This window comes from Corvus hawaiiensis, chromosome 1 (genome assembly GCF_020740725.1).
Source record: "Corvus hawaiiensis isolate bCorHaw1 chromosome 1, bCorHaw1.pri.cur, whole genome shotgun sequence".
Taxonomy (NCBI): Eukaryota; Metazoa; Chordata; class Aves; order Passeriformes; family Corvidae; genus Corvus; species Corvus hawaiiensis.
The window spans coordinates 80,374,391-80,479,023 of NC_063213.1; the positions used below are offsets into that span (position 1 = coordinate 80,374,391).

General features: G+C 40.6%; 2 protein-coding genes across 4 annotated transcripts; both read left to right on the top strand.

Annotated features, from left to right (window-relative positions):
* Positions 1 to 6,429: 6,429 nt before the first annotated feature.
* On the top strand, positions 6,430 to 72,200 carry RETREG1 (reticulophagy regulator 1). Of its 3 annotated transcripts, none has more exons than XM_048311518.1 (9): positions 6,430 to 6,677; positions 20,506 to 20,612; positions 22,338 to 22,368; positions 57,348 to 57,474; positions 59,286 to 59,370; positions 61,902 to 62,039; positions 63,850 to 63,914; positions 65,095 to 65,221; positions 67,997 to 72,200. In XM_048311518.1, exons 1-9 carry the CDS (start codon positions 6,448 to 6,450, stop codon positions 68,506 to 68,508), a joined length of 1,422 nt encoding a protein of 473 aa, XP_048167475.1. In that variant the 5' UTR covers positions 6,430 to 6,447; the 3' UTR covers positions 68,509 to 72,200. The 3 variants fall into 3 exon arrangements, with proteins under 3 accessions (XP_048167475.1, XP_048167484.1, XP_048167492.1); XM_048311527.1 differs by lacking the exon at positions 6,430 to 6,677 and adding an exon at positions 6,706 to 6,886; XM_048311535.1 differs by lacking the exons at positions 6,430 to 6,677; positions 20,506 to 20,612; positions 22,338 to 22,368 and adding an exon at positions 47,376 to 47,569.
* A 548-nt stretch (positions 72,201 to 72,748) lies between these two features.
* Positions 72,749 to 80,842, top strand: ZNF622 (zinc finger protein 622). The gene is made up of 8 exons (XM_048311548.1): positions 72,749 to 72,792; positions 73,182 to 73,389; positions 75,062 to 75,670; positions 77,086 to 77,352; positions 78,044 to 78,206; positions 78,994 to 79,106; positions 79,885 to 80,028; positions 80,616 to 80,842. The coding sequence occupies exons 3-8, from the start codon at positions 75,064 to 75,066 to the stop codon at positions 80,741 to 80,743; spliced, it is 1,422 nt and encodes a 473-aa protein (XP_048167505.1). The 5' UTR covers positions 72,749 to 72,792; positions 73,182 to 73,389; positions 75,062 to 75,063; the 3' UTR covers positions 80,744 to 80,842.
* The last annotated feature ends 23,791 nt before the right edge of the window (positions 80,843 to 104,633 follow it).

Here is a 104,633-nt window from a genome sequence, read left to right on the forward strand (position 1 = left end):
CAGATCTGCTGCTGGCCAAAGCCAAGCACATCAGTAATGGTGGTAGCACCTCTGGGATAACATATTTAAGAAGGGGGAAAAACCTGCTGTGCAACAGCAGGTGGGAGACAGTAATGAGAACGTGTGGGAGAAACAACACTGCTGGCACCAAGGTCAGTGAAGAAGGAAGAGAGGACGTGCTCTGGTCACTGCAGCAGAGATTCCCCTGCAGCCCGTGGTGCAGCCCATGGTGGGGTAGCTGTCCCTCTGCAGCCCGTGGAGGTCCATGGCAGAGCAGAGATCCACCTGCAGCCAATGGAGGACCCCATGCTGCAGCAGGAGGATACCCAAATGAAGCTGTGACCTTGTGGGAAACCCAGACTAGCGCAGCTTTAGTGGCAGGACTTGTGACCCCACAGGGACCCACAGTGGAGCAGTCTGTTTCTGAAGGACTGCAGCACATGGAAGGGATCCTATGCTGGAGCAGGGGAGGAGTGTGAGGAGTCCTCCCTCTGAGGAGGAAGGAGCAGCAGAGACAACGTGTGATGAAATCACTGCATCCCCCATTCCCTGTTCCCCTGCACCACTGTGGGGAGGAGGGGGATGAGAAGTCAGGACTAAAGTTAAGCCTGGGAAGAAGGGAGGCGTGGGGGGAAGGTGTTTGGAGGGCAGTTTTAAGATTTGGTTTTATTTCTCATTATTTGATTGCTAATTAAACTAATTTCCCAGCATTGAGTCTGTTTTGCCTACGACGGTAACTGGTGAGTGAACTCTCCCTGTCCTTATCTTGACTGCTGAGCCTTTCATTATATTTTTCTCTCCTCTTCCCAGTTAAGGAGGGGAGTTATGGAGTGGCTGTGTGGGCATCTGGCACACAGCCATGGTCAAGCTACCACATAGTTTTAGCTTACAAGGTCAATCAGGTCCCATGTATTCCAGCTGCCCAACAGATAAATATTTCAGTGGAACACAAGAGCATTTTGAAATGCACAGACTTGTACATAAAATACTTTAAAGACGTGTCACAGTCCTAATTGTATTTTGCATATCACAGGACAACACTTAATGAGCTCCTGCTCCATAGTTAAATATTATGATATATTACAGTTAAATAAAAGAACAAAGAGTTTGGGATGTAGTTTCAAACATATTCCTCAATAGAGACCTCAGGGATGCTGCAAAGGTTAAGAGAGTGTGCATCAAAGGAGAAAACTGTTTGCCAATTATTAATTGGAAAGTTATTCTACACTTAAATGGTAACTAGAAAAGACATCAGAGTTTAGTGAAAAGACACTGGAGAAATTCCACAAAAGCATGCATGAAGCTTCAGGACAAAATAGGATTAACTAAAAGTGCATGGTATGTATGTCACCTATGACACCAGTCTTTAAAGAGTTTTAAGGAATCTAGGCAACTAAAGACTTCTAATGTTAGCTACTCAATATTATAATAAAGCATATCATTAGTGGACACCTGAAGAAATATGATCTATTGGGAAGAGGCAGCATAGGTTCTGATTAATAAAGCTCTGCCCTAGGAAGTCTGCTGAAGTTTGTTGACAGATCTCTGAATGAGGGCAGTCTGGTTTACCTGGATTTCAAAAGGGTTTTGGCAAAATTCATCACCTAAGGCTTAAAAGAAGCTATGTATCCACGTAAGAAGTCCTGATGTAGATAAATAATTGGCTAGAAGATAGGGAACAGACAGTAAGAGCAAACAATCCATTCCAAACAAAGCAAGGAGATCATTCCTGAGGTTCGGGAGAGGCTCTCAGACCTTCAACCTACTGAACAGTGAACTGGAAAAATGATGAAGAGCAAGCTTAGAGTTTAGTGACGACACCAAGTTACTCAGGCAAGTCAGGATAAGGGCAGACTAAAAAAACCTGCATGACTTTATGAAACTGAATAATTGTCCAATGAAATGGCAAATAAATTCCAAGTAGATAAAGTGGGGCAGGTGAGGTGAGGGGGGAAGGCCAGTACCAGAATGAGCTGTATGGCAGGCTCTGAAGTGAACATTAGCACTTAGGGAAAAAATGGTGATGTTTCAATAGTTACAGAAAAATAAATGAAAAATAAATAAAAAGGAGAGCAGTCCTTAGAAATTATTACAAAAGCAAACCACAGCGCAGCATTATGAAACAATTCAAATCTATGATATGTTCCTCCTTCAAACAAATGCAGAGATGATGTGACTAGAACCACACAAGAAAGTTATTCCTTGTTGAGAAATCTTCTTATTTCAGTTATAGAACTGAAAAAAAAATCAGGAAAAGGTAAGATGGATGTTCAAAGTCATACCTTATTAAGAGTGACTAAGACACAATTCTTCAGCCACAAAGCAGAGACAAGTTAGAAAGTGCCATGGGGATGACTGGACACAGAGTCAATAATCGTGCACTAATTATGGATCATTACCAGGACAAGGGAAGCAATTTTTCCCCTCCTTCTACCATTTGTGAGACCACATATGGAATACTTTGTCCAGTTTGGGACAACCCAAGACAAGACAGACACTGACATACTGGAAGGAGTCCAGAGGGCCCCTGGAAGGTCAGTGGCACACAGCTGATGACACAGAAGGAAAGGCAGAGTGAGCTGGGTGCGCTCACTCTGGATGACAGAGGCTAATAGGGATCTGTTGCAGAATACCTGATGTGCGGTTATAGAATGGATGGGGACAGAGCCCTCCCTTATGAGGTGCAGAACTAAATTAGAGGAAATGGGTGAAACAAGAAATTTTGAATAAATAATAAGAAAATATTCTTCACAATGAATGTGGCCAAATGTACAAACAGGTTGCTCAGAGTGCATTGCAGAATCTCCAGCCCTCAGAGGTGTTCAGAGCTAATCCGGGCATGACACAAAGCAAAATGTCACAGCCAAGTAACAGGGGTGCTGAGTGTTTATGCGGGGAGAAAGGCCAGACCCAATCTCTTAAAGGTGCTAGTTCCAAACTAACCTAGTGTGTGATCCTGTGGTGAAATGAAGCTAATGGAAAACAAGCTTAAACAGAAAAGAAAAGGGAGGGAAAATCATTCCATTTTGAGCTGGAATCCTCAACTGAATTCAATAGTTACTCTATGATGACATCAGCATTTTCAAACATATTTCAGAAGCATTAGAATGCTTTGATATTTGTAAGCTCCTTTGAAACAACCATTTACAAAGCCTTCTCCTTGGTTTGCATCCATCATTTACACTGTAGTCCCTGGCACCAGACCCGCAGTCCCTAACCTAATTCTGTGCATTACACCTCACGCATGCAACTGTGCACTGGTTGCTAGTCCTAGTTTTTCCCATCCCAAACTCAAACTGCACACAAATCCTTTAAACCCTGGCAGGCAAAACATCAAAGAACAGGAAGATCAAAGCCAGCCAACCTATTTACTGCTATTTTTTTCTGAAAAAGACATCTGAACCTTCAATGGCTGGGAATGAAGCATCCATTTCTTCTCTCACACTAATGTTTATACCAGAGTGCTTTCAATAAAATCATTCATATAAACCAAGCCCAAGAAAAATCAACAGTGAAAAAAGAACTGCCATCCATCAAGCATTCTTTTTTTCCATTAGCTAAATTACAAAACCTATTCTGGAAGAGCTTTTCACTAATTTCTGTTCATATCCTTCAGGATCAGGAAAGCAGAGGCCAGTAATCTGGAATGGATTCAAGTTTAATCAAAATCCAAAAGAGTTCCCATATCTGTAGTCTACCCTTTCCACTGAAACCTCACCTCATCCTCCCCCCCCTGGATTCCATCCCCCCTTTTCTGAGGAGAGGGGGAATTTTTGAACTCCAGTGACTGAAGGGAGCATCACAGAGAGTAAAAACTGGGAGCAGGGAGAATCAATCATACGATCATCCTCAAATGTTTAAAAAAAGAAGTGGAATATTGGTAAGGGAGGATTGCCTCAAACCTGCCATGGTTATAATCCTTGGGGCAGTGGGATTATGTTGCCATTATTTTACCGTTGGTTAAACCCAAATTTTCACATTTTAACCCCAGTGTGCTTTCTGAGTCTAACTATCCCGTGGTCACATTGAAAGTGCATGAGGAACATCTGAGCCCTTTCCAGGCTTACCTAATAACTGTTTGGAGTTAGCTAGATTTGGATGCTGGCTAGGACTGCCCACATTACTGAAATAACTGAATGCTAGCAAGGGAAAGCAATTTGCCGCTGGCTAAACTGGGGATGGTTTTTGCAAGTTACAGGCAGCGTTCACTAGAGCAGCAGCTTGGCATCCAGCAATGACCTGAAAAAAGGGTAAGTATAGGAGAAAATCCCTTTTTTGTGCCCATCTCTCTACCTCCCTTTCCTTGCAAGAAGACTGTTTTTACTCCTGTGGACTGTTAAGATTCCCTGCTAAGATTCCCTCTACTCCCACTCTCAAAACAAGGGAAGCAAACAACTACTACTCAGCCTAGGAAAGCATGAGATGCCCAGGTGACAGCGGGAGGAGTGCTCAGTAACTGTGAGCAGCTGCTTGCACACATAGGAGACAGCTACCAGCTACTCTGCTTTCCAGCACAGGCACAACACACTGTTTTGACAAAGTCTTTTTAGGACAAATTTTTATTCATCAGCAGAAAAGAAGAGAAGCAACAGAAAAAAGTGTTTCTCCCGCCCTGCTGCAGCTACTTCCCTTTCTTTTCGATGTGTGTTTTAGATTACTAGAGGAGCCTGTCTCTTTCCTTTTGCTCTCCTTCACAGACAACACTTAATCACATTTTAGCTGGGCTTAATTATTCAGGTAGGTCTGCCTGGCTCCGAGTTCTTAGACATCAGAGCATAGAAGTATAACCAATTAGCATAAAACTCAAATGTCCTTTAGAAAAATGTTAATTGCTTACGTAGAATAACATTCTTTTTGTTTCCTCTCAGGTGCAACTCTACGCTATAGAGAGCATGTGGAATAAGAAAAATACAGTAACTCCTTTCCAAGGCTATTTGGTGAAAAACACACAGTACACTTGCAATCCAGTACACAGTCAATGTTACAACCTAATGTTGTAATTTTATTTTGTCTTCTTTTGCTTCAGAGAAAAAAAAGACACGTTGACCTTCAAGTGAGTATGACTCCTTTTCCCATTAAAAAAACATTCTAACAGGGAGTAACTCAAGCTAGAAACAGGTGTCAACTGCCAATCTAAAATTATTCTTCTTGCTCTTGTAGTAAAAATCATTTTATTTTACACAGTTTATCCTGTGAAACACCTTCAACAATTCCAATTTTTGGCTGTTCTTATTCAGCAACAGATGCTCGAGTGACAATTCTCACCAGGCATGCTCCCCAGAATTCAGCTTCCCAGCAGTCACATCAGCTATGACGCACATCACCAGCTTGAACATAGTGCCATGCTTCCATCTGGAGCCTGGGGCTGGCCAGACAGGTAGTAGTGCAGGTGACAGGACAGCACGGTATAGATTTTGAGTATGTTTCTTGGATATTTAAGATGCAGATACAAGCCATCAAACTCCCATAGACCCCTTTGTGGTCTTAGAAGCTCCCAGCATTATGACAATGGCAACTTACTTCCTTTTTTTTTTTTTTTTTTTTTTTTTTAGGATTCCGGGGACTGTTATCATAGGATCATGGAATCACAGAATGTCAAGGGGTTGGAACGGACCTTAAAGATCATCTAGTCTCACCTCCCCTGCCCCGGGCAGGGACACCTCCCACTAGACCAAGCTGCTCAAGGCCTTATCCAGCCCGGCCTTGAGTGCTGCCAGGGATGGGGCATCCACAACATCCCTGGGCTGCCTATTCCAGTGTCTCATCACCCTCACAGAAAAGAATTTCTTCCTAATGTCCAACCTAAATTTCCCATCTTTCAATTTGAACCCATTACTCCTTGTCCTATCACTGTAGTTCCTGACAAAGAGTCCATCTCCAGCTTCCCTGTAGGCCTCCTTCAGATACAGGAAGGTTGCTATGAGATCTGCACACAATCTCCTCTTCTCCAGGCTGAACAGCCCTGACTTCCTCACCCTGTCTTCGCAGGGGAGGTACTCCAGCCCTCTTATCAACTTGGTGGCCCTCCTCTGGATGTGCTGCAAGTGCTGCTTGGCTGTGGCATATATACAAGAGAAGGAGATGCAGGACAAGTCTCACTGGTAACACTTTCCAGCGGGCTTCACCCTCCCAAATCTAGAAAGCAGCTGGGTAGCCCAGCCTTCCCGCAGCAGGGAACCGGAACGCTCAACGCAGCCTCTCCTGCGGCCGGCAGAGCTCCCGCCAGGGGCGGCAGCCTCGGGCCCGCCCGCTCCCCGAGCCTCCTCCCCCGCCCGCCAGCGCGGAGGCGCCGGCACCGCCCCCGCGGCACCTGCGCGGAGGCGGGTGCGGGGTAACGCGGGGCCAGCGCCGCGCTCCGCCCCGGGCCCGCCCCCGCCGCCCGGCCCGGCCCCAGCCCCAGCCCCAGCCCCGCCAGGCCGAGCCGCAGCCCGGCGGTCGCACCGAGCCATGGCGAGCGCGGCGGTGCCCGCGCAGCCCCGCGAACCGGAGGCGCCGCAGGAGCGGGGCGCGGCGGCGCCCGGGGAGACGGAGCCGACGGAGGTGTCAGGCGGGGCCGGGGCGCCGGCGGTGCTGGGGGAGACGGGGCTGGCCGTGGGCTGCTGCATCGCGGCGGCGCTGAGCTGGGAGCGGCCCCTCCGCAGCCTGGGCGGCTTCGTCTGCGCCAACCTGCTCTTCTGGTGAGCCAGCCGGGCCGGGGTGGGCGCCGGGGCTGCCCCCGGGATGGGAAAGCGCCCGCCCGCCCCGCGCCGCCCCGCCTGACACGGGCGTCTCCCCCGCCCCGCGCTCCTCTCGGCCCCCGGCAGGGGCGTTCGCCCCCCTGCCCTCCTCTCCCGAGCGCCCTTCGTGGGAAGCTGACCCGCGCTCCCAGCCCTCCATGCGAAGGAAGGTCCTGCTTTTCGCTTCACCTGCGCCACGGCATTCCCTGCCCCCAGTCGCCGCTCCGGGTCTGGCCGTGGCCCTCGCGCTGAGTGCATCTCCTTGGTCGGGTTCCTTCACCCTCGGTGTCTGCCCCAGCCCCGCGCACACACGCGTTCTGCCCCCATTTCCCAGAGCATGATGTGTGACGATGAGGAGGAGGAGGAGGATAGGATTCTTCTCAGATAGAAGCTGAGCAGGGCGGATGCAGGACGCCCCGCCGAGAACTCGCATTTGTCACAGCCGAGATGAGCCGCGGGCCCGCATTTTTGTGCAGAGTTTTGAAACCTGCTGAAATCAGGCCCCGAGCCCATCGGTAGTGCTCTGCTGATGCCCCGGTCCGGTACTTTAGAGTTCACTTTGGGTATATGCACTTTTCCAAATTGGTGGCCTACTTAGTGGAGTCTTTGTGGAGACAGCTGGAATGTTACTGCAGTGCACCAGTTCTCTTTTTGGGCTAAGCTTTTTGTAGTCGGAGACAGTTTTGTCGAATAAACCCCAGAGATTGGCATAGGGCTGTGTTCATTGTTGTGTTTGTCATGTCTCTCCTGCTAATTTCTATAGGAAAAAACTTGCCTTTCTATGTGAAACTTCTTCAGGGCTTTCCCCTGATCTTAGGTTTTGTCAATGCCTATGTTTTTTGCTTTCTGATCTAAAATGTTGCTGTATGCCTGCTTGACCATGTAGAGCGATTTAGAAATTAGTGCTCTGTCTAATAATACTGCGGAGGCTCTTAAGCCGTAACAGTGTGATGTTTAAACGTGAGATCCAAGTCATAGAAAGAAAACTTTCTGAAGCTTTGTGCTGCACAAGAAAATCTCTGCAAATATTTTCAAAAACATTTTATCTTCTTTGATCCCAGGAGCAGAATGTGCATGATGTCTAATTTAGTTTGACTTTTATTATCCATCTTGCTCTTAGGTATCCATGATAAATCCTTTCATTGAGAAAGTTACATGGTTTTGCTCTCATTTTCTGCATACTTCAGAGGTCACCTGTTCTTTCAGCCATTTCGAAGAGTCATAGTGCTTTATGTTTCTTTTCAACGTGGCCCTGATAAAATTTTCAGGGACAACATCTAGCAGAATAAATTTCCATGTCTCAAGGAATAGTAGCTGCTGAGCAACCTGATGGCTATTATTTTGCCAAATTTGATCAAAAGCAAGCTATAAAATGCCTGCATTATTCAATGCCTGTAGGAAGTCTTCTTTGGTAGTCTTACTGGCAACTTTTTATGTGACCAGTATTTGAAGTTATTTTATCCAAATTCATTGTTCACTCTACCTTGTTACTTTCAAGATTAGTCGGAATAGCAAAAGTCAGGGCATGGATTGCTCACTTTGGGGGTATTGTATCTCAGAAGGAAGCTCACTATCCTAGTGCCAGTGAGTTTTGAGAGGTGTAGATGAACTAGGAAATGCGTAGAAGCAGGAATGATGACCAGTAAACTGTGGTTTGAGAACATTGGGAAAGATGTCATTAGCAAACGCATGATATCTGACACTTTGAAAATTAAACAGTCTTTTAAATCTAAGGTCACATTTCCCTGCTTTGGTGTTGGCATAGTGAGTGTTTGCAGCACAGTGTGTTTGCTGCTTCTCCTTTTCTTGTTTGAGATCCAGCTGGTCAGCCTGGTTAGTGATGACTCAGACAGTCGCTGCTGCTTCAGGACTGGGAACAAGTGTCCACCCCTGCTGCCTGTGAAGTCTCTCCTAGCAGGGCTTTGTGGCAGCTGGAGCCTGTAGGTAGAAAGAACATTTCTTAGTTGCCGTTTCATGTGCCTCCTCTTTCTTTGTCGTGTGCCTGCAAGTATCCCTTCCCCACGGGGGGACTCCCCGTGCATATGGCCTCTAATCAGGATTTCTTGGAGTTGAGAAATCTGTATTGCTGGATGGGAGACTTCTCCCACTATAGCAGCAGCAACCGTGGTGGAAGAGGGAGGAAGGGGAGGTGAGGTTTAATTTTACAGTTTTCTGAATTTTGGGAAAGTAACACCAGTTCTTCCTCCCAACCATTTAATTTTCTTGGGACTGTTTTCCTCACGGTTAGTTTAGTTCTTGTATGTACACCCATCAAAATACTTCATGTGTAAACTGTTGCAGCTGGAGCTGCTGAGAGTGAACTGTTTCTCTGGTGTCACCGGTTTTTTGGATTTTTTAAAATATATTCCATTGTAGTCTCTTTTGTGGGAAAAATCTCTTAACAGTTGTACTGTGTATAAATGCATTTTTGATGGTTACTACTAAAATACTGTTCTTGTAAGTACAAGAAATTTAGTAACAATTTCATTCTGATTTCCTTTATTTTTTTTACTAATCTGAACAAATTATTGTAAACTCTTTAACAAGAGAGTAGTAAAAGGAGACACAAATCTGGCTACTGGAAAAGCATTTTTCAGTTAACCACCTCCATTATTTATTCACCGTGAACAACTTGAAGCCTCTTGCCCCAAATGAACCCGATTGAAAATCTTGAAAATGAGCAAGGGTTAAATATATATATTATTTTGCACCTAACCATCTGAAATGTGATATAGATACTTGTGCTGTATATAGTTTGCAGACTGAAGTCAAAATAACACAGGAAAACAAGGTTGGGTTTTTTCCCGTTTTATACCCATTGTACTGAAAAAGTGAGTGATTGGCTGACAAGAACAGAGAAAATCTGTGCTGGTGCCAAAAGTTCACTCCAGGAGTTCTAAGTGTTAGGCTGTTGACTGATAACTTTTAGTCTTGGGTTTAATCTTAGCCAAATATTAACATTCAGTCCTAGATTTTTAAGCTAGCCTTCTATCCTAATTATTATTCTCTGTGTGTATGGAATAGAGGGATAGTGGCAGCTTTTTGTTCTCACAATCTGTATTTTAAATATTTCTATAAGGTCAGGAGGACAAGTTTATTTTCAGTAATTCTGTGCTGTTCCATATATTTTGTAGTTTGCAGATATTTATTTCAAATAAGTGTCTTCTATCTGCAGATAAATGTTTCAAACCTAAGTACATTAATGTCTGCAAGGTCAACCCTATATGCACCAGTTGCCCAGTTTTCCTGATTTCTCTAGGATTTCTCAGGAAGGGAGGTGGCAGAAAGGCTAAGATGTAATAGATCTTTTCTCTTTTCCTGTCTCCTTATGGAATGAATCTATTGCATTACCCTCTTTGCTATTCTCTTCCCCAGCCCAAATCCACATTGTTCTTTGAGGATTTTAATATGCCTTCTGAGGCACCAATTTGCATGTTTCTGCAGGTCTCTTTTTAACAATGTTACGTGATGTATTGTACTGGCTCAACAAAGTAACTGCTAACTGTGTAAAATACAAGTATCATTCCTTGATTTAGAGAGGTGTGCAGGCCTAATTTACCATTAAAAATAGTCTTTTGTCACCATCCATACCCTTTGTTTGTTTGTTTGGTCTCAGTCCTAGTGAGTATTTCCATTGTATGAGAGAAACAAGAGAGAAAACAATATTGCTTATATCTGAATTGGCTGTGTGCGTTGCATCAGGTAAAGATTGTGTTTTTTCCAGACAGAAAATCTAATTGCTATTTAAATGTTAGTAACAAAAACTCATTCAGAGTTTAGAGGCTTGGTGTGTTTTGTTTTTAAGTATCCAATTTGTTTTAGGAGTTGTTATTGAAGTGTTTGTTTTGTTTTAAAGTATCCAGTTCACTTTAAGATTTGTTCTTAAAGTGTTTCTTTCTTGAAATCTCTGCTTGGCAATGATAAAGTTTACCACAAAGAGATCTCAAAGTACTTTTCATTCATTAATTTATTCTTTCAGTGTAAGAAAACAGTACTAAGCTAAGCATTTCTTTCATGTATTTGCACACAACTTGTAAATGCTGCCACTACTGTACCTCGATGGACAGCTTGCCTATAAAACAAGATCTGCACATTTAGAGAGCAGTGTGCAGGTACAGTGTATGCTTGCATTTTTATTCTTTGTTACAAGAAAGAAACTGACCTTTAAAACATGGAGCAGCCCCTTTTTTATATGTTTTTAGACTGTACATTTTTGTCCACTGTTGGCGTTGGCTGTGGCTACCACTGGAAATGTAGTCTAGGGGAACTACTCAGGACATTCTTGGTGACAAAATGTAAAATTAAGTGCGAATTGGAATAAAAGAAATCTTTGAAATCAAAACAGAAAGAAAAATACGTGAAAATTAAGTGAGGTGGAGCAAGGTAGGGTATTGACATTCTCAGGCCAGTTTGTAGTATGCTGGTCCTCAGATCACTTAATTAAATTTGTAATATTTTCAAAGTCAGGAGAACACATATGGATTTTTCCTTATAGCACCTGGATGCTAAATATGGTTTTGAATGTGGGAAATTCCAGTCTTTGACTGTCTTTGTTACAGGAAATCTTAGAGCTACATTCTTAGTTGTTTTGGGATTACTTTCCCGAAATCCAAAGTATCAGGATAGCACACAAGTGAATACTCTTGCCTCAGATTCTAATAAGAGTTTATGTCTGTGATCCCTTAAGTAGGAGTAGTAGAGCAGGTTAGCTATTGACATTATTCTATTTTTAATGATAATACATTCATTATCAGGAAAGAGAAGAAAAAGTTCTGTCATAGGCAGTTTTGAAATTCACTGTGCATTCATGTGAATGGCTTTCTCATATGGTTGCTAGTTTGTTTCTTCTAGTGGATAGTCCTAACTTTTTTCATTTGCTGCCTTTTGCTAAGTCTTTGTAACTTATTGGTATTGAGATTTATTTTATTACACCTATAGTACAGTAAATTGCTGATATTTCTTCAAGCTTAAAAAAAAGTTCATGGTTTGTTGTTTTTGCTTCCTAGAAGGTGATATTCCAGAATACTCTTCCTCAAGTAAAGCTAAAATTCCAATGTCAGCACAAGTTGTGATATAATTTTAGGGTCTGCTTGTTTTCACTCAGGCAGTTTTAGGCTTATGTTCACTTTTCCAATACAAATTCTGAAAACTTTTGAAGGCTTTAGTGGTAGAAAAGTGGGACAGAAAGTTAAATTCATTTGATTTAGTTAGTAAAAATAATTAAAAGCCATTAACAGCTTTTTAGTGACAGTTTGCATACTTTTGGCTGAGAGATTAGTTTACAGGAATGAAAATTGACATTGTTTAAGAGCCAGATGGTGTTACATAAAAACCTGGACAGCTGACAGCATTTTTCAACCAATAAGATGAAATCAGGGTAGGTCAGAAAAGAAATCAAGTGGGGTAGTTGAGGAAAAGCTAGCATTACTGAACAGTTTAGGACCAAATCTGGGATGAGGATTTTATGGAAGATGGAAATCCAAAACAAAGGAGAATAGAGGAATTGCAGCATGGGTTGTGTTTATTCTGTCTTGCTGAAACTTACGTATGCTGTGTCTAAAGCAGTTGTCTCAAGAGAGAAATTATAATTTCTTTGTGTATTGCCCCAAAATAATGAGACCATTCAAATAGTAAGTAGAATTCTGAGAACAATGGACGTTTTAGGGGGATATGCTATGCTCCATGGTAGATGTTACAGGACTAATGAGAGCATTAAAGAAAAGGAGATTTAGGGCAGCACAGTAGAGGTGCTACTGCTCAAACTGCTGCTACTGTATGAGAAAATGGGATTAAGATTTCTTCTGTACTTTGCCAGAGTACAGGTTAATTAAGGTCATCTGGGCATTTGTCTGCAAAAACAAAGGAAGCAACAAGGTTATTTGATGTTATGTGTTTAAATCAAAATGATATTTCCATGGAAGTTAACATTATCCCTGGTTTTCATGATGAAAACAGTAGAATTTGGTGTCATGGTAGACTCAGAAGGTATGTCGTTTAGGTAATTTAAACTTTCTCCTTCTCAATTGTTTTTTATATGCCTGTGTGAATGCAACAGGTTGCAGTAAATCTGATCCAAAAGCCACAAATATTGAAACATGATAACTGCTGCATTCCTCAAGAGGTTTCCTTGCAAACAGTGTGAGATAATTTTGCAATGTGACATTATTAACTTAATCCTCTTTCCCAGACCACCAATATACTTCCAAATGTACCAGTTCATAAGCACATTTATCTTTGGTGATTAAATGCAAAGCATTGAAACGATTCTTCTAATGTTCTTTTCTTAGAGACTTATACTGGTTTTTGTTTTATTTAGACTTATTTTTAAGTTTAAGAGCTGGTTTCTTGGGCTAGAGAAAATACACAATTTGAATTCCTATCCTGTGTGTTAACTCAAGTTAGCATTGTCAGTCGTCCTTGCTTTTGCCCTGAAACCTGTGCACAGACCTTCCAGAGAACTACCCCTTCTACTGATGGCTGTCAGAGTAACAGTAGTTTAGATTTCTTAGGACAAGAGATTTATTTATTATTCAAAAATCTTTTTTCCTAGTAAATTCTAGAAGGTTTTCTAAAGAAAAACTGATTTGATCTGTGCTTTCTGGCTGAACAAATACGATTCTAATCTTTTCAATGAAACCTGACAAATAAGCTCTTTGAATAAAAGGTTGATGGCTGAGTTTTCTTTGTCTTCACAATGAAAGAATTTTTAAAAAATGATGCTAGTTTTAGCATAATAAGCATGTCTTTTCTGCTTGAGGGTTTTATTTAATTATTTGTTTATTTTCATGTACCTAGTGATAGAATTTTTGTATTTCTGGGTGGTATCCAATGGAACACTCTTTGCTACTTGGCACATAGGTTGCAAATCAACTGCTTTTCAGTGCTTCATTTTACTCTGAAATATCTGATACCTACATTTTTGGATGGAACTCTTATTTAGGGAAAAACTTGAAGTGAAAGACAGTGCTTCTTTCTAATTCAAGTTTTTATGGAAGCTTACATTTTTCTCCACTAAATTAGATGTGATCTAAAACATTTTTAATGTACATATTTTTAAGAAGCATTCTATTACAGCATTTCACAGATTTTCAGCTAAACAGATAAACAGCTTTCTAAGTTCAAGCTGCCAGGCACCCAGAGTGGTGGTGTGTACATTATAAATTTTAATTAACATAAGATATATAGTAAATGCTTTTGAAATTATTTTATTCAACAAATTATGCTTTTTGGAGGGGTGAGGAGGTTTTTTAGACAGAATTTAGGTCTTCGTTCCTTCTAAAATTTTTGACAGCACATATACAGATGTGATTTTGTACATGTAATTCCCTCTCTTCAACACAGAATCTGCTGTACCACAATTTCTGTGTATTTTTCAGACATGCAGGTTCACAGTTAAGTACCATATAATAATATTGTACCAAATTCTATTCTATAAATAGATTCTACCAAAAAAGTGTGCATAACTTACTCGGCCTTAAGGGAAAATCTACACTTCTTGTGTAGGTATGGGGAAGGGATTTTTGCACTGTGATTCTTGAACAGGTATCTAAATACTTTGGCTCAGACCAGGTGTCTTGGTTTTGGCTGGGATGGAATTAATTTTCTCCCTGGTACAGTGGTGCAGTGCTGTGTTTTAGATTCAGCATGAGAACAATGTTGATAACACACAGATGTTTTAGTTATTGCTGAGCAGTGTTTACCTAAGTCAAGGACTTTCTAGTTTCCCGTGCTCTGCCAGTGAGCAGGTGCACAAGCAGCCAGGAGGGAGCACAGCAAGGACAGCTGACCCAAACTGGGCAGAGGGATATTCCATACCACAGTGTGTCATGCCCAGTACACAACCTGGGAGGAGTTGGCCAGGAGCTGCCCATCATTGATCAGGTCAGGCTGAGCATTGGTCAGCAGGTGATGAGCAGTGGTATTGAGCATCACTGGATTTTATTCCTCTCTCTTTTTGTTGTATCACATTTCATTTATTATTATTCTTACTCTTACAAACTTTTTTTCAATTATTAAATTGTTCGTAAGCCACGGCTTTTACTTCTTTCTATTCTCCATCCCATCTCACCAGGGCAGGAGAAAAACTTTAATTGCCAGCTAGTGTTATACCACAACACCAAGATGTAATAAAGGAACAATAAGAAAAATACTGGATTGAGTTCTGGACTTCCAGAGTTTTGAATACTTGAGGCTTGGATTTCCATATTTGTAGGTACTGCATTTTGATATTTACAGAGGCTTAGTATGAACATCATTTATATAGAAGAGCAATTCACATAGAAGTTGTAAATTTAATAGACATAAAAAGCAGGATTCACAAACCTGGTTTGGGATGGCTTTTCAGTTAGGAGAGTCGAAGCGTTAAATTACCTGTAAATAAAATAGAGTTGAATAGATATTTTTCCTTCTTGATTCACAGGAGGGCAAACAAAACAATTGGCCCAGTGATCAGTAAGGGCACAAGCTTTCTGATACTACCTTTACCATGCATTTCAAAAATGTTGTTTAGGCAGTGCACTTCATGCTGCAATTACAAGAAAACAAGCCCTCTTCCTCTTCCCCAGACCTCTTGCTTGAGACAGTCATCAGAATTTAGTGCAACCAGACAGGTGTTGGTTGCTCCAGCGGTAAGTGTGGAAGAATGGTCTACATTCAGCTCCAAGCAGGAAACAGTTACCACCAGGAAACAGTTATTACCACATCTTTTCCTTACCCAAATGCCTTCACTGTAGATGTTTGTCTGAGACAGTGTTGGGTGGTCCCGTGTAAGAGCGAAGTACTTTTGAAATTAGCAGTTTGATGTTCTCAAAATGCACTAGAAATACTTTCTCTCTACAGGGGAGAGCCATTCTCTATGTGGTTAATGTCACAGGCCATGCTTGCTTACCTGTGTCTGATTGGAAGACGACCAGTGCTATGGAAAACTCTGGCTGAAAGGTGTCAGTCGATTTTCACCTTAGCTTTTTATGAGGAAACAGTTACACACCAACCTGCGCTCTTCAGAACTCCACAGAATTATTCTCAAGAGTTTGGGCTCTGGTTTTAAGATGTAAATAGGAGTTTGTGGAACACAGAACTGAAGTCCACAAATGACTCATGCAGCCAATAAATGTGTCATAAAAGCTGATGGTGAAGCAAAGCTCCGTGCTCGTATCTGTGTTATCAACAGTTTTCATTTATGTGGTTATCTCTGGAATTAATCTAAGGATAGATGATTATTAAAAATGTACCTGCTAAGGCTTTCCAGAAATAACTAGCACTGGCTGCTGATAGTCTAAATAATTTAATTTTGATTAAATGATTTATGTTTTGTGTTTACAAAGTGCAACTCATTCATAGTTCTAGAATGTGTTGTAAAAAACCCCAAAATCTTAACAGCTGAAATTAAATAATCAAATTGATTTATTTAGCATTTAAAACAATTTGGTAGGTCTGTGCCTTCCCTGTATCTCATGATACAATTAAAAATAGCTTTTGTCATGCCCTATAAGTTTTTATTATGTTTACTGACTGCAATATTGTATAATATTGTTAACCTTCAAAATTTCTTAGCTGGCTCATGCCACTTGAGTAACTTTGTACAATCTGGCTTGTGCAGTTAGATGTCCCAGGTGCTCTGCACTGTGAGATAGCTGCCTTTTGATACAACATATTGACAGTATTGACATATGACCATCCCATACTATAAGGAGCTGGAGAAAAGACAAGAAGGAGAAGGTACCTTAGGCTACTTTTTTATCTTTAGTTTCACCATCATGCAGTTGAAGAATTTCCACTTTCAGTTGTGGAAGTTGTCAAGTTTTGATTCTTAATTGTGCAGTTTAGAATAATTTCAGTACAGCTGCAGTATAACCAGGCCTAGAAACAGAAACTGTTGTTCCTGTAAGTTCTAAGGTCAGCATCTTACCGAAAAATATTTGCCAACCACTTCTAATAGACTAAAATAGTCACGGAATGATGATATCATTCAGGTTGGTAGGGGCTTCATGAGGTCTCTAGTATGACTTGCAGCTCAAAATAAGGTCAGTACTTAATTCAGATCAGATTGCTGAGAGTTTTGTCTTCACAGCTCTCAAGGTTGGAAATTCCACAACCTCTGTGGACAACCACTGCTTCATTTTCCATTGATACCGCTCCTGTTTCATTTCACAAAAATGGTTTCTCAATCTTCCTCAGTGGAGTTGAGTAGCAGGCTTGGCTCCATCACATGTACATTCTTCCTACAAAGAAGAATGTATGTTGGAAGGACAGCAGGAGGTCAGCCAGTCTGACTTGCTCAAATGAGCTCCAGTTGGAACACATTGCTCGGGTTCTTACACAATTAAGCTTTTCAAAGGCCTACTCCATAGTGGTCTGCCACCTGCTCAGCACCTCCAGTAGCTCTTTCAGTTGAGTGCTCTGGACCAGAGGCCATCCTTCACAGTGAGGCCACTGTTGCCATCAGTGCAGGGGACGGGCATTTCTTGCAGCCGCAAAGGCAGGTGGCCGTATCCCACCCCGGGGCTGTGTCTGAGTGAGGGCCGTTCCTATGTGAGGAGTGCCTGTTTCAGCCAGCGACAGGGACTGAGTCCTGGGTACCTCGTGACTGGTTTTTCTTTTTGAGAGTCCTGCACTGCCTACAGGAGAATTTCTTGTCCCCTTGTTTTGCAAGCTGTCCTGTTAACTGCTGAAGTAGTTATCTGGAATGCATCTATACGTTGTTTTAATGTTTGCTTTCTTAAACTGCCCCCGCCCTCCCCCCCCCAAAAAAAAAAAAAAAATTTCCCCAAATGCTGCAGAATTCCAGGCGGAACAAATCTTGGTTATGTCTATAGTAATGGTTTTTATTTCCATACTACTTGTAGAGGAAATTAAACAATTTAAACTTCAGTCTGTTCTGTTTATTGCTTAAAAAAAGAGAGCTTGTTGAGTAAGCTTCTCTTAATAGCATTCTTCTACAAAACAGAAGTATATTAAGATGTGCAGTATATAAAGATGTCATTCTGGAGCCTTTCATTTTTGTCAGATGTGCGTGTTAGAAATGCTTAAGAGTAAAATCTGTCCTTTTCTTAAAAAAAAAGAAGGGGGAAAAATGCCCTGACTTTTATTAATAAGCAAAAGTACCACAGAAACTGTTAGTCTGGTTGCTATGCATCATGTTGATAATTCCTAGAAGAATTTTGAATCCTGACAGTGGTAGCGTAATAAGTAGTTTTCAGATCCCAGCATGTTGAAATAACCTTTTGATAAGCTTATGACAGATATATGACAAAAAAGTACAAGGGGACCTTATCAGCTTTTCACCAGGAAGGGCTTCAAGGACACAGATCTCTGACATATGGCTCACAAACAGTTTTTCTAATCTGTATTGCTCTGGCACCTGAGGGCTGCCACAAGCTGGCTGTGAGTGAATTCACAAGGGATGGTCTTTCATGCAAACATCACAGTCTAGGTAAAGAGCTAATAATGTTAAGGCACTGGAAGTTCAGTCAGAACGATTCAAAGCTCTCCAAATAAGTGAGGAGTCCTTGTTTGGTGACTACGTTAGCTGCTTCAACTAGATTACAGTTTTTTTCCTCAAACACTGGAGCAGAGAGACTGCAGTGTCGAGATGGTGGAATGACATGACTTGGAAGCACCTTTCAGAGAGGATGCTACCTTGTTAATCCTTGTTTGCTAATCCTGGTCCGCTTTAGTGCAATTGTTTTTAACAATTAAACCTGTTAACAGCAGGTGACAGCTGTGATTGCAGTGAAACTAGCAGTATGGTTTAGTTGTGAGCATAAAGTAGGTCAAACATGTTCTGTGCATTTTTTGAAAGATGCACTAAGCCATCTCAGTAAGAATCTGATTGTACCGTGAAAATCTAGTAGGGTATCCGTGTGTGCATACACATGTGCATGCACTCGTGTATAAATTTTGGTATTGCTGTTATGTATTTGAGACCATCGAAGAGTGGCCAATGCTAATGGCTAAGTCAGGACATTCTCTGTGATTCTATAAACATTCATGCACAAGTGCCATGGAGACCCTATAGAATAGACATGGTATTAAGCCTAAACAATTTAAAGGTCTTTATTTGTTATAAACTTCTGCTGCCTAGAAGTTGAATGAAAAATTCTTCACTTGATTTTTCTATACAGCATCACATCTCTCACCCCAGCCCATTATCAATAAGTTAAGTAAGTAGGCTAAACAAAGTCTTCTGTGCAGTTGAATTAACCCTTAAACACAATCAAAGATTTTTAATGCTGAATAATACTACCAAGAGCAATAGTAGGACAACATGATTCAAAGCTGTTATGAGTTTTGATTTATTGAATTATGATTGGGCAGTTTTGAGAGAGGTTGCCTTGTAATCATTTTTCTCTACACTTCTCTGTTGGTTTTTTTGAGCTGGCTGAATTATATGAAGGTGCTGATTTTATACATTTATTTTATAGAATAGTCTTATAATTCAAATTCTCTACAGACATAAAAACCCTTTATATTTGGATAAAACCTTCGGAGTGAGCGTAAGTGTTTGTATTGGAATTCATATCCTGGTCTGCTCAGGGTGATTGGGTATTATGAGTTTGTGGTAAATGTGAAAATTAGTGGCATGGACATTTTCTTTAATGCAGTCTTTCTTTTTGATGTTTTCAAGAAATACTGGAGCAGTTTGCTACAACAGCAGTGTGTCCTGAGCTTGTTAGAAATATTTGAAGTCAATTTTCTTTCCAAAAAATCCAAGTGTGCTCAAAGGATGCCTCTTGGCTTCCTGTGGTGGCCATGTTTGCTACTCTTTTTCACTCCCTTTCCCCCTCTTTCTTGTAGAAAAGCTCTGCAGCAGCAACTCATTGGGTGGCCAGTTGCCCTGTTTTCAAATCTGAGAGGTTTCTTGGAAACATCCCAGCTTTGTATGATTTTGTTTCTGTTGGTATTCTCATTTGATCCAGTGCCTCGGACAGTGGCTTCTTCCTGGTTTTGGCTAACCTCAAGTTTTTTAAGTTAATTGCTTTTACTTTGAAAAAGGTAGTAATTTGTTCACTCTTTCTATTCAGATCTCTGACTTAAAGTGCTTGAAACCAGCTATTAAAATACGTAACCCTTTTTTATTTATTTAATTGAACTTTAATTCTTTTTACTTCACACCCTTTTTTTGTGTTAGGATATTTGACAGTAAAACAGATAGAAGAGCTAATCTCCAAATACAGCTGGATAGCAAAGTCAGCAGTGCATGAGATTGTAATTCATACTTTCTGAGTCTAGATCTCTTTGACTTGACTAGACATGTTCTAAAAAATTATGTAATTAAAAACAAAATTCATGAAAGCTTGTTATGAAGACAAGTTTTAGTATTATGCTGTGATATAAATTTTTCTGATCTTTGTGTTTGAAAGAATAAACGTTTGTATAAAAGTCTTGCTTAAACATAGGTTCTGTAGGAAACACAAGAAAATTTTTAACATTTTTTTGTGCATTGTGCCAAGAAAATTAATTTTAATGAAACCACAGTTAATTTAAAAGTAGTATTTTCTACGCAATAATTAAAATATTTTATTTTCTTTAGTTTCTCTGTGTGTAAATAAAAGTATGGACAAAAATCTACTACAAACCCAGTGTTTAATCTGTGTATCTTTAAATGTCATGCTTGGAGCTCTCAATATTTGCTTCCCATGGAAAGGTTGTGGGGAGGAACTGAATTCAATTAAAGCAATCTGAGTCTATTTCTTCCTATTTATTTTCAGTATTAGTAGCAGATGTCAGTTTTTGCATGCTTCCAATGAGTTGAAAAGTATTCAACATTTATTTGTTCTTAACATTCTAGGTTTGTTGCATTGACCCCTTGGAGAGTGTATCATCTGACTTCCCTTATAGTACTTGGAGTGTTAATTCTTCAGATAATGAAGGATTTGGTATTCTCAAAGATAAAAGGTAAGTGTACTGATAGAGTTGTGTGCTTAAACACCTGCAATTTGGAGCATGCTAATTCATTACTAAAGCCAGGTCAATATTATGATTATTGTAAAAGTATCAGCTAATTTTAGAGAGTGATAGTAGATCTGTGATGGTCTATTGCCATTTTCAATGAAGCTTTGCTGTATTTTATAGGAAGGGCATTAGGAGATTTGTTTTAGCATTTAGATGAGTGTAATTGTTATGAGTGGACAGTCATTCTTGTTTCTTAACTTCTAGGTCTGAAAATGCATTCTTTTCTAAAATACAAAATTTTCCTAAACATTCATACTTCTTCCAACATTAATCATGTAATTGTTGGAAATTTTGGGACAGCCAATATAAATCATTGAAATTTGTAAATAGATAGATAAATTACCTATCTTAGCACAGTTCAAATACGTAAGCAGTATTTTCTTTTTACTTTGTGTACCATTGAGTTTCCAGTGTGTATAAAGGCTTATACAACCAGTTTTGAAAGAGATTTTGAGTTTGTTGGCTGGTCCAGTGTTTTGGGGTTTTTTTTCCAATTCCTGTCCTGTACTTCATTACCATCTTGAAAATTCTTTGACAAAATGTTCATCATAAGTTTTTAATTTTCATTGCCATGAAGATTTCTTTTTCAAGATTCTTATTTTGCCTTTTGTTTGTTGTTAAATCCCATGCAAAGTGTTTGAAAAACCATCTGAACATAGTAAAAAAAAAGGAAATAGGTGTCAGAGAAGGATGATACTCCTCTTTGATGTACTAACACGTCATTTCTGACTGCTAAAGCCCATTGTTCCCTGCTGAGTTACAGCAGGTATTTGCTACCTTTTCTGAAGTATGATTTCCTGTCATTCCCTTTTCTGGGAGTCTTGCTTACCATTCTGTTTCCTGCTTGAGTATTACAAGCCCAGAGGCCAACTTATAACTCTAAGCAGAATTTGATTTTTTAAGCTCTGTGCTGTATAAATTGCCACAAACATTGAATACCTTGCAAGCTGGAAGGCAATAATTTAGGTAAATTCACTCGTACCTGTAATTAATATTTTTGTAGTGACCAAATCCAAGATGTACCACTCTCGTGTTTGTGTGATTATTTAACCATTCATTTTAGACATGAGGCTAGGAAGACCTCCGTTTCCCAGCTTAGAGAATAATTATTTATGGTAGTAAACTCATTTATTTTACTATTGCTGTTGATGCCATTGTAGACAGAGTTCAAGAAAAATCAGGCTCTTGAAGTAATACTGTAGAAGTCTTGTGGTAATGAATTGAAATCAATGAAGTGCCACTCCAAAAAGCAGTAAAATTCTTCCCAGTATAACACGTCTGTGTAGCTGCTTCACGCTTCCAGCCAACCACTAGATGGCAAGACTATTACAGATTCATGAGGAATGTAGAGTGGTTGTCAGTGTATAGATGTAAAGGGTGTGTTGATGTAAAAGTTATGTTGATTATTGTCTTTATGACATCCTTCCATGTGGAAATGTAGCCATAGAAGATCCTTACTTGTTCCATTTATGAATTTAACTAGATGTTAAGTTTACAGAAAGCAATTCAAGAACAGTTACTGTAAGATAATATAACTTTCCTGTTTAACTGATACAAGGAGTTCCTTGTTCATTTTGTCCCAATTCTGAACATATTCTATAAATAAAAAAAGAAAAATTCTTTCTGGTTTGGTGCATTATGTTTCATCTTAAATTCCTACAATTGCAGGTGCGCAGCTTTGGAGGACCATCACTGGCAAGTAGGTATATTATTTTTAATGCATGGTTAATTATTACTTTATTTTTTATAGTTGGCCTGCATTTTTTTTAAAGTCTGTTTTCCATCTAATAAATTGCTGAATTATTTTGATCTTATGATATTTTCTAAGTTTATTGCTGCTTGTTCATAATTTTTAATAAATTCTTTTTTCTTCTGATTTGAGTTATATTAAAGTATATAGTAACATATCAGAATACTTCTAGAAATGCTTTTTCTTACCCTGGGATTATAACGCTTTGTGTTTTCTGGGAATTAGTGTTTTCTTTGAAAAGCAGAATAATACTGTGTTGTTCAAGGAGGTAACTTTTAGAACTTCATTATACCAGTGCTGCCTTGAAGGAGGTAAGCTTGATGGGGTTTCCCTTTAAGTCAACGCACGTAATTGATCATTAAAATTGCAAATAAATATTAAGTTATATCCATATGAATAGAAATTAATAATTCTGAAGTCTGTTGACTTGCCATTAACCTGTTTTAGGCAAATGTTTATGTCATGTTAGTACAGAGTATATAATTTATATAAGTTGGCAATTGTCCTGGTTGCAGCCAGGACAGGGTTATTTTCTTCAGTAGCCAGAAGGGGCATGGCCAGGACCCAGAGGTTATTCTCTACCCCCTCACCTCATCCTGCAGGGATGGGGGAAGGCGTCCCCTGCGGGTCGCATGCTGTGGCACTGCGGTTGGGTGTAGTTGGGGGTTTACACGTGGCGAGCTCTCCCATGTGAGTCCTTCACCTCCCATCTACACTATGATATTGTTGCTGCTACTGTTTGTTGCTCTTTCTCATTGCTGTTTCCCATAAATTGTTCTTATTTCAACCCCTGATCTTTACTTTCTGTGTCTCCAATTCTCCTGTCCAGCCCTCCACAGGGAAAGGGGTGATGGAGGAGTGAGTGAGCAGCACATGGTTTGGAGTGTTTCACTGGGAACACTGAATTGGGGAACACCATTCCTTAACCACGACAGCAGTGTAATCAATGTCTAAATGATTTGCAGACAATCTATTTTCAGAATAAAAGGTTGCATATTTAAAGCATTATTCTTCTAAACAGACCACCAGGATTTATTATATATCTGACATAATTTGAAAACATATCCATTAGTACACTATTGTATTATAGCCTGACACTGAAGAGACAGTAATGCAGAGTTGAAAAAGGGGAGATGCAGGTTTTTCTCTGTCTGGAGACAGACACCAGTGTCATGGCAATTACAGAAAGCAGTTCATATGTACAGCTCCTGTTCAGTTTCATACCTCTAAACTTCCATAGTCTCTTCAGACTTTCCTATAAATGTGAAATGGAGCTATATGGAATTAATGACAGCTTAGTTCATGAACTAAGCAGAGTAAAATGCTTCTTTTACCATAGCCAGATTTACTTTGTGTATCTGTGTAGAGCGGCAGTGCTTCAAAAATTTTAATTGAGAAGCCATTCCTGTGGTAGATTAGTGTGATTTATGTTTCATTTCTTCCTCCTGTTCTTTGTGAGTCAAATTTACATAAAATTTACTGTCTTTCGGGGTTTTGAATCTGACTTTATTTTGTCTGTTTACATTTGAGAAGAGAAAGGCAAAGAAAACCAAATTGCTTGTGAAGTGAAAGAAAACACAGGTTTTCAAATGCCTTTTGTTTCCATGAAAAATAATTCTGCAGTCTGATACAATTTTTTTCTCTTACTCCCCTGTTCGTCAGGTCCCCAAACCAGAATAGTTGATTTTAATGAAAAGATTATAAATAGTACTTTAAATGTCTTGAATTCAAGTTTTCAGGTGTTCAGAATCCCAGACTTGATTTGCTGTTCTGTGGGGAGACAATGCAGAGAGTGGAAAAGAGAATTTGATGAGCTCACCACAGCTCATGCCCCTGGGTAATATAATACAAGCATTGTATGTGTCCATCTAGCCCAGTATCTGCTCTCTGAAGGGATCCAGCCAGCAGAAACATGACCTTGGGTAGTGCATTAAAGCAGGACAAGCTTGCACAGTACTTCTCCTGGTGTACTTTCCCTGCAGCTTCCAGTTAAACCTTCTCCCCACCCCAAGCTGTTCTAGGTGGACCTTCCGTGAGTTTGTCTCGTTGCTTTTGTTCTTACAGACTTCTGCTGTTGGCAGCATCCTGTAGCACAGAGACCCACAGCTGAACCACGTGCTTTGCGAACAGTCTTCTGGTTGTTTACTGCTATGTAATAGTTTCGTAAGCTCTTCGTTGATTTTTTTCTTGTTGGAGGAAATACCAAGCAATCACTCTCTATTAGAATTCTCCAGCAAGCTGTGACTTTATAAACTTCTGTCCTGTCCTGTTCAGTTCATGAGTGCTTAATTGCTCCTAAAATAGAGGTTCTCTGACTTTTGTTATCTTCATTGTGCTTTTCTGCGTTTTTCTTCCATTTCTGTTCTCCTTTTTGTTGGGGGGAAAGAATTACAAATAACATTCAGCATTCAGGGAGATCCTTGGAGTATACATTGGCCCTCTCTTCTTTTCATGATAAATGCCAACACATGATTGGGTATTTTTTTGACCTCTACTGAGCTTTGAGATGATGTTTTCATGGATATATAATTACTTCAAAGTAATGTCCTGAGTAGTAAAGATCAGCTTAAAGCTCATGTGACTTTAAGAGTTTTTGGAGATTTTTCTCTCTGAATTTCTTCACTTTCATCTGCCTCTTTGCAAGAAATCACATGATACTTGATTAAAGTTCTGCTGTTCCTTGCAACCAGTCTCTGTCTTTACCAGAATAATTCCTCTCATATCCCATGGCTTCTCAGGCCTCATAAAAGCATTTGCTGAGAGACCTTGGTGAAAGCCTTCTCAGAAATCCAGGTGAATTTTTATGGACATCAGTGTTCATCTACAAGCAGGTTCACTTTTTGGAAGGACAGAAGGTTTGTGATATGATGTCCTTTGCAGCTTACATTAGGACAGGCATGCATGTCCTTTGTTAGTTTTCCTGACAGTTTGCACAGAGCAGAGATGAGTGTTTAGTGGTTTGCAGTTCTCTGGCTCTTGTGTATCTTCCCTAAAAATAGATACTGCTTTGGACACTTCACAGTCCTCTGCTTTAAGGCAGCTTCAAAGGACACTGTTTAATGTAAATTAAATTTCAACCGTTGCACCCAGCCTTTCATTTATAGCTTTTATAAGTTCACATAAAGACTTTGCATTTGTTTGCACTGTGGGTGGATGTTTGGGTTTTTCTTTTTCTGAATGCTACTATAAATGTGCCTGTTGATTGTGTTGAAATTGAAAGAACTGCTGTAAGATGTTGAGGCTGGGTGCATGGTTCCTTTCCATTTTACTCAAAATTGGATATGAAAAATTGTTTTCAAGTTATTATATAAGCAAGGGGTGCCTAGTATATCCCCATATCCAGCAGAGAATCACCTGCTCTTAAATAACATGCAGAGAAAAACTTTAGTAGATCTGTGATACTTTCAGTGAGAGACAACACCTATTCTAATAAATTAAATGTGTGCATGATTTTTCTTTGGCATCATGGCCCTACAGCCCTGCATCCATAGTAGGTAACTGCCTTAAGGTCCATGCAGAATGGCTATGGGCAGGCAGGAAAGGAGTTCTGCTCTGTGCCAGCTTTGAAACTACTTTGGGTTGTTTTGGCAAGTGCTAGTGGGCATGTGCCAAAAATGTGCTAAGAGCTGTTTTAATGGTTTAACTGCAGAACTGACCAATTCTAGTGCCTGACAGAATTGCCACACACAGTGCGGTTTATTAAAACAGATGCAGATAGAACGTAACAAAAATGATCTGAACAGACTCATTTCCTGCCCTACCTTTTTGTTATGTGATTCTGGTTTTGAAAATTAATATCAGTCACTATCACAGCAGGATGTTTCATAAATGGTGGCACAGATTTTTCATGAGTTTTTTTGTGAAATGGTAAATTTTTGGTAGTTGGAGGGTGAATGATTATGGCTGTTCTGAAACTTGCATTTTTTCAACATTCATGTGCATTGTGTATTTCTTCTGCTGCATGTACATTCTAAGTATCAGAGATTGAAGTACTTCACTGAAGATGCTGTTAATTTGTGGCACTTGTTTTTGGCCCTCTTTCATCTTTGTTGAGCACTGTTGTCTCGTCAAAGCAAGCATAGCCTCACTTCTTTTTCATTACCATAACTTAAATGCAGAATGCTTGTTGTCTCACACGTAAAATGTGTCTATGTAAGAAGACCTGTGATTGTATTTCTAATGGAGTCATTTAGTACTATTTTAAGTTTAAAATTTTCAAACTGAAGCAAGATAAGCTGAACCTTCCTCAGGGAAGCACTGTAGCACATCTTTTTTTCCTGAATCTGGTTCTGTTTCTGAGGAACTGCTGTACTGGTATTTTTCCTTCTTAAAAAATGGGTGGCAGCTGTTAGAGGAGCACTGGAAAAGGTCACTTGCTAAATTACTCTTCCTCATTATAAAGCTGTTTTATTTCTTCCTATCCTACAGAGATGTGTTTGAAACCAGACGCTTCTCTAGTCAGTAGATGTATTAGAATATGCACAGGAATTGTGGCACACCTTCATTGCTTGAGTGTTCAAACTTAAGAAGGTCCAATTAATATAAAAGCAAAATTTTTCTTGTATAGTAAGCCTAAAAAAAAACTGGTTTCAGCCTGAGAAGGGACTAAGCAACAGTGCTTTAAAATGGCCATCAGAGAGTGGCTGAAAAGAATAAGCCAGAAAGAAAGGAGTTAATGCTGTGAAGACCAGCAGCTCTGCATAGCTCATTTTCAGTCCCCTGTTGTGTTTTATCGTTTTCTCAAATCAAAGCTACTGGCTTCTGGGAAGAGCCTTGCCTGACCACTCATGGTGTTAAGCTCCCTACTGCACTAATGGCTGCATCAGCCACACAGACTGCAGTAGGTGTGTAGTACTTACAGTATTATTATACATTGAATGTTTTGGATACAGCTCTTTAGGCTATGCAAATAAATCCTGAAAGGGTTCTCCTGGCCTAGTAGTTTGAAAGAAAGGGGTTTTTACTGGCCTCTGCTGCCAAGATGAGGGAAAAATAAGGAAGTGCAGCACCATGAACAGCATGTCTCATCCACTGCTGCTCATATGATCTGATCAATGCAAATTTAGACTTCTGTAAGAAGGAACAGTAACATTACAAGAGAAAAAGGACACTTTTTGGTCAAGCTCTTAACTGGCAGCTGTCTTTATTGAAGCACTTTAGGACTTGATGCTGAAAATCATGGGTTAATATTGAAGCACTCTTGAAGCTCAGTAGTTAGCCAACTGGGATGTTTCTGACATAACAGCCTTCACTGATAGAAGGTTACAAACAGACACACAGAGGTTATTTTCCAAGCCCAGGGCATTCCTGTTCCTCACTACCTTCCTCCTCCAGTCCCTTCTTTGTAGATTCCTTTTATGAGAGTTAGCTGGGGTGATACTTGTGGGCTCCCAGAGCCATCAAAGTTGCTGCCCCTTTCCAGGCGAGTGTTACTGTTTGGTAGGTAACAACATCCATTACTGGGTCAGCTGTTGTGACAGATCAGCTTCAAATTCAGGTCATTGCTTCTCCAGACCTGAATTCATCTTTTGAGCTACACTGATTTCACACTTGCATCAGCCCAGCTCATAGACATTTGTATGCATTACAATGGTCAGTGTGTTCTGAAGAACAATATTCTGTGCTAGCACCATTCAGAGCTTGACAGACTTCACGTAATGTGTAGCTATTGGGCTTTTTTCCAAGAAGAAAAAAAAATAATCTTTTGAATCTAATCATAACTCCATAATGCACTTGTGCAAAATTATTCCTAATATGTCACTGAGAGCAATGAAAAAACTCTTCTTGTTGTCCCTAAATATAAATGAGACAGTTGCCCCTTTCATCTAATTACCATGCTTTGTTATGTCAGAGGATTAACACACCTCTGATTTGCATATGTTTTGCCTGCCAGGTTTGCTTAAGACAATCTGCCAGTCACGTGCCTAAATATTTCTGATGTAGTCTGCTTAGTCTTATGATCAATGGAGAAAGATTTGAAATACTTCATGACATATATATCCTGCTCTATCTCTTCCCAGACAAATGTCTGTAGGCTGGTCAGGTATAGTGTGCCTTAATGGTGACTGTTTGGTTCCCTTGAATATATACAGGAAGCCTAGGGTGGTGAGACAAGAGAGAGCATTTACAACCCTTGTGTCATTGTTCCCTGTTCATCTGAAGGCCTGTCTGTTTTAGAGATGCCATTGACTGCTGCTTGTGGCTACAATAAGAAGCTGACTCTTGCCACAACATGGAGGAATACCAATCCATAGCAGTAACAACAGGGCACAGGGACTAGATTTACATACCTCTTAGTGTATGTAAAGTTTCTCTGAAGTGAGTCTCAGGGCACAGTATGATTGTATATTCCAATCACTCTTGAGACACCAAGGATATGCTGCTTCACTGTATCTCAAAATAAAAGTCCTGTCCTTCAGGGTGTTGCAAAGAGATTTCAGATGAGTGGATTAGGAAATAAGAGGTATTTTCCATTAGGAATTCCAACGAGATTAAGGCTGTAGCAGAAGTGTTCCTGTTTTACACTTGTTAATCCATTTCCTTGATGTTACAGATAGGAACCAAGGTAATGTCAGCCAAGGCCAGTCATGTGGGCCAGTCAGTACCAAAACATGGCACCATCAGTTCCAGTTCCTGTTGCGCAGTCTCTTTGTCTTGTTTTGGTCATCCAGACGAGATCCATTCCTCACATGGCCCTACACAACTGCATGAAATCTGGTAACAGACTGAAGAAAATACTTCCTGTGCACCTACGGCAAGGCAGAGGGCAGGATATAGTCTAACAGATAAACAGATACAAATATGCTCCAGAGAGCAAATATTTGCTTCTTCAGTTATTTCAATGTAATCTGAAGGCATCTAGTGTACTCAAAGGCTTCCAGCCTTGGTATTTCGTAGTGGTTGCTGTTCTGTTCATTTTGGCCCATATATTGATGTGAGTTTGTGTTGGAAGATACATAAGGCTGAATAACATACCTCAAACAATTCTGCTCTAAAATATGGTTCCCCCAAATGTTTTTAATATATAAAAGTGGTTGCAGTCCTTCAGGAAGTGACTGCATACTTGTGGAAGCCAAATGGAAATTGAGTTTTATTTGCAGCTTAAACCTGTACTTTTTCAGTAGCCACTGTACTGTTCAAATACCAGATTGTAATTGTCCCTTGTTTTATATAATGTGTTGACACAACTCAAATAGGCAGCAGTATGCATGATGGGGTTTTTTCTAGAGGCGCTTTATACGTAAATGATCAAACCTTCTGCAGATTGCAGAAAGAACTGTCTATGTTGCTTCTCTAGATGCTTCAATTTTTTTTTTTTTTTTTTTTTTAATATTGCGTAACCTTATTCCTGCTTTCTGGCTAGTTATTTTCCAATTGTTAGCTACCGTCTCAAGTAATGTATTCTGCTGGGTTTGGGGTTTTTTTATATTGATAAATTATGAAATCAGCCTTCTGGTAAAGTTTTTTGTATTCATTTTCTCCGAGGAGCAAAAACCAATACTTCAGTAGAAATGGTGTAACTTTGGCAAAAGTGTCACACTTAGTCTGAAAACCATTTCGTACATTTTCCTATACAATTACAGGAAAAGTTAGTAGTTGGTAGGTTCTTTTTTGTTTAAGGGGAGGGAAAATGATGATGATGGCACAGCCTCTGTAGGTGTCATATCTCACTGGTAGAAACAGCTGGCTTGTTTGGCTTGTTATTTTCTTCTATTTGCCAGAAATAATATGTAGTGCATATAATCAAATTCATCTCACATGGAGTAGTTTGTAAACTTTTGAAGTCAGGCCTACTGTCTGTGGTTCTCTGGTAATTTGGTTATAGCTCAGTTCTGTCTAAGCCATCACAAGGCATTTTCCTCTCTTCCTCAAGTCACCTTTCATTATGGAGGGTGCACAGAAGAGATGAGGAGAAAGTGTTGGAATTGTCCCATTTCTTTACAATTACCAAACAAATATTGCATTCTTCTTTCTGTAAGCCTTGTCTTCTGTCCCTGTTAGTTAAATAAAGGTTAAACATTATCTTGTGTGCAAGAAGAGCAACTTCAGAAGAAGTAAGGGCAGAAACAAAGGACCAGCAGAATTGTGCTGGGGCTGCTTTAACTGTTTTTATACAAGGATATATTCTAACCCAGTTATGTTTTCAGAAACTGTCATCATTCGTGTGTGAGTACCTGTATTGCTCTGAGTATGATGCTCAATCAAACTGAACAATAAACACTTACCAGTATCATGTAAAAGACATGGCTTGTGCTGTATATGCTTGTAAATGAATCTCAGGCATAGGGGGTTTTTTTCTAAGTCTTTTAAATAACTCAAGTAGAAACAGTCTCCTTTTCCACTGCACTGCTTGTTTAACAAGTTGTTTCTCATGTGGCATTTATGCACTTTGCTTTTCAAATATAGTATGTTCCTGATGAGTTTGGGCAGTTGATTTTGTGCCATTTCCCAGTCTGAGCTCCACTTTGAAGCCTGATTCTGTCCTTTGCAGTGTCTGCCACTCCTCCTGGGGTATTGCAGCTCACTCATCTGAAGGATTAAGGCAAATACTGAATGAAAATGCTAAGGATATATCAGTCTCCTGTAACACGGCACTTCTAATACCCTGCCCTTGCCCTTTGGTATAGCTTTTCAATTAAATGTGAAGTTATGGGGATTATTGCATATATGTGGTATTTTTGCAGTTTGCTTTTAAGTATCAAATAGCAGAATTTCAAATGCATTGTAGAAGTTGAGATACATGCTTTCATCTTTTCTTCAGGACAGGCTGTGTCCTTTTTAAAAAGAAATATGCCTTCTTTTTACTTTTTTGGATACTGAATAATCCTCCTCGACTGCTTTAACAGCTTCTTAGCTGTGTTTCTAACTCGTTCAGTACCTTTCCAATATCCAAGTGGGAGCAGTTGAACTGAAATTGCTTGGATAGCACTATTTTTTCTAGTTTTACTTAATAAACTGTGACTCCTAGACAAATGTATTACTCTACTTATTTGTCCCACAATCCTGTCCTTTCCTCTAGCTTCCTGGCTAGTTGTAATCAAAATTATTCAGAATTAATTTAAACTTTTAGTTTTATTTAGAGAGCTCTGAGAGCATTCCGTATTGTTTATTTTGAGGTTGCAGTACTGAGATACTAAGGAATCATTCAGAAGGCTGCTGATGTGTACCTCTGGGAAATTTTTTTCTTCTGTTCTGGTAACAGAAATGTTCTTATACAAATATTTAATTAAAATTTTAAGGTGCAAAAGAACACCTCGCGTAGTCTGATTTGACAGCTGTTTTTTGGTGTTTCTAATCTCACAGATGATTTCAGTAATAATTTCTAAGTATATTTTTGAAAGCTTTTGTGTGCGTGTGTGTTATGTTTGTATCTCCTCAGGGTTAAACAAATTTTATTCCTCTATTAAGCCAGAAAGAGTAATTTTGTGAAAGAACTCAAGGCAATTTCATGTGAAGGCTTCAAAAGATCCTTAACCTAGCATTGTGGTTGGACTTGATGATCTTAAAAGCCTTTTCCAACCTAAATGATTCTGTGATTTTACCAGTTTGCCTCCATGCTGGGAAAAAAGTTCATCTGGGTACTGTGAGATGTGTATTTTTACTATACTTAAATAAATGAAGCATGAAATACTTCTTTTAAATTTTTTAATACTTTGTTCAAGTGAAGTCACTGCATCCATGATTAAATATGTGAAGTAAATACCTGACATAAATGCAGTCTGTGCAAACTGCAGGGTGTGCTGCATCCTGTGCCTAAGTGGCTCAGTAATTAATTTCCTTTGTTACACATTGGTAAAAATTAAATGCTACACTCAGTTGGAAAATGTGGTGATGAGAGGGTGGAAATACAGCCTTTGTTCGTCTTTTTTTTTTTTTTAACATAAGGCATTTTTTCTTCAGCAGTCTTCAACAGAAAGTGAAGCCAGCTGCATTCCGTGTTTGATATTTTGAAGTATGGAGCTGCAGTCACCATTCAGTTATTTGTGAGAGTTTTGCTTCTGGATCCACTTTGTCTAAAATGCAGTTCTGTTAAAGGTGTCTGTGAGCACAGGCAGGTGGATTTGCCCGTTGTGAACAACCCAAGAGCTCGTAATTCTGAGCTGACCCAGTTCTGGCATGCTGCATCACTGGCATGTCACGTGCCACCCGTAATGTCATCACTGGGGAAAAAATGCAACCTCCCAATGCTGCCTGCCATCATCTCAGCTGTCTCACGTCCTTTTTCTGTCACTATGTTTATTGTTATGGTAGAATTTTCATTTTGATCACAGCACTAACCAAGCAACTAGAAGATATGTAGAATTGAAAGTATTTAGGGTTTTTTTTAGTTCAGCTTGTTTCTAGCACTTAGAAAATAAAAGAACTTCTGAAAGCTGATGAAAAGAAAGTTATAAAGCATATACAGGAAATTGCACAGAGGAGGTGAGTGGAGAAATGAGCCAGGGATTCACAAGGAGAGAAAATTGCTAAAACAGTGTTACTCTGAAGCTCTCCCGTGCCACTCGTCCCTTTCTCAATTTTGCGCTTTCTCAGTAAGAAGTGCTTAGATGTACTCTTGCATTTTAGACAAGAGTGAGTATGGGAGGTGTGCTGCATTTGAATTTACAGACTTGTACAGTGTGGTTGCCTGCTGTTTGCCAAGTTTTCCCAGCTTTCAGCAAGGGAGTTTGGAGGTGTCCTTCACTTTTTAATACTTCCATATTTCTTACTGATACAGCAATATTGACTCCAGTATTTTTTAGCAACTGAGCTAAAGGTTTAAAAATCTTAATTACAGGGAAAACAAACCATACTCTCTTCTTTGTTGAGATGTGGGCCACACTTTGGTCATACAATTAAAGCTACAAGCTTCTCTTAAAATACTTGCCTGTCCCATCTTCGTGGGTTGAATTCTTAAGTCTGTGAACATCTCTGTAGAGAAAATCTATCTGAAAAACTGCAGAGGAATTGTGCTGGTACCATCCATCTCAGATTACTTTTTCTGTCTTCAGGGACCCTTTGTGAAGCAAGTAATTAATCTTGTTGTGGAGTGCAGCACCCCCACAGAGAGTATCAAATGAATTAAAAGGGGCAATATTTGGTTACCTCCTGAATCTAATGAAATGTTGTTTTCTCTCTGTTCTTGAGCAGGTCAGCTTTTTCATGCTGACCATAGCATCGTTTATTCTTTCCCTATTTATTTTTCAAAGCTGCCTGGAAATTGTCGATACTGGCAGGCACACTTACATATTGTTGTCAGTTCTGAATATTACTGCACTTTCAGCATAAATCCTTTGCTTTGGGTTTTGTTTTTGTTTTCTTTGTTTTTTTATATTGTTCTATTTACAAATTGTTAATTATAAATAGAATGCTTCAGCAGCAGGGTATAGAAGGGTACGCTCTTAATTTGGCTGCCAGCCTAAATAGCATTACAGGAAAACCTGTCCAGGGATGTGATTGACAGGTATTTTGTCAATAAGAAAGTGAAACTTGGAATTGAGTGTATGAGGTAGAATGTGACAAAGACCCCTCATATCTTAAATAAAGATCCTTCCAGTTGAAGGATCCAAGAGGCTTGGACATAGTCTTACAAAATGTCAGCCAAAAAGTAATGTCATGTACTTCAACTCGTGTTGAACCTACTGGGTTCAAGTTACAAGAACTGCCTCTTGAAGGGTGGCAACAACCTTCCCAACCGGCTCAGACTGGGAAAGGAGATGACTTGGATTCAGTCACATCCTTTTGAACGGAACAACTGGTCACTGCCTCTGTCAGGTCTCACCCTGAATACTTATCCCTAATCCTTAAAGGTTTATGGACAAGTATTCCACATTCTGGGATTTTCTAATTTTTGGTGGGAATCCATGTGTCTTGCAGTGTGTAATTGTGACTATGCAGAAGCAGCTTCATATAAATACAGTAGAACTGACACTAAGTTACTGATTGGAGTGCAATCTTTAATTCCTTATTTTCAAGTGGAGATACTGTATTCCAAGGCTTTGCATACAGCACAAACTTTAAAAAGTCAGTTCCTTGTAAAGAACATCTGTTTTCTAGGGCAATTCTGAGTTAGCAAGGCTATCTTTTAGTTCAAAGACTTCAAAGAGCTTGGGCAGACATAGTAAGGTGTCTACACAGTCAGACCTTCGCTGCACATTGTTGTAAGTTTGAATTGGTTAACAAGCAGTAGTACTTTCTTTAGAGTACCAAGGTACCAGGCCTTGCTGAAGAGAACAGAAACCTCTCATACAGTTGAAACATCCTTTTTCTAACTCTTTGTAGGTTTACACCATAAAATAAATGTAACTACTGCCTAGTCCAGAAGCAGACTGTCTGCTTGCCACAGAGCTGTTGGATATGTTTGCCTGCCTCAGAGATTTGTTCTGCTTGCAAATGTAATGTTGCTATTTTCCACCTTTTTTATATATTTTAAAATGTTCCTTGTTATAGAATTAGGTGAGTTGCATCAAATTAGTGCCTAAACTAGCCGAATATCATTGCAACAAGTACCAGACAGATCATAAGTAAAGGATGACTGCATTTCTGATGAGTAAACAGTCTCAGTGGAGTGACAAACCTCAAATTGCTCATCAGGAGAGAAATTCAAAAAGCTGACCTTTTCAAAGGGTAGAGAGTAAATGTAAGCGAAAAGAGTAATGTTAAAATGGTCATGTCCTGTGTGCTATGTTTGTTCCATTGCACATGTAATATTTTTGCCATCGGTGTTTTTATTCTATTCTTACCACTTTCCATTTTAACAGTTGAACAACTGTGAGAGATAACTTGCAATCCTGAAGTCATTTGACTTGTCATCTTAAAGGGTATTTATAAACTATAGCATTCAGGGAGCCCCCAGTGTTACCTTAAATAGAGAGATTCCTTTTAGGACTAAGAAGAAAATTGGACTATTTCATTTTGGAATGGCTTTTCTTAAATGTAAGTCTAATGATGGTTGATTAAAAACTCCATAAAAATGGGTAGCAAGCTTAACCATATTCTGTATTTTTATATTATCACTAAAGACTGCGTGAAAAGCAAATGGTATGGCTTACGCTAAACATGTGAAAAAGATGTTTTTCTCCTTCAAGTACAAGTAGCTTTTATTGTCTTTTAAAATTGGTCTATATTAACTGCTTCCTGTAGGCAGAAATGCTGCTTTTGCTATTTTATTTTTTTGAGAAGAATAGGGTTTGTTCTGCACAAACAAACAAAAAACAAACAAACAAAAGAACCAAAACAAAACAAAAAAGTGCTGGTCTCCCAACAGCCTAATGAGTTAATTTCTGTCAAGTTTTCAAATTCTAAGCAATTTATAAAGGATAATGGAAATCTAAGGGTAATATGAAAGAAAAAGAAGCAAGCAATTTTGATTAATTTGAGAACTTGATAAAAGAAGCAAGAAATATTTGTGATCAATGAAACAAGGTATTTGGAAATATATACTAGTTATTGACATGGAAGAGGACATCCTTGCTTAGAATCTTTAGAACGGTGATAGTCAAGAGAAAGAGCAGATGTAGAGTAGACAGGTACTTTCTATAGTAGTCAGGTTTTGTACCTTTAAGTGCATCTGGTTTGCCAAATTCAAGCATTAGATTACAAAATGCATGATGGAAATTATTTATAGGGGGCACACAAACATGTAGTTGTAGTTGGGTCTGGTGTTTTTTTAATGTTGCAGATGTCTGGGTGGTTGTAACACGTGAGGGTGTGCTTCCCAGCCTAACATCTGATTAGTCACTAATTTAGTAAGGAATGTCCTGGCACAGTTTTGTTGAAGCATGTGATCTTACCAGCAGAATAACATTATATTTTTTTATGTGTTTCAACATACAGTTGAGTAAAATAGCTCAGCTGTTTTGAAACAAACTTCATGGTATTCCTTCCAAGTCTCCTTTTCTTCTCTTATTTCTTATTGACAGAAGAGATAGTGCATGTTTACTTACTAAAATATATTTCATGCCTTAAACATTTTTTAATTAATATTCCAAATGTTTTAGAGTCTAAATAACACTGATGATCAATTCCAGACAGCTGTAAGTATTTTATTTTTACACTAAGGGAAACAGAAAATAACATTTGCTCATATTCTGTGTGTTCTGAGAGTTTCCACACTCAATGAATACAGATGATCAGACATATTAAGGTGGCCAGTTTAATCAAAATTTTCAGAGATAAATATTTGCTGTAGCGCAAAACCGTGAAAGTTCTCCCAAGTCCACCTGTATATTGTGGCCACAGCACAATATGACACACGCTTCCTTTCCCTAGCTTAGATTTTCCCTAGCTCCTCTCTCAGAAGTTCAGCCTTTTTTTACCTGATGCTTGGATTAGTAGTATGATTAATAGATCACTGATGCAGTTGTGGCCTTTGAGGTTACTGTAGGTCAGTTAATAGTGAGAGGTAATGCTTAAGAGAATTTCACAGTGAATATAAAAATTTCTGCTATTTGTGCTGGAATTACTCTGACAAATGTACTCATAAGGGATTTGAAAAGGCAGTGAATAGTGGGATGGCCAGGTACCAAATTATTTAAGAAAACTAAGACAAGGACCAACTATGAAGAATTTCAGAACATCCTGACAGGATTCTTTCTCAGTAAAATAGCATCTGAAATTCAGTGTAGGTAACTGTGAAGTTATGCAGAAATACCAGTACTAAGTTCACATATAAAATAATAGTGTCTGAAGGTGACTAACAACTCATGAATAAGATGTGGTTTCACAAAACCAGCATTGATCAAGAGACTAAATCTACTGTTAAGGAACAGTAAAAAAGACATGCAGGGGAAAAGCAATGACAGTCACATTCCACTCTTGTAAATCTATTGTACGTCAAAATCTTGAATACTGCGTACGGGTCCGATCTGCTACCATCCAGAAAAAGGTACAGGAGAAAAAAAATCCAGAGCACAGCAACAAGGTAGATCAAATATACAGAACTATTTTCTTATAAAGAGCAAGTAAATGAGGTAGGACTTTTCAAAACAGAAAAGGAATAATTAAAGAGAAATACAATAGAGGTCTCTCAAAATACCACAAGGAACATGCCTTCTCTCTCACACTTTTAGAATAAGGAGGCATCAAAATAGCAGGCAGCAAGCTGAGGAAAAATAAAAATATGTAATAAGTTTCAGAAATCCTTGGCACATGATTGTTGTAAATATTAGATGGATTTTAAATATTAATTACAAGACAGTTTTTAAAATAAAATTAACTGAAGGCTTTTAAATAAAAAATCACCTCCTCTGGCTTTGAAAGTCCCCAAGCTGCAGGTTGTTGGAAACTCAGTTGTATTTTATGGAGCTACCATTATGTATTTTCCCATTTTTTTATTCTGTTGTTTAGGTATCCCCAAGTGTTCTGTTTTGGCAAGCATGAAAGACAGGACACAGGGCTATATGGGCCTTTGGCAGACCCAGTCTAGCTGGTCTTGTTCATACAAGCATTGAGTTTTTATTTTGTGAAGTGACACAGTAAGACTGAAATAAATATTATCTATTTATATCTACATTTGTATATAGATTTTATATAAATGTTAAAGTCTGAGAAATCCAAGAAGGGCACGTGAGATAGCCATTGCTCAATTTTAGATGGAGTGTCTGTTGCTACCTGCACATTCCAAGGAAGTTGCAAGGTCAGTGTGTACCTTAACATCATGCTTTTATGCATTTAGGCATGAGATCAGAGTAATATAATTAATCAGAGCAAGAATATCTGAGGTTTGCATGTCTGATCTTTAAAAATATACTGTTCTAAACACGTGTAGCTTGCCTTAGAACACAAACTGAGATGTATCTGAGCAATCATTGTACAAAGTTCTCGTGTCAAGGCTGTACAGGAACAAACTGTTTCCGTTGTGTTCACCGTAAGCAGACAATTTTCTTACAATGTGTACCTTGACAACTTCTGTCCTAACTGGTTAGCTGAATCAGATACTTCTTTATTATAATCAAAGTCTCAAAGTGTGGGAATTCAGCTGGAAACTCAATACAATATGATGATAAACAGAAATAGAAGTTTCTGAAAACAGCACATAAGCAAAATTTTTTGTAAAACTTTCAAATACTTTGCTGAAACTCCTTCCAGATGTACCTTGGAAAAGACTTAGTTCTTCAATCAGTAATCAAACTCAAAACATACTGAAGAGGCTTTTTTTTTGTAAAGAATGATTTTAGCAGATGGAAATTAGTCTTTTGGGGATTTCTTAGTCACTGAAAGGAGGTGAAAAGCACTGCAGGTTACCTGAAAAGCAGTTGAAAAATTATATGTTTAAAGTGCTCTGACTGTTTCCCAATTAAATTATTTTGGGGGTTGGGGTTTTTTTCTGGGTTTATTTTGTTTTGTATTTGGGGGTTTTTTTTGTGGTTTGTTTGTTGGGGTTTTTAATAAGAAAAACCCACCTCACTGAATTAAAGTAAAAGTCTGAGTAGAGAGTTATTTTTTCCACCCTTCTACTTCCCTTCTCTACAGGAATACCTATAGGAACATTCAGGGAGTTGGGCTCAATGATCTTTATTCAAGATTCTAAAGGAAACAGCAAAAGTTGTGATAAAATATTGTGCATTTTACAGATTTATATAGATATGTATTTATATATAACTTCTAAATTGAAAGCTTAATTTTTCAGTCTTCTATAGCAAATTGGACTTTTAAAATATATTTCCTACAGCTTAACCAAAAGGATTCTTTAGAAATCTTTTGATGCCCATAAAAAAATGAGGGAAAAGGAAGTTCTAGCGATGATAGGAGCGGCTGTAATGCTGTGCAATACAAATGGTCTATACATGTGTTCTAAACCACCTTATGAAATGGTTTGAATTTAAACAAAAATTAATAGTAAAGAGGTAGGGAATGGCAAATTCATCTTTGGGACAAAAGCCTAGCTAACTGAAGTTAGTTTTGTCTTCCCAGCAGTTCTACCAGCCCCTCAGCAGAGCGTCGTGCATCCTGTCATCCTCTCCAGTCAGGGTGAAGGTTATCAGGTGCTCTGCACTTCTGGCTGAGTGTTCTGGCAGTGCTCGCCTGGCCAGATCAGGGGATTCCTCTCAGTCACAACTCAGCAGGTGTCCTTGCTGACAGACGGGTTAAGCTGTAGGTCTTCCTTGATCATCATCCCTCATCTGAACCCTTCTTGACTTCTACTGGCCCAGGAGCCATTTGACTGTAGTTTTTTGGGGGCAGGTGTGGTTGCTGGAGAGTGCTGAGTTCTCTCTTGGCTGCCACTTTGCCTTTTCTGTGGAGTTGTGTGGTATTGCACTGGCCTCCCACTGCTTTTAATTTGCAGATGTTTCACAGAGGGCTAGATATTAAAAGAGGAGAATGGTCAGGTTTGACAAGTATTCACTTAGAGAAACTCGGTGAAGAAATTGGTTTACCCTGTCACTTCAGGATGGTTTTGTTTTAATCAGTGCACTCAGAAGTAACCATCTTACCCAGCTTGTAATTGTGTATGTGTATGAATTGCCATTGTGTGAAACATACTGTTGCTTTGTATAGTGTATTTCTGCTTCGCATTATTACCTATCTTACCCTTCTATGTTGTCACAAGTGACACTATGTAGAACTATTTTCTTTAGGTTTTGATGTTAGCATTTAAGAAGTTTATGTCTGCTTTCTCTCTCCAGCTATGGCAGAGCTATAATGTGAGGTCAAAATGTAATATGAACTGTGGTGACAGGTTCCTGTATTTTTTTTAAACCAGCTGGTTGATCAGCATACACAAATACGTGCCTTCTAAAGTGGCATGCACGCTGATATTTTCTCCCTGATTTTAGTTTGTAAATACTTTAAACTTTGGTTATATAAATATACATGTTACTGGTTTTCTTGTAATAGATCAGATTTGCTAACTTGCTGTTACAAGTGTTGGAGTTGGAAAGTACTGACAGGTAGCATAGATTACCAGTTGCTCCATCACATGAAAATATGGCCTTGAAACTGAGTCATGTTAGTGACAATTTAATAATCCTTTCTTTTGTCACAGCTGCACAGTTTTATAAACTACCACAGTGAGACTGAATAAAGACAATTCTAATGAAAAAAGCTCTTTTTAAAGGGAGAGAATATGATTGTAATTTTACCATCAGACATGTTAAACACTGGAGAGTTCATCTCTTGTCGCACAGTAAACAAATAGATAAGTTGATGTTAATAAGTTGATAAATTAGCAGTCATTTAGTCATCTGTCTCACTTTCACTATACAGGCATTGAAAAAGGCTGTGGACCTTAGGAAATCAAAATGGATCATACCTACTATGAAAATGTTTGGCTAGCAATTCTGAATATTAATCAAAACATTGGCTCTTTGTGCTGGGACATAAGAATAGGGTTGGTGTCAGTGAAAATGATGAATGATATATAACTGTGTGCTGTGCTTACATTATAATGTACTTGAAGTCCTGCAGTTATTCATCCTTAAGCTTCTAAAGTCTAATTCAGAACTGGTGACCTGTACTTGGATCTAGTTACGGCTTGCAATTGCGCTAATCCCTCTCTGGAGAGATTTTCTTACATTGCACCAAAGAATAAATTACATGATTAGATGGAAAACTGGCTCCTATCCTCATGTTCAGGATGATTGCAGCATTGAAGTAATGGTGGGTCATCTAAGCAAACTGTGAGCATACCAGCAAAATCTTTTAGACATAGGTGCTCTCAGTATGTGGTCTGAGTATCTTGCTGTATGGTCCTGCCTTTCATATCGTTCGTCTTCTTTTCAGTGGGAAAAGAAATTCATTGGTGAGAAGAAACAGATTCAGATTGCTACAAACCAAGAGACAGGGAGGTGGTCAGGTTTCAGAATCTTGAGTCGCATGTTTGCCTAGGGGAAAAAAAAAAGCATTTTAATGTGACTTGACTGAATTACAGATCATGAGATGAGCTAGTACAGAAGTACCTTTGTAGAAATGTAGTATAAGAAATAATTTCATGAAACAGTATGTAAAAGATTTCTTGAAAATTTTGAAAAAATAGTTATCTTTAGAAATGGTTCAAATCATTGCTAGGTGGGTTTGGATTTTTTGTTTAGTCTTTTTTTTTCCCCCTCCAAATATTTTTTTTCTTTTATAGCTGATTCCGTGGCCAAAAAGTCACAGAGCAGTTGAGATTTTCACCCTTAGTGGTAAGATCTACCTTCCTGTCTCCAGCTCCTCTCTGTTTGTCACACAAATCCAGCATGATCTGTCATATTGTAAAGAGCAAGATTTGCTATCTTCATGTGACTAAAATGTAGTAATCTGCTTTTAAAACTGCAGTTGAAATGTTTCTTACTTCCTTTAACTCCTCTTTTTGCTTGTGTTTGAAACTTGGAAATACTGTCATGCACCATGGAGCATTATTATGCGTGCTTTGTGAGAAACACTAAAACCTCACAGTGACAATTCACTGTTGCTGATACAAATCAGGTTTTGGTGTCTGTTGATAGTCAGTTTGCTTTCATACGCAATTTTTAATGATTCTCTAAAAATACATATTCATGTGCTTTGTTCTACCCAGTGAATATTTCTTGCATGTGGTATCTTGTTTAGCTTTTTGAATGTTGCACTACTTTTTTTGTCAAAACAGAATGCTGTTTGTTTGGGGTGTTTTTTCTGAATATGCAGATTGTGATCTTAAAAATGTTTAACAATTAATTATTTCATCCAGGTACAAATAAGAATACTGCATAATATGCAGAATTCCATGAAGAGAGAAAAATTTTCCTGTGCTCTTTTTTTGTTTGCTTTTATTGGTCGTCGACTGTTGAAAGATTTAATTTTTTTCTTTTTTTTTTTTTTGGCCAATCCTGAACCTTGGTACAGCTAAGTACCAGACTATGTTTTGTGTGTAATAGGTGTCTTCATCTTTTTTAGCTTTTTTACTGCTTGTGGTGACACCTGGTATAATACCCCAGCAAAGAACTGAGCATGTTCAGCAGGTCCAGTTGAAGGATTTTTCATTTATGCTTGTATGAAAGGTTTCCTCTCTTTTAAAACTAGCCTCCTCTGTATATCTCACAGTGTATGGAGAGACCTCAAAGTTAAGTAGATACAATAAGCTTTTGCAGTTTGAAGTCAGCTTTACATAGAAAGAATCGGGACAGGAAACGTTCAGCAAATTTTGGCTGAAAATATGGGAAACTTGGCATGCCCTTGAAATTGATGAAATATGGTAAAACATATACTTTCACATGTGTGTGCATATAAATATATAATTGTACACATGCCTGCACACACACACAAATGTGATCAGTTTATTCAGTTTCCCATATTGAAAAAGAGGGGAAATAGTCCATTTGGGGGGACTTAATGTATATTATTAATATGATTTTTTTTCAATTGCATTAAAAGGCATTTCACATTACTCTTCATCCTAAGCATGTCTTTGACAATGATGGTAGTTTTTAAACCCATGCTTTTGCTGAAAATAACACCAGTGCAAACCATCTACCGTAAGTGAAATGCTAGAATTTTCTATTCGTTCTGGAAATAAAAACTAAACTAGATGTTCTTTTGGGAGAGTGATTTTATATATATATATATATTTTTTTTTTTTTTTTTTAATAATGTCAGTCGAGGGTTTTTAGGATGTCTTTAAGTTTACAGTAGGGAGTTCATTATTTTTGCATTCACATTATTGGAAGTAAGACTCATTCATATCTGAATAATTAACACAGGGTTATACATTGAAAGCACAGTGTTTCCTTTTAGGTGAGGAAAAACATAGAAGGCAGCAGTGGTTGTGAGTAGTTCTGGAGCTGCTTGTCCCACTAAAGCATGCCACAGGCTGACTAAAATCTTTGAAAGCTTGCAGCCTGGGTGGGACACACCACCTACCTCCTAAAACCGTCGAGCATCGTCAGTATCTATCTGAGTGTGTAAAACAGTGTATGTGACACTATTTCCAATCCTTTTAGCTGTGAGGTTGCTTCCTTGTCTCTGGCAAGAACATAGCCTGTATTTCCCTTCTTTTTCTGAAGACTTCCAGAGTCTTTAGTGCCCACCTGTAAAAGAAAAATTTTGTATAGATGTCCATACCATTTGGGAGAAAGGCCATTCACTTGATAATTATGATCCATATGCAGTCCAAGTTTGTATTCAGCAAGAGCAAAACTGGTAAGATTCCCTGATCGAGCAGTATGTCAGGCTGGCATCTGATCTGCATGCCAGCACATCTTTTGGGATGTCTTTGTACCTGACAGCAAAGAGCTGTTACTCAACAGCTCTCAAGGAAGTTTTCAGAAAGATCTAGAGGAGGTCAGCTTAGCTGAAACCAGGGTAATGGGTACAAGCAGAAGTAAGAAGAATTTGTTATTAAAGTTATCCAGATAACATAAAGAAGATCGGGTACTCTGGAAAGCTCTGTGTAAAAATGTCATAATGATGGCCAACAGACCATGAGGAAAAGCTTAGAAAAGAGGTCAAAATGTGTAAATAATAGTATGCTCTCACTGGGAATAACTGTATTTCTGGTCTCTCCCACCTTAAATTGGTTATGGTAAACCCAGGAAGAGCTTGCAGAAGAACAGTAAAGATGTTTGAGGGCATGCAAGAGCTTACGTGCATGAAACAGGTGAGCAAAATAGGGCTTTTAAAGCTGAATGAGCTGACCAACAGGAGGACATTGTAGATAGAATCTTTTTCCTCTTGATTACAAAACCAAGGGCTTCCATGTTCCTTTCAAAAGTAATAGCACAAGGGGGAGGAATTCACTGTGAGGTAGAAGGGGTTGTTCTTTCTGTTGAATAAGCAACAGAGCCAATGGGAGGGAAAATTTCAGACAATACTGCATGTGAGAAGTGAGAGAGACATGGCAAGGCTGGAATATAGCAGCTCAAACAAAGAAGTTGCTCAGAGAAACACAGATTAGTCATGTGAGTTGAGGCCTCAAAAGTGGCAAGAAGGAACTTAGAAGGACAGAGGAGAGTGACTCAAGTCCAGTGCAGTTAATGCAGTGCTTAGCTGCAGCTAAGCAAGGAAATAAGAATCTCCTTGAAAAGTAACATGGGTAGGAAAAGACTTTCCTTCCTCAGTTCTGTCATTTCTAGTCACTTTGAGTTTTTTATATTGGAAAAATTTAAAACTAATTTTTAGCAATCTTAAAAAACGGAAACCTCTTTTCTAAACAGCTTCATCTTTCAATTTTGCAGTCCTATCAAAAAAACCCAAACAATAATGGTCTGCAAAAACAATAAATCACTGTGAAAAGCTAAAGAGAGTTAACTGTCATCTGCCTGTTCCAATATAAAACTTCTTGGAAACCAGTTGAAGTGGCTAGATCAGAGCAAACAATATTGGGTGGGGGTAGGCTGGATTTTTGTTCCCAAACATTATGCAGTTAAGCTGCAGATGTCCTTGCCACAAGATGTTATAGGTGTTATCATAGGATGGAAATCCACTCAGAGCTAAAAAATAGGCATCACTGCTGGCTCAAACCTCCACAAGTTGGAGTCTGGAGGACTATATGTAGAAGGCAGCAATGTGTTTTTTCCTTGGCTGTTCCTTTTGGACACAGGAGAAGATGCCAAAGCCCTTTGGCCTGATTCAGTACAGTACTTCTGTTCACCTGCTGCTGTTCCACCAAAGTGTTCTTGGAGAGGTCATTCTATCTCATGCAGGTGTGAAATAATCTGGAACCTGATCTGCTGGAAACCTCCAGATGGGCCAATACAAATTCTAATTCCCTTGGACGCAGAAGAATTTAGAATGATCAAAAAAATGAGATGGAATTTTCTAGATAGTCTTCTTTGTGATACCAAGCAAAATACTTCAGTGCAATTGCAGTTCCACTAATTATGCACTCATGCTGTTCTCAAGTATGATTTTCAGAAGTGGTGAGCAATGATACCTGTAGAAACTAGTCTATGAGTACTGAAGTGTTTTATATATGCTCTAATTCCAAGCTAACAGGTCCTTGACATTTTAGATAGGTACTCATTTAGTAGACAGTTTTGAACCTAATCTTTTTCAGGTCTTGCTTATGAATAAGTAAATAAGGTGATATTATCCTCCTTACCTCAGTGAGGGCTGGGAAGAGTTGTAAGGAATTGTAAAAGTAAACAGTTTTTCTGCTGTAGCAATAAGCTCTGTGTAGAGTGTGACAAAGAAAGGAACAGTCCAAAGCTGCACTTGAGTTTGGAATACATCAAGTTCCAAGGCTGAAATACAGGGATAGACATGATACTGAAAGCTTTTCAGCTTCTGAGTGTGATCCTCAAATGCTTTAAAATGGAATATTTTGTAAAAAGGCGTTTTACATAGTAAATGTATGTGGTTGTGTAAGAGTATATTGCAGTGCATGGAAACTAAAGCAGCCCAAGTTACATAGGGGGTTCAATTTTGTTTGCTTTAATTTTTGATGCTACATTTAAATTTTGAATGATGCTCCTACATGTTTGCAGATTTCAGTTATTTCTTTTGTTTCTTTTCCTAATTAGAAGACATCACACCGTTGATCTGAAGATGAAACTGTTACACAGAGTCATTTCATTAATTAAGATTTTTGAATTTAGCAGCTCTATTGTTTCAGGGTAAGCTTGAAGAAATTAAACTCTTAATTATTTCACCTCTAACTATCAGAAGTAAGAAAAGAAAAAAGAAAAGGAAAGAAAAGAAAAGAAAAAGATTACTACATTGGAATATTCCAGTATTGGTGACCACGGAAAGTCTCAGTTGTAGGCGGGACACTTATTAATGCCTAATTATATATTGTATTGCATAATTTAGTCAGAGGACTTTACTCCCATTTTTTTAGATCTTACTAGTCCTTTCGAAGAAATTTATACGAAGAAAAGAAGAAAGGGTAGAATCCTTTGTCGTTCTGAAATTTAAGCAGTTTTCCAAGAAATTATGTATTACTCACAATGCACCATATACAGCTTAGCAAATCAAAGATACATGGCATCTCTGCCATGTTGTCCTGCTCTCCTTTTTTTTTTTTTTTTTTAAATTTATTTTTAACATGTGACATCTCCAGGACAATTCTTACTGTCTCATGCAGGACAGGCAGGTATAAATCTTGCTTGGTTCCTTCATAGAAAAATAGATTTCTTATGTGAAGATCTCTGGATATAATGTGGATTTGAAAACATTTTAAGAACAACAGGTCAACCTGTTCAGCGACTGAAGGAAACCATGTGAAGGAGCAGTGCTGAGCACTGTGCTGAACGACACACAGACGGGATCCTTGGAGTCTTGGACTGTGTTACAAAGCTTCACCAGCACAGATAAGGTTGCGGGTGTGTTGAAAATTAATAGAGACGTAGCTGGTGTAACTGGAGTGACAGAATCCTTGTCATGCATGCAGCAGTAGGAAGAAAAGCCATAGGAGGAAATCCATATTCAATTCACCTTCACAGAGGCAATCAAAGTATTTTGGCAGAAAGCCTCCTCCTACCAGCATATTTTAGTTTTTGAGGACTTTGCCAGCACAGTGTTCTGGTATTTCTGTTTAAGATTGTTTATGGCAGATGAGCTTGGAATCAGAACTTAAAAGCAATTCAGTTAATCATTATTGAAAACTTGTCTTCCTAGTCCTTATTTAAAAGAATTGCTAAGTTTGTGTGGATTTTTTTCATCTGTAAATTTCGTCATTGGAGAATAATTTGGCTTCTTCTGGCAGCTTGTGACTGACACTTTGTAGGGAGGAAAAAAGGATTTGTTGTAGTTAAGAGTAAACTCTTTGCTCTCATATTTTCAAGCCTGTCACTTTATTAAAGTTATTTAGCTTCTCATCGTTTTTGTTGCTGCTTACACCTGAGAAAAATGGGAGATGTTGAGGAAGATTTTCAGTGGAAACAGAAAAATAAAATGTACTAAGTGGGTGGTGATTCTCCCTCACATGACCAGAAGGAAAACAAACTGTTTGGCTTTTGACTGTGCTTGCTACTAAACACCCTGTCATAGTGTGTGAGGTGAGTCACGACTTGTTTATTTATAGCCACGGCCAATCAAAGCCGACCGATCTGAACTTCATTCAAGACCAGCAGCACTTAGGATGTCTTGTAAACATTTGCTCTCTGAGCAAGGAGCATTCTTCCTGGCAGTGAGCAGCACAGGTGCCTGGCCAGTGGCTCCTAAAACACAAAACAGACTAGAAGATCGTGTCCTGGATTATCTAGATTGGTAGAGAGAGAGAATTCCCTTTCACATCTGAAATGCCAGACAGTGAGGATCTGGGACAAGATGACAGGTACTGTACTTTGCTTGTGCTGGCCCTCCTGTGCAGTGCAGGAAGGACTGAGGCTTCATGTAATTAATCTGTGTGTACTCCTGTGTGCTCAGCCTGAGATCAGTTTTCTCTGCATTGTAACTAATCTTCTGCTTCTTGAGGGCTTTGCCTCTAATGCTAACCTTCTGAGGAGGGAAGTGTGAGTTTTAATGTCTGATAGAGGGTAAATAGAACAGCTCTGAGGTACTTGTTAAACTGAAGCAGAAGGAAAGAAAATACTATGTGGTTTCTACCTGGTCACTTTTCCTTTCAAAGCCTCAAAATGTCAGGCATGGAAATAGTTGAGTTGGAGCCATGTTCCTGAGAGAAGCCTAACTCATTTGTGTGAGATGGGGCACTGTGTCCCTTTGCGGTATGCCTGTCTTTCTGGAGTTCAGCTTTTATTTTAATTAGCTGATATAACCAACAGTCAGGACAAAAAAAAAGTAATTAGATCTAAAACTTGGTAACAATTTAAAAAATACCATTTTCTGAAATATGATCTGGCACATCCTATGAAAGAAATGCACTAATTAAATTTAGCCAAATAGTTTTTAAAGTAGATATTTGAAAAGTAGATATTATTGATGTTTGACTATGACAGAATTTATAATCTAGATTTTTTAAAGTCCACATGGTTTTTCCATAGTCTTGATGCTAATCAAAATATTGGCTCCAAAATGGTGTTAATTAAATACTTGATGTTGTAAAAGGAGCATTTGTCATGTATATAGAAGTAGATTCTTTTTTTCTTTTTAGAAGTTAGTGAACAAAATGCCAGAATATAGAGACAAATTCAAGAAATTAAGCAATTACAAGGATCAGGAGTGAGCATTTCATTATGGCTTTGGATTTGATTTCTTCTAGTTAAATCTGAACATTTATGTGGATGTTTTTCCAGTATGTTTGAGGTGAAATACGGGAGATAATTCTGGTTGTGGTAGAACAGCACATTCAAGCACTGCCCCCTAACTGGATGGGCGTGGGTGAATGGATCCCCAGGGGCATAATTGGGTCTCTGCAGGGGTGGGGTCACCTACACATTTCCGTTTGCAAGGATATCTGGGTTGTGCCCTATATATATGGCATAGATTGCAATTAATTGTAGTTGCAGGGAGCATTTTTTCTTCTCTTAAGGAAATGTTGACTTGTTGCTGATAACCACCAAAGTGTTAATTGCTATTCTTTAAGAAATGTTTAGTGAGGTTTCCACTTCGTTCAGTTCTTTATTTTTCAATAAAGAAAAACTGAAATATGTGTGACTCCTTCAAAAAAGTTTTCAGCTTTGTAATAGTATCTAATTTATTTTGTTCACAATTCTTTCTCTATAAAGGCTTGCAGCAAACTTTGGCAGCTAAATAGAAGAAACGACACCCAAGGCTCTAAGACCTCTTTTTCTATCAAATTTGAGGGCTTTTGTTTTGGATTTGGAAGAAAAAGGATGAGCTTTTCTAAAGCAGTAACCTGGAAAAGCATAACAGAGCCTGCTCTGCCCATTTATCATTTTTGAAGCTACCATTAAATTAACTGACCCTGATGCTCATCCCTCATCCCTTTATGTCTTTGCTATTGAGCAAAAAGGTTTGAGAAAGTAGTTTAATCAAAAGGTTCCAGGTTTTTTCCTGAAATTAATTTGCCTTTTTGTCTTGGTCATAACAAATAGGATATAACTGGAGAACATTGCTAAAGGAGTGCTAATGAGGTTTGGTGGAGGTCAGAATATTTTGGTCCAAGTTAAACAAGAGGGAAGGAGCTATGGGACCTGTACAGGAGCAATTAATCTTAGAATTGCAAAAGAAGAAATTGAAATGTAAATGCACAGATAATGGTGTAATTTTAAGGGCACACTGATCAAAGCTTAAGCTTGTATGTATTTAAAAAAGGAGAGCAGTAGTACTTTTGTAGAAGGTGTAGAATGAGCTTTGATCCCTGATTAGTTTCAGTGCACTGCCCTCTTTGTAGGCCCTTCTCAGATGCATATACTTCTTACATCCTCTCTCCTCTTGAGTTCATGTCCTACTTCAGAAAAGATGTAATATTGTGTCACAAGTGTATTTCATGAACGTTGTTACCTCATAATTAAATATGTGGCATTGGTCAAGAGTCTGTTAGTCATACTGTGAATTTAAATGAAGAATAAGCGAAGGAACGGATGCACAAATACATCTTAGTAAGGCTAGCCAAAAAGCTAAGAGTTGTGAAGAGCACGTACCCACTCGTATCTTCTGTTTTGTTTTGGCACATGATCATGGATGGTAACAGATGAAGAACAGTGAGGAAATGTGTGGCCACAGGTAGAGGATTGAAAACAATTTAGCATAAGGAGATACTTTCCCTCAGTAATTCTTTATCATCAGGTCCACTACTGGTTTGGTGTAACACAGTATAATCTTTTTTTTTTTTTTTTTAATTGACAATTTGTGAGGGATCTCATAATAGTCAAGAATGTATAAAAGTTACTGTGAATATCAGTCCTGAAGTGGTGGAAGCACATGGCTTTAGGAATTCTAAGTAATGCATCAGAGTACTAAGTGAAAACCTACCTGTACAAAATACATTAAAACCATGGAAAAGAGTCAAAATGAAGTTTTGCACAGAAAAAGTTACACCCATCTTGTTAGGTAACACAGAAAGTAATTTTTAAAAAATACTCTTTTTGAAAATCCAGTTGAAAATCCAGTTTTCCCTTTTTTTTTTTTGTGCAGCTGCTCTGCACTTCAGGGAATACTCAGCTCATCTTTCCTAGTTGTTTGACTTTGAAAGGCCTTGAACTAGGAATATCCCAGCTGAAGAATGTGGAGGCTGGAAAGGAGGAAAATTAATTGATTTTGTGAAAAAGGACTAAAAGAGTTGTCATTGCAAGAGAAGAATAAATCCAAAAGACTTTCTTCCAAAAGCTGGGCAGATCTGTTTAAAGTTCTGCAAATGGAACTTTATGGTCTTGTTGCTTAGGAAGGAGTTTCCTTACTTTTCTGAACAAAAATGTCTCTTTTGTGTAACCAGTGTCTGTTAACATGGGAACCTGACCTGAAAGATCCCAGGCCTTGTACCGTCTTGGTAAAAGGACAACAGCCCATTGTAAATAGCATTATAGTCTTTGCTGAATAGAAAGCAAGTCAATGATAGTATTTACATGGCACTGAAACACTCTGGTTTCATGTAAAGAGATGTTTTTAAAAATCTACACTTAATGACTAAGTCATGAGTTTGGACTAATGGCACTTGACTGTCAAATCATGCTTTGAATGACCTGGAACTGCAGTAGTAGCTGGTGTTCTCCTCAGGGGAGCTGGGGGAACGAGTGCAGGTCAGAGGAGGGGTTTCCTGTGATAGCTGGCCTACCAGTCTGCTCACCAGAGTCTGTCAAGAGGAGTTCAACAATGAAATGCCCCAATTTAGGTGGAGTGTATTTTGTTTGTTTTAGCAGAATATTCAGCAAAAAGTGACATCTAATACTATCTGCTGTGTTGAGGCACTTGTATACTGGAATCACCTTCAAAAAAAGCAGGAATTAACCAGTTTGTGTTTGGTCAGCTAAAGAAATACAATGCAGCTCCTTATTAAGACTTCATAAGATAACTGATGTATTGTACATGAATAGATAAACACATGCTTTCCAGAATAAAATCCTGTTAATAATGGGTCATTTTCTTTTTTTTAAGTAATCTGTTGGACTAGATGAATTCCCCTATCTCTTTGCAGAACCCTTCAGTGTATCTTTAAAAGAATAGGTTTGCTTTCATTTTCAGAAAACGTTGTTCTTGACTAGTAATATAAGCAAAAAAACTACCTTCATTTATAGGATTGATACTGTTTAGCAGGACACCAGTGATGAAATGTTCCCGTCAGTTGAAGAGAAGAAATACAGTTATGGCTTTAGTTCAACACACTGTGCAAGGAGTATATAGAGTCCGGGATGAAAGGTTGCTTATATGATGTTTTGTTGAAAGTCACGTGGCCTGACCAGTCTGCTGTGCAGTCCATTGAAAAAGGCACATCCAGCCTCAACAAATGCTGATGACTTAAACATATTTCTTGTACAGTAATATTAAAAAAAAAAAAAAAAAATCATCTTGGTCAGGAAATAAAAGGGGGGATGCATATTACTGAAAGCTGTGAAGTAAGGTCTTTTTTCAGCTTTTTATTCCACACCTTCCCTTGGAAAAAAAAAAAAAAAAAAACCAAAAAAACAGGAACAGCAAATAGGACTGAACCACTGTTAAGAAAAAGCACAAAATTGAAGTGTCAGATGAGGATGGATGAGGCCAGGAAGAAAACACTTTAAAAGTTTGAGAAGCAATGTTGCATAGTATTAATTCATTTCACTCTTACAAACAATGTATTTGAACTACTGGAGGTGTGGTAATTAAAGGAGTTTTTTAGATTGGGAAATGTTAGCTACTCTTTAAGGCTGATAGCTACATTCTCCAGCTTCATTTTAAAAACAAGATCTGTCTGTATATCTTAGAGATTCCAAGGGTGCCAAAGTCTCGGCATTGAAGGGATGGTCAAATGTGATCAGTTAAAGGATGTTATCCACAGTACTGCATGTTAGTGAGCCTAAATCTGTGCAGCTCATGTGGATTAGCAATGGGAAATAAGGTGCATATGGATATCCACAAGCTGGAGATATTTCTGTTAGAAAAGCTTTATAACATTTGTAGCAAAAAGGTTGTAGATGAAGATTCTCCCTGAAGTCTAAGAATGGAGTGTATTTGTGGATGCTTCCTGGTTTTGCTTTTTCTTTCAGTGACACAGCTTTTTTTTGCGGAAGTCTTTGAAGCGAGGAGGATTTTACATGGTGTCCCAGTGATTCATTTAAATAGCAGGTCTTATTGACTTGGTCATGGCCACATGACACACATATAATTATTTTAGTATACTTAACGATTGCATATGATCCAAAAGTGGCACAGGATAGAGCACAGTGCTACATAGTCACCTTTAAAATTAGCCACATAGGTCATTAAGATGCTGTGCTGTGAGTTTAGTGGTGCTGGCCATTCTGTCTTTCCACATAGTGCACATAACATTCACAAATGTGTTACATTGTGTTTTTGTAAGGCTAATCAATAGTGTTCCACCACAGTTCAATAGTAGATTTTAGAGGTTTTGCCATTTGTACTTTAATGCACTTAACTGTAAAATGTTCTTTTAACACTATTTTATATTTTGGAAAGGGAAAGGGGTGTTTATTTTCCTTTTCAGTATATGCCCTCCTGAAATTTATATGTAAAAAAAAAATTTTTTTACACAAACCTTTTTAGTCTAGATACTATTTTAAATTCTTTATCTCTGTACCTTAACAATTTAGAAGAAATATTTCAAAAACCTACATTTTTGTATAGGTCTTCAGGTATAAAATGTTTGCTTCAGAGAAAAACTGTATCATTATAATCACTCCCTTCTGCACTGTGGTGACTTCTTTCTTACAGCAGAAACCTGTGAAAGCTCTGAAAAGGTAGACCTGCTCGATTGGGGTGTGCTGACAGTTTGCACACTGCATTTCTCTTGGTTAAGTTTCAGGATGAACTCCTGGTTGCTTGTTTGTCCTTTGATATCCAGATCCCTTACAGCTGCACCATTCTATATGTTCTAGATATTACTTTTTTTAAAACTACAAAATAGCCATATTACCTATATTTTGATTTACATATCTTTGGGACTGTAACTTTCAGTTCTTCCACCTTGGCTACTACATTCTAAGTTACCCTGAAAATTACAGAGGGCACAGGCTTCAAATGTGTGTGGTTACAGTTGAGAAATTAAGAGGGTTTAGAAGCTCTATAATTACTAACTCTATGTTTATGTGGGTGCAGTCCTTCCGATCCAGCACATCATGGTGTTCTCTGTCACTGCTGCAGTTCTGAGTAGCCTATCTGCATGAAGATACAGAGAAAACTATGTACACATAATTAAAAAAAAATCCAGCACATCACGCAGAGATCTTTAAACCAGTAACATGAGATCTGCTGACCTTTCTGAGAGAAATGTGATGGGGCTTTGCTTGAACAGATGTCTAGCTACAAAAATGAGAGCATGACAGCATCAGTCATTTTTAGCGAATGTAATGCCACTGACTCTTCTGGCCAGAGTTTGTGACTGTGATCAGTGGAAGCGTCTGGGTGGCAGAGTGTTTTGGGTAGGTTTTTTTTTACAATTACTAGGCAACAGTTTATATATTTGCTCAGTTATAGAAATGATGCAATAGGCAGTCAGAAGGATGTGAGTAATTTATTTTTTCTGAACACCCTCAACCTTACTGAGAGTAGTTTTAGAATGGAAGTGTAGCACTGTATATCAAACTAAGGATGTGATGGGAGCATAAAATGTTATTCTTTCTAAATTATCCACAAAAACCTTTGAAAGTATTCAGAGAGAGTTGGCTGCTTATCCCCAAAGGAGCACCCGGACAGCAGTCCCTAAAGCTGTTTTGGCAGGAAGTGTAGGGTTCACATTTAAGTCATGTATTAAGGCATTGTGAGTAACCCCACTAATATTATGCTAAAATACTTTTTGTGTTCTTGGTTGACTAACGTCATAGTCAGGCACTCCACTCTCATCATCTACATCACTTCACGTATCTTCTTTTTCCCTTTTTATCTTTAAATGTGATCATTGGAAAATTAATTTCTCTGGAGTATGCATCATTGTGTGCCTGTTTCCTTTTGATCTAATGCAGACGTAATAGTTATCTCTGTTTTTACAGGACCATGACATAACCTCTCTGTGTTTGTGTACATACATTATATGTTGTACATACAACTATATGATGTACCTCCTTTCTTTCTCACTCCCCCTTCACCAGGATCTGTTGCTTCTCCCTTGTTCCAACTCTCTGGACTGTGGGTAACACTACCATTAAAGTGGGCTCAGCGTAAAAAGACAGGAAGAACAGACATCACCACGGCTGGTAGTTGTTGGGAGGTGCGAACAAGAAGATGCAGCATGTGCATCTGGTTGTCACGCTGAAGATCAGCAAGCTGACTTTGTTACACCTCTAATTGCCTAAGATCAGAATAAGGCTTCAAAATAGTCCCTGGTGTTCCTTGTAAAATAGAAAATTGTAGCTATTGTAGAACTGACAAAGGTGTCTTACGATTTCTTGTGGCCTAGAAGCAACTGCCAAGTATTCTTTTGTGGATCTCAGTAGTGGGTTTGCAATGTTTTGAAGGAAATTTCACCTGTACCATCCACTCTTCTTGCTTCTTGTCCATGCACCACATGTGGACCACAGGGCCAAAGCATATAGCAATATATTTTATTTTGCACTGCAGCTCATGCTTTCAACAGCTTGGCTAAAGAAAGCATCACTAGCAACCAAGCAAAGCAACTCCAGAGAACTTTCCCTGCAAATGTGCACTTCTTCTTCATAATATGCATTTTATTTTGAATTGTTACTGGCTATCCCATTGTGCCTTGTTACATCTCCTCTTTAATCCATATTGTCTCTATATTAGTGGTTAGCATATGTGAAAATAGTTTGCATTTTTATTGTACTTTATGCTTTCATCTTTACTCCCCTCTCTGTTTTTGCTATTAGCTTAAAATTATTAAAATGAGTATCTACAATTGTCCTAGGTATTTCAGAGCTCTAATTTGATAGTAGGCATCAGGCCTGTTCATTTTTGCTTTGTGCTTCTACGAAGTTCTACTTTGATTGTCAACAATTTTAAATAAAGGGTAGGAATAAAAGTCTGTAAAAGGATTTTTTTATTCAGAACACTGTCATAATAGTAGTTTTCAGTACTGGAATAATTGGGCAGCTCTTAAGGCGTTTATTATTAGTGCTGTAGAATGGTTTACAAAACCTGGAAGCAGTGTTTCTTTAGGGGGAGTAGCCTATCCATAAAAATTGCAGTTCCCATAGGCCAAACCCCTTGTGTAATACTCTTCTGAAGCCACTAATTATCAGATATGATAGAAATTGAAATCTTTATTGTGGGTGGTATGCAGACAGAAAGTTCTGTGTAACATTGCTCATCCCTCCAGCTGGGTTCCTGCCGTGATCTCTGTGAGTTATGTTATGGTTTTATTTACATCCTCTGTCAGGAGCAAATATCTGCATTCGGTGCCTTGCATGGCTGGGAAATTGCGAAAGTCACCCAGCCCAAGACAGGGGACTCTTATCCTATGTATTTCAGGTGCACTGTTTTAAATAGTTCATTGTTTTTTGGGTTTTTTTTCAAAGGGGAGGAAAAAAACCCTGCACCCTGACTGTGTTGTAATGTAAGAGGAAATCACACCACTGCAACACTATAAACCCTATAATGCAGTCAGGAGCAGGGCACCAGTTCTGGGGTTTGGACTTCAATGAGCCCTACCCCGTGGCTGATGCCGCCGCTTCCTGCGGGTCGCGGTCCCCTCCGGGCAGTGTGGCTGTGTCACCTCCGGGCAGTGTGGCTGTGTCACCTCCGGGCAGTGTGGCTGTGTCCCCCGCGCCTCTCCCGTCCCTGGCTGGTCCCCGCAGGGCTGTGCCACCACCTCGTGGCGGACGAGGAGAGCCGGGAGACAGGCAAGGGTCTCCGCGGAGCATATTTGACCGAAATTGTGCTTTTTTACAAAAATGAGACTGCGGAGACGGTGTAACTGATAGGAGTCGGGAGTTTGATGTGACCGTCTGTGTGTCCCCTTATGGCTATGCATCGACCCTTGTACAGTCATTTTTTCATAATGTAATTTTTATTTATCTTGTAATTCAATCCACCTGTGACAAAATGTTGACTATTAAGGCAGTGATGGATTAGACATGCAATGGGTTTTACATGTCGGTAAAATGACCAGAGTTGCTCATGGCTGGCTTGCATTCACTGCGATCGACGCTGTCTGTACTCAGCAGTGCATTATGTGAAAGGTAACTCACTAAAGCTGGGGTGGAATTTACTTCAGATTCTCAGCGTTTGCACGGGGCTTCGTCCATTCTTTGTACCAGTTTGATTTGGCATTACCGGCCTGTGTATGTCTTTATTATTATTTGTTGTTTCATAAAACAGCTTCCTTGTAGACGTTTTGTTTAGTCCACCAAAGTATATGATGTAACCATTTAAGCTCAGTATTGGATGCACTGATCAGCCCCAAATGTGATAGACACATATGCTTTCTCATGGTTGTCAGCAAATTCTTTGGTACAGGTTCTTTCTGGAGGGTATTATTTTATTAAAGTTACTGAACAGTCATAAGATAAGCTTTAGAAACAGTCCTTTCAATACAATAGAAAAACTGAAATTCAGTAGGAAAATGAATGTAAACAGCAAGACCTCAAGAGCAATTTCTTTTTTTCTAGGTTGGGTAGCAATTTCATCATCATAGTTTGCAGAACAAGATAAAAAATAGAAAAGAAAAAGCACAAGGATTATATGCATAAAATGAAATTTATTAATATGTATGGCCATCTGGTGGCAATGAAAAGTACTGTGTTATATTTTTTAAAGAAAAAATAATATTAAAAAACAAATTTGAGGTCAGTTGCTTGATTTAGATGACAACTGTGCCTTGAACTCAATGTCTTCATATGACCAGAATGAATAAGCAGTAATTTTTGTATGGACTGAAAACTGCTACTACTGAACAGATTTTTTTTTAGTTAAAAATATTGAATTAGCTTAGTATAAAATACATAGAAACTAGCACATGTGTCTCTAGCATATCAGCAGCCATTGCATTGCCAGAGGCAATGGCTTTACAACATGGTGTTTTCAACCAGTTTCAAATTTCATATGAGCTGTAAACAAAGTTGGGTATTTTTGTTTGTTTTACTCAGCTGGAAGGTCACCGATTCCAGTCAAGACTACAGACCCAGAATAAATCAGTGCATTTCAGACGCACTGATGAATTTATTTGTATTTCTTCAAGAAATGTCCCACTTTAAGGAACAAAACCCTGGCAAGGTAAGCACTCCCCAGTAAGATTAACAGTTCTATATTATGTAATAAAAAGGTGAGATATATTTATAAAACAACAGGTGAGCAAGCAAAAAAAAAAAAGAAAAGAAAATGTGCATTCTGATGCCTTCAGTCATGAGTTTATGCTAACTTTTTTTTTTGCTTTGAAGAATATGGGTAGGTAGTCAGTGAGAAAAGCTGTTCACAATGAAGTTTATAGCAATACAGTCCATCCCCTTACAGCTGTTGGAACTTCACCGGTTATTCCATGGACTTTTTAAAGGAAATCTAAAACATCACAATTTAATAAAGACTTGAAAAAGCGAAGAAGTAAATAGGCCTGTTCCTAGACATAAACATGGGGTTTTTTCACAAATAATTAGTTTTCAGGAATAGCTGCATGAAGAGAGTTCCTCATACTTGATTGTGATAATTTTTCTTCTATACACTTACAGTTGGTGATTTTCCCTTTTTTTACTAGTAAAAGGCTGAGCTGGAGAACCCAGTTCATGAAGAAGCAAGCAAGAGTAGGGCTTTTTTTCCTCCAACTAGGAAGAATATTATTATCTACTTCTAGTCAAAAGTGAAGCAGATTTTTTTTTCCAAAGAAAAATATAAATAATATAGAAGTATATTATGATAATAGTAGATTACATTTTTATATTTGTATTGCTAAATACAAGTTGAAGACTACGAGTCTTTTTCTCCTCTTTTAATCTCTTTTCATTTTGCCAGAAAATCTTTCCTGAAAACAGGCCATTCAGAATTAGCAAATAGAAAGTATGTAGTACCACATTCAAATATTAGCAGTTTAGACTGAAAATACAGATGAGCAACAGGATGAAATACCTCTAGAAAAAAACCCAAATAAATTATATAAAGAGTAGTTGTATGTTTGGACAGTAAAGTTATATTTAAAAGAAGTTTATAGTGAAGTAAGGAAATGCAGTATCAGTAATGTGGTAACATGACAGTAACTGCATGTTAAGAGATAGCTAATACTGGTTTAGAAAAGCTAATTTTGGTAGCATGTCTTCCCTTCTTTTCCCTGGCCTCATTTTCTAAGCCATGTCATTATTTTTACTTCAATAATTAGAAGCAAATTAGGCAATAATGCTGTGTGCAAAATTTCTTCAAATTAACCGTTTTATTGCAATTCAGTTCCAAAAGCAAATGGATCCTTTCTGCAAACTTTGAACAGCTCCGTTGTGTACTCAGCACTGTGCAGTTGTGAAAGATGCACTGTTATGTCTCAGTCACCACAAAGGCCAAATCTCAAATTTTTTATTGAAAATTCGGCTCAGTCTTGTCATTAACAGAGGTGCTAGAGTAGACAACAAGCATCACAAGATTGCTTGCCAGCATATGAGAGAAAGCAGTTTCACAAAGCAACACAACAGGGGAGAGAGCTGTAGGTAGGGGAAGGATGTTTTCCTTTGGTAAGCATACAGCAAGTATGCATTATAATATTGCAATTATTGAGTTGGGTTTTTTCCTGCATATAAACCGTCCAGTCTTTTTTCATGCAATGAGGGTGTAATTTTAGCAGTAAACATGCACTCGTTAAAGCTTTACAGTAAATGAATAAAAATAGCAGGTTTTTAATGATAGAAGAGGGGATGCATCCTAATTATCCAAAATGGACTGTTTGATGCGTATTTTCACCAGAAGTGTTAGAAGTATTTCCCAGTTCTAAAAAACAACCTTCAATTTTGCCCTGCATTCCAGATTTCATTAGCATGCAACATCTTTCTTTTGCAAAATGATCTAATCATTTAAGTGGAAGTGTTAATGGTGAATTTTAATGTTTTTGCCAGTTTTGCCTACTAGTCTGCAGCATATGTACGTTTTTCACTGTCGTGGGAAGTTACATTCCTGGAGTTGTCCTCTCCTATGTCTTGTGTAAGTATGGTCTTTTTTTCAGTCATGATTAGTGTATATGTGTATTGTTCATTATTTGGTCTCTGTATAGCGAGTATTTATTTATTTATTTATGTATCTGTTTACACACTGTAGCGGGTTTGGTTCTGTTCCCGGGCGGAAACACCAATTTAGTGTAGTGGTTTGGCCCAAAATATTCATTACTGTTTATCTTCTGTGAGATAAGAATTAGGAGAAATGCAAAGCAGGCACCAACTTTGAAAGAATATAAAGAAGTTTATTAACAGACCTAAAAGAAGGAAAAAAAAATTTATACCACACCTTCAGAACACTTCTCCTCCCCCCACCTTCCTCCCTTCTCCCACTGACAATGTAAAAAGACAACCCTTAAGATGTTCAGTCTGTTTACTACTTCCATAATAACCTTGTTCAGTCCATTTAGGAAGAGAAGTCTCTTCTTACTCGTGCTATAAAAACGTTATCACAATGAGACAGCCGTCCACTTCCAAATAACTTTGTTCAGTCCATTTAGGAAGAGGAGTCTCTCTGCTCGCATGTGAGTCCCTTCCCCCAACCTGCAGCTTTTCCCACAACTGCTTTTGAGGGTCCACTCTTGAAGTTTTTTGGGGTGCAATTTTAAAGTCGAGCCATTCAGAAACAAAAGTTCTCTTCACCCATCTCTGGGAGCATTTCATCTCTAAGAACAGAGGCCCTTCTCCTTCCCTGGGAGCAAAGGGTCTTCCTCATCTTCATCGTTAGGACTATCTCTGGGAGCATCTCTAGGAACTGAGGTTTTCTCCTTTCCCATTTGGAGCAAAAGTCCTCATCGCTTCCATGTCTCCCTGTCCAAACTTCTCATGAAATTACAGCTGCTTCAGCATCTGCCTATCTCAGCGCAGGTGCTTTTGCTCACAAGTACAAGTTGAACACTCCACCCCCCATGCCTTCATGAAATTACAACGGGTACTCTGATACTTCATAGTTTTACAACAGAATTTCAGCTTTAAGCATCTCCTCTTTCTCTTCCCTCAGGTTTTCAGCTCTTCACAGCACTAAAAGGGTTAATCTCACCTCGGCCTTGCAGCTGAAATGTGGCTTATCGACGTGGAGAGGGGGGGGAGCCGAGCTGCTCTGGCTGCCCACAGCCCTGCTGTGGGGGGGTTCCGCGGGTGGAACAGGTCCATCGGCTCCAGGATGGCCGTGGCCCGGTCCAGCCTGGCCCGAGCAGGGCCTGGGCCGGGCCCGCTGGCCCCCACTCGGGGCCCGCAGCCACCTGTCCCAGCACTGGAAATGAGAGAGAGCTTGGGGGGGAGTTTGTCTATTCTTAAGTGTGGATCACAGAGGCAGTCACAACTTTAAGTGGCTTACAGAATTGTCCATATTCAAACTGGCCAGCTGATAGGTTCTGTCAGGTCATAGGGGAAGCTGTAAGAAGAGCATCACTTCCGAGACTCAGCTTGCTAACCCATGACATACATACATGCAAGTTTGCAGAGGACACCAATCTCTCTGGTGCAGTTGACAAGTCTGAGGGACAGGATGCCATCCAGAGGGACCTGGACAAGCTCAAAAAGTGGTTTCCTGGGAATCTCATGAGGTTTAACAAGACCAAGAGCAAGGTGTTCTACCCGAGTCAGGGCAACCCCCAGAACCAGGCTGAGGATGAACAGATCAGAGCAGCCCTGCCCAGAAGGACTTGGGGGTGCTGTTGGGTGAGAGGCTGGACATGACCCAGCACTGTGCACTCACAGCCCAGAAAGCCAATGGTGTCCTGGGCTGCATCCAAAGCAGCGTGGGCAGCAGGGTGAGGGAGGGGATTCTGCCCCTCTGCTCTGCTCTGGTGAGACCCCACCTGGAGTCCTGGGGGTCCCCAGCACAGGAATGACAGTTGAGTCCAAAGGTGGGACATGGAGATGATCAGAGGGCTGGAGCACCTCTCTTGTGAAGACAGGCTGAGTGAGTTGGGGATGTTCAGCCTGGAGAGGAGAAGACTCTGGGGAGAGGCCTTTCAGTTCCTGGAGAGGGCTTCTAAGAAAGCTGGGGACAAACATTTGAGCAGTGCCTGTTGCAATAGCACAAGAAGTAATGGTTTTAAACTGAAGGAGGATCAATTTAGATCAGATATAAGGGAGAAATATTTTACATTTTTTTGTCATATGGAAGTCAGCTTACGAGTTTTTTCAGTGTGTTGATTCTGGCACAATGTTGCATAGTCATGTTTGTCAGGTCAAGATATCAAAATCAGGCTAAGTCAAGGTAATGATAAATGTTGTAATGACCACAAATCATGTCTTACTGGTAGTAAAAAAGATGTCAATTGATAGGAATATAATGGTATTTTCCTGATGAGTGGGAATGGCTCCTGAAAACTGGATTTGACCTTAGAAGTGTCTGACATGGGCATTTCACAGTGCATTTTTATGTAAAACTAACTGTATTATGTAAAATTAGTAGTTATCTTATGCAAAGGCATTGTTTAAGCTTTATTGAGTGACTTCTTGTACAACAATATTTCAATACCTTTTTTTTCTTTGTCTTCATTTTTATCACAGTATTGTGTGCCTTTTTATGTCCCTTCCTTAAGTGCAATGAATTTGGACAGAAACTGTGCAGCAAAATAAAGGCTGTTCTGATGAAACTAGATTTTGGAATAGTGGAATATATCAATCAGAAGAAAAAAGAGAGATCTGGTGAGTAATTAATTATAGTCCCAAGTAATGTATTTCTTTATGCAGAGCATTTTATTCACCTTGCAGACAGTTTGGTTTGTCCTGAGAAGCCAACTGTAGAGATACTTCTTGCTTTGAACCTGGCTACTGTTATTAGCTTTATAAGGAGTGACAACATATGTCAAATATCTGGGTATGATGATAAGTAAATTACTACTTCATGGAAAGAAACAAGGCAAGCTCTTTGTGTGTGATTAGATGTACTGCTTATAAATCTTCAGAAAAAAACTACTTGCTGTAAGCTTGCAATGCTTATCTCTGTTTAGATAAGGCAAACTTGCCCAGGAGAGAGACTCACTCAAGAGTCTCAAAATAAGTACATAACAGAATTTTCAGTAAGAGACCAAACTCTGTTCCTGTATCTAAATCCACCTTGGTTTCACTCCCTCCAGCAAAAAGAGTTTGTCTTCTTCTCCAAATACTCAATAAGCATATAAGAATTGCCACAGGATAGCAGCTACAAATTAATCAAAGTTTATAGGTGGAAAGGGAAGAAACCAATTTAAAACAAAATTTCACGTATCTCACCTGAAATCTTTCTCATACTGCAAACTTTTCGATTTTAAGCAATAAAGCTATTTCAAGAAAAATATGTATATGACCACTGTTATCTTTAATTTGTTCTTTGTGCGTGCTCCAGTTTTGGTAATTAAACCTTTGTAGTGTAGTCCCACTATTTTCAGGTAGCCTACACTTTTTAATTAGTGCTACGTCAGTAGACTTAATATCTGCTTTAAAACATGCATTTCTTGTAACCATTCATCATACAATGTGCTGTTCCTAGACCCAAGGAGAACCACCCTGTGTCTTTTCCCCTTCCCTTACATGTAATGTGATAGTTATTGGAAATAAGTTATAATGCATTGGAAATTTTCTTTCATGCATTATTCTACTTGTTCAGTTTTTAAGTGAAACTGGCAGAGGAAAAGATCAGACTATTGTTTAATACAATTCACAAGCCAGCACTGGGAAAATGGTTGAAGTTAGATGCATTCTTTCCTGCATCTCATCCTCCAGTTTAATTTAGCCCAGACAAGTTCCCTACCTTGCTTTGCCCCTTGGGTTCACCACATGGATTCACAAAACCTTGTGGTGACACAAGAGAGAAGAGAGCATGTTGCAAGAAGAGGCAACCAAGAACACTATGACTGTGTTTAAACCATTTTATATTGGTTTAAAAGATTCTCAGACAGAGGAGGCAAAATTTGTATCTCTGCTTATCTGTAAAGAGCAACATTGTACCAGACTTCAGAGGATGCTTTGTAGGCATATTTGCATATGACCGTGGATGCAGGGTAAGTGGGTGCTGGTAGAAGAAGAGGTTTGTGAATGAAGATTACATGTAACTATCAAGAAAATTGCATGTTCTCCTGTAAAAGTAATGTGGTGGGATAGCTACACAGCCTGTTCTAAAACCAATTGCACCTGTGCATTGTACCAGCAGTGTAGTCTAAAAGAGAGATGTAAATTGCCAGGGCAGACGACATTATGGTGAGCAACAGAGACTCCTGGAGGAAGTACAATGCAGGTAAATAGATCTATTGGAATGTCCTCAGAATAACATTCTCTCTGCCACTTTGGTTGCTGTATTTTGATAAGCAGCCAGTCTCTGAGTCAGGCTTGTTTTCCTGGTAGCATAGTACATAAATGATGCACTGTGTCAGCAGGTGGAAGGTTATTGTGCTACACAAGCTGTGTGACAGAGAACACACACTGAACCTGGAAATCCATTGTCATGAGTAGGATAAAAAATATATCTTTTTTCTTTCAGAAACAGCAAAAACAAAACCCACAGAAGATGACAGTGAATTAGACATATCAGCTCTGTGTCCCAAGGTGACTTTTTTTCAGTCAGTCCTGTCTTGCTTTTAAAATCTATATAGATAATGGGAGACTATCTAGATTGCTGTCTGTTCTTCTGTGGAAGACTTTAAGCTCCCCAGGAGGCCGTGTTCCTGAACTAAGCAGTATGCTTTAGACGATTCATTGTCTCCACCTTTAGCCTTATACTAATTAACCTACTGTATTTGTGACTTCTGGCCTTCAAGGTAATGGTTTCTTTGGCCTACTGAGCTAAGAATGTGTTTATTTTGTATTGGCTGTAGAATGATTACATTAGAATTTAATAGCAAAGGTGGTTACTTTCATTTGCAATAGTGAAATTGCAGTTGATTTTTATCAAGTTAAAATACAAAAGGGAAACATTAATGGAAGACCTGTGTAATTCGTCAGATATTTTTGTAAATGCTTGTCTAATAATTTTCAGTGACAGTGCAAATAGGTATATTATCTATAAAATCCTTCTACATACGTATGAGAACACTCAAATATCTCATTTTTCTCCTAGTATTCTAAATGACTGTATGGCAAAGGTTTTTCTGTTATAATCAGAATACCGGTTGATAGAAAAAAATTCATCTTAATAGGAATTGCAGTAGTTGATCAGTAGTGTATAAAGCCTGACTTTGACAGTGATTGTTTTGAAGGTGGTTTTCTGCTGTGGAAAAAAAAACCTTCAAAAAAAATATCCCATGGGATAAAAATTCGTAGCTGACATACCTGAATATTGTTGAATAAATTGGTAAGGGATAATGGGTTTTTTGTTCAGCTAATTTTTGATGGTCTTACAGATATTGAGCTGTTTTTCTGGTCCAAGTTTACTCATTTCATTACATTACACGTATTTCGTATTTGCAGGCTGATTCTGCTTTCATGACAGTAGGATTACTTTCAGAATGAAAAACTGGAATTTTCTATGCTTCTTTAGTATAATTGTGGTGGTCAACCAGTGTCAAACCTCCACATTACTACAGCTTTTCGTTATTACAAAGAGGGATGCTTCACTTCTAAGGATTGTATACTATTTTCATGTTTCTACAGTTAAAGCTTAAATAGGAGGTGATTTATGTTGCTATGACATACAAGAGGGACTTTTTTCAGTCTGTAAGCATTGGCTTTCTGTAGTGTGATTTTTTTGAGTATAAGAATACCCTGTATGGGACTGTTTTCTGTGTAGGTTAGCCCTGCAATTGTTGCCAAAGAGCTGTCAGTGTCTGACACAGATGTCTCAGAAGTATCCTGGACCGATAATGGGACCTTTAACCTATCCGAGGGGTATTCTCCACAGACAGACACATCTGATGGTATGTAACAGCCTCATCTGTATCATCCATGGATTCCAGTCGTGCAGATTACCTCAAAATGATTAGACAATTTGAAGGCAGAAGGTTTCGGGGTTGTTGTTTTTCCCTCTGAAATGAATTTAAGGTTCATCATAGTGTTTTGTATAGTTTTGGATACATCTTGTGTAACAACTGTCCTCATCTTAAAAATGCTTTTGTGGGTAAGCTAAGCAAAGAAAAGCTGAGGAAGAAACAGTGAATACTCTTGACTTGTTAAACAGCCAATTAAAGAAAGTATTACTAGGTTTTACTACTAGAAATGAAGACAGCCAGCAATGAGCCTATGAAGACTTAGACTCGGAAAAGATTCTCAAGCACTTGGCTTGATCCTGACCAGAAAAAGTTTTTACTTTTTACAGACTAAGCTATCAGTAAACACTTTGCAGGAATAAAGATTAAGGACAGCAGTAGTTTGGTGTAGTCTTACCTGTGGATCTGTTGCTCTGCTCATCTTGCATTTCTCCTAGGAAAAGTTCACTGTAAATGGCAAGTAGGATGATACTACAGGCCAAATCAGTAATTTAAATTATTTTTCTAGTATTTCAAGTTGTAAATAGACAGCACTGTATGATCACAGAACCGTAAGTTGTAAAGAGCAATTGCCATTCATCTCATTCATCTTCCTAGCCAAAGCAGGTTCAAAGCTGTTCATTGAAGCTTTATGAAGTTTCTCAGGGCTGCGACCATTTGAATTCTGATCACCTCCAGTTGTAGAGATTCCGCAACTTCCCTGGAAAGCCTTTTTTAGTATTTGCTTACCCTCATGATGAAAAGGTTTTTTTCTTGTAGTGAATCAAAATTTCCCATGTTCCAGTTTGTGTCAGTTTACTCTGATCTTTTCACTGTGCACTGTCTAGAAAAGTCAGGCCCATCTTCTCTCTACCTTCCCATTCAGTAGTTAAACTGATTCCCACTTTGCCACCTTCTCTTGGGGCTGAACAAGGCCCATTCTCTCAGCATCTACATACTACCGTTCTCTAGCCCCCTAAATAATCATGCTGGCCCTCCAGGGGACTCAGTCCTGTATGCCATTGTCTGCCTAGAACTGGAGAGGTCCAAACTGGGCAAAGTACTTCAATGTGCACTGTCAGTTGCTGAATAGAGGAGGAAAATCCCTTCCACTGACTTTCTGCCTTCAATTTTGCTATTACAGCTCAGTGTGTGATCAGCCTTCCTTGCTGCAAGGGCATACAACTGACTTGCTGCCCACAGATCTTCTTCTGGAAAGCTGCTTTCTGTCTTGTTGCCCCAAGCCTGTACTGCTGCACAGGTTATTCCATCTCAGATGGAGGATTTCACGTCTGCTTTTGTTGAATGTCACAATGTTCCTTTTCAGCCTGTTCCTTTATACAGCCTGTTGAGGTCCCTCTGAAGGCATCCTGACCTCCAGAATATCAAATACACCTGCCCCACAGCAGTTCCTTTCTGCCCATGAACTTGCAGAGTGCACTCCATCCTGTCATCCAAGTCATTAATAAAAACCTTGAGCAGTGCTGGTTTCAGTCCCTGTGACAGACACCAATAACCAGCCTCCAGCTGCACCTTGTGTTGCTGATGAAGCCTTTGACCCTGGCAGTCCGGCCACTTTTCCACCCACCTTACGGTTCCCTTGCCCTGTTCGCTCACCAGCTTGGCTGTAAGGATCATGTGAGAAACTGTATTTAAAGCCTTGCTAAGTGAAAAATAAACAAGATAACTCTTCCTCCCCATGGAGCATTTCAGCAAATGGGACATACACAAAAGTGCAAGACCAAATGAGATCCATCTGAGGACTGGCTCATCTGTCAAAGCTCTGTGCATTCGAGCCACCACTCTGTGTACAGCACAACCCTTCCTCCTCATCTTCCCAGCCTGTCTTTCCTAAAGAAAATGGAGAAAATTACATATGAGTCATTTTTAGGATTTATTTCCTTAACCCTTATGAATGCTCCTACGACAAGGTCCTATTGCTTGTTTTTCATAGAAAGTAAGTTCAAACTGATTTTTTTTTACCCTCTCATTCAAATACTTGATGAAAGTATTCTCTTGTGCTTATTTAGGCCTCTTCCACAGGCCATGTACTCCACGGTATGTTTTACACATTTCTAATAACAAATATTGTCTCGTTCATTAATGCAGACGTTAAAATGTAATGTTTTAATTGATTACATCCTGCTTTTTATCCTCTTGAAAACATGATACAGTTCTGATCATCTGTAGAGTTTCCATCTCTTGTTTCCTTTTTAATGCAAGCATTGGCCAAGAAAGGAAAAAGAAATTTTTACATTGGTTTTATATATTTATTTAAAAAGATGAACATTCTTTTTTATTATTCCATATGCATGTTAAAAGCTTGTAACACATCCTTACATGCTTACATACTTACATATATTGTGAAGAAAAATAAATATTATAAATTTTAGGGCTTTATGTGGTTGGTATATTTAGAAATAGCTGTGCTGAAGATTTGCATGGGTTTTTTCATTACAGATAGATACCAGAAAAAATTAGCTTTAGAAATTATTTTGTTCAAATAGTTAAGTTGATACCAGTTGATTTGTGGTGCTGGATTTATGACCTCAAAACCATTTTGTTTTAGATTTCACATAATGCTCTTTCTAGTTGAGACCTACTAGAGTATGGATTAGTAAATGTATTCAAAGGAACACTTACTAATTGCATTTTTACATGTGACTGTCTTTTTGGGAAACCTTTTGTGAGTGCTAACACTGTTTTCTTCTGTTAACCCTGTAACAGATTTTGACCGACCTAGTGATCATGAAGAAGCTTTCGCTAGAGATCTTTTAGAGTTTCCCTCTTTAGAAAATGGTGCTGGCACAAATGATGACGATGACTCAAGCATCGGTTTGCCCACCCAGCAAAAACGAAGGAAAGAGCAAACAGGTGTCAAGGTGGATCACGCTTCCAGACAGCGTAAAGAGAGACCATCCACTGCAGGGTTGTCCTTGCCTTTGACCAGTGACCAAACCTTTAATTTAATGAGTGGAATTGCTGGTGACGTCATCACGGCAGCGGTGTCTGCTGCCATCAAAGACCAGCTGCAGTCCCTACAGCAAGCTCCCTCACAGGCAGCGCCCAGTTTGAGCGAGGAGACAGACACAGAGGAAGCTGATGATTTCGAACTGCTTGACCAGTCTGAGCTAGAGCAGATTGAGAAAGAATTGGGACTTTCACAAGGCCAAGAAGCAGAATCCCAGGAAAAGAAAAAGTCTTCAGGCTTCCTTTCAAATCTGCTTGGAAGTCATTAACCTGGAAGCTATAGCTGGTTACACAGAAGAAATTAAACATAAAACAGAAAAAAATACCATCAAATGCAAAAAAAAAAAAAAAAAAAAAAAAAAAAAAAAAGAAGAAAATTCTGAGCTGTAAGCTTTAACTATCCCTTTAGATGTGTTGTAGTAATTTCCCTTACCCAGAGTGAATTAACTGGATAAATATCAGCTAATACTGATAGTTTAATGTTTCTGGTAGTTATACCTCAATGTAATAGCATGGAAATGAATTATCTATCCACTGTTTGGTTGCAGATGTGTGTCGGAAGTCAGTTGTTCAAAACAGTTTGGGGGAGAGGTTTCTTTTATCTTTTTTCCAACTATTTATTTTGGGGCCCTGAGCCAAATTCTTGATATCGACAGTTTATTTACTCTAGTTTTCCAATCAGGTAACAAATTAATGACTCACATTGTGAGGGCAAATTATCAGAGGACTGCAGTGAGATTATAACTACATCTCACCTCCTTCAATCCTACCAAAAAGTATGGATCCCTGCAGTTAGCATTATGTGTAGTTCATCTACTATATATGAAACACATTAACAGGCACAACTCGAGTTTAAATATGTGTGCAACACTATAAAAACCCCTTGATTTCATACTTTAAACCTTTGAATTATTTTGGATATGGTGATGCATTTCCAAGTTTTTTGCTGTTATAGGCCTGTAGAGTTGTAAAGTGGCATGTTATATGACTGACCACCTGCTGTGTTCCTTGATGGAGTCTGGTCCTTGGCAGTATTGCCCATGTGAAGTCAGCCAATGAATTTTATGTTTAAAGTTAATATTGTGTAAACTGAACAACCTTTTTGGGAGCAGGTGAGGGTAGTTATTGTTTGGAGTAAAGATTAGAGATTAGAGATTAAAAAAAGCATAAAGGCTTTTTAGGTGCCACTTCCTTAATTTGAGATTCTGTAGGTTTTGGTTTGGCTTTTTTTCCCCATGATAGCTGCTTCCACTTGCAACAAAAGTTGTGTTGCAAGCTGAATATGTTAAGATACTTAAAAGTATTTGGTGAGGTCAGTTGCTGGAGAAGACACTCAGAATCTTCTTCTTGGCATGTAATTTAAAACAAAGAAGAACTTGTTTAAATTATTTGCCGGTTTGAAGTCCACATATGCTGAGTGAGTGGCATGGGATCTCAAGCAGATAACTTATTTTTCTAGGGCTTTTTTGTTCACCTGTGACAAAACTGCACTGCAATACCAAGCAATAGTAATCCAAGAAATAGGAAGAAGTAAAGCTAGTTTTTCTAATGTGATGTAAACCATTAGCCAAGTTGAGGGACCATGTCAGCTGCTACTACTGCTCAAGTAAATTTCCATTTGCTGGCATTTGAAGAGGTGAATACTGTTATCTTGGACCCTCAAAAAGTACAGCAACAGATGATAAAAATCTTCCACTAACATATACGTGTAGGTAAACCTGTGTTTGAAATTAACTTCATTTTGTATTTTTTTTCCTTTTGAGGTGAAAAAATAGGCAGATGGCCAAAAAGAGTATAGCAAAAGAAAGGATGCTGAGATTTTTTGACACTAGCTTTATTGTTGCATGTGCTTTTTGTGTCAGTAATGCATATTGACCGTGTTTGCTGTCCTTTACCACTAAAAGGGTGCCTTCATTATCAAACACATTATGAAATAAGTGGATGCTGGATATAGATCCCACAAGATGCAGCTTTCAAAATTACAGTATCTCAACACCTGAGTTTCTGGAAATCATTAGAAAACATGGCCCACATCACTTCCACAGCATTGGTTGCGAAGTTTCTTCTTCAGCTTTCACCAGCCTGTCCTTCTCATTTGGAAAAAACAAATAAACAAAAAAACCCAAACACCCGACCAAAATTAAAAGAAGCTTTTGTTGGAACATCAGTGAGTTTAAAAAGTTCTCAGATGACTTAGAAGCCTCATTTTCTTGCTGCATGTTTAGGACAATCTGTACAGTTAAAAAGACTACAAATCCAAGTTGCTGATGAAACTTTGTAGGACACCCAAACAACTGTGTGCTTCCTTGTCCAGGAGTACTGGTGCCAGAAGGGGAAAACAGGCTGCAGGACAGGGAGAGGCGGGAGGGAGGGAGGGAGCAGTCCTTCACAGGCTTTTCTGGAGAAGATTTGCAGGACAGACTAGCTGGCTGTCAATGGTGGCATTGTAACAGCGTGCACTTTATTATTGTTTTATGAAGAATACTTGTGGTTATAAAAGTATGTAACACAGGGGCACTCTTCTAGAATAATAGATTAGATCAGAAGGAAATGCAGTTGGAGGAGTTTCTCAGACTTTTTGTGAATTACCCATTTTCTGGTTTCAAGATAGGTAAATAGATTGATTTTTCTCCAGTACGAGTCACATTTCTTTTCTCCCAGAAAGAAAAAAACAACCAAAACTTGAACAAGTAAATCACTAAAGTTAGGGACATAGTTGCTTAGTTGAGTGTCTTTAGAATTTTTTTCCGCTGTCATGGTAGTCAATTACATTCAAGCCCCTAAATACTGTGTAATGGGAAGGATGTAATTCTGTAACATTTAATATTCTTCCTCAGGTAGTGAAAAGATGTTTAATTTTCTGCAGGAAATAATCCCTTCCCTCCCACACAACCACATGAAAGAAGCACTTTGCTTGGATACAATACATTCCACTGCCAGCAGTTCGCCAGCAAAACACAAAGAAAATGTTTCTCTCCTTTGTGGATCCTTTCCACACTGCCTTCAGTTGTAAATCCCTTGAGAAAACTTCATTTTGCTATATTATAGCAGCAGCCACAAAATAGCAGTTCCTTAAAAATTCCTGTCACAATGGTCCACAGCGTCTTTCTTCCCGAGAATGGTCGTCACCTTCCAATCCTTCAAACTGGATGCATGGGCAGGAAGACAGGGTATAAGACAGTACATAGCTCTGAAACATGCAGTTTTTCCATGGAAAGCCTGCTTGCGTGCGATTTCCAGTCAAAAGGCACACGGGCAGCGTAGAGGGCACAGTGTGAGGCAATGCCGTGGGGTAACAGCGTGTGATCCTGCCCTGGGATCAGTACTGCTTGTGTTGTGTGTGTGCTCTTACCTGGCAGTAAAGGGCTCACCCTCCTGTGCCTTGCAGTGGCTTCTTCATGCATCCTGATGGAAGAAAACGACCTATGTCAGGGCAGGGATGCAGGTCACTCTTCTGTGCTCGGAAAATTCCCCCTTGTGTCAGTACATGTGAGTGACAGGATCACCATCTGATTGGTGGCCTTAGGTGTCAAATCTAGTGCAAAACCGCCCGTTTCCAGCACACAGGGTTTCCATGTGTATGTACCACACACCTACTGACCATTCTTCTGTTTGTTAGTGGAAAAAATATACTATTCTATGCAGAGGAGGTTAAGTAATTGTAACCCAAAGTAACAGGATCTGAAAAGATACTCGTTCTACTTGTTCTGTGTTTGTTCTGCACTTTTTCCAGGCTGTCCCAGCCTTCTGAACAAAGTCCCTGTAGTCTCCATGTCTGTTCTCAGCACATGAGCGGCATCGCGGTCTGTGAGTAACCCCCACCCGGGCAACCAGAAACTGGAGAATTACAAAATGTCCGTATTTAAGTATTCTGCAGCACTTTACCTGCCCGATCACTGTTTTGTAAACATGGAACTATTATATTGATTGTTTTAATAAATATGTGTTAGTTTTTATCTTTCATCATCTCATCGTGTGTTTGCTCCCAGAAATGGAAAAACCCTGTAGCAACAAACGGGGTGACCTTATCGCTCTCTACAGCTACCTGAAAGGAGGTCAGGTGGGGGTCAGCCTCTTCTCCCAGGTAACCAGTGACAGGACAAGCAGACAGTCTTAAGCTGCAACAGGGAAGGTTTAGGGTAGGGCATTAGGAAGAATTTCTTTACAGAAAGGGTGATTAGATACTGGAATGGATGGTGGAGTCACCGTCCCTGGAGGTGTTTCAGGAAAGACTGGGCGTGTTGACAAGGTTGTGTTAGGTCATAGGCTGGACTCGATCATCTCAGACATCTTTTCCAACCTACCTGATTCTGTGAAAACAAACAAACAAACAAACAAAACAAAAGCCCAAACCCAACCAACCGAACACAAATCCCCAGCCCAGCCCCTGGCCGGAGCGCCCTCCGCTCCCGTACCCTTTCCCGGGCGCCGCCCGTGCCCGCCCCCTCCGGCCGCCAGGGGGCAGGCGCGGCCCGCTCCCGCCGGACGCCGCGCGGCCGCTTCCGGCCCGCGTGCCCCGCCCCGCCACGGCCCCCGCGCGCCGCCGGCCGCAGGTGCGTGTGCCGGGGCTGAGGGGCGGGATGGCCTGGCATGGGATGGCCTGGCATGGGATGGCTTGGCATGGGATGGCCTGGCATGGCATGGCATGGCCTGGCATGGCATGGCCTGGCATGGCATGGCTTGGCATGGCATGGCCTGGCATGGCATGGGGCGGCCTGGCCCTGTCCGGTCCGGCTCGGCCCGGCTTGGCTCGGCTCGGCTCGGCTCGGCTCGGCTCGGCTCGGCCCGGCTCGGCCCGGCCCGGCCGAGCCGGCTGCGCTCCCTTGGGATGCAGGCTTCCTGTGAGCCCGGCCTGGGCCACGCCTGGCCTGGAGGCTCCCGGCTGCCGCCTGCGTCCCGTCTTATCTCTTGTTTTGTTTTATTTTATTTTGTTTCTCTATAGGTTTTGCCCGATTTTTTGTTGTCCATGTAGTAAACGCCTGCCTCGTCCCAGAATTAGGGACACGGACGCATTTTAAATCCAACCGAAGGCAGCTAAAAATCAGCTGCAAAAAAGAGCCTCAGGGGAGATCGCGATTTGCCTGGAAGGATTTGGCTGTGCTGCGGGCTTGTGAGTGCCTGGGATTTCGCTTTCCTGAGCCCCACACAAGGTAGGACTTGAGGCTTCGATCCTGTGGCTTAAATTGGGAGGGGAGAATGCAGGCGGGTTGTGGGAACGTGTTGTGTAACTACACGGGATTTCTCTGCTTTATGCTGTTTGAGTTGTAAACACGTCTCCGCGTCAGAGGGGAAGGTTTGTGGCTTTAGATTCTCCTGGTTCCACACCTCTTCTGAGCTGCTTTCTTTTGGGTGGGGCGGAGCGGGGGGAGGTTGGGTGTTTTACACACCCCCGTGTTAAGGTAGCGTGTAGCCTGTCTGCCCGTCACAGACCAGAACAGAGTCTTCTGCCGCGGGTTCCTGCAAGGAGTTTGTCACTAGCAGCCAGCGTGGCTCTGCGTCAGTGGTTTATGGCAGCAGGATTGGTGCTTGGGCGGGGAGAGGGGCAGGGAGCGCCTCAGGAATACTCAGGATCCCTCAGTGGGCAGAGAGTATGTTTTTCTCTGAACCACAAAAAGCATCTGCTACACTGAAGAGATGCTTATAGTACTTCAGATAAAATAATATGGCCTTTATTTTCTGCATCCCCCCTGTCACTGTAGCACTGCAGATAGTACAAGTAGTAATAAGTAAGGAGCCCGGTGGTTCCAGGGAATGAGCGTTCTATAACGTGTGTTTTGACTCCATACGTTTATGACTTCTGCCACTGCTTCTCCCTTTTAGTACCTTTTGGGAGGGGCTGCTCTTCCTCTACCTGCTTTCAGACCCCCTCACCCTGATGTATTATTTCTTTTCTCTCCATCTTAAACCATAGTTTTTCTAAATCAGTTAAAAGATGAGGGTGTTTTCTGTGATCTCCAGATGATGCGTTTTGCTCTTTGCTTTTGGAGCATTCAAGAGATTCCATCAACTTTGTTTAAAAAAAAAAGAAAAAAAGCTAAGTTTCATTAAGCACTAAGAAGGAAGGAAATGTATGGGTTTGGAAGGGACAGCTTCACTGACAGGTCAGTGCTCTGCAGTTGTCCTCTCGCAGCCCCAGTAACACGGCTCGGCTGGGCGGTGGGAAGTGGAGGGAGAGCAGGATTAGCAGTGGCTTCAAGTGCTAGATCTAGGCATGACTGACTGCATCTCCAGATGAACAGCTCTGCAGGGTAAAGTGCTGTCAACACTACATGCACTGCTCCAAAAGAGCTAAGAAGGCTTTATTTTTAAATGCAGTAACTTTTTTTTTTTCTATTTAATAAGGCTGTGGAAAATAGAAAATAGGCCTGTAAGCAGGTTTTCCCTTTTTACCCTTATTTCAGCAATCACTGGTCTCCTCAGAATCTTAGAGTTGGCAGAACATGAGCTTGTTAAGACCCTTTAGTCACTGATTTTCAGTGAAAAGTGTAGAGCTTTTGAAATACTGTTGCTCTGGCTAGGAGCCCTCTCCTGCATCCCAATCCCAACAGGCCCAGTGGGTTCTGCATCCAGAGCTGGGATGCTCAACTGTTGCTGTGGTACAAGTAACCTCAAAGTCTTTTATTTATAAGTTTCTTCTCTTGCTCCTACCCATGCATACCACACTCATTGCTGCTGCTGGTGTTTAATAAATTTAATTCTGTGCAAGAACTGTGTTTCTGACACTGCCTTACAAGAAGGTTGTCAGGATGTTGTGTTGGGACTTTTTTTTTTGTGTCTGTTACTTAATTTTTTAGCGTGATTTTATTTTTTCCCACTTTCTAGTAATGGCCACCTACACTTGCATCACTTGCCGTGTGGCTTTCAAGGATGGTGACATTCAGCGTGCCCACTACAAAACCGACTGGCACAGGTACAACCTGAAGCGTAAAGTTGCTGACATGCCTCCTGTCACTGCTGAGAATTTCCAGGAGAGAGTCCTGGCACAGAGAGCAGTAGCAGAGGAGCAGAACAAAATCACTGCCACTTACTGCACAGTGTGCAGCAAGAGGTTCTCCACCTTCAATGCCTACGAGAATCACCTGAAGTCCAAGAAGCACCTGGAGCTGGAGAAGAAAGCTGTTCAAGCTGTCAGCAAGAAGGTGAAAATATTAAATGAGAAGAACCTGGAAAAGGGGCTGGCCCCAGAGAGCATAAATAAAGACGAAATGAACACAGCTATTCAGCAAGCCATCAGAGCCCAGCCATCTTCGTCTCCAAAGAAGACACCTCTACCTCCCAGTAATGCGAGTAGCTCTCCGGTTTCCAGGGAAAGCGCCAGCTTGTCCCAGAGCAGAGAACGACCAGAAATACCTCCACGACTGCAGTGGTTTGAACAGCAAGCAAGGAAGCTGGCCAAGCAACAAGCAGAGGAAGAAGAGGATAATGAAGAAGGTAAGGCAATAAACACACTGACAGAAGATGGCTTAGGGTAAGCTATGGTTTGAGCAAAAGCTTTCTCCTACTTCTGTAGCAGTGCAGCATTTTCCATGACAAAAGGTCTTGCTGTTGATTAAATTTTCAGTTTAACAAAGGAATTAAGGTTGGCCTATGTTTGCAGTCAAGGACTGTGTTATGTCTGAACTGCCAGCTGTTCAGCTTATAGACAGACACTAATGCATGTAAAGGTTGAACATAAATAGTCACTAATATGAGCACTATTTCCCACATAAAATTTCAAAGTTTCCTTTAAAGAGGGCTAATGTAACAGGTTGCCCTAAAACTACTTCTGAAAAAGAAATGGACAAAAATCCAGTTATGATAATTTGCTGTTGTCCCAACTCATTTGGTGATCTGTTGAAGGGAGGGGAGACTGTGGTTGGTTTTGTTTCCCTCTGCCCACCAAGCTCAGGGGAGAAAGTTTGCTCTTTAGCCTGACCATGTGGCATCACTTCTTAGCATGTTGACGTCCATGTTGAAATCTGTTCAAGAGTTGCCACCCCAGTGGTCTGTTCTTGTGAATACAGCTCTGTGTTGGAGGTCAGCCTGGAAAGCAGAAAGCTGAAAAGATCAGAGGTTCAGAATTTCCAGAAAAAGGTTATTTTTAACTTGGGTGCTTTCAGTGCTGTAGTTGACAGTGCAGCTCCAAATGCATCTATTGGAGCAGTTGAATGGGGTGATTGAGCTGTAGCAAAGGGACAGGTATGAATGAGGTGGAACCTCATTCCAGCTTCTGAAACCCCTGTGTCATGTTACTGCATCTGTTGCAGCAGTTCTGTGCTCTTGAAATTTCAGTTGCAGTTCAGAGAACTTGTTCTACACAAGAAGCATTTACCTCTGAACATACATCTTAACACCTGAAGAAGAAGCCAACTTGCACCTGTCTAGTAATAATGTGTTAGTCATAAATTGTATTGCGAAGATCTCAGTAGGTTTCTGGATGTTCCGTTTAAGTGTGTGAGCAGCAGTGTGTTTTCCCTCACTGCTGGAAGTGAGTATTTTCCTGCTGTTGCCAGAGTTGTCTTGTTTTCAATGAGCCATGCTTGTGTTCTTGTGCTGTGGTGAATTAAGTTTAAGGCCTGGAAACAGCAGAAAAGTGTTAATAGTTGAGAAAATGGAGGGGGAAAAGTATCAAATCTGCCAGTGTTTTTTATGAGCAGCCTTGTGCTTGGCCATGCATCTTAAAAAGAAATGTCTTTTACTGGCAATGGTAAATTCTTGCACTGGGAGTGACTGTGTCGCACTTAGCAGTAAGAACAGAAAATGCAGTATTTTCTACGATGGCTTTCTCTAACTTAATTGGGACTTAATTTGCTTGGGAAAAGTAATCATATAAAATAAATGTATTTTTTTAAAACTTCCTTTAAAAGACTGGGAAGATATGGATTCTGATGAAGACGTTGGCTCCGACGAAGAGATGGAAAGTATGGAAGAAGAAGAAGAAGAAGAGGAGGAGAAACAGGCAGAGGCCGAAAGCATTCCTGCTGTCGGGGCCATACCAGTCACAGACTGCTTGTTCTGTCCCCATCACTCAAGATCTCTCACAAAAAATGTGGCACATATGACAAAAATCCACAGCTTCTTTATTCCAGACATAGAGTACCTTGTGGATCTCAGAGGACTAATCAAGTATCTTGGTATGACTAAATGTTCTCTAATTTTTTTATCAGGATAATTATATTCTGATAGTGCTTATTTTCATTTGGATATGACATCAAATGGTTTGGTTTGTGTTGCTTTTTTTTTTGTCTGAGTGCTGTCAGTATTTTGATCATGAGCAGGACCACAGGCTTTCCAGGGAGAATGAGAGAAAACTTGGCTGAGCAAACATGGTCATGTACCCTGTAAGTCTCACATAGTTTTCTGATGTTGAGAAAGTTGTTCAGATAATGTGAAATTTGGGACAAAATTCTGTTGCTGAAGCATGTATATGAACTGTGTTGTCCTGCCAGTGAGTCACAAGTATTTGTCTCTGGTTTACAGTGCTTTTGGGAGAGCTAAAAGCTAGGAAGAAAAATGTGTCTTCCTTCAAGTCTAAAAGTAATGATGAGAGTAAAATAATTTTGGAGTATTAGATAGAAAAATGTATTATTGAGAATACTGGATGACCCATACCTTGTCACAAGACATCTTTAAATGCACAGACATGTCCCTGATGGGGCCATATGGTCAAAGCATAGGAATAGCAGGGCTATCCTGGAAATTAAGGGCTCAAGGCTCCTCTTCAGTCTCTCTGCCTGCAAGCTGGGAAGGCTTTGTCACAGAAATGTTAATTACTGACCAGGGAGATTTTGTTCAGACCAATAGAAGTGCCAATGTTTTCTGCAGGAGAGAAAGTTGGCATTGGAAAAATCTGCATCTGGTGCAATGAAAAGGGGAAATCCTTCTACTCTACAGAAGCAGTCCAGGCTCACATGAATGATAAAAGCCACTGCAAACTCTTCACAGATGGAGATGCTGCCCTGGAATTTGCGGATTTCTATGATTTTAGGTGAGGACATTTCTCTTCGAGTGGGACACAGGTGGGGACAGACAAAAGGACAGTTAAATATTGCATCAGAAACTATTACTCATTCTTAAATTTAGTGGTGTTTTGTGTTCCAGTACTTACTTTGCAGTGCTGGTTCCCCACTCTTTTAGGTAAGCGTAACAACATGATTGGTTGTCTTCTGTGACCATTATTACCAGTCCTACATCAAAGTATATTTTGAGTTCTCTTCTGTAGGTTTGCTGTTACTGAATTTAGATTTCAGTGCACCAGCAAAGGCCATAAAAGGACATAACTGTCTTTCCCATTACCTTTTAGTCAAATTGTGGACTTAACACCTACTGTGGGGTTTCTTACATAATTTTTGTTGGGTAGCTGGAGTTGAGCAGGTCTGCTGTGACTTAGAGGCCTCTTGTTGGACTTCTTACAGCTTATCCTAAGCTGTGTTCATTTTGGTTAGAAATACCTCCTATTATGGTGACAGGTGGAGCTTCTGGGAGCACTTACTCAGTAGCTGTGCAGAGCTGGTGGCCTGCACTGTGGTGGCTTTTCACCGTAAGTCACTGTTAAGAGTGCAGCAGCAGAGCTGTGCTGAGTTGCAGAACAGGGTGGAGGAAAGGGGTTCCTTGTCTCCAGGCTCTCTTCAGGGCAGAGTGCTGCTGGGAGGAAGTCTCAGACCAAGGCAGGTGAAACGTGACGATGCTTGTACTTTGCTGTAGCTGTGCCTGGTGTGTCTGGATAGCTGTGGTTGCTCTCCATGTACAAACCATGTACTGCTGCTCTTCCACAGGAGCAGTTACCCTGACCATGAGGATGGGAAAGATATGGAGGGTCCTGGAAAGCGCCCGGCAGAGAAAGAGTTGGATTATGATGATGACACCATGGAGCTGATCCTGCCTTCAGGTAGGTACAGGGTTTGTGTTACAGCATAATTTCTCTGCACTTCATATGTGCCTCCAATACATGCAGCACAGGCCATTGTTGTGTTTTCCTTTGGGAAGGGAGAAGGTAGTTCTGCATTTAAGTGTCTTCGGGGTTATGTCCTCACCTTCTATTACTGTCACTGCCAAGTAGTTCAGCTTCTTCAGCATTGGTGGATATGTGGACTGGGGCAGTGGGTTGCTTTGCCCATTTTACCTCTTCCTTGTCATGTGACTCTCATGGTATACTCCAAGAGTTTCCATATTTGTGTGCAACTTGGAGAGGCTCTAACTTAGGTTATCTGGTGTTGGGGTTTTTTTGTAGAGAGCCAGCTCCTACTTAACTCAGTAAACTAATTGAGTAAATTAATTTATTTAAATGGCCTTTTTCTAGTTTAGCATTTGGCACTCTCACTTGCTTTTTTTTGTTTGTTTGGTGGTTTTGTATGAGGGGACCTCAGCCCTTTCGTTGAAACAGCATTGCCTCTCTTCTCATTCCACTAATTAAAATTTTATTTTCCAATAACTGCCTGTTTGTTATCTGAGCGAAGGCCCTCTTGAACAACAGCACATTTTGTTTTTTCAAGTAGCTCTTACAGTAATTACATTGAGTTCCTAATAGTCCTAAAATTTTTAAGGTTCTGGACCTTTTAAAAGCATTTCTCAGCGTAAGGGTTTCCATAGTTTTCACAACGTGCTCGAGTACTCCATTTCAGAAGCTGTTTCATGATGGGTCCTAAGCTGTCCCCTCCTGTGAGCAGGTGCCAGAGTGGGTCACCGGTCCTTGATGAGGTACTACAAGCAGCGCTTTGGTGTGACGAGAGCCGTGGCTGTTGCCAAGAACAAGAAAGCCGTGGGCCGGGTGCTGCAGCAGTACCGAGCCTTGGGCTGGACGGGGCAGGCAGGTGAGTGACAACAGGAGGGCTTTGCAGAGGAGAGGGCTCTGGGATGTCAGCACTCTACTCTTCCAGAGGTCGACTTTGCTTTACACGTGGGGTTTATGGGGTAGTTTGTCTTCCACTTGGTTCATTTTAATTCCTGACATCCCAGCAGATACAGGAAGCTTGTTTCTAAAATGCAGTGCAGCTTCTGTGCAAGCTTTTCATTCCATTGTGATATTTGGTGACTTCCTGAGATTTCTTGGATTCTGCCTGTCTGAGCCACTACTCTTGCTATTTAATAATGTAACATAAGTCATGCTTTGACAGAATACTTTTCTGGTTGGGGAACAATGGTGTGATCCATATCCACTTTAAAAATATAAGAATCACGCTTGGAATGCAAAACAACCTTTTGCCTTAATCACAGTCATGGGTATTTGTAGAGGGAACTGGCCTTTCCCCAGAGAAAAGTGGAAAGAAGAGTGCTAGTATGGCAAGGAAAACCTACAGGTACCTGCTGAAGTGCATGGGTAGATCAGCTGGTTTGCCTACAAGTTGTAAGTAAGGTGACAGACCATTGATCCCTCTCTCTTCCTTCTCTCTCCCTGCAGGGGCCATCTCTGCTCAGCAGCGTGACATGCAGTACCTGCAGAGGATGAAGTCAAAGTGGATGCTCAAGACAGGAATGAGCAACAATGCTACAAAGCAGATGCATTTCCGGATGCAAGTCAGATTCTGAGTTCCCAAGAGAGCTGCCTACAACTGGTTATGGGAAGGGGGATTTAATGATTTCTGGGTTGCAGATTATCTTATTAAAATGGACTTGGTACCTGTCAAAGGCTGATGTGTTTGCTGGTGTGCCTTTGTCGGTAAAAAGAAGAACAGGAGGAAGCTTGTCTCTTCTGAAATAATGATGGGCCTAACTTAAAAATAAAATATCATCAGTGGAATGTGTGGCAGAGTAGTCATGGCTATGACTGAAGGTACATGTAGAGTCGTGCAGCCCATTTCTGGGGGGCAGTTCACATCTACAAACTGGTTGAGGCCAAGAGAAGACCCTAGATCTAAGTGCTTCAGATGGAGTGTATTGGATGTTTTCAGTTGTGGTGCCAGACATATTAGCTGGGTGTTTTGGAGTTCTAGCTGACACTAGTGAGGTGAAAATTTGAGAGCAGAGATTCATGGAAGGTTAAGTAATTGTTTGAAGAAATGCACTGATGGAAAACATAACTCCAGGATTAATACTGTCCTCAGAAGCTGACTGTACTTGCCTAATGCTCCAGCTCGGGGCTGGATTAATAATTTGCAGTGTAGTTGTTTTACGTTGAACTTAATAAATTCTCATTTTCTAAAAAGTGCTCAAAATTATCATAACATTTAGATGAATGTCAATCAAAATTTCAGATTTCCCGCATAAAACTTGGAAGATGACGGCTTTTGTTGTTCCCACTGAGTACTGGTGTTTGGTTACCATCGTGCAGTGACCCAAGACAGGTGTTGGCTAGAACAGGCTGGTGCAGAGAACAGCTGTGTGTTAAAGAGCTGAGGAAGCAGTGCTGTGTTGGTCCTGCTGGTGTAGACATTAAAGATTTCCATGACTTTACCAGTTCTGACCTTCCTGTAAGGAGGTGGGCACTTCCACACAGAGCTGTGGGCTGGTTTGTGACGCCCCGAGTCGTAGTGTGCTGGACGCTGAGCATGTGCCACAGGAGCATGGCTGTTTCCTTGCCTGACAGTTCATTGGGAAGGCAGCTGGCTACAGCCAGGTTTCACTTCTGCATGTAGAATTGCTGGATTCCCGAGTAGTGGCTTTCACTGGCATAACTTTGATACAAGTTTTCTTTCTTGTGAATGGAGTGTGCGTGGTATCACTGAGGATAGTAGGGAGAGACTTTGCTAACACTGTATTTTGATTTTGATACCTTGAGGTGGCCACCTAAAAACAGAGACTAGACAAGAGTAAGAGAATAAAAGGAGGTATTTATTTGAAGGGCCTTCAAAGGTACATGCTGGGCAGTCAAAAGGCTACACCCAAGATGGACCCTGGGTCACGGGTTCTTCACACTTTTCTACGTTTGGTCTATTTACATATCAGGGCTAATTCTCCAATTATAACTTTGGTTAATGATGTAATTACCCCAAGTTTGCCCCCCCTTCTCTAGGCTTTAGTTTACACATTTTGGAGCCTGGTGTCTTTGAAAAGCAACCCATAAAGCTTGTTATGTCTAACCAGCATGAGAGAACAGCAGCTAACAGGCCACACAAAACTTCAGTTACATACTAGGCAGTACAGGATTTGAAAAATATAAAAGTTAAAACCTAAGGCATCAACTTCTTGAAGCAGTTCTCTAGTCTCCCTAAGAGGTACGTTCAGAAGAAGCAGCCCCTTTGTCATGTCAGCACTTCGAAGAGAGCAGTGTGTTTATGGGACTCTTACAAAAGTGATAATTTCACAGTGGAGGTGCATGCTGTGTGGGGGTTTTTGTTTTGTGGATTTGTCTCTGGTGTTTTGCATATTAGTCGTTTTTGGTTTTTTTGGTTTTTTTCCTACTGCCTTGGAAGTTTTTTTGCTGTTCCTGCTTTTTCTGAGAAGGAGCAAGCTTGAGCAGTAATGGAGGCTACAGGTTTGGCACAGCATTTAGTAAGTAAACTGGCTAATACATTTAAAATAGGTGCAGGTTTGAGCAAAGGGAAAACCAGAGCAGAGAGAATTTTCAAGAAAGGCTGTGTTCACATCCAAAACCTTAAACTAAAGCTGGTTAAATTAATGAGTACCTCCTTTTTCCTGACAAGGTGGAGTTACTGCCATTTTATATCCCTAGCTGGATCTAGCGCACATAATTTGAATTTATTCTAGAGGGTTCACTCTGGGTTATTCATTCTCAAAGTTGGGAGTGAGATGCCTGGTATCAGCTATGTGACTCAAGCTATGATTCTTTAGATGCCATATCCCTTATTCCAGTTGTGACCTGGCCCAGCCTGTGATTAGGGTATGGATTTCTAGCACTGAGGGTATACCCTCCCTGCTTGTATTTGACAAGTCTCAACATCTGGCCATGGGGAACTGCTCATACAGTTTTCTTTGAAGTTAGAGAATACTATTAAAGGTCTTATGTTTATGGATAAGTTAGATTGCCTTTACACATAGGGCAAAATAAAATGCCACAAAAATGCAGAAATAGAAGGGTTAAGACTTACTAACCTAAATATCGAAACCTGCAGAACTGGCTTTGAATACCAGAATATGTCACCAGTGAGCATCAGAGCAGTATGCAGTCTTGAGCTTTTAGAAAACACTCATGGAATATACAAAACTTACATTAAGGACTAAAGAATTATTCTGGAAGAGTCTTGGGAATAACCTAGTACAATTGCTAAAATCTTAGTGGTGTTTAAGGAGTCTTGCCAGTGAAGGCAGAAATACAGGGACATAATTGATCCACTGACAAATTACTTTGGGGCCCATAAGGTTCAGGCTGAAGGTGCATGGAGTTTGCTACTCTCCTCAACACGAAAGGGAGCCAAAGGAATCTCCTGTTCTCTGTGCAGACTTGCTCAAAGAAGCCTGCAGTTTATGAAAAGATGGGGATTGCCTGAATTTCCTGAACGGTCTAGTTCAGACAGGATACCAGTAAGTAAACATGAAAATCGGTAGTCATTTTTCTGGTCACAGGGAAGCAGAAGGAAGTAACTCGTATAATTTGCACCTGTGAATCTGTCCTATATATCTTGCTGCGGTTTAGTCAGAAGGAAATCGAAGAGAGGTATGGGAACCTTACTGGTATTTTACAGGAAGTTGTAATAATCTGGTGAAAATGGGTGCCTTGGAAAACCAGCAGAGGGCGCAGGAAAGCGTTTCCCAGAATTCTGTTAACTATGAAAATAAATAAAGCCTGGTAAGAGCGCATCCATGCCGAACAGAGGTAGGGTGAGACTGCAAAGCTCACCACTACCATGAGTTAAGATTAGCACCAGGATTCTGTGAGATTAATTGCTATTAATATCTTCATGTAGGTCCTGGGAGAGCATTGCTGGCACAGGATGGCTGAAACAAGTATGGGGATTGTCAGCAGGGTTCAGCGACAGTGCTACAGTCTGCACAGCTTGTAGGTAATTCCAGCTATGTCAAAGTATTTGAGAGTATTTTTATTGAACACATTTCTCAGCATTTAGTCTTTTACATCCCTGTACAAAGGATAGCTGAAGGCAATTTTTTGTTTCCTGAGGGAATGTTTTGTTTTCTAGTTGTTCCTATCAGGAACCTATGTTTCCAGCTGTAATCCAGCCTTGCACTTGTGCTCCCCTCCTCTAACCTTGTATTTTCTGGCTCTTAGGATGAGAAGAAAGTAAAGTCTAGAAGCAACCAAGTAGATCTGAGACTGTCTCTGGGTATAGTGGGTACTCTGAAGCAAGAATTTCCTGGAATGATTGTAATTCAGTGGGCATGCTGCTCCCAGAGCAGATGATCCCTTCTCAAGTGGTGCATTCATTGTAGGAAGGCTGGCAGGAAGCACAGCAAAGGTACCTCATTTTGGTCAAGGCTGGGGTTCTGCCTGCCTGTCCATCCATTAACAGCTGGGTATTGAAGTGATCCCAGTGCTGCATCAGGCACTGCAGAAAGAAGCAGCAGAATGAAAGAACTGGTGAAGCTGGTGGAACACATCGGTACCTCTACCATCTCCTTTTGGAAGTAGTTCTTCTGTTTTGTACACTGAAGTTACCTAAAATCAACCCAAATGCTACTAGAGGGAAAAGCATGTACCTGTTATCTTGCTCAGAAAGAGAGATTAGCATGTGGGATGTAGCATGGCAGAGACACAGGAGACTCAGAAATGTAAAACAAATGAACAGCTAATTATGCTGAAACTGCAAGTCAAGAAGTATTTAAAGTAAGCAGCGCCTTTAGGAGTACACTATTAATCCCTAATTGGTTTCTTCAAGGCAAACATGACATGTAAAGGTGACATGTAAAGGTGTTGGACTGCTGCCCAGCTAACATCTGATGCTTGAGGGGCATCTCAGGGAGATTCTCCACTGCAACTCTTAAGAGTTACTTTTGACCTATTAAAACTGAGACATCCTGTGCTAATGGGCTTCATCTGCTCAGGGCTTTGGGCATCTTCCTCCCCTCTGTTGGCTTAGTGCTGCTGGTGGGACACTGCACTGCAGAGATTCAAGTGGGTTTATACTATCATGACCTACAATGGATGGGAGGCAATAGATAAGCTTTAGGACACATCTGACTGAAAACTAAAAATACATCTTAAACACCTTGAATCTTAATGTTTAATTACTTTAATCCAGCAGTCTATTGTGCTGCAGCTGCAGAATAGCAGTCACCAGAGTATCATCAAATCCTCAGCAGCTGGCAGAGCCTGGATAGTTAAGATGACCATCTAAAGGCACTTCTGACCCAGAGCAAATTTCTCTTGTCTCCCACTGCATCCTAAACTGTGTAAGATGTAGCAGCCAGGCACTTCAGGAGTGATAGAAGTGGTGACAGGACACCTGTAACTGGTTTTATGTTAAGGATTTCTGCACATTTAGTGTACCAGACTGAAAGGCAGAGCGATAAATCCTAGCTGGGCCAGGAAGGGAATCAGAATCACTCTGAAAGTACTTCCTGGTGTTGACTCTTCCCAAAGGCAAAAAGCGATCCTTAAGCAAGTTTTTTTAATAATGGCATTACCAAACATGCATGTCTTCAAACAGTTCTCTGATGCAAGGAAAAGGGCCATCTAACATTGAGACGTATTTTCTGTCATTCCTTACACTTGTTGTGTTGGTATCTTATTTGTTTTTCACTTTACTGTATTTATGTATTCAACTTAATTTTTTTGCCAGCAATTTACAGTGATAAATTCCATAACCTTTCATGTGAAAGTAAGAAGCTTGCTCCTCCTGCATCATGTTAATAGGCAAAAGGGATCGTGTACCAGGACTCAGAAGAACTGCATGTTCACACCATCAGATAACCTCATACCTTAATATTCCTTTCCTGAAGGATCTTCAGGAAACAGGTCCAGGTAGGAATGACTGGCAATCAATAACCTGAATAACAGCAGCAGCAACTCTATTGATTACAGAAGGGGAAAAGGAAAATCTTTACATTTTGTATGAGCTCTAGAGGCCACAAAGAATAACCTGATGTTTTACAAAATGAAATTTGTAGCAAGATACACTTCTCCTTGGAACACTTCTTTGTTTATTCTGCCAGCTCAATGAGAACTTTATTTAATAATTAAAGGATGCCAGGAAGACCCAGCTAGAAGTTTACAAAACTGAGTGGCTCAGTAAATAGTCACAAGACCAACAGAGGTTGCATTTCAATAACAAATGGGTAAACTAAGCACATCAGATTCGTAAGAGCAGTGCACCAGGATAACCTGTTCTTCAGCTCTGGGGACATTTTCCAGCAAGCTGGAGTGGAAGGAGTTTTCCTGAGCATACTCCCTGTGTCACATGGGCTGCAGTGCTCCAGAGCTTTTGGCCTCTGCAGCGCACTCACATCAGGCTCTGCAGCACAGGGAGGTGCAGCCCTCAACACCAGCTGAAGCCCAAGTGTGCTGTCCATGCCTCAGCTTCCTCTGTTATTTGTGGTTCTTTTAAGCTAGAAAAGAGGGCATGTTTGTAAACCTCAGGGCCAATTTGCCTTGCATTGCTCCACCTCAACCAAATTCCCCCATGCAAAAACAATTTCACATTTCCTACCCCTGCCAATGCTGTTAATGGTTTGCAAGGTTTATACAGTCATCTACAGATACATTGGCTTCCCTTTTTCTGGCTTGGGTAGCTTTCCACCCTTGAATTTCTGCACTTTTCAGACATGAAAGCAGCCTGGCTTTCCTAGGCAAGATCTGCATTTGGCCTTTCACTGTTCTGCTGCACTAACAGTAATGCCTTAACAGGTAGGGTAGCTGTGTGTTTGCTCAGGATATATGCACTGAAAATCTTGTTAAAATATTCGCTGAAGTGTTCCAAAATCCAGATATTTTCTGACATCTTTCATAGGAGCAGTCATACCTAGTTTACTTAATTCCTTGCCATCACGGTGTTTCAGTAGATCCTGCCATTCAAGCTGCCATATTTTAACTAAACTATACTGTGCAGGCTTTCAAAATACGGCACTTCAAAATGAAGAATTGTTCCAAGGGGTTTTTTCCCACTAAGTGCTAAGAATTACCAACTGATACTACTTTAAACTGGCCATAAGCCACCAATAAACCCAGACTGTTACTTTTACTCTAATAATGTGTTATGTTGATCCCACATCCAAGTAAATGACTGGTAAATGGCATTGTCTTTCTTCCTCTTCAGTACAGGACATGTGGCAGTTGCCTCTGCTTTCCGGCCAGTGGAAGGTTCATTGTCCCACAGAGAGGGGAAGAGTGACCTGTGAGGTGCGGAGCTGTGTCCATCACCCGCGGATATTTTAGAGTTTGGCCAACAGGTGTCGGTAGAAGCCCCATAATTCATTGTAGAGTCTGTCTTGGTTTCCTTCCTTGTCCGCTGAACTCAGCCGTGCCTGACATAGCTGCATGAGAGAGCACGTTATGCTTAGGCTTGTCCTTGACTCTTTGCCACATAAAGCCATTGTGGTTCTTTCTGCAACACAGTTCCTGACAGAAAAATGGCCTTTTATAGGAGAGGGCAGGAGCAGTACAATCATGGCACAGTCCCATGCCATTTACAGAGCACAGGATTAGGAGGCTCTGCTGTGCCCGCACAGTTCTCTAGCAAGGGCTATCAGGAATTAATCAGCAGGATCTAATGCAACATCTCTCATTGCCCAGGATCTGGGCACTTCTATTGAGTTGTAATCTGAAGCAGAGACTTGTATCCTGAGGGCAGATGCTTTTCAGATAGCTGACCAGAACTGACTTGAAGGTTTAAGTGCTTGCAGGAGGGTGCCCTTTTCTTAATTAATAGGCCAGCTGTTCAAATTCTTGTTACAATGCAGCTAAATATAGAAATAAGCCAGATGCCTTTGAAGTTTTATTTTAAATGACTTGGTCTTTTGGCCCCATGAATCATCCATTTTTTTCTGTACTGTGGCATAGCTCCAATAAGTGATCCCAGCACTGCCATTAAGAATAGCTGAGGTACTTCGGGCAGGATTACAGCCAAAGCTGTACGTGCGTTCTGAAATTACTCAGGGTCAGGAATCAGTGCCAGAAACTGCAGTCAGCCCACCTTGAACATTTATCATGTCCCAGCAGCAAGATCACCCAGACTCAGAAGGCCACAAAGCATGGAATCATTTGGAAATCCACCTGTTCTTTCCATGGTTAGATACTCTTGCACTGTGTCCTTGTTCTTCTGCTGTTCCTCTTGTTTCTGGGTCATCTTAAGCTGGCTAGGAGCTCTCAGAGTTCAGTAGAGTAGCCCCAAATATGTGCTTTGTTCCTTGACACCAGCCCTCAATCAGGAATTTGAGCTCTGAGTAAAGCAAAATAAGCCCCTTGGTAACTCTAGAAAAACAGCCAAAGGAACTCTGATAGAAAAATAACTTTTTACACATTTGTCTTCCTGGAGTTTGTGTCAGCAGGAGCAGATCACAGCTCCCATGCTCACCTGAGCGAGGCTTTCCAGAATGAAGGCTCCTGAACTTCCAAGCCCATTTATATGCCTGTCTGTGACAGCAGCAGGTATTAACAGCAAATCAGCCAAGCAGAGAGAATAAATAAATCCTCTTATTATTCTGTGTAATATTTTCCTGGCTCACTGACTGTGGGGAAATAATCCCCTTCTGACTCGCTAGGTTGGTTGATGTCCAGTGGCAAGTGCAAGAAATGGCCAAAGGTCATACAAATGCATTAAATCATGTCACAGGAGCATCCAGGTAAACTGTGCCCCACCTGCCCACATGATCAGCAGCTCTTATGAACAGTTTTACCACAGGTCTTTCAAATCTTCACACCAAAAAAAAATGTTGTAAGTAGTTGCCTTGATGTACTTAATCAGATCCCTCTCAGTGTTTTTGTGTAAAAACAACATTATGAGAGCAGTTTATGGGCTTTCTTCCCTCCTTAGCATTCCATTCCTGCTAAGACCTTTCATGCACCTTTAATAAATCTTTGCTTCACAGGGTTTTACTGTGTACCAGTTGTATCTCAAATGCTTGTGGGGTCTGCTTGTGTGACCAAGGCATTCATTCCTATTAGATACTATCTCAGAGGGAATCTCTTGAGAGTTCTGAATATATACATCTTTATCTTCCCTGTTATAATTCATTAGTCACCTAAGAGCACCTCTCAAGGTTATCAGAGCAAAAAATGAAATCTGCAGCACAGCTTAAAGGGTTTGGAGGAAAAGAATAAAGTAGTATGATAAGGGGAAAAGGTTTTGTGCAGTCCAAGACCTCTGCATACCGAACGTGTAAAATTTGCAGACTGCAATAAAGGAATCTCAATGGACTTTTAGAGGTTAGTATTTACAGAGTAGTTACTTAACATTTTAAAAGTCCATTGAAGAAGCAGCTGAGCTATTCTCATAAACTAACCAAATGCTTCAGAAAAATATGAAATATAGCCACTTCAGCATATTCCAGATATGGAATTGGTGACTGGTTCTCAAGTGGGTGTAATTTATTTAATTCAGTTCCATTTTAACTTTTTTGCTTCTCGTATTTTTTTGGTCATGTACTCAGGGTTTTTGCTTTTTTTCTCTGTACTGTGCTACAATTAATGATTTTTTGAAGCCGTTGAAGACTTAACTGGAATTTGTTCATTAATGCAACAGCATCAATTTATGAATGAGTACCCACCAGGTTTTGAAAGGCCGTCTTCCTCCTTGGCAAAAAGCCTCAGCATTCCTGCACATCTGTTCATCTTCCTCTCTGACATGCCCCATCTGGAGTACAAATACAGATCAAGGTTACAGCAAGAAAGAGGTAAATATATCCAGACAGCAGGAAAAGGAAATCTTGCAGTAGGGACCAGGGTCTCTTCCATAGCCTGGAGAGACACACAACATTGGGGATATTCTCCCACAAAACTTAGCTTTTCATAAGGGCTCTGATTCCAGCTGATGTTTTGGCATAACATAATTTGCATTATTTACAAACAGAATTTCAGTTGTTCAGTTTCTTTGGATAACATGGTGTAGCGGGTTGAGTTTGAAACCGGGCAGAAACACCAATTAAATGTAGTGGTTTTGATTCAAAATATTCATTATTTACTTATTTTCCTTCTGTGAGATAAGAATTAGGAGAAAAGCAAAGCAGGCACAAACCTTAAACAGTTGCAGTACAATGAAAGAGCTTTATTACTAACAGAATTAAAAGTAAAGAGAAAAACAACAAAACAAAATTAAAGTAAATTCCCCCCCCCCCCCCCTCTTTCCAGCACTTCTCTCCTTTTATCCAGCTCACACAAGGGATAACAGAACATGGGATGTTAGTCAGTGTTGCAGTTCTTGAAAAGTCTCTCTCTTATGCTTAAGGAAAAAAGGGTTTTCCTTCAGTTGCACGTGGTTCCCAAACTGCCACCAATAGCAGACCCACCCGGAAACAAACAGTCTGCTATGTGTAGAACATCTCTCCCATGAAGAATTTCACAGTTCTTTCACACTACAGAACATGGGCCATCACATGGGGTTATTCATCTTTTTAAGGATAAGTTATTTTGGCCTGCACACAGAGGCTTTCCTTCGCCACAAGTCTTTAACAGCCTCTTACTACTTCTATATAGCCTGGCATAGGCACTCTTCACAAACTTCATAGGCACACGTTGATTCTCCACCCCCCCCCCCCCATGTTCTTCAAATGGATTAAAGAGACAAACAGTTTGTGGTATTACAGTTTCTTACCACGGCATGCAAGAAGGTTTCTTTTAAGCTGCGCGCCAGAATCGCGGCACCGCCCTCTTTTCTCCTGTCGCCATGCTCAGCTCCGTCCCACGGGACTCACTTCTCTTTCTCTCTGACTCTGAAGCCGCCATGTTGAAGGGTGTTCTTGTTCGGGCTTTACGGTGGGGAAAGCCTCGCTCCCTCTGTGCTGCTGGCTGCGTGGTGTCCTCTTCAGTTCAGCACGGAGTGTGCTGGCTGCAGACAGGAGGCTCTGCCGGCTCCCGCTGGCTCCGCCGGCTCCGCATGGAGAGGAGAGGGACCCGCCTGTCCCCAGAAGCCGCGCTGGATGGGTTTAGCTGTGAGCAGTCCATGGCTGGTTTTAGCTGCCTGCGGCTCTGGGACAGTCCCCCTCAGTGACCCAGGGTCCGTGCCGCAGCGATGGGAAAGGGGGAAAGGGGCAGTGGCCCCGGCCCGGCCCAGCGGGGCCGGGAGGCTCGGAGCCCCCCCACCTTCCAGCAGGCGAGCTCCGACCAAAAAAGGGGAAGTCCCGCCTTTCCGTGCGGTTTAAATATGTAAATTGTGAGAAGCGTAATTGGTCTTAAAGACTGTCCATCAACTCAGGGTCAACCCAACACATTCCACCCCTCGCTTCTTAAAATTTACATATCCAAAAGTTACTTAAAATAGCAAAACCAGAGCTAAAAGAAAACAAATTACATAAACCTCCACCCCTAGAATTTTTACCACTACTACAAAGCAAATTTCTTCTATTATTCTACTTAATTTTATAACTTTCTACTTGCTTTGCTTATTATTTTCTCCTAATTAATCTTCATCTCACAGCGCTCATTAATTGCCCGCATTCTCCACCATAAATGTAGTGGGTTGAGTTTGAAACCGGGCAGAAACACCAATTAAATGTAGTGGTTTTGATTCAAAATATTCATTATTTACTTATTTTCCTTCTGTGAGATAAGAATTAGGAGAAAAGCAAAGCAGGCACAAACCTTAAACAGTTGCAGTACAATGAAAGAGCTTTATTACTAACAGAATTAAAAGTAAAGAGAAAAACAACAAAACAAAATTAAAGTAAATTCCCCCCCCCCCCCTTTCCAGCACTTCTCTCCTTTTATCCAGCTCACACAAGGGATAACAGAACATGGGATGTTAGTCAGTGTTGCAGTTCTTGAAAAGTCTCTCTCTTATGCTTAAGGAAAAAAGGGTTTTCCTTCAGTTGCACGTGGTTCCCAAACTGCCACCAATAGCAGACCCGCCCGGAAACAAACAGTCTGCTATGTGTAGAACATCTCTCCCATGAAGAATTTCACAGTTCTTTCACACTACAGAACATGGGCCATCACATGGGGTTATTCATCTTTTTAAGGATAAGTTATTTTGGCCTGCACACAGAGGCTTTCCTTCGCCACAAGTCTCTAACAGCCTCTTACTACTTCTATATAGCCTGGCATAGGCACTCTTCACAAACTTCATAGGCACACGTTGATTCTCCACCCCCCCCCCCCATGTTCTTCAAATGGATTAAAGAGACAAACAGTTTGTGGTATTACAGTTTCTTACCACGGCATGCAAGAAGGTTTCTTTTAAGCTGCGCGCCAGAATCGCGGCACCGCCCTCTTTTCTCCCGTCGCCATGCTCAGCTCCGTCCCACGGGACTCACTTCTCTTTCTCTCTGACTCTGACGCCGCCATGTTGAAGAGTGTTCTTGTTCGGGCTTTACGGTGGGGAAAGCCTCGCTCCCTTTGTGCTGCTGGCTGCGTGGTGTCCTCTTCAGTTCAGCACGGAGTGTGCTGGATGCAGACAGGAGGCTCTGCCGGCTCCCGCTGGCTCCGCCGGCTCCGCATGGAGAGGAGAGGGACCCGCCTGTCCCCAGAAGCCGCGCTGGATGGGTTTAGCTGTGAGCAGTCCATGGCTGGTTTTAGCTGCCTGCGGCTCTGGGACAGTCCCCCTCAGTGACCCAGGGTCCGTGCCGCAGCGATGGGAAAGGGGGAAAGGGGCAGTGGCCCCGGCCCGGCCCAGCGGGGCCGGGAGGCTCGGAGCCCCCCCACCTTCCAGCAGGCGAGCTCCGACCAAAAAAGGGGAAGTCCCGCCTTTCCGTGCGGTTTAAATATGTAAATTGTGAGAAGCGTAATTGGTCTTAAAGACTGTCCATCAACTCAGGGTCAACCCAACACACATGGGTTGTGTTATAACCTGATTGCTTTCCTCTTCCTGCTGTCTGATGTCTGCATGTCCTGAATTTTGAGACTAAAATACAGGGAAACCCTGCTTTTTCAGTTATCGGATCAGCCCCCCGGGCAGTGATCTCTAAGCTTCCTCCAGCAATGTCTCCTATCCAGTCACTTGTGGAAGAGACTCATCTTTGCAAGGACCCAGCACATTCAGAATGGCTTCAATCAGGACAAACCATTGGATGGGGTTTTTTCTGTCATTGGAGACAGAACTTGCTTTCTTACATCCAGAAGTTTGTTCCAGTTTTGACCAGAGGAGTAGAACTTTATAGATAGTACAGCAGCCTGATTGGAAATGCAAACTATTATCCACATCCAACAGCAAACACACAAATTGCCTTGGAGTCAAAAATGGCCCACACCAGTGACAAGAGGAGAGGGCAGGCCATTTCTTCTTGTGATACAGTTGCTGTAGTACTTCTATTAAAGAGCAAAACCATTTCTGATGCAGGGATAAGTTGCCTCCAGAAGGAAACCACCACAATGTGAACCTCAGCCAGCTGACTGGAAGCAATTCACTCCAGCTACCGGGAGTGTAAGAGCTCCTGTGCTGCACCTTGACAGCTTTCACCACAATCCAGCTTTTATCACAGCCCATTACACTGCAGTGCCTGCCTGAGAGGGGAAATGCTGTCTCCTGCAGCCCTAGGGAAAACCTGATGTATCCTGTGGAGTTAAGGACATCCCACCTCTGCTTCCAACCCAGCACATGCACTGACAGTCCAGTGGAGGCTGTGGCGTGGTGCTCAATCTGTTTGGTCTCAGTTCTTTGTTCTGAAAGGAGAAAAGAACAGAACTGACTTCCCTGAACCTGTGCTTGGAAACAGCACCAAGTCATGAGCAAATGTTTTGAGAAGGGAAATTTTTCCCTCAGAGCCCTGAGGTAAGCAGGTAAAAAAAAAAAACAGTGGGGCAAAAGATGCAAAGAAAGACTCACAGCTGGAAAATAACAAGTCTGTGCACTGTGGTAAAGACCACTTCATCTTTATTCATCCAAGGCAATTGCATTTCTGCCTAGCAGATGTACACAGCCAAGATTTCTGGCCATTCACACTGCCTGTTGTAGCTCCACTTACAGACCAAACTATTTGCCACCATAGCAGAAAACCAATCTTTGATAAATAGTGTCACTATGGGTGTTGCAGAAAACATGGACACCAGGGCAAATGTGGACAGTCTGGGAAACAGTCTCCCCTCTGTTCCCTCTGCTTTCACAAGGCTATTCACCCTGGAACTTCTTCCAGCTTCCCCTTGCATGGGTGATGAACTGGGCAGATGGCATGTGGGGGCATGTGGATAAAGAGTTTCACATTTGTTAGGAGCAGCCTTGCCTTTCCCTGAGCTGGTACTTCACTCAAGCTGAATGCTTCTAATGTTAGCTCAGGCACCATATGGGTGGGAAGCATTGAGTCTTCCTGCAGGGACCTGGAGGAACATGCCTTAGGTGGCTCATGTGTTCCCTCTGGCACCTGCTCTGCGGGACTCTCCACAGCCATGAAGCTCTCTCCCCACTGCTGCCCCTGCACTCTCCTCCTGCTTTCACACACCATGTCTCCATCTGCCCCACTCCACTTCTGCTCCCACAGCCCATCCACAGCCATCCACAGCCACACTTCTGCTCCAGCTCAGTGGCAAGCCCCCAGGATTTTCAACCGAGAAAAGAAGGGTTAGCCTTTGCATTCCAAGCAGAGCTGTGTGCAAGGCCAGAGAAATAACAAACTGGACTCCACAGTACAAATTCAATAGTCATAAATTCTGTGTAATCTTAAAGGAAATGGCAGCCTCTGTCCAGCACACCTTCCCAGCCTCCCAGCTGAAATGCAACAGCTTCTAAATTTGATGCCAGCTCACAGCTGCCCTTTTTACTTTTTTATCTCCTTTCAGTAGTCATCTTCTCTGATTAAATAGGAGTCAATAGCATCACTGTGGGAGATGTAGATAGCTCAGTAGTACAGCATATGCTGATTCATCTGCGTTTATTTGGCTCCTAATGGCAGAAGCCCAACTCATCAGCATGCAGAGCTCTATTTACAGTATTCACGACCTGGAGTTTTTATCTCACTTGGAGCCACATTCTGTAAGTTAACATGAACCTTAAAATGGTCTGTAGTGAGAAGATAGCCCTGTAAATCAAAACCTTTTCTGCATATTATTAGCTTGGTTAAACAACCTTGAAGGAGTTAATGACTGAATGGAGTATGCAGAACATCAACAGTGATGCTGATCCAGCTGATCAGCATGAATTATTTTTGAATGGGAATTGTGCTAAATACCTGATCAGAATAGGCAGAGTATTGTGGACTGAGTGCTTAGGTGTCCCCTTTTGCCAGTGCCATTTCATTTGTACTGCACTTGTGATTCTTGACAGTATCTTCTGTTATCTGGGCAGATAAGAAGGCTCCATACTTAGCTGTAGAGCCTTATCCATTACCTAAACTTTGCATCATTTCTAGAGATGTAGGACAGTATGGGGACTTTTTTTGGGAAGCGGAAACCAAGAAGTACTGGAGAAATTACTCCATCCAGCATAAGACTTGGTTGTCCTTAAGATCTACAGGAAGTCCCCTCAACCCCATTGAAAGGTTTCCTCCTCTGTGGTCTGGGCTGAAGTTAAGAACAAAAGCCCAAGACATTTTGCAGCACTTCAGCAGTATTTTGCTTCCTGATGGCTACTTTGGCAGGTGAACATCCCTGGGAGAGTAACAGATAATGAGGAATGGCAAGAGAGATGACCATTGATCAATAGGGCTAAGTTAATCAGAAGATTCAGCCTCACATAGTGAATTACATGGGATGTGCATCTATGTGGAAAGTCTGCTTTTTACAAGCCCACCAGCTTAATATGCAATTGGAGGTGTGCCACAACAAAGGAGAGGAATGTTATTCTTCTTGCTGTAGTCTACTTTAAACTGCATTGGTAATGCATCTTGAATAATGAGTCCAAACTTTAGGTTTTGATTGTTTTCCTTTTTAATGGGAAGAACTCCATGCTCTTGTCTTAATGTACTAATTCATCCTGTTGAACTTTGTATGTTTTGAAAAACATCACTGCAGTACTGGAAGAGATTCAATCCTTTCAAAAGAGAGACTACAAAAGATTGCTTTAATCTTTCTCACATCACTGTAGAGGCTAATAAAAGCTGATATTGCACAGACCAAAGAAGTACCTGGTGCAGTTCCCTGTCTTGGTGGCACTGGGTTCGAGGTGTGTACTGGCAATAGCAGCTCTGTAGCACCTTCTCCAGTCCCCAAATCATATTTTTTAAATTAGGAGAAAAGAGGAATATGGCAAAAAAGTTGCCAAGAGCCCTTTAAAATATTCTCATGCATAGTTGGATTAACTTCTTTTATTTTCCAGGGCACGAAAAAAAGAGCCATGAAGAACAGAAGAGGCTCCAGTACCACAAAAGCAGGTTTTCATAGGATTTATGAGTCTTACCTCAGTCCCTGCTTTATGGAGTAACAAACTCTCCCCTCCAGCAAAAGGTGGCAAACCCAACCCTCATCTGCTTCCTCCAGTAGGGACCTCTAGGGTGCATATGAATTGTATTTTTGAGATTCTCTACAGAGAAGGAAGCAAGAGCTTTTATTAACTGTCCCTCACTCCCTGCTGCCCCAAAGATAATAAGTTTCTTACTACAGTCTACTTGAAAGTGCTTTGGTATTGCAGCTTGAATGATGCATCCAAAATTCAGGTTTTGATTGTTTTTCTTTTTAGTGGGAAGAACTCCACGCTCTCATCTTAATGGACTAATCTTGTCTGCACACATAACTGCAGTGCTGGACTTGCAGGTTACCCAAGTAACCTCCTCTGTTGATGTGGAGTGAGTGGTGGACATTGTCTACCTGGATTTTTCCAACGTTTTCAGTATGGTTTTCCACAGCTGCCTCCTGTGGTGGCCCATGTGGTGGGTGGGGAACCCTCTGATGGGCTGCACACAGAGCGGGGTGGGAAAGGGCTTCTTTTCAGACTGGCAGCCTGTCACACATGCTCACATCCCCCCAGGGATCAATACTGGGCCCAGCACTGTTTAGTATCTTCAAAAGTGATCTGGAAGATGGGGTCAAGTGTATTCTGATGAAGTCTGACAATGAAATCAAACTGAGAGGGGAAGTGGACACTTCCAGAGAGACAGATTGCAGGAAGGCCTGGATAGGCCAAAAGAGTGGCCTGATAAGAACCTTATGAAATTCAACCAGGACAAGAGTAAGATCTTGCACCTGGGAGAACGTAATCCTGGAGTGCAGCATAGGCTGGGATCTACGTGGCTAGGGAGCAGTTCAGTGGAAATGGACCCGGGGGTCCTGAGAACAAGTTCAGCATGAGTGAGCAGTGTGCTGTTGAAGCAAAGCAAGCCCCTGGGATGCTGGGTTGCATCAACAAGGACACCACCAGCAGAGATAAAGAAGTCATTGTCCTGCTCTACTCAGCGCTTGTCAGGCCACACTTGGAATACTGTGTTTGGTTTTGGTCCTCGCTATGCAAGAAGGAGTGGACAGGATGGAGAGGGTCCTGAGAAGGGCCACGTGTGCCACGTGAGGAAAGGCTGAGAGTTGGGTTTGTTCAGCCTTGAGGAAAGAAGGCTCAGGGGAGACTTTATCACCATGTTCCAGGATTTACAGTGTGGTTACAAAGAAGATGGAGATTCTCTTTTTACAAGGAGTCATATGGAAAACACAAGAGGTAATGGGTACAAGTCACTCCTGGGGAGATTCCAACTGGGCACAAAAGGAACATTTTTCACAGTGAGAACAATCAACCATTGGAATAATCCCCTCAAGAAAGCAGTGGATTCCCCAAAACTGGACACTTCTAACGTCCAGCTGGACAGGGTGCTGGGCTGTCTTGTCTAGACTGCTTTTGCCGAGAAAGTTTGGACCAGATGATCCTTGAGGTCCCTTCCAACCTGGTATTTTATGATTCTGTGAAGATACTGATGTTTTCCTGGAGCTGAAACAGTCCATGAATCTTCAGATTTAAGGAGCAGTGAAGGAGCGGCCCCCACTCTCTTGCATGCCCTCTCAAAGCTCTAAGAGCTGACTTCATTGGTTTTACCAGCCTTCCTCCTCAGTCCTAAAGTTTGTAACTGGAAATGGCATCATCTCTAAGGTAAGGACAGACTCCACAAGACATTGAAAGAGAGAACAGAATTAATGGAAAACCTTTTAAAAGCCTCAAGGCTTTAAACTTTGGCAGCACTGCTCCGCGTGTACCACAAAAAAGCTGAGGAGCTGTTTGTATAAACAACATGCAATTTTTGTATATGCCTTTGGTTCATTTTTCCTTATCCTATTCCCAAATTAGCATTGCCAGATTCTCACTAGCCTTCCTTCCCTAGTGTCCTGCAAGCCTTGAGCATCACTACACTCTGGTTGTCTTTGACTTCAGCTTCTTAAGTGTACTTCCTTCATACACTTTTCTTGTTTCCTTTTCGAGAAAGTGAGTTCCCCTATAGCTGCTCAGCACAGATTTCCTTTCCCCCAGCCCAGTAGTTTAGGCTGTATCCTACAAACAGGTCACATCTCTGAGGACAATTTTTTGGAGGTTTCTAAGGCTACTTTTCTAAGGCCAACCACTTGTGCTAGACTACAGCACCCGTGCTTCTCCCTGCTGTGTCCTGTTTTAGACTCCTGCTCACTAAGGCAAGGACAGTCTGTACTTAGATCATGCCCTGTAGTGCAGACCAGACCTGTAAGTCTGGTTCCTCCTTCCCTTCTCAGTACCTTATCTCGGTGACCAAAGTCTGTATTAGAAGCAGCTGAGTAATGGTGATGGCCTAAGGCAGGGGACTCAGGTGTTACCTCCTCCCTCGTCTGACTGTGGTCAAGTTGAGTCTGACTCTTCGCAGGCTCCTTCATAAAGCTGGGGCAATTGTTCTCATCCACTGCTCTGTTTACTGAGTCTGCCCTCCAGCCTGGCCTTACCCAATGAGGTTGGCTGTAGAATTAGTGTCTCACAAACAAACAGTGCATATTCTCCTCTGCTGAGTTTTTCTTCAGCTCCCCATCTCCTCAGAGCAGTAAGTCACAGCATTTCTGTCTGGGAGTCCTGAGAAAGGAACAATTGGATCTATTCAGATCTGTCTTACCTGGACAAGGGCTTTTACATGTTTTTTCTTGATTTTCCAGCTCTCTAGGAACATGAGAATATCTGTACTGGGTCTTATGGAAAGGCACTTAGTCTAATATCCTGTTTCCAACAGCAGCCACAATGCTGTGAAAAATCCACTTGAACAAATGGCCCATAGAGCCAGCAAAGGTAAAAGGAGACACTCTCAGGAGTCTGTGAACCTGGCCATTTTCAATTCTCTCTTCTTGTGTATCCTCAGCAATCATGCCTCTTTTAATAGCAGTGCTGAAGATCCATTCCTGCTTATTTCCTTTAGCATCTCTCCCTGGTCAATGAGTTTGTCCTTGAGCCTACTGATACAGTGTGCCTCCAAAAGCTGCCTGTACTAAGTTCCAGAGGTTACCTGGCAGTAACCTCCACATCTCCAAACTGAAGGTCCAGACTCTTACAAAGGCAGGTGCTTATTCACTTGATTTTTGCTACACCTTCTCCAGCTTTACTCCCTCTCTTTAGATGCAGTGAACAGGACTGTAGACAGTACTTAAGATCATTGTGGTTGTGCAAAGTCTTTATTAGGGCCAAAAGTCTTGCTCTTTCATGATGATTCCCCACATTTTTTTTGGCTAAATGTGCAGCAGTCAGTGAAAAACAGTTTCAGTGAGCTGCCAGTGGTAACTCCAAGACCCCTCTTGAGTTATAACTGCAGGTTCAAAGTTCAGCATCATGTACATGTAGGATTAGATTATTTTTCCCTCTGAAATGCATAACATATATTTCCTGATCCCGAATCTCACCTACCCCCACTTCCACGACACGGACACACATTTTTACGAGTTCCTTGTCATCAGGAGGGCATCTTGTTGCTGGAAAGATTCCAACTACCTCCGCCATTGTGGAGATTTCAGTGTTCCTTTTCAAGGGAATTGATGAAGACATTGAAAATAACTGATCTCAGGACTGGTTGTTAGGTGAGCCCTTCAGCAGTCCACATCCTAAGAAGTCACCATTAAGCCAACCCTCTGCTTTCTATCCTTTAAATCCAAAGGAGTTTTCTTCAAGACACCCTTAAATAGCATCCACATGGAACATTATAAAACAATTTTTGAAAATCCAGGTGAATGAGGTTGACTGGATCTCCTGTATTCGTGTGCTTATTGACACCCCCACAGAGGTCCAGAAGGCTTTCCATTATGGAAGCTTTGCTGGTTCTTTCCCAGCTGGTTGTGCTCATCCCGTACTCCGAGACCCTATTTTATAAAGAAGAGTCCCTCCTACCACGGGTGGGAGGGAGGCTCACAAGTCTGTGCTTCCCAGAACCTCCTCTGAGCTGTACTTTGGGATGGGACAAACCCTGGCAGACAGCGCTGTGTATGTGGCCCTGTGATGTTGCAGCATTACTGGCCAAGCTATGGGATATGTTGCACAGCCACATTTCCACTGGGTTGGGAGCAGGTGTCTCCCCACCATCTTCATCAGCAAAAAGAAAAGAAAAGATTTAATTGAGCTTCTCTGCCAGGACTTTTTTATCCCTGAATGTCCTTTCTACACCTTGGTCATCCAATCATCTCACAATTCCTACTGCTTCCTGCCTTTGAGTATTTACATAACATTCTTGCTGTCAGCATAAGCATCCATTCCAAAGTGGTCCTCTAGTTCTTATTTTGCCCTCTTAATTTCCTGTTTACAGTTGGCCCAAGTTGCTTTATGGCCATTCTCGTTCTCATTTGAGCATTACCATTTTTAAGTATTGGCTTCTGTTAACATAGAGCGCATTGGTTCTTCACGGGTTATTCCTGTCTCCTGGTCTTAACAGGTGTAAATCCCTCCTTTCTACTCCAAGACTCATCCACACACTGGCACTCAGGACCCCTACTTGCCCCCATGGTTTCTCACCAGAAACCAGAAGTATTCTGAAAAAGTCAAGATAGAGGTCTTGCACTCAGTCTTGTTCTTAACAGCAGACCTTATCCTAAGCTTACCGTCCTACCCTTCCCTACCCTTTGGTGCCAGCATTCCTGCACACCTGGGGGCTCATTCTTGTACCCTTAAGTACCCTCCCTGGGCATCAACTTCACTGCCTTGGTGCCCAGCAAGCAAGTGTTCATGCTGCCCTCTCAGCCACCACAAACCCAGCTGCTTGTTTTCAGTCATAAACCCACTACCACCACCTTCTTCTTCCTGTTCTTGAAGGTCGCCTTTACTGATGGATTGCATTTGGTGCAAGAGGACAGTAATATGAGCTGGAAGCCAAATCTCATCAGAGACAGTAGAGCTTTCCTTCCACCACTACACTGGTTTTCCTGGAAAAATTGCTAAAAAGCCTGACCAGACTAGAGGTGTGCAGGGGAGAGAAGAGAGAGCATCTTTATCCATCCTACAATTAACAAACAATCAGTGCAGACCACCCATGGTCTTTCACACCTGTGTGAAGAGAGCTGACTCGTCAAATAAAGGGCTTGGTGCAGGTGTTCTGGTTTGGATGGAAACACAGCAGTGGTTCTCTCCACTGTGAGGTGTTCCTAACATGCGCAGCTCAACAGCACGTGGGGCCTACCCCAGAGGAGGTTGTGTTTCACTGACACAGTACATACAAAGTGCTGTTTGACTGATACTTTATTAAATACTTTTCCTGTGATCATTGTCCTTGACATCCTGCTATTGCACAGGAGTCTTGGCAGGGGTTTTGGGGTTTTTTTAATGCAGCTGTGGATTTTACAGAAGTTAATCTGGCAAATAAAACAAGGACTAATAGTAAATGGGCTTCATAGATTGCGCAATGAAAAGATGTTCTTGCACTTTATAAATGTTTTAATAGTATGGAACTTTTTATTTTCCTTTCTTTAAAGAATTCTGATTTCTCATCTGATAACAAAACAATGTTTGATCCTCTCTGTGCACTCATCACCTTGGTACCAAAGTGCCTTACAGAGAAATAAGGCAGGTGGTTGGCAGTCTTTTCCTTGAGACTTTCAATAGAAGTGGCCCTTGAAGGATTTTGACAGCCTGCCCGTGTCAACCTATTAGTATTATTAGTATTACATTGGCATATATGCATCAATGAAACAAACCCAAGGATTTCTGAGCTGCCTGGATGCCATTGGAACAGATGGCTGGGAATAGGAAAATAGCCCAGAAGCATTTCTGCATGCAGTAGTGCTGCTAGTTGAAACAAACCTGAAAGCGTTTGTTCACCCTGAAGACATTATCAGATGCTTTAGAGGATGGAACTATCACTGATAATGTGGCCAAGTTAGTGAAGCGCTAAATTCTTGGCAAATTCAGAGATAGGTTTCAAATGTCTTGGGCTGAGGTCTTTACTTACTGAAGAGATCAGCACAGATCTCTTGCAGTCTCCATGAGACTGCCCATCATCCTCAAGGGAACGAGTTCCTTTGGGCTGACAGGACACTCAGCAGCATGGGAAAGTACACATCTACATACATGAAAGGCAATTACAACAGGCCAGAAATGGAGTCTCCAACAACAAATAGGAGCACTTTTTAATCAAAAATTACTTTTCTAGTTCTTCTCCTTTGCCACACCGCCCCACCCTTCACCCACACCCCCTGCCAGCTTTTCCAGTGGCTTCTGGGGTGCTGTGCAATCAGTACACAGAATTTATGTTACTCTTCCCATTCTGCTAATTCCAGTTGATGGCAGATACATGTAACCACTGCACTCAAAGAGAGGATTCTGTAATTTATTTTCTGAAAGAACACTTTCTTTCTGCTTTGTGCTCATCTGGCTGAAGGTGGACCTTGAGCTTATAAGTATTTTTATTCGTCCTCCCCTTTCCAACTTACAGCAGTTTCTTTCCTCCCAGAAGCCACAGTGCAGATGAAGTGCCACAAGATTAAATCTAATGACAGTCCAGTTTCCAGAAGGTGGAAACAGTTCAGTTTCCAGAAGAAGGTAGATATACTGCTATGGAGGAAACAACAATTGGTCAGGGGAGAAATATGCATGTGTTCATCTGCAAGGTACCTTTTTAAGTTAAGCAGCACTAATACAGATGTAAGCAGACACAAGGGAGCAAATACTGTGGGTAAAGAAAATATCTGGCATGAAAATTACCCTTTCAAGTAAAAACACCAAATAATCAGATGTTTGGACAGCAGATTGTATTACTCCCTCACCATTAACATGCATTAACACAGTAGAAAACCATTTTTACCTGATCTGCTATGAAACATGGTGAGAAAAGAATTAGGAAAACAGAAAAGCATCGCCTTAAATTTTCAGAGGATTCTTTAAAACCTTGACACCATGTCAGGCAGTATGTGGTATATATTGCAGAAAGATCAGTTGCATCTCACAAACATGTCTTAAGGTTTCGTTTTCCACATGTCATTTCTCAACAGCTGGCATGTTGGATTTTTTTTTTTTTCCTCCCTTACTAATACAAAATCCTTGAGTGGGTTGGCTGTGAATTCCCATCTTTCTAAGCAGAAAGCATCCAATTCTGCTTTTTTTTCCACATTTTGAAGATCTAGACATGAGACACAATGGGGAACTGAGCTGAGAGAATTAATTTCTGCATCTGACAGGGATCTGGGTGGTCCTGTGCAGAGATGAACATCAACAATATCCCTTCATTAAACGGTGCTTCTCCTTTTGTGAAAGGAAAGAAAACCCTATATTCATGGACACAAAATGTACTCTGGATCTCAGGACACTGAGAATCAGGCATTTCCATTCTCCCCATGCCTATCAACAAGGAGGGTGACCCAGGAGCTGGGCAGAAGAACAGTGGGAAAGTAGACAGGTTCCTAGCAGAATTCCTAACAAATTCCAGTGAAATAATGTAAACTACAGGAATTTCTATCTGAAATATAAATAGAAATATATCTGAAATATACAAATCTGATAAAGCATGTTTGTCTCTGAGCACACCTAGCTGGATTTGTTTATGCTCTAGCAGCTCTTGTCTCCCATCCCTGCAACTATCTTGCACATATCAGCATATCTCCTCCTTTTATTAATTTGTCAGTAATTTTGTTGTTCTTGTTTTAGCTCTGTGGGCACTGTGCAAATGATGGAAATCAGACTGGGTATCCCAACCTTAGCTGAATAAAGACTTACAGGGGAAAAGTGAAGACAGTAAATTGGCTTCAGTGAAGACATGCAAGCTTGGCACCACCTCACGTAGAGCAATTGTAAAAACCAGCATTCCAGATCCCGAGGAAGAAGTTAACAAACAGATTGATCCAAAATACTAAGGAATGAAACCAATACTTGAAAATGATGGGCTGGGGAGAAGAAGGGAGCCTGCTCCAGTACCCAAACTAGGTTCACCTTGACAAGTGCTAATCTGGTGAGTAGTAAACACAATCATATTTCTAAAGAAGAATTTAAAAAGATCAATGAACATCACAGAAATGTAAGCTTCTTGGTTACTTAGAAACAGAGCTCAGTGATTCAGAGCCATTTCTTAAACCTATCTTTGCTTTATGCAGGCCCTCCAATGCAGGTAATAGAAGAGTGATTCAGTCTGTCTGACACACACTATCAAGGTCTGTACT

Coding starts and splice junctions, on each gene's coding strand:
- RETREG1 (XM_048311518.1), top strand. CDS start 6,448: ATGGCGAGCGCGGCGGTGCCCGCGCAGCCCCGCGAACCGGAGGCGCCG. Junction 59,371..61,901: donor TGTCCTCTCCTATGTCTTGT/GTAAGTATGGTC, acceptor TTTTTATCACAG/TATTGTGTGCCTTTTTATGT. Junction 65,222..67,996: donor ACAGACAGACACATCTGATG/GTATGTAACAGC, acceptor ACCCTGTAACAG/ATTTTGACCGACCTAGTGAT.
- ZNF622 (XM_048311548.1), top strand. CDS start 75,064: ATGGCCACCTACACTTGCATCACTTGCCGTGTGGCTTTCAAGGATGGT. Junction 75,671..77,085: donor AGAAGAGGATAATGAAGAAG/GTAAGGCAATAA, acceptor TTCCTTTAAAAG/ACTGGGAAGATATGGATTCT. Junction 80,029..80,615: donor GGGCTGGACGGGGCAGGCAG/GTGAGTGACAAC, acceptor CTCTCCCTGCAG/GGGCCATCTCTGCTCAGCAG.